The sequence below is a fragment of the Juglans microcarpa x Juglans regia genome, chromosome 2D, assembly GCF_004785595.1.
Source record: "Juglans microcarpa x Juglans regia isolate MS1-56 chromosome 2D, Jm3101_v1.0, whole genome shotgun sequence".
Classification (NCBI taxonomy): domain Eukaryota; kingdom Viridiplantae; phylum Streptophyta; class Magnoliopsida; order Fagales; family Juglandaceae; genus Juglans; species Juglans microcarpa x Juglans regia.
The window spans coordinates 3,161,002-3,281,651 of NC_054596.1; the positions used below are offsets into that span (position 1 = coordinate 3,161,002).

General features: G+C 35.6%; 16 protein-coding genes, 3 long non-coding RNA genes, 2 other non-coding genes and 1 pseudogene across 33 annotated transcripts in view; 10 read left to right on the plus strand and 12 right to left on the minus strand.

Annotated features, from left to right (window-relative positions):
- LOC121250106 (protein KINESIN LIGHT CHAIN-RELATED 2) overlaps positions 1-460 on the plus strand; it is a 3,918-nt gene extending 3,458 nt beyond the window's left edge. Inside the window, exon 3 of the mRNA XM_041149046.1 lies at positions 1-460. This exon is cut by the window's left edge and continues 67 nt beyond it. Coding sequence (XP_041004980.1) covers positions 1-147 — 147 coding nt within the window. The 3' untranslated portion in view covers positions 148-460.
- The window catches only part of LOC121250108 (GDSL esterase/lipase At3g27950-like), a 3,239-nt gene extending 144 nt beyond the window's left edge, over positions 1-3,095 (minus strand). Inside the window, exons 1-7 of one of the 4 annotated variants that reach the window (XR_005937705.1) lie at positions 2,687-3,091; positions 2,219-2,422; positions 1,923-2,095; positions 1,566-1,836; positions 1,226-1,472; positions 456-624; positions 1-109 (exon numbers count right to left, since the gene is read on the minus strand). The exon at positions 1-109 is cut by the window's left edge and continues 144 nt beyond it. Coding sequence is in view for 3 of the 4 variants with exons in the window: in XM_041149048.1 (XP_041004982.1) it covers positions 89-109; positions 564-624; positions 1,226-1,472; positions 1,566-1,836; positions 1,923-2,095; positions 2,219-2,422; positions 2,687-2,939 (1,230 nt within the window). In the remaining variant the exon portion in view is untranslated. Of the gene's footprint in view, positions 110-455; positions 625-1,225; positions 1,473-1,565; positions 1,837-1,922; positions 2,096-2,218; positions 2,423-2,686 lie in introns of all 4 variants that reach the window. The other 3 variants (XM_041149050.1, XM_041149048.1, XM_041149049.1) reach the window with 3 other exon arrangements.
- LOC121250110 lies at positions 679-1,373 on the plus strand. The gene is made up of 3 exons (XR_005937708.1): positions 679-896; positions 1,090-1,169; positions 1,212-1,373. It is a non-coding gene; the product is annotated as an uncharacterized LOC121250110 (long non-coding RNA).
- A 9,492-nt stretch (positions 3,096-12,587) lies between the features above and the next one.
- Positions 12,588-18,597, plus strand: LOC121250107. The gene is made up of 14 exons (XM_041149047.1): positions 12,588-12,854; positions 13,242-13,386; positions 13,559-13,626; positions 13,731-13,784; positions 13,910-13,993; positions 14,091-14,176; positions 15,358-15,438; positions 15,770-15,900; positions 16,424-16,465; positions 17,123-17,199; positions 17,271-17,361; positions 17,441-17,522; positions 18,066-18,138; positions 18,309-18,597. The coding sequence occupies exons 1-14, from the start codon at positions 12,766-12,768 to the stop codon at positions 18,475-18,477; spliced, it is 1,272 nt and encodes a 423-aa protein (XP_041004981.1). The 5' UTR covers positions 12,588-12,765; the 3' UTR covers positions 18,478-18,597.
- A 924-nt stretch (positions 18,598-19,521) lies between these two features.
- Positions 19,522-24,052, plus strand: LOC121251218 (protease Do-like 1, chloroplastic). The gene is made up of 9 exons (XM_041150583.1): positions 19,522-19,591; positions 19,639-20,200; positions 20,324-20,446; positions 21,380-21,551; positions 22,092-22,129; positions 22,596-22,794; positions 22,940-23,092; positions 23,275-23,409; positions 23,824-24,052. The coding sequence occupies exons 1-9, from the start codon at positions 19,522-19,524 to the stop codon at positions 23,899-23,901; spliced, it is 1,530 nt and encodes a 509-aa protein (XP_041006517.1). The 3' UTR covers positions 23,902-24,052.
- A 182-nt stretch (positions 24,053-24,234) lies between these two features.
- Positions 24,235-25,003, plus strand: LOC121250109. The gene is made up of 2 exons (XR_005937707.1): positions 24,235-24,718; positions 24,804-25,003. It is a non-coding gene; the product is annotated as an uncharacterized LOC121250109 (long non-coding RNA).
- Positions 25,004-27,272: 2,269 nt separating this feature from the next.
- On the minus strand, positions 27,273-32,015 carry LOC121250112 (annotated as a pseudogene).
- Positions 30,797-33,889, plus strand: LOC121250113. Its single transcript, XR_005937711.1, has 2 exons — positions 30,797-31,792; positions 33,561-33,889. It is a non-coding gene; the product is annotated as an uncharacterized LOC121250113 (long non-coding RNA).
- Positions 33,890-35,339: 1,450 nt separating this feature from the next.
- Positions 35,340-41,840, minus strand: LOC121250111 (phosphoglucan phosphatase LSF1, chloroplastic). Of its 3 annotated transcripts, XR_005937709.1 has the most exons (11): positions 41,426-41,840; positions 41,224-41,330; positions 40,082-40,538; positions 39,784-39,855; positions 39,434-39,555; positions 38,777-38,992; positions 38,252-38,357; positions 37,884-37,996; positions 36,997-37,141; positions 36,461-36,721; positions 35,340-35,362 (listed from the first exon to the last, which is right to left on the minus strand). XR_005937709.1 is itself a non-coding variant. In XM_041149051.1 (10 exons), exons 1-10 carry the CDS (start codon positions 41,726-41,728, stop codon positions 36,602-36,604), a joined length of 1,761 nt encoding a protein of 586 aa, XP_041004985.1. In that variant the 5' UTR covers positions 41,729-41,840; the 3' UTR covers positions 36,382-36,601. The 3 variants fall into 3 exon arrangements, 2 of the variants coding, with proteins under 2 accessions (XP_041004985.1, XP_041004986.1); XM_041149051.1 differs by lacking the exon at positions 35,340-35,362 and having other exon boundaries at positions 36,382-36,721; XM_041149052.1 differs by lacking the exons at positions 35,340-35,362; positions 41,426-41,840 and having other exon boundaries at positions 36,382-36,721; positions 40,082-40,554.
- A 4,733-nt stretch (positions 41,841-46,573) lies between these two features.
- LOC121251123 lies at positions 46,574-47,998 on the minus strand. The gene has a single exon (XM_041150448.1). The coding sequence runs from the start codon at positions 47,815-47,817 to the stop codon at positions 46,939-46,941; it is 879 nt and encodes a 292-aa protein (XP_041006382.1). The 5' UTR covers positions 47,818-47,998; the 3' UTR covers positions 46,574-46,938.
- Positions 47,999-49,203: 1,205 nt separating this feature from the next.
- LOC121251222 (probable pectin methylesterase CGR2) lies at positions 49,204-50,568 on the minus strand. The gene is made up of 2 exons (XM_041150586.1): positions 50,262-50,568; positions 49,204-49,217 (listed from the first exon to the last, which is right to left on the minus strand). Exons 1-2 carry the CDS (start codon positions 50,566-50,568, stop codon positions 49,204-49,206), a joined length of 321 nt encoding a protein of 106 aa, XP_041006520.1.
- Positions 50,569-56,059: 5,491 nt separating this feature from the next.
- Positions 56,060-70,890, plus strand: LOC121249858 (serine/threonine-protein kinase BLUS1-like). 3 transcript variants are annotated; one of them, XM_041148682.1, is made up of 21 exons: positions 56,060-56,315; positions 60,268-60,569; positions 60,955-61,209; positions 61,863-61,987; positions 62,115-62,159; positions 62,247-62,328; positions 62,445-62,513; positions 62,591-62,761; positions 62,851-62,916; positions 64,135-64,203; positions 64,329-64,469; positions 64,596-64,669; positions 65,714-65,920; positions 67,144-67,235; positions 67,349-67,425; positions 68,215-68,343; positions 68,433-68,475; positions 68,565-68,617; positions 69,258-69,319; positions 69,407-69,458; positions 70,461-70,890. In XM_041148682.1, the coding sequence occupies exons 2-21, from the start codon at positions 60,402-60,404 to the stop codon at positions 70,470-70,472; spliced, it is 1,992 nt and encodes a 663-aa protein (XP_041004616.1). In that variant the 5' UTR covers positions 56,060-56,315; positions 60,268-60,401; the 3' UTR covers positions 70,473-70,890. The 3 variants fall into 3 exon arrangements, with proteins under 3 accessions (XP_041004616.1, XP_041004617.1, XP_041004615.1); XM_041148681.1 differs by having other exon boundaries at positions 56,061-56,315; positions 70,485-70,890; XM_041148683.1 differs by lacking the exons at positions 68,433-68,475; positions 68,565-68,617; positions 69,258-69,319; positions 69,407-69,458; positions 70,461-70,890 and having other exon boundaries at positions 68,175-68,269.
- Positions 70,891-71,847: 957 nt separating this feature from the next.
- LOC121249859 (proteasome assembly chaperone 3) lies at positions 71,848-74,987 on the minus strand. Of its 3 annotated transcripts, none has more exons than XM_041148685.1 (8): positions 74,840-74,980; positions 73,963-74,131; positions 73,605-73,674; positions 73,442-73,488; positions 72,686-72,752; positions 72,561-72,604; positions 72,168-72,225; positions 71,848-72,087 (listed from the first exon to the last, which is right to left on the minus strand). In XM_041148685.1, the coding sequence occupies exons 2-8, from the start codon at positions 73,986-73,988 to the stop codon at positions 72,037-72,039; spliced, it is 363 nt and encodes a 120-aa protein (XP_041004619.1). In that variant the 5' UTR covers positions 73,989-74,131; positions 74,840-74,980; the 3' UTR covers positions 71,848-72,036. The 3 variants fall into 3 exon arrangements, with proteins under 3 accessions (XP_041004619.1, XP_041004620.1, XP_041004618.1); XM_041148686.1 differs by having other exon boundaries at positions 73,963-74,087; positions 74,840-74,947; XM_041148684.1 differs by lacking the exon at positions 73,963-74,131 and having other exon boundaries at positions 73,605-73,652; positions 74,840-74,987.
- A 1,220-nt stretch (positions 74,988-76,207) lies between these two features.
- Positions 76,208-79,199, plus strand: LOC121250703 (cinnamoyl-CoA reductase-like SNL6). The gene is made up of 5 exons (XM_041149890.1): positions 76,208-76,655; positions 77,118-77,299; positions 78,139-78,333; positions 78,441-78,594; positions 78,738-79,199. Exons 1-5 carry the CDS (start codon positions 76,397-76,399, stop codon positions 79,034-79,036), a joined length of 1,089 nt encoding a protein of 362 aa, XP_041005824.1. The 5' UTR covers positions 76,208-76,396; the 3' UTR covers positions 79,037-79,199.
- Positions 79,200-80,415: 1,216 nt separating this feature from the next.
- Positions 80,416-80,511, minus strand: LOC121251268. Its single transcript, XR_005937938.1, has one exon. It is a non-coding gene; the product is annotated as a small nucleolar RNA snoR1 (small nucleolar RNA).
- A 2,159-nt stretch (positions 80,512-82,670) lies between these two features.
- On the plus strand, positions 82,671-86,803 carry LOC121248762. The gene is made up of 2 exons (XM_041147317.1): positions 82,671-82,948; positions 85,904-86,803. The coding sequence occupies exon 2, from the start codon at positions 86,010-86,012 to the stop codon at positions 86,538-86,540; it is 531 nt and encodes a 176-aa protein (XP_041003251.1). The 5' UTR covers positions 82,671-82,948; positions 85,904-86,009; the 3' UTR covers positions 86,541-86,803.
- Positions 86,804-88,857: 2,054 nt separating this feature from the next.
- On the plus strand, positions 88,858-91,490 carry LOC121250628 (universal stress protein A-like protein). The gene is made up of 4 exons (XM_041149802.1): positions 88,858-89,231; positions 90,467-90,588; positions 90,950-91,068; positions 91,252-91,490. The coding sequence occupies exons 1-4, from the start codon at positions 89,054-89,056 to the stop codon at positions 91,358-91,360; spliced, it is 528 nt and encodes a 175-aa protein (XP_041005736.1). The 5' UTR covers positions 88,858-89,053; the 3' UTR covers positions 91,361-91,490.
- Positions 91,491-95,005: 3,515 nt separating this feature from the next.
- Positions 95,006-98,089, minus strand: LOC121250621. Of its 4 annotated transcripts, XM_041149793.1 has the most exons (5): positions 97,912-98,060; positions 97,176-97,261; positions 96,847-96,993; positions 96,281-96,557; positions 95,006-95,205 (listed from the first exon to the last, which is right to left on the minus strand). In XM_041149793.1, exon 4 carries the CDS (start codon positions 96,551-96,553, stop codon positions 96,281-96,283), a length of 273 nt encoding a protein of 90 aa, XP_041005727.1. In that variant the 5' UTR covers positions 96,554-96,557; positions 96,847-96,993; positions 97,176-97,261; positions 97,912-98,060; the 3' UTR covers positions 95,006-95,205. The 4 variants fall into 4 exon arrangements, with proteins under 4 accessions (XP_041005727.1, XP_041005725.1, XP_041005726.1 ...); XM_041149791.1 differs by lacking the exon at positions 97,176-97,261 and having other exon boundaries at positions 97,912-98,068; XM_041149792.1 differs by having other exon boundaries at positions 96,847-97,261.
- A 5,202-nt stretch (positions 98,090-103,291) lies between these two features.
- Positions 103,292-104,085, minus strand: LOC121250433 (50S ribosomal protein L12, chloroplastic-like). Its single transcript, XM_041149565.1, has one exon. It carries the CDS (start codon positions 104,020-104,022, stop codon positions 103,453-103,455), a length of 570 nt encoding a protein of 189 aa, XP_041005499.1. The 5' UTR covers positions 104,023-104,085; the 3' UTR covers positions 103,292-103,452.
- Positions 104,086-104,218: 133 nt separating this feature from the next.
- TRNAP-UGG lies at positions 104,219-104,290 on the minus strand. Its single transcript has one exon. It is a non-coding gene; the product is annotated as a tRNA-Pro (tRNA).
- A 378-nt stretch (positions 104,291-104,668) lies between these two features.
- On the minus strand, positions 104,669-110,599 carry LOC121250212 (monodehydroascorbate reductase 4, peroxisomal). Its single transcript, XM_041149235.1, is given in 8 exon segments — positions 104,669-105,585; positions 105,959-106,077; positions 106,226-106,445; positions 106,974-107,092; positions 107,275-107,355; positions 108,198-108,249; positions 110,328-110,365; positions 110,368-110,599. Coding segments are annotated over 8 exon segments (1,434 nt in total). The 5' UTR covers positions 110,447-110,599; the 3' UTR covers positions 104,669-104,859.
- Positions 110,600-116,337: 5,738 nt separating this feature from the next.
- LOC121250213 (MYB-like transcription factor EOBII) lies at positions 116,338-119,860 on the minus strand. Its single transcript, XM_041149237.1, has 3 exons — positions 119,649-119,860; positions 119,364-119,493; positions 116,338-116,697 (listed from the first exon to the last, which is right to left on the minus strand). Exons 1-3 carry the CDS (start codon positions 119,785-119,787, stop codon positions 116,355-116,357), a joined length of 612 nt encoding a protein of 203 aa, XP_041005171.1. The 5' UTR covers positions 119,788-119,860; the 3' UTR covers positions 116,338-116,354.
- Between the last annotated feature and the right edge of the window lie 790 nt (positions 119,861-120,650).

Here is a 120,650-nt window from a genome sequence, read left to right on the forward strand (position 1 = left end):
AATCCTGATGTGGATGACGAGAGGCGGAGGTTAGCAGAGTTGTTGAGAGAAGCCGGCAGGGTCCGGAACAGGAAAACCAGATCACTAGTTACACTCCTCGACACCAACCCTGAGATCATAAACGACAATGGTATTAAGGTATTGTAATGCCCATGGTGTATGTATATATCTATATGCTTGTTTGCAAAATATCTTTCAGATGAGGATTAGGTGTGGTTGGTTTTTTTTTTTTTTATGGGTGCTGGGCCTGTTGGCAAATTCGGAAAAAGAAATAAACAATAATAGCAGCTACGAGCATTCTTCCTTTGTATGTCTCCATGTCAATAAATAAAAAAAAAAAATTGGTGGAACATCATTTTCTTGTTTTCAATGTTGATGAAACTTCACTTTCTATTATTGGTGCACCAGCTGTCTATTAGCAATTTATGGTAATTCTTTGTTCGGAAAATATGTACCGATTTCAATTTCCAACAGCCACGAGCTGTGATACAACAACTGCTATTCAAGATTCCGCCACGCTGTACTACTAATACCAAGGCAAGTTTCATGCACTGCTTTCAAACCTTTATACACTTGGTTTGGTGGTTGTAGATGGACTGCAGTTGTCTCGAGGTGAAAGAAGATATGTAGACATTCACAGGCATCAAAACTCACAATTTTGATTGATCAACTAAAACTCAATAGCATCCATGAGTATCCATGTCCTTCTCTTTTTCTGAAAGTTACAAGGATGGAGAATTCCCAACAATGAAGCTTCTTTTAGCTTTTTTTTCCTTAAAGATAATTTTTAGTAAATAGAGAAATGCATCAGGAACATAGTTCATACGGTACAGAAAATAAAACCGACTTTGGTCGCCTTGAAAGTTAATGTTTGCCTGATTGCAAAATCAAGCATAGTTACACAAAATCAAATTATCTTATCTCATATGATCATTATAATTTTTTCAAACTTCTATACAAAATATAATAAATAATTTAATTTTTTCAAAATCTAAAATAAAAATAAAATTAAAAAATTATATCATAACAATATTTTATTCAATTTTAAACAAAACATCACATCTCATCTGAACTGTGTAACTCAACGAGTAATAGTACTCGTTTCACACTGCATATTCAGGGGACCATTCAAAAAGAATTATTATTACGAGCAGCATTCTTTAACATAGGTTTCTAAGCAATTGAGCAGCATTCAATGTTCATTAACATAGTGCAATGTGCTTACAAATTCTTGGGATGATAACATGCCTCCCGAATTGAAACTGGTGGGTCAGAGAAGGAGCCATTGAGAATTCGGTTTGCAATCCATAGGTTGGCTGACTCAGAGTAGTGTATGCCATCCCAGCTAACGTGCCTTGATGGATTCTGACATAGATTACCATAAACCGTTCCATTAACTATTTCTTTCTTCCCACAATCAATAGAGTATCCATAGTAACTCCCACAACAGAACTCAAATGGATCGACAAAACCTGTCATCATCAAACAGTTAAAGATTAGATCTGCAATGGGTAGTGGATTATTATCCCACTGCTACTGATGTTTGTAGATAAAATTAACATTACCTTCATTCTTTGCATTGCTGATTAGTGCATATTTAGCGGAATACATGTCGACATGTGTCAATGCTGCATCAAAGAGCTGTGCCCTCAGTTTAAACACCATGTCCTTGAGCTGCCTGTTGAACTCCTGAGCTATCTCATTCTGAGGCTTCACGCACCCATTTTGATCCAGATTACCAGGCTTAGATCGGTCATTTATTACACTTTTTGGCAAGCAACCGATTGGGCCTGTATTATGTACCCAAAATATTCTTGCACCTTCCTTGTACAATTGCTTAAACAACGACCAAAAGAATGGCTAGAATTATCAGTTATTTTCAGAAATTGTTCAATTATAACCATCAGGTGGTGTTTGCTTACATGCACTGCTTGGGACAACTGGCTTAACATATCAGGGATGGAAAGTCGAACTTGTTCTACTGTTGTGTATTGAAAACCATAGGCCAGATCGTTCTGTCCAATATCAAATATGTAAAGAGCCTTTGAGAAGTCCTTAGGCCTTGGGAGGCTGCTTTTGACTGATGGGATCTTTCCTGGAGCCAAAATTTACAAATTCAATGCTCATTGTTAGTAAGCTTTCAGGACCACAAAGTACTGTATTTTGAAACATCTTTTAGCACACAAGGTACAGTGAGAGGGGCGTGAGAGAGACTGACTGCTAGGGTCAAGTTGATTGTTATACAGAGCTTCTGTTTGAGATTTAAAACGCATGAACTGGGACATCTGAATCCAGAGATGGAATGGACTATACCCGCCTGGACGAATGGATGAACCTCCTGTTGCAAAATTTGCACCATGCCTGAAATCCGTCCCGATCGAGTCCAAGTATGCACTCAGGTATGGTGATTTCAGCTCCTCGGCTGCACTGAGATCGAGAAATAAGTAAAAATACACAACCACACATGCATCATATAGTCACCTTTTCCTTTTCGTCAGCTATATACACAGCCAGCATCACTTGGACCCAAACCCAGAATGATCATAACTATTAAGCATGCAAAGTGACGTTCTTATACAATGCTAATTAAGTTTAATACCCGAGTATTTTAGGCCAAAGAACCATTTTGTGTGAATCTTTGTATTTGCATAAAACGAAACTGCAATCAGAGGATTAGCCCAGTTACCTATCAAATCTAAGATGAGACGGCCATCACAAACCCTTCCCGAAGGATGTCCAAAGAAGGTTTCTCCATTGGGTTGATGAACCTCTGACAATGCGGCAGATCTTCCTCCGGTGTCCGAGTTTGAGTCTCCAAAGTTGAATATTGCTGGAAACTCGCATCTCCGTGGACCGCTGCCGCCCAACGCCACCGCTGGAAGCACCAAGAAGCCCACAACCACGAGCCGCAACACACCATATAGCCTCATCGAATCCATGGTTGTCCTGGCAATATCCCTTGTCAGTACCAAAAGAGTTGCACTCTCATCTTGTTTATACTTCAGTGGGCTCTAGAGTGAATGTAGGCAGCGTCAGAGTTACCGACATATCGACTTTGATTTTCAAAGATGCGGGATTTTGGCATTTGTTTTGGAGTAACGATAAATGTAGGACAGTTTTTCCAATTTTTTTATAATTATGCTTTAAAATAGGATATTTATGTAAAGCAACATTATTTTTAAAGGTATTTTATAAAAATGTTTTCCTCATTTAAAACATAATTATATAAAATATTATAAAAATAATTAGATGTCTATCATTTTCTTTTGTTCCGTAAGTAAGCACATGTAAATTGTTTTTTATTTTATTGGCACAAACTCTCGAGAGACACGCACAACGAGAAGACTCATAGACCACAAATCGTTCAGAGGATGGTGTCGATTTTGCTAAAATCATTGCACGTGGTCCTCACGTGCCGCTTACAACTATGCGTGGTCCTCACGTGCACACACACCAAATCACTACTACCAGATCTTTTAGATTTGACTTTTGTGTTTGAAAAGAGACAAACGTGTTACCTCATGCACCGTCAAAGTCTACCGAAATTGGTCCAAACTGTAATCCATCATTTTTTACTCTTGTTTTCCTTATTTTATAGTAAAAGTAAAAAAAGAGTTCATCTCTTGGACGATTTCTCCGTAAAGGTTAAGTCATCCATTTCTATAAAGGGTGAGATTAAGTCTCTGTTTAGGCAAAGTGCTGTCTCTTGGACGTTTTTCTGTAAAGAGTATCAGCAGGAATAAAGTCCATATCAGTCCAGTATTGTTCCGATAAAACTCCAAATAGTTGATATGAGGATATCCCCACATGTATCCAGTCATGAATGTAAATTTCTTTTAATAAATGAATAAATGATGACATTTTATTTTAATAACCCAAGAAGATAGGAATGGAGATGAGAATGCATAGCATTTTCGAAGACAAAAACACATGCCCTATGGACAAACGGTACCTTATCACTAGTATTGGATTCGTCAAATTCATTTTCAAATTTTGATGAAAAGAACATGTTTTTGATATATCTAAAACTTCTTCATCCATAACTACACATTGGATTTGCTATTGAATTGACTAAAAAAATAATATTATTTTTTTAATAATAATATTTTATTTTATTTTCATATTTTATAATTACACTAATCATATGTTAATTAATAATTAAATTTTATTCTTACATTATTATTATAAGACGGTTGGAGATTAAACGTAAATAAAAAAGACCATTGGAGATTAAAAGTAAATAAAAAATAGATTTGATGAGTGAACAGTAACCCTTCAAATTTGAAGAAACATATCCATTTATTGTAGTTCAAAATTTCATACTTATCTCTTTGGCTAATCCAATGCAGCTTTCTTTTGATGAAATTCATCATATTTTACATTTGACTAGGTTTTTTATGAAGCCAATATCAATGCTAATGCTCTTGTGCTTCTTGTTCTCTGCGTAGACTGCACAAGAGAAAATGAATCCATTGAAAACTCAAACATGCATGGATGGCATACAAGTCCAACCAGCACGTGACCTGATATCTTTGAAGATATGGGAAGAAGCATAAATTATTATCACTATAAATGGACTTACGCAAGCATATTGGAAGCCAACAAATGCTGCAAGACACTCCCAATCTGGCCTCATCATTTTACTTTCAGATATAATGGTAAAGAACTAAATTGCCATCACGGGTGCATTACTGTTTTGCTATAAGGGCTGGCTTGTGTAGCTGTCGTGAACTCCAGGAACTCTTCACGGATGAACAGGCCAAAATAATTGTTGGCAGCCTTTTGCTTTCCACCAGATGAGGAAAATCAACCGTGTAGTGTAGTCCACGGCTTTCGTGTCTAGCAAGAGCAGCACTGCTGACCACGAGCTTTGCACAACAGAAAATGTTCCTCATTTCACAACCCTCAAGCCCAACCATTGTTGGCACCCAACCCCTTCTAATTAAGTAATCCTCCCAATTTGCCTCCAACTCATCAATCTTTTGCTCTGCAAATTCTAGCCTCGTTGTGGTCGAACAATTCCCACGTACTCCCACATGATTGATTGCAATTCTTTCCTTAATTTCCTTGTCATTATTAAGATTTTGTCCATAGCATCACTTCCAAGTGACAAAGGAGCAACCGGTCTAGCCCACCAATTTGAAGCACTAAGATCATGTCTAGAGCTCTTCATGTGATCAATTAAGGGCTGACAGCCCTTCTTGCAAAAACTAGTGCTTCAAGCAAAGAGTTACTAGCAAGTCGGTTTGCTCCGTCCAAACCTGTGCATGCAACCTCGCCCGCCACATATAAGCCCCTGACATTTGTCTCCCCCTGGAGCCCAGCACGTACACCCCCACACATGTAATGGGCAGCAGGAACTACTGGAATTGGTTGGTGGGTTAAGTCCACACCATACCGTGGGCACTCAGCAGCAATGTTGGGAAAGTGGGAGAGAATTTAGTGGAAGAGGGATACCTGCCTTGTAGATCAATAATATTTGGATGTTATCGAGATGTGGTTTTGTAGATTGGAAAGTTATGTGCTATTCTTTAGATGTATATTACATACACACAAAATTGACTTCATGATCAAATATTTGGATCCCTCATGTTCTTTCAATTTGTAGTTTAGCTTTTTGTTTCCTCGTAAATGCTATGTTTCTGTCGATTACTTTTGCTTTTACAGATGATGCTGGATGAGTTAGAAGTAGGGGCAAAGTGTATCTTGTGTATCCGGTGATTGAACAGTCTAAATAGCTGCTCCAGTTTCATGTTGCTTCTGTAGATCTTGAAATTACAGCTGCCCCAACCCTTACATGAAAAAATGAAGAGTGACTAGAAGGAAGAAGCATTGAAGCGGTTTAGATCTGGAGAAACAAGTTAAAATGTTGAAGCCAGTAGCCTAAATGTAATTTAATCTTTTGTTAAAATGTTGTTAGAATGTAGCTAGGATTTATAGCACGTGAGTTGGTGTTAACTTGTCTATCCTATCCTCTGGTCCCAACAGTCTTTGTTTTGAGTAACCGTGTCCTAAATTTCAGATTTTATGGACTGTAAAAGATCTGTCTTTTTTTCTCAAGTTGATCACTTGTAATTTTTAACTCAGGACATGATTTGGACAATGCTATTCGCAAACCTCTTGAATATATGAACAAATAATATATATATATATATATATATATTCTGTTTCTCATATATATATATATATATATATATATATATATATATTGTAGGCGTTATCAAGCACTTATAAATTAAGAACATGCCTTACTCATTTTGTACCATTTTCTTTATTGCTTTTACAATCATTTACAACAAAATTTGCAAAATACAAGTTCATACCACCTTCATCCAGAAAATCTGCCAAAGACAAAAGACATCTGTAAACCACCTGGCGCATCACTAAACGCCCTGATGGAAGCTGCAAAAGACAAGACCACCTCCATCCAGTAAATCTGCACATGCCTATTTACATCTGAACAATCTACAATTCCTTCATCTTATCGTGGAACTCATCTATAAGCCATAATTCTCCAAGGCATTCACACCCCTCTATTCTTAAAAGCAAAATAATTATCTTAATCTGTAACCCAATGTTTCAACCCAATGTTTCAAAGCACTACAAACAGCAAAATACCAAGTTTAGATACAAAATACCTCACGTTTCATAGAAACAGATTACACTATAACCCAATGCCAAAGATGCATTATCAACTTCAAATTTCTCAGCAGCAGTGACATAGTTGCATAAAAGATGCATTATCAGATCAATATTAATCTCTCGTTGGAAAGCAGGCCTTTGAACTTCTAGTGTCCTTGCATATTCAACCTTCATTCTATATACTTGTACCAAGAAAGGAAAAAAAAGTCATAACATCGAACAACTATGTATATAACTGTACCAACAAAGCAAAAAAAAAAAAACTATTGACACTAATACATAACTAATGAGTTTAGACTTCTAAGCCTAAGTAATCTCCACTCTCACAACAACTTTTACACCACATAATTGGCAGGTGAAGAAGACAACATATTAAAGATTTTTCTGTATCAACACATCTGGGGACTCTGGTTACAGAACATAAAAAATATCCATTCTCATGAGTAGAACCATCAGACCAAAGGTTGGAACCATACCATTTCTGGCAGCATAGGTTTGACTTCCCCAAATATACAAGCTTACAAAGCTTCAAAACTTACACAAACTATATACTTTTTGGCAAAAATGATGGCGCGTCTTGCAATCATAAATTGTCCGCTTGCTTCATGATCTTAGACTACACACCTTTTGTAAAAAGCAAATTGATAATTTTTTTCCATTCTCAATCAATGTTTTAATTTATTTCTGCTTAATTCTTTATTTAAACACTTCCGTAGCAAATTTGAAAAAACAGTGGTTTTACCAATCACTACATCTAGAGGGGGTGAATAGGTGTAATCCAATTTTGATGATCTTTTCAAAAATAGAGACAAACAAACAGTTAATCAATTAACACAAACAATCAACACAATGATTTTGGTCACGAAGTGGAAACTCATTGAAGAGCTTCTTCAAATTCTAAAATCACTCCGTGTGTAAGGCACCACCTAAAATCTACTATAGAAAAAGTTTATTACAACCAATATAGAGACACTCACAAAACCTTTGTAGTTCCTAAACTTGGCTTGCAACACCATGAGTGACCCACTCGATCTCTACACACATGTAGTGTCGGAACTCCGACCTTTCTATAGCTTCCCTCGAGAACCTTTCGAGCGAACCTCTCTGGATGGGCTCTGCTCAAGCGTCACGTCGAGCGTACATCGAGCAAACCTCTCTGGATGGGTTCTTGCTTGAGCGTCACGTCGAGCGCACATCGAGCGAACCACTCTGGATGGGTTCTGCTCGAGCGCCACGTCGAGCGCACATCGAGCGAACCTCTCTAGATGGGTTTCACTCAAGCGCTGATCTAGCGCCAGTTCAGCCATGTTGAGCACACTTCAATCTTTTTCATATTACACTGCTTCAACACTTGTTACAACTCAATTTTACACAGATTTTCACAAGAATATGCCAATCAACTAATTTTTCCCTCAACCAAATTAATATCAGTTTTTTCAAAGACGAACAATCTTTAAAGTAAAAAAGTTAAGAAGGTTGGTATACATCAGCAACCCAAAAACTAGTGAATCTTATACAAAATTATCTAACAAAAAACATAGTAGATGCGTTTGTGGCATGGCATACAAAATTTATGTGTGCTGTGGACAATTGATACCATTCTCGTATGAGAAAATATCCAAAAAATCAGCAACTAAAAACCCACAAAACACAGATTCAACAAACACAAAATCGCAGATCTATTTAACACAAAAACACACAAAATGAGTAATGATAGAAATGGAGAGTTAGTGGGAAACGAAAAGAAAGAAAAAAAAAAACATTCTTTGGGCTTCTCTTATCCTTGTCGGCGGAGACAGACGGTGATGATGTCGGCAACAAAAATGTGGCGGAGAGGTGATGGTGGAGGAGAAGGTGGGTGGGGAAGAATGCGAAGGGAACACGGGGAGGGGAGGGGAGGGTGGGTGGGAAATTGAATTTGGATTTTGGGGGGTGGTTCTGGAAAGAAAAATGCTACTCGCAACCGCCCTGGGAAACCCCTGCGGCATCGCATCTGATGTGGCAAATGTAACGACACTGTTTCTGTTCCCTCGAAGACAGAAGGGGCTCTGGTGGCCACCTTTCCCATTTCGCCCCCATCCTCACGAAAATTATTATTTTCATTGTCTTCGTCTTCGTCTTCTACATCCCCACAAAGCCCCATCGTCTTCTCCACGAAGTTACCGCCCCACGAAGCCACAACCCAATTTTCATCTTCTACATAGTCCGTGGATTTTGATTCTAATGGGTATTTTTTACAAATTTTTTGCTTGCATTATTTGGCTGACTGGAGTTGATTTTTCCAAAAATACATGATACAACTCTGTTCTGTAACAACCATTTTGGGTTTGGGAGCACTCACAACCGGCCATCATCAACGAACAGTGATTTATCTGGAAAGATAAAAAAAAAAAAAAAAAAAACAATAGAAATACGTTGAAAATAAGTTCAAGAAAAACCTAGGAAATGGGTTTGGCAAAAATCTAGATATGGGTTTGGAAAAAAAAAAATTAAGAAATGGGTTTGAAAAAAAATATGTTAATGATGAAATCTAAAGGATGATTTTTTTTTTCTTGGTGAAGAAATGCTTCAACGTACCAAGTTCATTTGTTTTGATAGACAGCTCCCTCAACCATTCTCTCGTTCCATCTTGAGCCAAATCCGCCCAAAGGCCTCACTTTATGCTGTTGTTAAGAGATGGGAGACATATGATGAATCGTCCAATGACCAGCTATCAAAGAAGAAAAGAAAGGCCCCTTTTGATCCACTCTCACATAGGCCTTCAGAAGAAGCTGCGATGTGGGGGAATACCTTCTTGCTCTGGTTTGCTAGCACTTGAAGAAGAAAAACTCAACTTTTTGACTTCTCATTTTTTTCTTTCTTTGCTTTTTAAGTTCAATTTTACTTTTTTAGTTTTTTCACTTCCACGTAAGCTAGCCGGTTACCCCACGTTTGTACGTGCCGGTTGTACCTAGCAGTTTTGTTCTGGAAAAGCATTTCAAATGTAAGAAACGAATCGTTTTTATTTAAAAAAACAAAAAAAAAAAAATGAAAACAGTGTGCGGAGGTTGCATGAACAGTAACGGTTGAGTAGCTTAACTCCTTTTTAGTTTTTCACAGCATGCCGAAACAAGGAGATGAGTTGATACGGTTTAGAGAGAATCCTACTATTTAATATATTTTAAATAATTTAATATGTCTTCCCCTTAGATCAAATTAATATTTACTTAAAATATTTTATATTGATATAATTAAATATAACCAATTTTAGAATGTTTTGTTATAAAGAGAATATTGCTATTTCCCTTTTATTTAATCAAGTTTTGAAAATAATAGAACTATTTGTAGTCAATTTTATCATTTCAATCACATCAATAAATACAATAAATCTGGATTGAATTAACATATCACTCTCTTTCACATGTCAATATAATATTCGAAATAACTAACAATTAATATTAGATTAGCAAATAATCTAGTTACAGCCACCTCATAATATTATATTTAGATTACTTACATATATACTTATAATTTTATACACAATATTCTAGTATTGAGTAAAAGACCCATTTTATCAATTTTTCTTTTTTTTAATTCAAATTCTGATTTTCAAATTTTATAATGTTTAACATATAAATAGTTAACACGTCAGCACGAATTATTATACGAGTAAAACTTATAAAGATAAATAACATTTTCTATTATTCTCAATTTATCCAAAAACTTACAATTCTACGTTAAAATTCGTTATTCAAAACGGTGCTTTTATTAAAACATGATACTAATATTATATTATATATTTGCATTTATCTTAATGATCAAAACTAGATTATGTTTGTTATAATTTGATGAAAAATAATAGTTTTGATACCAAATTTCAAATGGGATAACAGATCATTATAAGTGTGCAACACATTTTCTTTTCTTTTTTTTTTCCCTCTATTTTTCTAAAATTCCCGTAAACCATATGAATCACTAATACAATACAATTCATGTGTTAGGTCATACAAAAACAACTCGTTATGGAAGCAATCTATTTGGATCCATAGATGAACTTTGATTCGTTTGATGCGAAAAACGTATTCTGTAACTAGGGATGTAATCAGTTCGGTTTTGGATAAAATCTAGAACCGAACCGGTATGTACCGGTTTTATATTTTTTTAAACCGATTACGTTCCGGTTATCCTCCTAAACCGGTACATCCGATTTTACTGGTTTCCGATCCGATCCAATCCGATTTTCAGGTTTTTTAAAAATGTAAAAAATATATAATAAAATGTTATTTCTTATGATAAAATGTTATTAATAATTTAATATATATATATTATGTTTAAAAAATATGATCAATCAAATTTTAATCTTTAAGATTAAACTTTTATTTTATAAATTATAATAATATTATCTTATATATAATTATATTAATAACATATGATCAAATAAATTACAAATATTCATATTTAAGATTAACATTTTATGTTATAATTTATAATTTATAATATGAAATTATTTCATATATGATATATAATTATATATATTATATATTATATATAAAACTTATATATATATAAATATTTTGTATACTATATAAAATTAATTTTTATATATTTTTCTAACCGGTTCGGTTCGGTCCAGTCCGATCTCGAAAACTACGGAATTGAAATAAGACCAGAATCGGCCAGTTTTCATAATATAGGAACAGGTTCTGGACCGATTTTCCGATTTAAATTTACACCCCTATTTATAACAAATGATGCATTTTCTCCTGTAAAATGCCCATTTTTAATAAAATTAGGCCCAAGCCTATTCTTATCTACTCTTAGAGGGAATATTATGGGTTGTGTTATTTAGAAATAGTAGTTGGTTCATACGGTGAAGTGAGTTTTATGGAGCATATCTAAAATGAATTTAAATGTGTTAAGATATTAAAATGAATTAAAATGTATTTATGAGAAGTTAAAAAAGGTTGTAGGTCCCGTGTGTAAATAGGTGTTGAGCTGAAAAAGATTATGGATCCCACATGTAAATAGGTTTTAAGTTGAGATGAGTTTAGTGATTTGAGAGTTGAGTGTTTAGATGTTAGACACAACTTAAAATTAGACTCAGTTCAGTCTAACTTCCAAACGGAGCTTTTTTATCTCAATTCATCTCACTTCATTATTATAATTTTTGTAAATTTCAACATAAAATATAATAAACAATTCAATTTTTTCAAATTTTAAAATAAAAATAATATTCTAACAATATTTTATCATCTCAACTCAATTCAGTTCAACATCTAAACGTAGCCTTAGAGTAGGCTTGTGGAATGAAACTCACTCCTACTTCATATTTTTTTCTTCTCCAAATAGAAATTTCTATTTTTTTTTTAATCCAGATTTTTCCTAATAATCTCAATCTCAGAAGGTAACTGAGAAAAGTAGATAGATAAATATAAGAAGTAGTAATTATCATAATTTCCTTGAATAATAATTAAATATTTGCTAAATATTATAATATTCAAGTTTTTTTTTAATATTATAATATTCAAGTTATGCATGTAAGTTCTATTTTAAGAGATCTTATCATACAAAGGCGACCCACATTATTTTCAGAGTTTCGTATTGTAAGAAAATCCAATCCGGTTTCGTCAATGTAAAAATTCAAAATAGACTCATGTAACAAGTCATAAGATTTTAATACGAGAGAAATAAATCTAAAATAATAAAAAAATAATAACATTGTTATTTCTAATTATTTAATACCAATAAAAAAATAATAAAAAGATAATAAATAATATATTTTTTTACTCATAATTTCTGTTAAAACAATAAAAATATATGAGAAGTATCGCCACAAAGAACAAAGAAATGATATGATTTGATATATTAATTTATTTTTAAGAAATAACTTCGTCTAAAAAGAATTTATCAAGATATACACGCGTTGATATCCTAAAATTCGGATAAAAGCACGTTAGATCCGAAAGTTGAAACAGTCTTGAAGCTCGAGAGAGACGCGCCTGATGCGTGGGCGACACTTCATAGCGCCTTTAGGTTCCCGCAACTTTCTTCTTCAGACTTCACTCTTTCTCCATTTCGACTTTCAGGGTCGATTAGGAAACCATAGCCATTTTCACGGTCATAGAATTTGAAAGAGAGAGAGAGATGGGGAACTGGGTGAACAAAGAGCCACCACCGCCAATGGTGCTGGTCCCACCACTCTTCGATTTCCCTCCTCTTGCTGCCCGTACCAGGTTAATCCTAATTCACTCCGATTACCAGTCACGATCATAAAAGAATATAGCAGTTTTTATTTGCGCTTTTATTTTCTAGTTTATTAATTTGGCCAGTTCAATTCCGCGCGTAAAGTTTAAGCTAAGAGTTAATTTTCATAACGTCCGCATCATTTCATTGACGATGCAAGAATTTGAACTTTGAAGGACTGACCTGCATGGAATTTTTGGTCATGTCAATGTTAAAAATCCCTTTGAACGATTTGCTTGGCCAAACGGATTGTTACTCTGCTTAACAGATATACCTACATACATATGTCTACAGGATTACCTATATAAATAGATAATCCTGGTAATGGTTTTAGAATTTGCAATAGATTTAAATGACACATCTGTGACGCGATGCAGGATGTTGGAGTCATCGTATAACTTGTTGTTTGGGAAGCTTGCATTGAAATGCCTGTTTGAGGACTATTTTGAAGAAGCAAGGCATTTTAGTACAAGAATCATGCTAAAGCCAATTGATGACCCCCACGTGGATTTGATTGCTACAGTATCCATTAATTTTTTCCCCATTTTACCAATTTACGTCGTTCTAGTACAAGATAGATAATTTTAATATATTTTTTTAGGTTTGTTTATTTTATTTTGGATGCTTTTGTTAAAATATGAAGTTTGAAAATCAGAATAAGCAGAAATATTTTCTTAACCATTGATATATTTAGGTTTCATGTCCAGTCGATTATAAGCCCGAGGAGAAGATTGTAGGAAATGCCCTGTTTCGATGGCAAAGGTATAGTAAAATGATTTTTCGTTCATCACATCTTATCTGTTTGCTGTACATTCTATTCAAATTATGTTATTGAACAATGCTGGTATAATTTGTTCCATAAGCAGTGATCTTGATGATTCTCATACATTCATGGATCTTTTTGTGTCAAACTCTGATCGGTAAGGAGCATTTATCTGAAGTACATATTTTTGTTTTTAAAAGAGGTTACACCTCACCCCCGATCAGTTTTTCCCATATTTATGCCATAATTCTTTAAACACTGCTGTGCATGCCTTCACTTCAGGATTTTACAAATGAGGTCGAGCGCTTACTACCCTAAATATGGATTGGGAGCATTTGGTATCTTTCCATTGCTACTGAAGAAAAGGTGGGTTCATATCAGCAAAACCATATATATGGTTCCCCAATTAGTTGGCACACAAAAGATCAGATGCACTTCATTGACAAAACTACTAATCCTGCAGAGTATCTTCTGAAGATTATGGTGTTTTAGGATTGAGATACGGCTCGGGAAATTTATCATTTGGAGCCACATTTATGCCTTTATCTTGTAAGTGACCTCAAATTTAGGACGGTAAATTTTTATTTTCTGAATATATAATTTATGAGGCGTGGTTCCCTAGAATATATTTTACTGTAAACACACACACTCAGGTCTCGTTTGGTTACACAGATGGAGATGAGATGAAATTGAAAGTTGAATAAAATATTATCATAGTATAATTTTTATTTTGGAATTTGAAAAAGTTGAATTGTTTATTATATTTTGTTTGGGAATTTGGGAAAGTTGTAATGATTAGATAAGATGAGATGAGATTTTCACAAACCAGACCTCAATCTTATGGATTTCTGGTCAAACTCTTGGCATAACATTTTCCATAGTTTTTATTTCTTGTTTAATCCATGCGATTAAATTTTAGTCAATTGTTTTTTTTTTTTATAAGTAAGAGTAATTTTATTGATACGAATGAAATAGACATAGCCCGTGTACACATGAAGTATACAAAAGAACACCTAAATACATTCTAAGATCAAGAGATTTTAGTCAATTGTTGTTAACCATAAACTATATTTGGAACTGTTAATTCAAAGAACTTATGAAGAGGGTTCGATACAATGGATAAGGCACGACCCCCTGGCTGCTACAGAAGTTTGGAGGGCCCTTTTATTCCTTTGTGTACGTCACTTTGCAACATTTTTTTTTTTTTTTTATCGGTAACACTTGCAACAAAACATTTTGCAGAGGGCCTGTGCACCTCTAGGATTAGTTGGGACTTTGTTCTCAGACACCCGGTGCCAATAAAAAAAAACTTTATAACAAAACGTTTTGACATATCTTGAAAGAACTAGTCTCACACACTAGAGGTCCCCGGTTCGAACCCGGGCTCAGACATCTATCAATTCTCATTTATTACCTATCAAAAAACATATCTTGAAAGAACCGCACTAAGTAAATAATTCTTCATCCCCCCCCCCCCCCCCCCCCCCCCCCCCCCCCCCCCCCCCCCCCCCCCCCCCTATTCCTGCAATGGAATAGAAGGAAATAGAAACTATCAGTCAATAACTCTTGTGCATTTGAAAGTTGAAATAAAAACTATTATCTCATCAATGTTTGCTTCATTTAGCTTTCTGCTTTGCAGCTTTCGAATTCTATTTGATACACTCATAACTGAGCATGTTGAATACAAGATGAAAACCTCTCGAAATGTACTTACTCATCATGCTTTGCAGTGAAAGATGAATGCCCAAAAAGTGCTTGGTTGGTAAGCAAGATGGGAAGACTAACTGCTGGGGTACAATATGAGCCAGAGTGTAAGCTTTACTGAATTGAATCACTTTTGGAAATTCACAATTTCAGTACATTCAACTTTTTTTACTAAATCAATAGTTAAGTTTGAGAAGTTTTTTCTTGATAAGCCATCAAAGGAATGATTTTCACCCGTGAGAATGCTCTACGTAAATGTGTCATTTGATCTATATGTTGAAGATGATTGTACTGTAGAGTTCATTAGGGTTTTTCGAAAATCTTGCTAGCATTTCATGTTGAATGTGTAATATGAGCACTAGATCACGTGTAATTGGAATTGCAGCAAATATTAACTGATTTATGTTGTTTATTGTTGTTGCTGATGTTTTTTTTTAGATGGAAGTAAAGATGGTGCAAAATATAAAAACTTAAGGAATTGGAGTTGTGCAATTGGCTATGGAGTTGGATCAAGTAGCCCCTTGAGCCCATCTTTCAATTTTGGTCTGGAACTCACCAAAAGTTCTCAGGTTTCTTTAAGTTCCAATCATTTTTGTATTTACCCCTGAAACTCTCTCTCCTCTCTCTCTCTACTTATTAATCGTTCCATTAGTATTGCAACTAGGTTTGATACATTGGCTAGAAATTAGAAAGATAAAGCATTCACAATGGATCTGTCACCCCTATTCAAACTGCTCAATGGGAACCATATTTCTTCAACTGCTGGGCCCATTCTATGTGTAATACTAAGTTATAGAAACTGGAGGAAACGTGTACCATGCTATCCTATTGGTGGCAATAATAAAACTTTACCTTGATGTGTCAATGACAGACTCTCTTTTACATATTCCACAATGGCTCCTTTAATTATATTGTACTGGAATTACTGCTGCATGAACCTCCTGCGTTGTGCATTTTCAACTCAGTTTCCTTGACACCTCTCAAACTACATGCTGTGAAGTGCATCTATATGCTATATCATTTCGAATATGTGACTTGTAAATTTGTTTCACATAATTCTAAATTGATTTTGGATACTGATACAACCTGCAGTTCATTGCCTCATTCTATCAACACGTGGTTGTCCAAAGACGGGTATGTTCTCCTGGTTTCTTGTTTTCCTTCTCCTGTTCTGCATGGTCCTTTTGTTTCTTATCAAAAATTGATAATCCCATCTTTGAATGTCTCATTGAGACATTTGATGTAAACTGAGGCTCATTGGATTGCCTACTATTGAACTACATTATGGTTGTTGTTTATGTTATGGTTGGTAGGTTAGTTTTCATTAAAGTTTGCTGTACAAGGATGCTCTTATAACCAATAACTGCTATATATGGTTGGTAGCTTGGTGATGCCTGATCTATGCTGTTAACTTTACCAGGCTTACTTATAAAAAATAATAAAAAATAAATAAATTTACCAGGCTCAAACCCGAGTGGAACAGTAATTGATTGCTTCATGTCTCTTACAATTCAGAACGGTGACTTTTTGATCGAAAAGGATTTGACTAGTCAATTGAGCCCTTTGCATGCATGCTGGAAATGGAATAAGATGCTTATTATCTTGAGGAAGTGCTGAAATTGTGTGAATCATATATGGGAACCTTAGTTTTTCTGTGGAACCTAACCCAACACTATATACTTAAAAATACGTATACAAAGAACTGAGATTATTTTGTTTCCTCTTGCTATTTTCTTATTCAAAGTAATTTTTTTTTTCTGTTGACAAATTCTTACTGTTTCAACTAAACAGGTCAAGAACCCCCTTGAAGAAGATGAAATAGTTGGAATTACAAATTATATTGACTTCGGCTTTGAGTTAATGACAAGGTATTCCGAGTAATAGGACTGATTATAACAGGTGTGATGATATCTGATTTTATTGTTATTTTTTTCTTAAGGGTTGATGATGCCAAGATATCAAACAATATCCCGGAGTCCACTTTGCAAGTAGCTGCATCTTGGCAAGCCAATAAAAACTTATTGCTGAAGGTAGCATTTCTGATGCCATCTCGTGCTTTATAACTATGGATTATATCTGGTTTGAAAAATATTAAATTCATCTTTGCAGGGAAAGGTGGGACCTTTGAGCTCAACAGTATCATTGGCATTCAAGTCATGGTGGAAACCTGCTTTCACTTTCAACATTTCAGGTGCCTATAGTCGATTGATTGTCATGGATTGATACATTTTTTTACAACTAAAATCAAAAGGGGGAAATATGTAAATCCTCCTAACTACCATGCAATTTGTAATGTCCCTTCCCAAACTATCAATTTTCACAATGTCTCCCTAGGCTTACCAATAAGTTACAGTCTACCCCCTCCATAAAAAAGGGACACAAATACCCTAGATAGAAATCTAAAATTTCAAAAAAAAAAAAAAAAAAAGAATATAAAACTAAAAGCCATTAAAAATAAAATCTTAGAACATCCACCCAAGTACCACCTGGGCCCTGGGCCCTGGGCGTCGGGCCCAGGTGTGGCCCAGGTGTTTTTTTTTTTTTTTTTTAATCTCTTAATTTTTATGAAGAGTATTTTTGTCATCTTTTAACTTTTGGTTTTACTTTGATTTTTACTTGCTTCTAGCTTGCAGTAGAATTAGACCCTAGCACTTGTAAAAAAAAAAAAAAGGGGGGATTAGGCGTGGGTGATGGGATCCTATAACTTAACTGTGTCAAACCCATTATGCTGCAGCTACTAGGGATCGCATTTTTGGAAAGACGGCCTATGGATTTGGGATTCGTGTTGAGAATATTAGAGAAGCCAGGTTTGATTAGAGTTTGTTTGATTTTTACTTCCTTGATCAATCAATGTTATTGCACGAGCTTGTGATCACTGGCTTGTGTTTGTGATCATGGATTGTATTTCAGTTTTTGGGAAAGTATATCTATCTATCTATCTATCAGTAACGATGTATCATTTTACATTGTTTCGCAGTTATCAAAGAGCCGATCCAAATTTTGTAATGCTTACACCAAGCAAGGAGCACCTTGCAGAGGGTCTCGTTTGGAAAAGTGGGAACCGACCTATGCTTCAATCAGACGTTAAGGCGGGAAATTTTGATGACTTGCCACGGGAATTGAGGCCTTTTGAGAAAATTTTGTAATTGCTTTCTTTAAGTTGTAGGGAATTTTATAAGCGGATTGTCGAAGAGGTTTTCTATTCATTAATACTAATAGGCCTTGGATTCATCGATGTTAGTGAAAATGAAGAATTTGGGTAGGCAGTCATACGATTTCGATTAGATTATCAATGGGAGGGAGGGCACCGTCCATGCCGAGGCCCCCCCTTTTTTGTCCCCATTTCTCTACCATGGCTTGGGCACTATATTTTTTTTCATCCAAAATGAAATAAAATTAAAAAAAGAAAAGAAAAGAAAAAATATTTGTTGGAGGAAACGAAAAATAAAATTAGAGCTAATAAATAATTATCAATAAAGGAATGCAGGAGGACCGATAAAGATTAAGGGCCTGTTGGGATTAATAGTTGAGATGAAAGCTGAAAATTGAATAAAATATTATTTTTTAATATTATTATTATTTTAAGATTTGAAAAAGTTAAATTGTTTATTATATTTTATATAAAAATTAATAAAGTTATAATAATGTGAAGAGAGTATATGAGATAAGTTGAGATTACTTTTCAATCCAAACAGAGTCGAGAGACCCATCCGGGCGTCCAAATAAGAAAGGAATAGTTTTACCATTTTTTTTTTCTTTTTTAATAAAGAGTTTTATGAATTGATAAATAATATTTATAGTCTTCTTAAGTGTATATAAATTTAGTATATATATATATATATATATATATATATTTTTTAAAAAGATAAATCTGAAATTTATATAAAAAAATTATTTTTTAATAATAAATTTTACTTTTTGTTAAAGTGGGTAGGAAAATTTGAATATCCTAAAAGAAAAGTTTTACTCGTTATCTTCACATACTACACACCTCCCTTATTTTTATTTATTTATTTTTCTTTCTAAATGTGGTGTATAGATTATGAGTAGAGAATTCAATTAGTTTAAGAAAAATAAAATATAAATAAATTAAAATAAATATAATATGTGGTGTGTGAAGATGATAAATAATAAAACTCTTATAAAAACGTATCTAACATTAGATTTTTTTGTAAAATTTTATCGAAAAAATGGAAGGAAAACGGTTGCCCCAAGAATCATCAGGCCAAGGAAGGGAAATAAATTTTGTTGAGTTGGGAAGTAGAAAATAAAATATTAAAGCGAACACAAATTATATGCCAATGAAGATCACACAAACGTACAGTACAGGCAGGCTCAAGACTCAAGACTCAAAAGAGTGGAGAGACTCCATCCTCTCACTGCTGCTGTCCATAAAACGACTACGTGGGGTGGACATGGCTGCTTATTCTTCGCTCCTTTCCTCCTTCCACTCTTCCTCTCCACCCTTTTCCTCTCCACTTTCTCGCTCCCCGTCCAGAAAATTAGTTTCCTTTCCCTCCGAGTCCTACTCTTCCACCCCCCTATTCTCTCCTTCCTCCACCAGCGACGCCGCAATTACCTTTTCATCCCACACAGTAACAATAGCAGTGGCATTTACGCCGCCACCAAACCTTCATGCCTCCCCAAGCTCGCACTTTCCAAACTCCCCTTCTCCTCGGCTCTAGATTCGCTCCTCGTTCTCTGCGCTTCGCTGGCCTTGTCTTTCTCTCTCTTTCTAGCCGATGTCGATTCAGCTTCGGCATTCGTGGTCAGCACGCCTAGAAAATTGCAGTCCGATGAGCTCGCTACGGTTCGTCTTTTCCAGGAGAATACGCCCTCCGTTGTTTACATCACCAATCTCGCTGTCAGGTATTCTGTCTTGCTCCTAAAATTTGTGTCATAGTTCGGGTTATTGATTCTGCTTCCTTGGCACTGTATATGCTGGTGTATGTGTGTTTGATCGGTGTGGGACTTTGGTGGTGTGGCTTTTAGGCAGGACGCCTTTACGTTGGACGTGTTGGAGGTGCCGCAGGGCTCGGGGTCAGGCTTCGTGTGGGATAAAAATGGTCACATTGTCACCAATTATCATGTGATTCGTGGCGCTTCTGATCTCAAGTTAGCATTGCTTCAGTTCATTCGATGTTTAGGCTTTTTTTTGTGCTTAATTTGTTTTTGCTTGTATGTTTATGCTTTGGATTGACAAAGTGTTCTGCTTTAGAATTGACAAAGTGTTATACGACTACTTTAGAACTGTTCGGTTCATATAAGAAACTGTTATGTTGCTTGAGGTCGATCTAGGCTAAAGACGGTAAAGGATACAAAAAGAAGGTTCTTTTGTGGGCTTGGAACCATCTCAATCTGGGTTTGCATCAAGAAACTGTATATTGCCTTGAGTTTGAATTCCATTATGTTTTCCGGAGTTGTACTTATATGATGACCCATCAAAGTGAACAGAGTTGCAGAGGGAAAAAGGTGCATGGATAAACTTTGTTTTGGATGTTAGATCACGCATCCACAGACAGCTAACGTAGTCCTTCCAGGCTGTGGGATGGATTGTGTACTCATACTGTTGCTTATAAATTGGCATCTCTTAAAATAAGGGATGGTTATGTTAAATTTTGGGCCTGTATCAGAATGCCTTTAGTCAGCCTTGCAAACTTTCTCACAATTTTCTTCTGGAGATCATGGAACAATTTGCATTTAAGACTGGTTGGCATCTTCAATTGATGGTGGTTTTAGTTGTCCTAGATTGATACCTTCTATGTTTTCATTCTTTCTACATTTAGAGCCGGTTTGGATTGAGGATTGAGAGATGTACTATTCACTACTATTCACAAATTTCAACTTTCAAATCTCACTACTATTCACAAACCATCTCAACTCTTTGCTTGCTATTGTGCACGTGATCCTTTGTGGTTAGAATTGCGGACTATAATAGATAGATGTGTGATGGTAGATCTTGCATTAAGAAATTTCAAAGTGTCATATGAGTTTGACACATTTAAGCTCCATATTGTTCACATTTAAAATGGTGGTAATTATGTACAGGGTCACTCTCGCTGACCAAACAACTTATGACGCAAAAGTTGTTGGGTTTGACCAAGATAAGGATGTTGCTGTTTTGCGTGTTGATGCACCTAAAGACAAATTGAGACCTGTACCTATTGGGATCTCTGCGGACCTACTGGTTGGTCAAAAGGTCTATGCTATTGGAAACCCTGTGAGTTTTACTTTTTACTCTGTTGCAAAACAGGTGCTTTGGGCTTTTATATCACTACAGCTTAAAAGATTATTGTTTTCCAGTATTCGAAGGATTACATAGAATAATTCATTTTCAGTGAGCTAGGGAATACTTAAATTCCCATGTACTCGGGCTATGCCTATTTCTCATCAATAAAATTTTTATCTACCGATAAAGAAATCATATTCAGAATAGCATGAATTATTTTTTTTGCTATTTTCATTCCATTTGTGTGAATATTAAGCATGGGATTATTTTTGTTTGCTTTTCATCTCTCACCTGTCCAAAAAAGGTGCATAGAAATCCGTCTTTGGCATATCAGAATTAGAGCCTAGCCTTCGATTGGTTGGTGGCTTGAGTTTGTTACCTGAAGGCTGTAGTTTCCTTCAACTCTACAAGTTGTTAAAGAACATTTAATAAAGATTTTGATCATCATTTAGTATGAAGATTACTAGTTCCAGTTCATTATATGTCCAAACAATTTAATCATCTGTTTTAATGGTCCTTTTTTTTTTGCAGTTTGGACTTGACCATACTCTTACAACTGGTGTTATCAGGTAGAAAGCCCATTGGAGTTCGATTTTTCATTCTATTGTATGTGATAAACAATGCTGAGTTTTTTTCTCTGATATGTCCTATTTTTTTTAATCTCGTGTATCATATGTATGTAATCAAAGTTACCTCGATGCTGGTGGAATTGGCTATGATACTATGGCTGTTTCACATTTTGTGAAGCCTTGTAGAGAAAAATATATTACAAATGTTCGTTTCTAAATATCTGCTGTCTAATGGAGAGAGAAAGATGCACATGAACAATTTCAGGCGTGTGTCTGTGGCTCTCTGTTTAACATATTAAAAACCAACGAATAAGCCAATAGCCCTCATATTGGTCCTGTATTGATATTACATGCCGATATCCCCTCATGTAGATGTTTCTTTTCATGTTACTTGTAAATTAAGCATATCTTGACATATACATAAAAATACATGTTTTCTAATGTATTCTTTATGCTCTCTTTATAGTGGGCTTCGTAGAGAAATCAGTTCTGCTGCCACCGGCCGACCCATTCAGGATGTTATCCAGACAGATGCTGCCATTAATCCTGGTAATAGCGGAGGGCCTCTATTAGATAGTTCTGGAAACCTTATTGGGATAAATACAGCTATATACTCTCCATCTGGTGCGTCCTCTGGTGTTGGATTTTCAATTCCCGTTGACACTGTGAGTTTTTATTTTGACTTTGTTTTTGTTTTTGTTATTTATGGGAGAAACTAGGTGTAGGCATCATGTACATCTAATTGAGACGCATAAGCTCCTTGTTTTAATGTTGTAGACTAAGTCACTATTGTGATTTTTACATGTCCAGGTAGGTGGCATTGTTGACCAGCTGGTGAGATTTGGGAAGGTCACGAGACCAATTTTAGGAATTAAGTTTGCACCTGATCAATCTGTGGAGCAGTTGGGAGTAAGTGGGGTGCTTGTTTTAGATGCTCCTATGAATGGTCCAGCTGGTAAAGCGGTGGGTTTTATATCTTTAAGCTTTATTGTGGAATGCTCATTTTTCTTTAGAAGTTGCTTGTGTTATTGAAATATGTTTTTTGGTCGGCGAAATGCTATGCTTATTTCTTTTTATACTGACCTAAACTTCTTAAGGTTGAAGGTGGTGTTCATCCATTTAATCAGAGTTGATCAATCTTGCAGGGCCTGCAACCAACTAAACGTGATGCCTATGGTAGACTCATTTTGGGTGACATCATAACATCTGTGAATGGTAAAAAGGTCACCAATGGCAGTGATTTGTACAGAATTCTTGACCAGTGTAAAGTGGGTGATACGGTATGGCATTTTCATTTCAATGTTCTTATGCTCTCTCTCTCTCTCTGTGGGTGGGTGGGAGGGAGGGATTGTGTGTGAGGTAGAGACGGTTTTTCTTGAATGAAAATCATATACTCTGATGACAATGTGTCATAGAATTTAGAACCTAATATGTTAAGTGCGAGTAGTGAGTGGAAAGCATCATGTATTCACATCAATGTCCATGTATTTTAACGTAAAGCTGAGTTGTGGTAGCCTTCCCCCAGGGATATAATTTCACGAGCGGGATGAGTAATTCCATATCATCGTGGCCGAGTAACATTTAAGAGAATTTCTTGAAGATATTTAAGGATATTTAGTTAAAAAACTCTTATGTATCTGAAGCTGATTTGATTAGTTTTTAAAAATGTATATTTTAATTATTTTGGCATTCAGGTGACTGTGGAGGTATTGCGTGGTGATCACAAGGAGAAGATTCCTGTAATACTTGAACCAAAGCCTGATGAGTCATGATATACCTAGTCGACTGGCTTGTATAATTTTAGGTACATATATATTGTTTTTGTGCATTAATTGTTTCATGCCAAGGGGTCCTGATGTACATATGTATTTCAACTGCTGTACGACCTCTGGTAGTAAAGTTTTCATATTGCTGAGGGTAAAACTTTGTAACAGTAATCTCCTTTAGTGCGTATCAATGAAAAGCTAAGGGAAAGAGCTAAAAGTGGGTTGTAGTAAGAGGCACACCTAGGTCCTGCTCTGATTCAAGTATTGAACTACCCAATGTTATGACTACCCGATGTTATGACTACCCAATGCTATGAGTGCTGCAAGCTGTAACCCACCTTGATTAGGCTTGATTATTGCTCCCAATATATCAGTTTCCGTGGGGCAGTAATTTGGGACCCTGTAGTCAGCGAAGTTGTGAAATCTTCTCAAATGAAGAAGGGCCATTGATTACAAAAGAAAGAAATGCATGAATATATAGACCTGATCTCCAACTCTTTCCATAGGACGAGATGACAGACTACCGATACAGCACTAATCTTTTGGCTGGGTTATATACCCTAATTCTTTTTCCAAAGCCTCCTCTCCAGATCAAGTATATGCAAGGTAGCTCTGGTGTGCTTTCCGAAATTGGAAATCGTTATGAGCAGAAAGTTGGTGAATTCAATCGTCTTGAGAAATGGCTAGCCCTGAGGTGCACGCACGAAATAAAAGCAATCGGAAAGCAGGGTTTAAGGAGCTTGGGGGCAACAAAGAAACGAATTTCAGGATAATTCTGAATTTTAGTCATGTGTCATGATAACCCAGTAACTTCAAAATTGGTGTAATGGAATCCACTTTTGAGAAGTTGATCTTTGCTAACCCAAAATTTTGCACCCCCTTTTAAGGCTCTCTTTTTTTGTATGCAGGTTGCAAAATTTTTACAAGAGCTTACACCAAATGAGAATTTGAAATTGAAGATGAGATCGGGCTGGAGGAACTGATCAATGCAGGTATCCTTTTGTTATTACCGATTGCTATGAAGTTTGAATAATGGATGTAATTAATGTCGTGTCAAGATGTGTTCTAAATCTGCATTGAAAATTATCCAAGGTCAGCATTGTTTGGCTTTTTTTTTCATAATTTTATTGGGGATGGAGAACCACTTCAATTTCTACAATCATCCCAATACAGCTGAAACGCAGTGCAACTAATCAAAAAAAGAAAAATAATAAGCGAAGAGGGGAAGGGGAAACAATGGAGTTGTTGCCGCCATGAAGATGGTTTTGATAGGCAATCCAATGAGATCAAGATTACCTTGAGAGAACACTGCTACAATAAGAAGATGTCTTGAGATTCGATGCAGTGAAAGAGGCGTTTGGATTAATAGGATTGAAACGATTAAGTTTCCACACACTCAACCTTGGTTGCAGAGACGGTGTGAATGAAATCACGAGTAAAACAGAGATAAAAGAAGAGGATCTGTCATCAATGGTGGCCTGAGATATCCGCGCATTTAGGAAGGCGCATGTAGCTCACGTGATGCCGACAATAAGAGATTCTAAGGCTTTGTTTAGATATAAAAATAGTTTCGTTTCATCTCATTTCATCATTATAATTTTTTCAAATTTTTATATAAAATATAATAAATAATTCAACTTTTTAAATCTCAAACCAATAATAATATTAAAAAGTAATATTTTAATAATATTTTATTCAACTTTTGTCTAAAATTATTTCATCTAACTATTCAAAAATAATGGACTAACAAATAAACAATAATTTTAGTCACAAATTATATCATTAATCAAATTTGTTGAGTCGAATGCTGATTTTTGGATTAAAAAATTATCTTCCCGTTGCTGCTTTTCTCCAGCGCATTAAAGAAAAAGTGAAATAAAAAATCGCTGCCTGCTTCTCGCCTCACTAGGCCATAGTGAAATATAAAGTGAAATAATACATGCCAACCTTGGCCCCAACCTTCCCACCAATACTGCAATATCCAAACTTTCGACTAAAAAGTGAAATAAAAAGTGTAATAATATGAATTAGAATAACGAATATTGTTTTTTAATAATGAATAAATATTTAAATTATAATTAGAATTAAAATAAATGAAAATATCAAAATTAATATTTTAATAGAATAGTAATATATTTGGAGAGTTTGTTATTTGGTGTTGTTGAAAATTGTTTAGCTAAATTTGTAAAGGAAAATTCTATACACCATACTATCATCTCACTCTCATATCACTAAGTATGATATGACACATTTATCGCTATTAAATGATCATTTATTGCATGTTTCTTTATCATCTAATAATGATGAATGTGTCACATATTACTTAAAATGATCAAAATAGGATGAAATTGTGGTATATAATATTACTCTTTTGTAAAAGTGAATTTTCTAATCAATTTTTAGCTAAAATTTGTTGAGCCCACTATTAGTGCTCTCCAAATCTATCATTATTATATTAAAATATTAATTTTGTCATTTTTTATTTATTTTAATTCTAATTGTAAGTTGAATATTCTAATTTTGATGAATACACAAAATTATCTATAAAAACTATTCTCTCTCTCTCTACTAATAGGAAGCTAAAGTTACGAGCTGGAAATTTTTGACTTTGCTCTCGAAAATTTTGGAAGCATCTGGGAGTGAAATTTCATAGAGCTCTATGCAGAAATGGTGAAGGGATTATAGACTATTGCCTCTGAGTTAAATATTCCTATAATGCATTTAGTTGTACTAAAGGGCATTTACGTTTCAGATCAAGAACTTACAATTGCAGATAAAGAAAGACCTTCAGTTTACATTGTTTCTGATATGGTTGATGTTGAATTTGGTTGATTTGAAAACTTCGACGGAGTTGTGGGAGACATTGCAGAGAAGTTGCAAAATGGATCGTGGAAGATGACAATTTGGGATTTGGGCGCGAGAAAGAGGAATTTTTTATGTCAAAATAATATTTGGCCAGTAACTTGGGTTCAACAGATTTGGCCAGAGAAAATTATCAAAGTTAAAAATACTGTAACTTTATTGAGTTCACTATAGTGAACTTTTATACAACCTAGTAAACTTTGGCCGAAATATAGCTTCGCACTGCTAGGCCTAAGGGACCCATTTCATTATTTTCATATCTAACTTGGATCTGTCGGTCCAATACAGAAACTCTTGCGGAATTATTCCTAACCACACCCCCCCCACCCCCCCCCCCCCCCCCCCCCCCCCCCCCCCCCCCGGGGGGAACTTTTTGCACAGGAAAACTGAATCGTTCTTGAAGAATCGAAGTGTTCATTATTTTTGTAATGGAGCATTTTGATGAACATATATCCCTATGTATTGTTTGTAATAATCGAATGAGGCCAGGCAGGATAGTTAAGATGCTAGGAATCTGTCAAGGAAATTGGGAGGAAAATTGAAATTCAGTCTGAGGACACTTTTAAGTACTAAATAAAAGAGGCGTTGTTCTACATAACCCAACCCAGTTCAAGTTATCATATAATAATATATATGCAGAAGAGCCTCATCTTTGCCAGGAAGAATGGCCTCTAAAGCGTGTCCTAGAGCTTCCAATGCAGTATCGTGGCCACATCCTTTACCTAACAAAGAAACAAAGAAGAAAAATGCAGTAATGAAGAAGAATTAAATTAGAAGGTGCTTATTTCTTTATTGCAGAAAAAGGGAAGTAGTTTATCTGGTGCACTTCTAATTGAATCAGCACAGGTGCATGTTTTTATTGAAACATATTTTTAACTCATCAAGCCAATTACAAGAGTACACATAGTAGGTAGAAAAACAAGCTATAGAGCTAGGGCATCAAGACGAGGTGACTCATAATGGTTGATGTTCATACGGATAGAGAGGGAGAAAGACCAAACTCTAGCCCCCACAGCTCAAAGCTTCCCTTAACAAAGTCGTAATAGCCACCCTTCAATGCTAGTGTTTTCTTCACCAAACCATCCCTCACAAATGGGTAGGTTAGAAGGTTTCCAAGGGATACATTGACCGCCTCCTGCATCACAATATTGGAACATTCATGGAGAGTAAATAGTCTGTATTGCAGTCTTTTCATACAACTTTTTTGATCTTGTACTAACCTTTTCACAATGTCCACAGAGTTCTGGGAAAGGTGCATCGCCAAATTCTGCTTTCACCTTGGACTTGGCTGGCAAAGCGATTCTTACCCAATCTTCTATGAAGTCACTGCACATCCCACTCATAGTTAGTAATCAACATCTCTTGTTTTAATTGCTTGATCTTAAAAGTTGTACTTTTTACTAGAAAACAAAGAAATATGTGATTAATGTGTTCTATGGTAAGGACTGACTATTTCCTATGCTTGAGCCCTAAATTTTTCTGACTTTAAATTACATGGACGACCCACTTGATTCCCCAATCCGAGTTTCAAGTTCAGATAGCAATCAAACTCAACCAGTCTAAATTAGACTAGAATAAGGAGCAGGATTACTATGCCAAAATCCCGTTCCACATATCTGCTCTGTTTGTTTTGAGAGCACTCTCATTAGATTAGTCAAAATTAAAGAATATTTTTTATGAATGTAAGAAAAATTTAACTTTTGACTATTTTATTCACATAAATCTTCATATTGGAATAGCTATTTTTTCATTATATAACAATAAAATAATATAAGATGAATTTAATTTTAGTTATTAACATCAAATCTCTACATTAGATTATACATTTATTCATTATATAGTAATGAATAACTAATAATTTCAAAAATATTTAATTTTTTTAATTATTAATTTATTTTATTTTATCAAATTTTACTATATATTAATTAATAATCATATTCTTATTAAATTAATATATCACTGACTCAAATTAATATATCAATTGTAATAAAATATGTGATAGAAAGAAAGAGAGAAAAATAATTAATAAAATATGTATTTAATGTATATACAGTAACCTTTAAATTTAAAAAAAAAATTGAAAGTCATTGAAAATAAGCTAATCTATTGTGAGTATATTTTGCTCTCTAATAATTAAATACTCAATAAATTTAATTTTTAACTAATTTAATAGGAGTGTTCTGAGCGAATAACTAATCCAATGAGAGTGTTACGAGCAAATGGCATGGAAATTAGGTTTTGATACTGATGACTGATGAGGATGAATAAAAGTCGAATATGGTGAATAAATAAAGCGAAGGCCTTACGTAGAGGGGGGTCCCTCATCTGGAAAAGACAGAAGCCCCTTAATTCCACCACAAGCACTGTGTCCAATCACCACAATGTTTTCCACCTGCGGTTGACATAAGCAAATGCACTGTTAAATCAAAAGGTAACAACTTTTTGTCTTTCTTTTCCTTTTTGCCAGATCAATACGTAACATACTCAATTGTTAAGTGTACTACTACTGATCTTACTTCGTCGGTTGGTTTTGTTTTTTTCTTTCTTTCTTTCTTTCTTTTTGATGAATCTAAGAGTTGGGTTTCAATTATTCAACTAACCTCTTATGAACTATTTATTATCAATGAAGTTGAACTCAACTGACATTCCTCTCGAGAAAAAGTGGAGTCTTGGATACCTTGAGATGCAAAACCGCGTATTCAACGGCAGCCCCAACTCCAGAGTATCTAGTCTGTTGCAGCAGTAAAAACCGAACAACCCATATAAGATAGTGTAAAAAACTACCCAATAAAAGGGGGCTACCCAGTAAAGGGGGAAAAAGTGGCTCAAAACAGAGAAAAGAATTACAGAAATAAACATCGACAAGACAATAAGCAATAAAGTGGAGACTCTTCTGGGACCTTATCAAATGGTGGAACCAAGTTGGCAACATTTCGGACCACAAAAGCCTCTCCTGGTTGGAAATGTAGCACATGTGATGGGCAGACCCGGGAGTCAGAGCATGCAAACACCATAAACTAAACAACCAAGAAAATTCATAATGATTACAAGTTCCCATGGAAGAAGAAAAGAGAACAAATATACCATAATCTAAAGAAGAAAACAGTGATCTATAGCATACTGATCGAGTACCTTGGGGCTTTGGCCTTTAGCAAGTTCTCCATACAAATCCGGGTTCTTGCTGCAGAAAGTACCAAATCAGAAGATAAAGAAAAGCCTTAAACAAGTTTGTCGTTTTGAAAAAATTACAAGCAAGGATGAGATTCTTAAGTGTCTGTACGTATGTACGTGTGTGCGTATACATAGAGAGAGAGAGAGAGAGAGAGAGAGAGAGAGAGAGAGAGAGAGAGAGAGAGAACTCCTAACTGGCTAGCTAGTTCACAATATTAAAATGTGAAAATATTAGATGTAGATTTACTGACTCGAATTTCTCGTTCTTGAAGTGGATGTAACCGTTTTTTATCTTCTCAATTGGGTTAAAAGGGTTGCCATCAGAAGTTGGGGTCTGTAACTCTGCGGTTATCTGCTCCACTTTTGCAGCCGCTACAGCTTTCAATTCCCCCTTCTCACTGCCACCAACTCAAAGCATATATATAAATGCAGAGATCGAAAGGATCGTAACATAATTTGATATCATTATTAGATCGATTAGATCCGGAAAAAAATAGATTGATTGATCGATCGACATAGTCACCTGAGGAGCTTCTTCAGACCCTCAATAGCTTCCTCGTAAGAGTCCTTCCCCATGTCTTCTCTCTGCAAATTCAGTCCAACCAAAAGGCCAGAAAGAGTAATATGAAATTATGATAATAGTGTGTATTGAAGTAAACTCATTCAGAAAGTGACAAATACTGCTATATAAAGTGCACACACATTTCCCAAAGAAGAGGAGAGAGAGAGAGAGAGAGAGTACTATGCACGCGTGTAAAATACTATTCTCAGCTGGAGGAAAATTAAGGAAATTGTACCAATGAACTCGGCCTATATATGTATATATAAAATGAGATTGGTCGTGCGTTTGACTGGACAACCAAGGAAATGGTAGCAATGAAACGGAGAGGAGTTTTTTGCGATACTGTCTTAATTATGTGATTTGAATGGACCTTTTCTTTTAAGAATGTTTGCTTTCTATCCGGCCGGCTTCCCCGCCAATTAACTTACCTCTCCCACCTTCACGCCCTCCTCGTCTTTTATTACATATATATTTTATTAGAATCAGAAAGACAGATCAGAAGCTAGCGCCTATTTACTCGGAGCCGACATCTTCGACTCTCGTATGAATAATTGGTACCGCACATTTTTCAGATATTGACACATCAGCCTAGCTAGCCTAGGAGAACCAAAGGAGCTCAGCGACCAGGTCAAGTATTAGTAGTACTGGACCATGCATGTATGAACAGATCAGATAAATATTAATGTTATTATTATCCTAATTAAATTTTGATATAATTTCCAATATACTTGTTAAGGGTGTTCAATAATTTTTGTTAAAAAATATAAAACCATCTAAAATATCATGTATAATTATAAATTATAAAATTTAATTAGAATTAATATCACTCACAAGATAAGTTATATTAATGCCTTCTCATGATCAGTTTAAATGGCACAGTATATATATATATATAGGCCGTTCCCTTTCAGCCGGGAGGCCAGGGAGTAGAATTGAGAGATCAATAATGCAGCATGCAGCCATTCATGGATTAATCAAGCAATGTGTCCAGTGAGTTAAGTCCTACGTTTTGCTAGCTGTTCGCCCTACGTACGCATACACCGACCAACCCAATTCTTTCTTGCTGAGACTTAAGAAACTGATACGCATTCATTTCAGACACGATCGAATTCATTTCAGACAACTTTCGATGGAATTATCGATTAAGTTCAGAATGTATATATTACACGATCGATCTCACTAGTATTATTTTTCTACAGCAGGCTTGCACGTACGCGACGCACACAGAAAGTAAGATTGTACTTCAAAATACGCACATCATGCATGGACAATGCAAACACTCAGAGAGAGAGAGAGAGAGAGGTACCGGCCAAGTAGGGGTGATGATGGAGCAGGGGCAGCGAAAACAGGCTTGTTCTGGATGAGAGGAGGGGGAGGAGGAGAAGAGCTAAGCCTAGCGAAAACAGAAGGACGTAGTGTAGCTTTCTTGAGAGAAGATTGGGCCGAGGAAGTAGATGAAAGACACCAGCTGTTGATGGAAGCTGTCGACATTGCGCAGTACCCCTCAGCTTGTTGGCTAGATTTATCCCCATAAATAGTCAGCTATCCCCAGATAACGAAAGCGAAAGCCCACTAAACGAGAGCTTCTTCCCTTGTAGATGAGGTTTGAATGCTGGAGATGGAACAGCATTCCCACGTCAGATCATGGCCCATTGGGCCTTAATTTATTCCTAGCTCCCATGCATGCATATATGCATGTCACTCCTTGCACATATGAATATCGATGCAGACTAGCTTGCTGTAAGCACATGCATGCGATGGCTTTTAGCCACTTGTCAATAATATTGTGGTCTTGCTGCCAAAGGTTATCGGCTCCGATCCTCTCACGAGAAGATCATGTGTTTCATAAAACTCCTCTTTATTTTCTGACAACGATAACAAACTGTTATTTTCCTATTTAAAGGAAAAATTAGTTTAGTAATATTGTCTAATAATCATTAATCATATAGGGTTAGGCCGTTCGAACTCATGACCTCTGCTCTGATATTATATGTAATTACCACTTATCTCAAAAATTTAAATTAATGAAAAGAAGTAAATTTTATTATTTATTTTATATCTTAACAAATATATAATGTACGTGTGTGTATAATTTTAGAATTTGTAAGTTGATTTTTAAAATTTGTGAGGCCAGCTTGAATATAACACGGGGCCAGGTTTGGTTCTTTTGATAGGAGAGCTTGCGCACAATATGATCAGTATTAATACGCCATCGCGCTAAGCCATTGATCAAGTCTAAATGATCAGTAGTAGAGCCTTCATTCATATGCTCATCATGAATCTCTTAATTCCGAAACCAAGTTTAACTTATAGAAGGTAGAAGATGCTTCTAATTCCTCGGATGCTACCTAGCTAACAGTCTATCTCCATTTCATAACAGTCTGTTTACAACAAGACAAACTTCTGGCCTTCGTTATCCTGGGGTACCGAATTCTAATGGCTTAAAAGGGACAGACTCGATGAGTGATGGATTGAAGAGATAAGGCCCTATCCTTAAAACATGGTTCTTGTGGCATTGTACATGATCTTATAAATGTTGTATCGATCCATGCAGCTGCTTTTAATTTGTCGTATATTAAATTGCATGCGAGTAGACATGATATCGTTACCAATACGATTGGATGGAGCGCGCCTTGCATGGCTTTCCCCTGAAAATTAGTGACATGATCATCGATCATTTATACCGCGTACATTCCCTTGATCTCTACAATATTCTTCTAGCTAGTTATACGTAAATGGCAGTACTAGTGCCTAATTACAATTTCTATCATTATTTTTTTTCCAAGCAATTTCTCAAAACCAAGCTTTTTGAGTTGACGGTAAGGCCCCAAATTAATAATCGTATCAAGGCAAACTGGCCATGAAAATACCCCCTTCTCAACGAAAAATAACTAGCCGTTGATTGGTCTTGATCTAGCTAGATCGCTATAAAACACATGCAGGCGCAACGCAATCACATACTACTTACCAAACAAACCAACAACACGTACAGTTTAATAAATTAGCATGAACAAGGATGCACGTACGTGTGTGTGGGGAGGTATATATGTCTGATGTGTGTGTGTGTGAGAGAGAGAGAGAAGGTGATGCAAACCGGGTATACAATCTGGAGAAAGGCGCAGCAGTACTGCCAAAATCTCACAGCCATTTTCGATTTCCCATATGCTTTGCTTTTTTATCTTCATTTTTCTCTTGAGAAACAGTGTGGAATATTGATCAGAAGCTCACAAAAAGATCCAAGAGAGGGAGGAGGAGGCCGCCGATATATATATATATATATATATGGGTACGTGGTTTTATTTGGGAACGAATTGGTTTTCTAAGCCATGGCCAAGCAATAATGTCGACATTATATATATGTTTTGATATTACTTGCCCAAAAATAATGTCGACATTGTTTAACATCTTGTTGTCATTCTAGTTCTGTTATCTTTTCATTTTTGTGCAGTCAGACCTGGAAATGCTGTTGTCAAAATTGTAATTTTTACCTTTCATCTTTTCTTCAATTTATAAAAAAAAAAAAAAAAAAAAATCTAAAAAAAAATCTAAAATAAAAAATCCAATAAAAAATTTTTTTTATTAATAATAACTTGTTTTAGTCAAACAGAAAAACATAGGGTTAGGTTATATGCTACAAGGAAACCTTAAAAAAAATGTTATAAATAGACTTAATTTGGAGAGATAAAATAAGCTAGGAATTGTTACATATGTATCTATATGACCATGACCCCCATGAATGATAGGAGGTGATATGAAAAGAATAAATCTTCACAATCTCTTAACACTCTGCATTCCATATTTTTTTTTTAATTTTTATTATTTTTTTCTTTTATTAAATATTTATTATATGAATAAGAATAGAAAATTTGAAATAATTTAAAAAGAATAAACTCAGAAAGAATTTTTAAAAAATATTAAAAAATTTAAAAATTTAAAAAAATATAGAATATGAAGTGTGATGAAGATTGTGTAGCAAAACTCGTATAAAAAACTGAAGAAAATAGTTTTTCTGCTGCTCGATTGACGTGGCATGCCACGTGATTTTATTTTATTTAAAAAAAAAAACAAAACAAAAACATAAAAGGAACAAAAACATAGGAAATCGTTCTAAAGTCATTCAAATTTGCTCCGATGCACGCACAAGATCTGTGTGAAGATTTGGTGAAGATTTGCAAGCAAGCAAGTGGGGTGGTTCGGAGAGGAAGAAAAAAGTAAAACAAAACAGAATCATTACAAATTAAAGTTGCAAGGCTCTGGATCATTACCAGTTTCAAAGAATTAGCCTGAAGGTCGCCTCCATCCCTATTCTCTTCCACATCGATTTCCAGCAGGGGACCATAAGGTTTAATTTAAATGCAGCAAAAAGTATTTAAACGAAAAATTAAAAATTAAAAAAGAAAAGGGGAAGGAGAAGGAGAGGAAGAAAATCAGAGTGGGCGGGGGAGGGACTGGCCAATAATCACGCACAAACATTAATACTTGCTTATGCTGGTTTACAAAAACCCAAGGAAAATAAAAAAAGAAAAAAAAAAGCATACACAAGCAAAGAAATTCTGCACAGAGATACAAGACAGCCTTTGGCAAACCCCTCTGTCCAGGATAGTGAAAGAAGCTGATCTTGGTGGAGGTTTTGGTCCTCGAAGCGTCAAAAGGTGGAGGTTATTGCTATTTTTAGTATTTCTCATCGCTCTGTACTTCTTTAAGGTGAGACATATTGAAGATACAATCTAACTTCTAGCAACATACAGGAGGTCAATGTCCCTGCTGTTAATCCTACAGAAGTTGTTGGAGTAGTTCGTGGAAGTGAGAAGCCTAGCATATTTGTTCCTGCAAATGATCCAGGCTCCTATCAGTGGTTCTATGTCGATGTTCCTGCAATTGCCACCCATTACAGCCATGAGAGACGAAAGGTTCTGATCCATTTGGGAGAGAAGAAGGTAATAACAGGTCAGGTGTTAGGGTTTCGTTATTTGGAAGAGAAGAAGGAAATCGATCTGATTTGTTTTTTTTTTTTTTTAAAAGTTAGTCTAAATACATTCTCTATTATGCAAGCTCATACAATTATATTTAAAAAAAATTAAAATTACAATAATATCTTTTTTTCAAAATGATTTTTTTTTCTCTTCTACTCTCATTTATTAATGAGACTGCACACGCAATCTATCACTCAAGATTACAAATAAAATTTCTCTTTTTTTAATATTTAAAAGTTGCCACATGGCATGCCACGTCAGTCGGGATATTCCATTGGGAGAAAGAATCGGTGACTGTAGCATTTTTGCTATTAGAATCAGACTTGTGATCTTTATACATCTTAATATAATCTTTTATCTTATTTTGTAACGGAAATTAATTGCTATATGATTGAATTAGGCTGGTCCGATATGCTTGGGAATTAAACAAGAAATATATCAATGAAATTGGGATGAAGAATGAACTTCAGGCGCAGTACGCTACCCAATTCAATAAATGAGACTTGTCCACATAGCCCAGCCATCATATATAACCTGAGGAAGAGCCTCATCTTTACAGGAATGGGCCAGAAATCTCTCAAATATGTCCCACAAAACACAAGCACTTCGAAAAAATAGCTTAAGACCTGCCTAAACAAGCCTATAACAACATATCTCATAGAATGACCGGCAAACAGAACCACGTCTAGACTATAATTTCTGGCCTCATCATTCATTCACCCATACAGTGAGTGACAATTCTTTTTAAAACATTTTCTTTTCTTATTTACAGATGGTTCAAAGATACGGGCCAGCTCTTAAGTGGTATGCTAAAGCAAGTTATCTGTGGATATGGCATGACAATTCATTTCTATCATTATTCAGGCTAGTCAAAGAAACGAGAAAGGTAGCATCAACAGATACAATAGGTTTGACATGTATGAAGATGCATCTTTATTTGGTATATGCTAAATTTCCACAAAATGGACATGATTATTTCAAGTCCGGAAAAGAATACCTTCAGAACCGAGCTTAAAGGGATTGACTTGAGAATGTACAACAATGGATGACAACTAATGTCTCGATAAGGGCTGCTTGAAAATGCCGTAGTAGCAAGGACCCAACAGCCAGTACGTTTGGGGTTATTGTGGGCCCTCAACTACTTGGGAGCTAGTCTGATTGGACAGACGGAGAATGCAACACAACGAGCTGCTTTTGCCAACATAAAGCGCTCATTTTCTGTCAGAGGCCTCTCAATCACCTTCACTACATTTGCATCCTTATACATTAGAGGAAAGCCACCATCAGAATGTGGCAAGCATTAATAAAGAAAAGAAAGAAATAATAACTTTCCCAAATATTAATAGCAATGAAATTTGCTGTTTCTTGAAAGATGTCACTATTAGTAAATAATGCACAATGCCAAAATATGGATATGAGGTTACTATTATTACGATGAACCTGTGGCATTAATCGTCTGCCAAAATACTAAAAGTGAGGGTTGCATACATTTCAAGTTCATTCGTGCAAAGTATGACAAGACAAAGCACTAACCTTCTTTTGTGGTTGGATAGAAGGTCTAACACTGGCAGTATCGCCAATCACAATTACATTGTTAACATTCCCCCTTTCATCCCTTTCCGATGGTGAAGATGTTGAATGTCTCCATTGCCCATTAGTGATAAATTTGTAGTAGTACCTTCAGGCACAATTATATTTAGAAAGAAGTTTAGCTTCAAAAAATATTCCAGAACATGGTATACAACTTAAATTATGCATGTTGTAAACGGTTAGGATGTCCACTAATGAATTGCGAGTGTTCTTAAAGATTGTGATTGAGAACTTCAATTTGTTGAGAATTATCAAAAGCGATATGCACAGAACACAGTGACAGGCCAGAAGCCAAGCTCTCCATTTTGGACTAGATGACTATTTTTTAATATTATGTTTAACAATATTCAATTTGAAAACCTTTTTTTTGTTATGTCGGGGAACCTCTCCAAGGCAGGGCCATTCGGACCCACCCCTGCAGAGTAAACCCCGGTTCGGTGCACCGCACTCTTGGAAGTTTCCCTACACAAAACTGGTTAAATCGCTGGCTTTTCACCAGGGAGTGTGGCCCGAAAGGATTGTTTGCACCCATAAGGTGTTGAACCTTGGACCTTGAAAGGAATGATACCCTAAGACCAAGGCCTTCACCACTTAGGCCAACCCCTTGGGGTTCAATTTGAAAACTTAACTCCCATTGAACCATATATTAGGGCTTCTTTCATAGATAACTACTGCAGTTCCGAGAATCAGAAACTACAGTTGCATGAACTTCGAAAGTCCTTCAAGCAGTAAATTCAACAAAGATGCCATGAGACAGATTAATTAGAAAGATTCTACATTTTAAATCAACATCAGCAATTAAGAGAAAGGACAAAAAGCTTGACACTTACTTTCCTTGCGGGAGTCTAACTTCCACTTCATATCTAGGTCCACCTTTATGGATTGCTTTAATTGGTTCTTTCCAATTTCCAGTAAAATCTCCAACCAAATTTACATCTTCTCCCTATAACGAACACATACAAGAAGCACCATCAAGACCTAATGTTCCATAACAAAAACAATTATAGCAAATATGACAGTTTAAAACCTCCATGCTCTCAACTTCATTCAAAGAATTACCGATAAAAAAAAAAAAACTCCATTCAAAGAATTACTTCTAGCCAAGAGAGCAACAAGAAAGAGGAACACTGTCCCTTCATTTCAGGCAATCAAGATTATTTAAAAGCACAATGAAGATGAAAATGAGATTTTCCCTTACCTCTTGCCCATTCCACACAAAGGTCACAGCATGTGTAGCGGGACCATCATGACTGCCTTTTTCCACCATAGCTATAAGATCCCATGTTGCCCAAGCAATTGCTGGTCTGTATAAAGATTTTATTTAGATTCTTTGTCAAGTTAAAGGGTCCTGATAGCGATAATCAAATCTTTGTTCTTTTTTGTTTGCCATTACCATTTTGGGTGAAAAATCCACCAAACCAGTTAATAAAAAATTATCTAACTAAGAAATAAATTCTAGAAGCTAAAACAGGCTATAGTTCGCACATGCATATAAGAGCTCTCGAAAATAATAAAAATAAAATTAATGACAGATGATAAAGAACCTCAGCTACAAGTCAATTATGTCTCCCATAGGAGTTTTTAAGTCATAGCTGAAAGGAGCCAGAATACTTCGATTGTTATCTCTTAGGTTCTTTAAAGCTGACATGCAAACCATGACGAAATGCTCCTTGGCATTGCCAACAATACAGCACAAACATGCAGGAAGGTTGGCAAGAATAACCTGTCAGGCCTGCAAGAATGCAACCCGGTGACAAAATTATAAGCTGCATGAAGGGAAGTGTCTGTCATCCAATGCAGGTATGCAATCACACAAGCTGGCGATCGATCAAAACCAGTTGTACAAGTAACAAAAACACGATGGTTCTTTTTTAACAAGCGTAATAGAAGCCCCACGCAAAACGGTAACTTCTTCCTCATATCAAAGGAGTCTCCATCCCTGCAAAAGAAAACCAAGGCAAATTTACCGTACAGCAATCAGCTAGGAAGCCTCAAGAGTGGTAAAAATTTAAGTATGACCTACTCAAAGTTCCCATTTCCATTTCCAAAAGCATAAAGACATCAAATTTCTGGCATCATTCACAGATAAGAAGAAAATGTACAGAAACAAGACAAGTGTAGAATACTCTCAAAAAGTCAATCCGCAAAGCCTAAATTTCTTTCTGATTAAGCATCAGTGAGTGCTCACAGAAAACCATAAGTACACACACTCACTACTCAGCATAAGGATACTGTTAGCAGAAGCAGCATCCTGATAATTTGGGAAACTTCTTTTATTAACAAGTACACGCACACAGAAAATGCCATGGCTAATAAATACATATTATTGTATATGCGTGGGGATATATATTTACAGACTGCCATGGAACCCCTTGGTTACCTTATAGGATAGTTAATCAGGAGAATATTGGATCTTTGGCATGATTCATTGATTGAAGTGGAATTAATCCCCCAATTTTCAGCTTCAATTCCACTTTGGAAATTCAGGACGGCAGTCACACCCTGAAACAGAAATTTGAAAGCTCCTATAAGAGAAAAATGGATTAGGAAAAAAAAAGGCCCTTGCAAGGAGCATTCGTTGAACATGATAATGATCTGCAGATGCAAATTAATTGCAGGCAATATCCAAAAAACACTTGTCCATTCAAACAGAAATTCAAAAAGATTTACAGAAAGAGAAGCAATATGCCATGAAAAGCAACAAGTGCAACAGACAAAGGTGCTACTTACAGCAACATCTGACAAAGTCTCTATGTCAGCTTCTGTTTGAATACATGATCCCACGTATATTTGCTCCGTAACCTAAAAATAAAAACAGCAAAAAAGTGAATGTAACATAAGTGATGTGCTAACAAACTAAAAGTTATCATCAAAAGCATAACATTGAAGCGAGATCCACAAATTAGTCAAAACTGTACACCAACCAGTCCTGCTTCCTTTTTTTTTTTTTTTTTTTTTTTCCAGAGTGCACCATCCAGTCCTTGAATATACCAGAAGTATAGAATTTAAAAATTGATGGACATCACACCTTGCTATAGCGCATGCCAAGTGAGTGATTATAATATAGCTCCCCTTTAGAACGATCCAGTGCCTTAACATATTCCTCAAGAGGAAAATTCCCATGAGCCCATTCTCCATCTCCCGACTCTTCTTCAGAAAATATACAAACAAGTTCACTTAGGGATTGAGAAAGAATATGTTTCTGCAGTTGTGATTGAATTTGTCCATTTTGACCACTCAAAAGTTTCCATCCTTGGGATGTAAGAAACTTCGAAGAAAACATGACAAATCCAGAATTCCCATTACTGTCAGAAGATGTTTGCAAATTTGATGCCAATATACTCTTGTTCCAGCTGGCAACAGAAACTCGACCTCTATTGAATAGTATATCAAGATCACCCAGATGTAATTGTTGAATCGGAAATGGAGAGTAGGGCCTCTCAAGAATTAGGCTAAATGATCCTGTATTCTCCTTCAGCATCCTCCTGAAGACACCAAAGACTGAAAAAATAAAAACAAACAAAATAATGAACATATCTTTAACAATTATTTCATTAAGTAACTTCGCATCATATAAAGGCTAGCTTAGACACTGAAATAAATGCAATGTTAACTGTTAAGTGGAGTCCATAGAAGTTCTCCACATTGAAGATTTGAAATCCAGTCAACAAACACCACATATTGGGACAAGGCTCTGTGGAGTCCATATAAGTTCTCCACATTGATAGAAAGCTAATCCAAGAACAGTACAACAACGATGGGCAATACTGTACAGTTGAGGTATATTGGCCTCAACAGGCATTGAACGTAATTAACCACGGCACAATCTCAAAGCAGTCATCTCAGTACAATGAGTTAATAGAGTAACCAAAGTCCCAACGACCAAACCCTTACTGCAGGTTCCAGCTCTATCATTATCCACTTCTATTAGATTATCACTCCTTAGCACAGTGCTATCTACGCAACAAAGAAAGCGGGTAAGGCAGTCCCATAACAAACAGAGGAATTAAACTAAGTATCGCATACTACCCCAACTTAAAATCTAACAAGACGATAAAATTGAAGAAGAGAGAAACTAATTCTAATATAGATGCCATTTTGTGTATGATTCAACCAAAACAAATGAATTCACAAATTTATTTATTGAAAACAAATAAATCCTTTTCATACTGTGTATCGCCGAAGTCCTTGATCTCCATAAGCCTACCGCCAGACGAATCACTAGCCTTTTTCAAAGTGTCACCCACCATGATTATCCTCGACTTCTCTGCATTACTCTACAGTCTCAAAAAAAAAAAAAAAAAAAAAAAAGGTCGTTATCATAATTTTAGAGAATCTTAGAGCTCGAAAATTGGAAAAGAGACGGCAATACCCCTCTCTTGAGAGAGTGAACGAAGACTTTGCCGTCGACGGAGAGAGCGAATCGAATACCGAGGGGTTTTTCAAGAGTGACCATGTACTCGTTCAGGTTCATCTTGAGGGTAGAAGAAGAGCCACCGGACATTGCGATAACCGTCAACCTGACGGTTCCACCATTGAAACGAAGCTTCTCTTTTCTAGCACCAAGCATCCCGATAGCTCCACTGTATGAGGAGCACAGATCCTTGCCCCAAAACGAGGAGGACATTGGAGGACGATGAAAAGCTCTGCAACTAGAAGCTTGCAGAGAGGGCATCTTGGAAAAAGAAATTTTTATAGTTTTTCTCTGAACTTCGAAGCTCTAGTATGAGTGAATTAGAGGTTACTCTAATCGAGCTGGTTCTTCGGAAGTTGGGAGAGATCAGGAAGAGAAGCCACAGAGTGGGGCTAAGAAATTCAAGGTCCACGTGGCTCTATGGAGAGGCCCCACTTTTCTGGCTCCTACGGAGAGCGAGAAGAGGTAAAATTGTACGAATATAGGAATATAATTTATAAATAGTAATAACATATTTTGAATTTAATAATTTTTTAATTTTAAAAAAAAAATTAAATAAAAAAAATTATAAAATTAAAATATTGTTATAATATTATTTTTATTTAAAAAAATTAAATTATTTTTTTATTTTTTATTTAAAAATTTAATAAAAATTATAATGATTAATTTAAAGGATGAGGTGAGATAACAATTTTAAAATGAGGTATATTTTCATATTCTTTTCAAACACTTTTCATGCACTGACACGTAGAAAAGTTTGAAAAAATGAATAGATTTTTTCCGAAAGAAAACACGAGATTTCTAGGCCATTCATATTTGACGTGGCGACGTTTGATAGGATCATGGGAGGCAATTGTCGGTTGTAGATACGAGAGAAGCCGAGCAGCTGAAGAAAATGAAAATCTTTTTAACAACGATGATTTTCTCTTCCCAAAATTCTTAAATTTTTTTATAATTTTATTATCATACATTATACGAATATAAATTATTTTTAAATTTTTAAATTTTTCATCTAATCATTATTCAAACACAAAATTTAATATAACTTTTACAAACTTAAAAAAAAAAAACTAATATTAAAAAAGAACGATTCAATTAAAAAATTATATTCCAATATTTTTTTAATTTTATCTATTTACTTTTATAAACTTAAATAAAATACTTATTTTAAAAGAAAGTTTTAATCAATTTTTACTCTCTTATTTTCTAAAACTCAATATAATATTTTTACTTAAATCATTTCATTATTATTCATGATAAGATTTTGAGATACTTCAAGCATCCAAATTAACGTACCTAAATATTATAGGTCGAACTTGAGACTCATGGTTAATAATTGAGAGAAGAGTCTTAAGACTCGTTTGTTTTCAGAGATGAATTGAGATTAAAGTTAAAAAGTTGGATAAAATGTTATTAGAATATATTTTTTAATATTATTTTTGTTTTGTGATTTGAAAAAGTTGAATTGTTTATTTTATTTTGTGTGTAAATTTTAAAAAATTGTAATGATGAATTGAGATGAGATGAGATGTTTCTTGAAAATAAACGAGGCCTTAAATATATAGAGAAGTCATGTAATCTTAAACGTGAAAAAGTAAATAGATTAATGAATAAAAAATAGATGAAAAAAATAGGTGGTTGGATATCATGCATACATACATTCACAAGAATCAATATTTGTAAATACACTATAAAAATATGTATATGTTATAAAAACACAGAAGTTCTCTTTTTAATTTCTCTCATTATTACAAGCTGAAAGGGAGCAGATCGGTGAATAAACTAGTTGAAGAAGAAGCAGCAACAAATTAATTAAACAAGAAGCCCCTCATCTTGTTCCCGATATTTTCTTTTATACCAAAATTTTACATTTGGGTATGATATGTTTGTTTTTTCAAATATTAGCCAAGTCACTTTCTCTTTTGTGCATGGCATGACAGGTAATTCTTATGGTGGTTTTGCAAAAAATATTGATCTGATTTCATCTTATCTCATCTCATTACATCTTATCAATATCTAAACATTATAAATATAAACATATTTCAATAATAAATTTGTAACTTCTTTCATATAGCCATTACTTAATCATTACAATTTTTTCAAACTTCTAAACAAAGCACAAAACACAAAAAACAATTCAATTATTTCAAATCTCAAAACAAAAATTATATTCTAATAATATTTTAACTTTATAATATTTTTATTCAATTTATTCTCTCACATTTTTTAAAATCCCATAAAATATATTAACTCAAACAATTTCATTACTGTTCACATGAGTTCATCTCATCTCACTATCCAAATAAATATATACGCAAATTTTATACGAAAATTTATATATTGTCATGCATGGTTTTATCATTGAATTTTACTACAAATAAGTCTGGTGTGCAACGTACCACTTCTAGTGAGATCTATTATAATTTTTTTTTTTAAAAAAGATCAATCAATTTTTAGCTTAAATATTAACTTGGAAGATTTCCACATTAGTAGTGTGTTGGGTGTATTAAAACAAATGTGTGCTAAATAGATTTTCTCATCACGTTAAACATGCAACAACTACGTACTAGAATTTTCCTTGAGATTTACTTAAAGTTGGTAGATTCCATTGAGATGCCTCGTGTCAGACTATTATTGGCAATAGTGAAATGGAAATATATGTATATATATATAGTCGAATTCCAAGCCGTTGACCAAGTAGTAGAATAAAGGCCAAGTCGAACCATTGTTTAATTAAGCTTTCTTTAAAGAAGCAAGATCCTAACTTCTCGGATTAAAAGCAACATGATGCTATACTTCAAGTACCAGATGCATGCATGTTTCCTGGCAACTATGACGAAGAAAATAACTCATCAACGCCTACCCATAAGTTAATCAACGGTCTAGATCATCAAATGACAATCGGGGGAGACTGCCTTAATTCACATGGGCATTTATGGCAATTAACGCATTTTGCTTGCTTCGGGAATACAAAGTGAGCAAATAAATTTATGAGGTTGGGGTCCAAATCCGATGCATTAATTTGTTGGTTTGACACTCCAACTAACAACGAACATATATATATATAGTCACTGACATTTGGGCCTAATGAGGCCCTTATCTGGGCCAGGATAAGATTTGACCGTTGATAGTTGTGCATTAATCTTCAAAATTCAGGCTCTCTTTTCTTTTCATGCACACACGCTGAACGCGTTGAATTAAGCATTTCAGCCAGCATCTAGCTAGCCGAGTTTTATGAGTGTTTTTGGGCCGTGGATTAGTCGTACGTGTGTTTTTGGCCGTTCACTAGAAGCATATATATTAATATAATAATCAACTACCTGCCACCGATCGAGAACCTCTAGCTCGTATCGTAGACCAAATTAAAAAGGTGTCAATGTCATGCAATTCGGCGGCAAATAGTAATTAATTAGCGTGAAAATGCCGCATAAAGATTTCAACGAATGAATTTGGTTGTACTTTTGCCGATGATGAAAAACACCCGGCCGCATATACACGCCTTCGTCTGTTCCTCATGCATATACACGCTTTCCTTTTTAATTTTAATTAATTAGGTCGTGTCTGTCTCATCATGCAGTAAGTTTAGTTATCTATCTTAAAATCTCACTTGATAATTGTATTGACTATGTCTCCAACTTTCCAACAACGTGACCCGCATGATGCATTCACGAACTAAGGACGATTTTTGGCTTGAATTAAATCCTTGATCAGTTCCTATATACAGTACTCGAATTAGGAGATGAAATTAAAAGAATATTGGAACATCACATTTTCTTATAATATTGATACACATTGATGAAGGGTAACATCATGATCATGATGAGATTTATGAAGTACTTTGGACAACTTGTCTATTTGGCCGGAGGAGATAAGATCACCACACTAGTACCGGACCCACCATTTGCTTCAACTTTCTTTTGAAGTATCATAGGAAATCAGTGGCCCCCATTCCGCCACATCATGTGTGTGTGTATATATATGGCATTCTCCTGCAGACACATTAATAGTTATAAACCCATAAGATGTAAAAGTTGGCAGAATGAAGCTAAAGTACTATATATTAACTTGCTTACCAGCTGCCGAATACAATTTCTATTAAAAATTGTATAATATCTCAAGTCCGATGGATATATAGCTAGCATTTATAAAACACGATACATGACGTTGGAGCCTTGGTTTTCAAAAGGCTCGCTAGCCCATAATTAATTCTAGATCATTAACAACGTACGTACGCGATATTGATCATTTTCTTTCCAGTTTTCACATTCCCTTTCGCTGTTCGATCGAGGCCATCAAGCAATTTCTTTTGACATTAGAGGTTTACATGATTCGATTTTCTTTGCCCTGCATGCATGCCCTTTCACTCAGACTCAGTGGCTTCCAAAGAAAATCGGGCACAATCCCACCAGTCCTAGCTAGTCGACCCTGAACTGCTGCAATCATTATGTCTATTAGTTATTCCTAATTAATTTCTCATTACAATTACTGGCTACCGGCCGGTGCTTCTCCACTACCCGTCAAATATTTTTTAGCCAATTTACTTAATATATATAATATTTTACACTGATTTTTTCTTTTTCTTTTTTCTAGGTAGCTTATAATATGTGAACATAAATAAGTGATGTACGTGGCAGTCTCCACTGAATGTGGGCCAGAACATTGGCTCAATCAGGTGCAGGTTCATAGTCATGATCAGAACGTACGTACAGATCAACCATATATGTATATATGTTTAATTGCATGCGCTTATAAATTTTTCTTCCACCATTCATTATTTGAGATCGATCATTAAATAAGCTTGCTTCACTAGTAGTACTGTCGTGCATTCAAGTATAATTTTACATCGCAGCCCACTAACCCTTCACCAACGACAAATTCAATACTTAATATATATGCTTTATATATATATATATATACACATACTCATGACTTGGGAAACTTGCGTGACAATGACCTGTTTTAGCTATATATGCCTTCGGACCTTCGAGCCTTTGAGAAATTAATTAACGAAATTTCATTGTATATATATTAAAATTGAGTGGAATTCAGCAGATCACATTATAAAAAGATTTAAAAAGAGGGAATAAAAAAAACAAGAAACGGATGAATGAATAATATGATCATGAAAAGATAACACTGTACATGAAATATCTCGTGAAAATTTGGTAAGAACCAAAGTAATTTACACAATCACGTAAATACTCTATCATCATTAATTAATTTCCTAAGCTTTTTTCATCATGAGTCTTTCCCACCCCACCCCACCCCCGGCCTGGCCATGGCCACCCTTTTTTCTGGGTCGTAAGCACCAAGTAAGCAAGCAATCGCATTTCATGGACTAGCTACCCAACTTCTCCACAATCCATATTTATTTAAAAGAGAAAACAAATTATAACCTAATTAAAAAATAAATTAATGAGAAAAAAAAGTAGGTCAAACAAAACTCGAGAGCTGGAATCTGGAAAACCTCATCAGAAAGGAGGGAAGGTCTTGCCTAACGCACCCACGCTAGTCCAGAAACCAACCAAGTCTTGCCTGTATGGCAAGTATGTCCGCCTCTTGTCCCCCTCCCTCATCGCCCTGTTCCTCACATAGAAAGCTTCGTGCGCCGACGACATGGTTTCCTTCGACACGGCCTTCTTCAGTACCTTCTTTTCCAGCTTCGAATAATCCAGTTCGGCGGCCTTCTCGGCTCTGATCTCAGCTTCCTTTTTCGGCGTCAAGAATACCAACGATTCCTTGCCTTCGCTGTTGCATCTGCGAAGAAAACTCGAGAGCCTCCACCGTTTTGATGCCGACGCGGGTCCTGTTCCGGTGGAACTGCTTTTCTTGCATTTGCTGGGGGAGGCTTTGGACGAGCTGTTGTTACTACTATTCGGAGTCCAAATACAGTACGTTCCTGGAGGGACCCCATCCAGCCCGTCCTCCACCTCTTCCTCCGAAGACGTCGAAAACGTCGACGACGTTTGATCGCGTTCCTCTACTAACAGCTGCTTTAGCGGAACCCGGACGGACGGCACATCGTGACCCTCTGCCTCCTCTGGATCGCACGTTTCATTGATTTTCTGTTTACTCTTTTCCGCGAAGAGGTCGCGATTGAATATAGGGAAAACCGGACCGACGTGTCCGTCGATGACGGCCACATCGTCGGCCCTACGAACCGAAACGAATTCGAAGTCGTCATCGTTGTCCTCTGGTTCTTCGCCCCGATAATCATCACCAAGTTGTCGCTGCCGGTCCCCAACACCGTCAAATTCGCGGGTTACTTCAGCTGCTATGGCTGCCAGTCTATCCGAAGAGTAGCTGTTAAAGCTAGGACATGCAGAAAGTTCGGAACTTTCTCCTTGCATTTGGAGCTTAATTTTTACACCGCTTGCTTCGTCTCTCGAACTCCTTCTCTTCTTCGTCGTCTTCCGCTTCTCGTGTCTGTAAATCTCTGGGGGTTGATTCTTCTTGACCTCTGTGTTGTGTTTGGGAAATGAAGGAAAATAATTAAGATTTGGTTAACGGGTCCCTATATATATCAAGGTGGGTGGGTAGTGCGTGATTAATTAATGATGTTAAACAAAATAATGATATATGAACAAAAAAAAAAAAAAAAAAAAGGGTTAGCCCAAGTGTTGGCGCGTGAATCCAGAAGTATAAAAATGGTTTGACATTTTCGCGTCGCCTTACTTCTTTCCGTCGTTCTTACGTTAAACGTGGTGAGTTCACGCGTGTCTTATGATCAGTCTATTTCGGTTTTTGGGTTTACGAATTAAAGAGAAAATGATATATATAGTAGTATTGTAGTGTGTGGTTTCCGGTATTTTTTTTTGAAAAAATTGAAAAAAACAAATTGAAATTTATATTATTATTTAAAAAAAAAGGAGTATAAGAAGATTGCACGCTCAAAAAGATAAAAATTGTATATAAAATTACTATTAATAAAGTATGAGTATTTTTGTTAGACCATCTGAAATTTACAGATTATATAACACTCTTAACATGGTACTACCATGCAGTGTCAAGTGACTTATTAAAAAGAATATAAAATAATTATATTCAAAATAAAATGGGGTCCAAAAATATAAAAACATGAAAAATGAAACTCTAAGCGTTATCTATATCATTTTTGTGTTTTTAATTTTTTTTGATAAACCAAGTAATATAACATGTATAAGGTGGTGCGACGTCGAGAAGATCATTTGAGCAATATGTTTCAAATGGACAAGTACTAGCATTATCCTTAAAATTATTAGCTCATTTTTAATATTAAGCTTCTTATTTCCATTAATTTAAGAATCTCATCAATCCTATTATATGTGTGTATATATATATTCAGATATGTATATATTAATCGGCTGCATGTGAAGCCCGTGTAATGGTTTTCGTGCCGCATGTGCCAACTAATTCATTTGTTTTGAAGGTCAAACTTTAGATTTAAAAAAAAAAATTGTTTTTTTTCCTTAAAATGTCACCATTAAAGGAAAAGTATATATATATATATATGTGTGTGTATGTATATGGATTATCTACATCGACGGTTGAGGGATGATGTTCGAGAACATTAAACTTTCCAAATGAATTCGACAGCCACTTTCCCAGGAAGAGAGAAATTATAATAATTTACATCATGATGGCATGGGGACAGAGACAAAGTTATCAAGAACAAGCCGATCGAGTTAGCACAGGTCGGGTCATTAATTCTAAACAGATGGAGGTTAAAGATTATTGCCAGCCAAACCGCAGACTTTCTAGAAAGAAAATCCTGCAGAATGCATACACCGCAAATAATTATAAATAACAGCACGTATGTACATACGCATACCATGACTTAATTACTCGATGGAAGATAGAGAATATATAGTATATATAAGCAACGTCGAAGGGACGTTTGCCTAATTTAGATTTTTTACAAAAATCATATGATTTTTTACAAAAGAAAAATGATTAATTAATTCAAAATATGCTATAGTTTAATACAAATTTTACAAATTGATCATTTTGCTAAATTTGTTTAATACAAGTTTAACAAAAAGATTAGTTCAAAATGCTGGCTGGCTGGTTTGTGGCAGATCATATAATGCGTGACACATCTTTATGATCATCGTGTAAATTAAGTTGTGAATATGCATATATATTGTGATCAAGCAATGTGTCACAAGCATATATTAATTTATACATTAAGTACTTAGAATTCATATTTTTAATCATGTTACATCTCTTATTATAGAACTATAGAAGAGAGTTCGCGTGTCGAGATCTCAATACGATGCAGTTCAATTTCTTTCGTTCAATATTTAATAAATAATGTTCTTTTATGTCATTTTTATTAATTCTTTAAATGAAATATTCTTTTATGTATTTTATATTTTAAAATGAGTATGTTTTTATTTAAATAGGACTTATTAAAATGAGGGAAGGGTATAATTATATGATTTTACAACATTACCCTTAGTTTTACTATTTTATTTATTTTAAGTATAAAGCTCTTTGAATCATAGCCATTGATTTGTTGGGTAAGGAAAATATCTTCCTAAATTGAATCCCCATCATCCATTTTAGCTTCTAAGGGAATGAGTTGAAAAGTCACTTAAGCCTTAATACCCCCATCATATCCGTCGGCTTCCAAACTCAAGCAGCATAGCACATGGACACCTAGTTCCTTTTGCTAATATAATGGAAAAAATAATTTGCTTCAGGTAACGGATTGTACGATAAAATATTGAGGGTGAGAAAAGAATTTTAAATCCAAACTCAAGCACCCATGATGCAAAGTGAGAGAGAGGATAAACTTCTCTTGGAGATTTACCTGTAAATATCGCAAGACCATCAGCTGATACTCTTGCCAAATCAGGAAGGGTCTTGTTGAGATATCTTGGAGATAAGTAATCCAGAGCATCTGAAACAATTACAAGGGAAAACGATTTTGGCCTATATGGAAGAGGAAACTTGATATCAGCTACATGCACAACGCCTTTGCGGACAAGAGCTTTGCAGTTAGTATCTGCATCCTCTATATCATATGGTTCCACGCCCCATGCTTTAGTTTCCTCCTCTTTAAGCAATTTAGAAACTACCGAACAGGTGTCTGGGCCAACATGCAAAATTTTATGCATGCTGTCTCCACATGCTTTCTTCAAAATAGGAATTGTCCGGCGTTAAACATGTTAAACAGAAGCAGAAACAGAAAAGAGAGGGGGTCTGGGTCGAGAGAGAAGGAAACAGAAGATGCATAGGACCTTTACTAAAAAGACCAAAACACCCTCGGTCAGACGAACTAAATATAAGGAACTTAGGGACACAAATGTACACACTCGGCTAGATAGAGGGACGAAAGTGAAAGAATGAAGTGATTGTTCATTCCTATTCATATGCGTATAGCGGCTTTTAAGATATAAGGGATATATTAAAAACCTACTAGTAGATAGAATAGTGTTTGGCATGTATAGACAACTTGCCATAGATCAGTCCGGGGAGGGACTTATCAAAATAGTGTAAAATGAGGAGTATTTAAATAACTTTTTATTATATATATTGAAAAGTGAAATTATCAAAATATCACATGTTTTATATGGAATAGATACCATATACATCTCTTCGCTTAAATGGACAGTTTTTATATATATATATATATATATTATAGACAGAATGATTTAATTAATTACCATCCAAAGAAATTATATATGATCTGTTAGTACCACTTATGATTCTTAGTTCATGTATATGCATATATATTATATATATATATGGGTGTTTTGCTGTCATGAATTTAATCGTGTATTGTATATACACGTAAGTGCTGACCTATATGCGTACAACTCTTTACAATAATAAAGTTATACGATATATATATATATATATATATATATATATACACACATATAATTCTCTTAATTTGACATTAACTTAATTATAACATGCATTCACTTCTATCTCCCCATTTTTGGAAATTAGGCTTTTGATATTAATATACATGTATTAACTAGAACAATCTAAATTTAATTAAGTGACACCTATAAAAATTATTATAATTATTTTTTTTAACTTTACTTAAAAGTTATATATTTTAGCCCCAGTTTCATGTTTACTTTCTGATGGTTGCATATTGCATATAATAATGTCATTACCTGCACGCACAAAAAGAAATTAATTAAACAAAACCGTTGCCTAAATTAAGCATATATATAAAAAAGATCAAGAGGATCGAAAAAGATTTTAAAATTTGAATTTATTATATATATATATATATATATATATATATGAGGGCTGAAAAGTCAAAGATGATACATACATGAGCTAAAAGGTCCTACGTACGTACCTAAAATTGCTGGTAAAAGGGATGCTGATCAACATGATGCTTTCCAAATTTAGTAATGATATACACATAATATATTACATAACAATTTTATATATAACAATATTATAAAATGAGGATTTTTTATAAAATAATATTATTTTTATAAGATATTTTATAAAAATATTCTTAATTTAAAACATAATTATATAAAGTGTTGTAAAAAATATTGAGTGTAAATCATTTTCTTTTTAAATTAAGGACTTTTTACATTCATTTGAGTGGGAATTTTCAAACTTTTCATCATGCTAGCTTCACAGTTAAATTGCCCTTAATTTTATGATCCAAAAAATTGTATACGTGGCGACATGTATGTCATAATTAATTAATTTTTGTAGTATTAAATTAAGTTGAATATTCATGCGATCATGTCCTTTTTATCCTCTAATATTATAATATATAACCACCACTTACAAAAATATGAACAGCTATCAGTATGTATTATATTATAATATAAGGGTGCATGATCTAATTAAAGGGACTGTAGATATATTTTAATTAGAGTACTAAAATACTCCAACGTACGTCAACCGTACGACGATGTCTTCTATCGTTCGAAATTTCACTGTACTTTATATAATTAGCTAGATAACTCTGTCTGATCTGTTAACATCGAAGTATATATTCGTGACTCACGAGCCTATCCCAGCTTGTCTATTTTGAAAAAAGAAAAAGAAGGCGGATTTGTACGTGCCTTATTTTAAACAAGGAATGAAAATGATACCGTTTAATTAATCCGAAATATATTATAAATTATTATTGTTTTAAGATTTAAAAAATTAAATTATTTATTATATTAATTTATATAAAATTTTAAAAAAATTATAACGATAAAATGAGATGGAATGACAAACGGACAATAACATTCATTTTATAATAATGGTACATCGTTTTAATTTAAAGCTGGCTGGCTTGGGAAAAAGGTTTTCTTTCTTTTTTTTGACCCTCTACAGAGGATGATAAGAATATTAGTGGGAATTTAACCGCTGGAATAAAGATTTTCTCGCATCTGCAGGATTAATAATAATTGATTGTAAAGCAACGTACGCTAGGTGGCCTAAACCCCTGTGGTTGAGATTCCACGTACACGTACAAAGTCATTTTCAAGCTTCCGGCAAGTGTGAGAGCTGTCCTTTGAACTTTGAAGCGGGGAAATTATCAACCAAAAAGGGGCCCCATTGTCACTGCTTTCCATTATAATGCAAGTTCGACGTACGCAAAAATGTCTCGCATCGAAGTTGCATTGTCACCTAAAAAAAAAAGGATTGAAACTAATGTTTCTTATATATAGTCTATGCTACCACTTCCATATTTTGGCCACCTTTAATTCGTGCCGAAAAAAGATGTTTAATAAGTACGTTTTTATATGACCATAGCTGGATATATGCTAAATCATGAAGTGATCATCACAGAATAATATTACACAGCTCCAAACCAGTCTTCCCAGGAAATCCATGAGGCCGTGAAAATACTGGAGCCGCCGGCAGCTGGCCCCTTTTGTTTTGATGCGGATAGTAAATTAATCCTTTTGTGCTGTTTATAACATTTCATGGTATTTCATAGTCTTCGACCATATATATATATATATATATACCACCAAATATTACTAAGCATATATATATAGTACCATTCATTTCATATCAGTGATCACAGATTAATTCTGGGATCACTACTTTTGCATTGTATGTTGTCAAGGACTAAACGAGTTCTATGTATCTGCATGATATACATCAGAATGAGGTTAATTCATTAACCCGCTATATATATATATATATATGCCCATTCAATGCGCGTTCACCTCTTATAAGTTAGATGAAAACCCTAGCTAATGATCTACTTACCGGATCAGTCCATATATAGCAGCACCATGCATGATGGCCTCGAGCATCACGTACCCTTTTTTATATCACTAGGTTCAGATAGTGTATATAGTACTGCATCCCTCACGCATGCATCCTTATTATTATTGTCCTCTCCGCTTAATTCTGTCATCACACGGCCGGTCGAATATCAGTGCCTGCTACTGAAGATTTAACAAACTCCATAAAATTACATTGTCGATCGAAGTGCCTTTCTTGTCGGACACTAGTATTGTACGTATCTGCGTACGGCCTGATCCATATGATGGCATGCATGACCTATCGATTTCTTCATCATTCATCTCCCGATCGATCTTAGTCACTGATCAAGATATATATATATATATATATATACTCTTTGTAAAGCCTTCACGATCCATATATTGATATAGTTTTTGAACTTGGAATCTCTTAAAGCCAACTGTTCTGTGGAAATGCGGTATTGTTTGCCAATATCACAGGACACATGAGTGCCTGCCAACGATGAAATATATATATATATATATATATATATATATATATAATTTTCATTAATGTAAGGACCTCACATGCATGAGTTGATCACCTCCCCGAGTTACTGTAGTAAGGATTCGGGGAGTCACCTCTAACCTGGATGCATGCTTCATGAATTTTAAATTATAGTCTCTGCATCAAGCTGGTTCATGATGATCTCCACATAAGTACAAATATCATCTTCAGAGCGTGATGAAATTAGCAGAACCATAGATCAGCAGGGAATTAAGTATATATTCACCTTTACAGATGATCAGACCTTTACGATGGAGATCATCAGCGACTCGAAGGTTTCTTACATTGGGTCTCATAGAATATTGCATGATTTCTATCATACAGTACTACGTACGTACGTACCTTGTCCACCTATCGATTTTTTTCCTCTATATCCTGAAACCATTTCAACATTCAGCTAGAAATCAAAAACCATATATAGTTAATAATTAAAGAAAATAGGAAACTGGAACAACACTTATATATATATAAGATATCACGTACTCGAACTGGAAGCTGTACTCACATCGATCTAAAGATGGATCTTCAAACAAACAAAAGGTTAAATATATATATATTCTATATAGCTCTAAGCGATCCATATGGAAATTATTATCATGCTCACATAAATATATAACCAGAATGCTACGTACACACATGATCATCATGATATTAAATTCTATATGGCATATATATAAATGCCATAATTTAATATATATAATGAAGCTGGGAGCTGGATGCAGATCACCGTTTAAAACAAGAGGGAGGCCAGGTTAATTTGCTTCGTATCGCATTTCATGATTCTTGTCATGTGTATGTGTGTATCTCTCTCTCTCTCACTCAAGCAAGTATGAGCTTCGGGACCTCGACAAGATCAGGCCAGGAGGGAACGTTTTCACTAAATTGCATGGCTTCAAGTTGTGGCATCATGTGCCTGGCCTTAATAATGCCAGCTTCATGAACTGCCTAGCTATTCTCATAACCTTGCAGGTACCTGGCTAGCCAATAATTATATAATACCACTCAAAATATATTGCTCTATATATACTTAAAAAGTCAGTACTGCCAGAATTATATTGTCGATTCGAAACATGCATTTTTTTTTTTCAAACTTTCTTTTAAAAGCTTTCAACTTTGAGTACTTATTTTTATTCAAAGAAGGATTAATGAATCCCTTTTTTTAGGGCTTACAGTTTCATCTCATCTCATGATTATAATTTTCTCAAATTTTCATATAAAATATAATAAACAATTTAATTTTTTTAAATTCTAAAATAATAATAATATTCTAACAATATTTTATTTAACTTTTAACTTTTATTTTAAATCATCGCATCTCATCTGACTGTCTAAATGGAGTCTATAAGTTATAAGCATGCGCAAATTTGGATATTAATGGAAGAGCCTAATCCTATATTAATACAGTCATAGTTTTTTTTTTTTTTTTTTTATCCCGAGTTTAGGTTTTTTAATTTTTGCATCCATTCACTTGATCATGCAGATTGTTGCTTAGAAACGGGAGATCAAAATCTTCACTGATCTATTTTTTTGGGAAAAAAATAGTCGGGGCATTATTTACTAAATTAATTAAACTATTTAACTTGTTGGGTCATTAAAGATTTCATTTGCATTTTGACTCAAATTTATAGTATCAAATGTCATCGACTCTATAACTACAAAAAATATACAAATAGTTCGAGACTTTTTACTGCCATTGGCTTTAAGATAAGGAGTATTTTCTTATAGAGGCGACAATTGCTTTAATGAGTCAACCTGCTTTGTCTCAACAGATTCTGTACTACTTTTGTAACGGTTCTAGGCTTCTAGTCTCAATTTTTGTAATATATTTTATTTATTTATTAATTTTCCGTATAAGAAAACTGGGAGAGATTCGATCGCTGGACCTTAGACTCGTACAGTTGGATACAGATAGACGCAGAGACACATTGGACAGAGAGAGAGAGAGAGAGAGAGAGACACCCTGAAAATTGAAAACCTTCATCGTCGTCCCGTCTTCATGACCATCAAGAGTTCAGGTCGAACTACAGCTGAATCGACGTCGTCTTGTCAGAGCTCGGGTTACTATTCTCCTAGACCCGTCCGATTCAGTTCTGATTCGATGTACTTGCTACTGAAACCCTAGGTCCGTCCGTAATCCGGCCCGATTAATTCTACTGCTTTTATTTGTTTAGTTATTTACTTACTTTTTATTCTGTCGATTTGATTTTTCAAGAGGCAGTAGTAATAATAATAATAATAATAATAATAATAATAATAATAATAAGGAAATATTTCAATCACAATTCATTGCTTTGTTGATTCGTTGAGCATGAAAGTTATGTTCTACTTTTGGAATCAATTCAATGTTTCTAAATGAAATGCTTCTGTTGAATTAGGTGAAATTGGAAATTGGGTGATTGCAACTTTAAGTTGGGGATTTGGGATGGGCTAGGAGTTGAATTTTTTGGTCTTTGCTATCTATTTATTTGCGATTATTTTGCTTTAGGAAATCGGAATGTAAGTGCTATTTTTTGTTGATCATTGCTGTAAGCATTGCATTGGAAGTCAAATTCGGGGTTATGCTAACAACGGCTGCTTTAGAGACTGGTTTTGCTTATCTGTCTTTGGATAGAAATCAGGGAGTGTTTTGCATTTGTTCTTAGAGGGAGATTTTATGATTTAAAATCAGATTAATTGCCTTAGAGTAAGCTGGTGCCTGTTGATTTTGCTGGTGATGTGGCTCTTTGGGCAGTACCCTTTGGTTACCGTTGTGCCAGTGCAATCTGGAATTCAGAAATTTAGCTATAATGAAAGTTTAATGGAAATTGTCTGGGTAAAATATGTTTTTGCCATGTGCACGAAAATAGTGTTTTGGGGTCAATTTCATTTCAGAGTTTGAATGATTGTCCTTGAAACCGTTTTGGTTGCAGTTCTTTTTTTTTTTTTGATAAGTAATAAATTTTATTCAAAGAAATAGGCATAAGCCCAAGTACAAAGGACGTATACAAAGGAAATACCTACAACTTCCATAAACAAAAAAGAAAACTATCACCATAAAGCTAAAACAGATGCAGAAAATTATCCGCTATTACAAAAGCTTTAGCCCAAGAACTCAAAGTACTCAAGAAAAAAACCCTAAGATCTCCCAAAGAATGTTCTCTATCTTCGAAGCATCTTCCATTTCTTTCGAGCCAAATGCACCACATAAGACAATGAGAAATCATTTTCCAAACACTCATCATCTTCTTACAGCCCTTCACACCCTTCCACCCTACCAATAAATCCACCACTTCCCTGGGCATAACCCAATGTAATCCTGTCCAACTCAAAACCTCGTTCCACAAAAATCTTGTCACTTCGCAGTGAAGGAAAATGTGATTTACAGATTCTCTATCCCTTTTGCACAAAACACACCAATCCGCAATAAACAAACCTCTCATTCTAAGGTTTTCAATAGTCAATACTTTGCCCAAAGAAGCCACCCAACAGAAAAAAGCAACCTTAGAAGGAACTTTCACTTTCCAAATACTTTTCGAAGGGAATACACAACTACTATGGCTTGACAAAATTTTGTAATAAGATGAAACTGAAAACTTAGCATTTCTAGCAGGAATCCACACCATACAATCCTCTCTATCTTGGACCAGTTTTGAGCTGTAAAGTCTAACCAGCAGAGCCTTGACTTCATCCACTTCCCAATCATTAACATCCCTTTTAAAAATAACATTCCATTCAACCTTATTGCTACTACTACAATACAAATCACAGACAACTGCATTTTGATCCCTTGCAATTTTGAAAAGGGCAGGAAATTCCAGCTTAAGAGCAGTATCCCTACACCACAGATCATGCCAGAAGAGTATCCTCTTTCCATCTCCCATCTTCAATCTGAAATTATGGAGAAGGAATCCCAACCTTTTCTAATAAATTTCCACAAACTAACCCCGCAAGCTCCACTAGATGCTTTAGAACACCAACCTCCTCACAAACTTCCATATTTCACATCTATCACATTATTCCATAGAGCTTTGCTCTCCAATTGATATCTCCAAAGCCATTTCCCAAGTAAAGCTCTATTAAAAAACCTTATATCTTTAATCCCCAAACCACCGCGATCCAACGGTTGACAAACCTTTTTCCAACTAACCAAATGATACTTCTTTTCCTCACCTATGCCTCCCCATAAGAAGTTTCGAAATAAACTCCCAATTCTCCTTTCAACCCTTTCTGGAAGAGGAAATAGAGAAAGGAAATAGGTGGGCAGGTTAGGCAGAGTACTTTTTATAAGAGTGAGTCTACCCCCCTTAGACAAAAAAATCCTCTTCCATCCAGCTAACCTCCTTTCAATTTTTTCTATCACCCCGTCCCAAATGTTTACAGCTTTAAATGAAGCCCCCAAAGGAAGTCCAAGATACCTCATAGGCAAAGAAGAGATTCTGCACCCCAGTAAGTTTGCCAAATCTGATAAATTCTGAACATCACCCACAGGAACTATTTCAGACTTCGATAATCAACTCCTAACCCCGAAGCAGCTTCAAAACACAGCAAAAGTGCTCTTAAAGCACGTATATTATCCAAATCAGGCTCACTAAAAAGCAGTGTATCATCAGCAAATAACAAATGAGAAATCTTTAAATTATTCCTTATCTCATTAGCCACCACAAAACTGGACAGAAAATTACCCTCCACAGCCTTTTCAATCATTCTACTCATGGCATCCATGATCATAACAAAAAGAAAAGGGGACAAGGGATCGCCTTGCCTCAAGCCACGAGAACTACAGAAGAAACCAGCCGGTTCTCCATTCACCAATATAGAAAATTTTGAAGTCGAAACACAATGCTTTATCCACGATCTCCATTTAACACCAAAGCCATATCTCCTCAAAAGCTAATCAAGAAAATCCCAACTTACATGGTCGTAGGCTTTTTCCATATCCAATTTATTAAGAATACCAGCTTGTTCCAACTTCAATCTACTATCCAAACATTCATTAGCAATTAAAACAGAATCTAAAAAATCTGCCTACCTTTTACAAAAGCATTTTGAGATAGTGAAATTATCTTCTCCATCACCCTACTCAAACGATTAGCCACCACCTTGGAGATGATTTTATAAATGCCATTTACTAAACAATTTTTATGTCACCCTACTCAAACGATTAGCCAGCACCTTGTAGAGCGCTTACACTTTTATGTTGGCAACACTAATGGTTGCAATTCTATAATGCAATTTTTATGTCAGCATCCCTTTAATGCATGGAAGGCGCAATGGCGCCATACTTTGATCAAGTCCCTTCTTTGAAGAAGTATTTTTTAATTAGAGAAAGTTCCCAACTCATTTTATTTGTTGATGAATTAAGATTTTCTCATGAGAATTCAATATCTGGAAAACCGGGAATGAGGGACAGAATCTCAAAAACACACACATACAAAAGGTAGAAATTTGCATATTTATTGAAATCACTCCTGGTTCATGCACTTTTTTTTTTTCCTGAAACACGAGATTGTGGAGTTCAATCAGTTCCTTATACTGTTCCCGATCTGAGTCACAAACTAGTGTAGGGCCGTAGGCAATGTCATCCTTCTGTATATTGTTTGTCCATTCTGGTGTTGAATGCATCTATTATGTTTATTATATTTCAAAATTATGCCGAAATCATTATTTAAACTGTTAAATGGCCAATTGTTCTGCTTCAGCTTCCATACCATTTTTTTTTCCATAAGTACTTCTGTACCACTCTAGTGACTGTCTTTATAATTTTGTAGGAGTTAGAAATATTATTTTGTCATATTCTTCTTGCAAATTATACACTAACGTTTGAGTTAGTGTTGGGAGCATTGTTTATAGTTCAGGATTGGATAGTATTAGCATGCTGTTCTGCTGAGGACATTAGGGATGGGGTTGACGAATCATTAAATAGACTGCAGTGTGTTGTCTTTGACATATTTGAATCATCAAATCCTGTATGCACTGTTATCAGTCTGTTGCGTGAGAGTTGTTGTAAATATTGGCCATTTTGACTTTAGGAGATCTTGTATACAAAATTTTTGATGAAATCACTGGATACACTTACTATTTTGTGTTGAAAAAAGGGAAAATGCTGCCAAATTGGAAGAAACCCCACATCAAGTTGACGACACGTACCTCCTCGGCGTACATTTTATTCATGTTCTCTGGAACATTTAGGATTAAAGAGGGTGTTAATGGTTCTATGTAAGAAGAAACCATGGAGTATGTATCGGAGAAAAGATTTCCTGTCAATGCAAAGGATTATAAGTTATATGAAGAAGTTGGTGAAGGAGTCAGTGCCACTGTGTACAGGGCTCTCTGTATTCCACGCAATCAGATAGTTGCAATCAAGGTTCTTGATCTGGAAAAGTGCACTAATGGCATGGTATGTGCCTATTTATGTACCTTATCATATAATTTGTCTTTATATTTAGTTGATATCTGATATTTGGCACACGTTTGTATTTGGTTTGCACTTGTTATGCTTGCAATGTGATGTGATGTAGCAAATATCTTGTAGAGCGCTTACATTTTGGAGCATTTTCTTAGAGAATTGACTGAAACATTGTTGAATCAGTTGCTCATGTTTGAAAGGCCTATCTGATAGGTAGAAACATTATTAATGGAACTTCTTTTAACATCGCTTTTGAAGTCATGCTTGCCATACTGATGCTTATCGTAAAATTTTTTACTGCTTAACCTGATCAATAATTATTTGAAAGTTACTGTCACATTGAGATGTATTTTACTTATATTTTTTAATTATGCAGGATGGTATCCGGCGAGAGGTACAGACAATGACCTTGATTGATCATCCAAATGTGCTACGGGCACATTGCTCTTTCACTTCTGCCCACAGCCTTTGGGTTGTGATGCCATACATGGCTGGTGGGTCCTGCCTTCATATAATGAAATCTGCTTTTCCTGAAGGTTTTGAGGAGCCTGTTATAGCTACTTTATTGCGCGAGGTTCTGAAAGCTCTTGTTTATCTTCATGCCCATGGTTACATCCATAGAGATGTGAAGGTAACGAACCGCACCCGCTTATATCATTCTTATGCCAAGAAATGTTTCTGCCTTATTTCTGCGGCACAGCACAATTTAGTATGCTATTGTTTCCACTACAAGTATTAGTCAACAAATGCCGTATCTTACAAGAAAAAAAGATACAAAAGTAGTTTCCTAACAACTATAGTTCATGACATCGTATAATGCTTGGGAGAATTGTTTTTCTCTTTCAGAAGAGATGTGAAGTTAACACTGCACCTGGTTCTGTCATTCTCCTCGTAATAATCAATAATGTTTGTGCCTTATTTATGCAGCACAACACCTTAATATCTTGTTGTTTCCACTACAAGTAGTTGACTGTTAATGCCATGTCTTGTAACAAATATATGAAAATACTTTCCTAAAGCCAAGAGTTCTTGACATCATGTGCTACTCAGGAGACTTCCTTTTGAGACGAGGTGAGCTATACTTCTTGGTATTGTGTTAAATCTCTGCGGTGCAGTATGCGGCATATGAAAATCTGATATCTGTTTTATCGTCTGTATGACAGTTGATATATATATATATATATCATATTTACTTCCATTTTTTTCTGATAAAAAAACTCTTTTATATTTTCCCATAGATTCCTATGTGTTTTTCTTATTAATATCCTTAACTCTGGTTTGCAGGCTGGGAATATCTTAATTGATTCTAATGGTGCAATCAAGTTAGGTGATTTTGGGGTATCAGCTGGCATGTTTGATACTGGAGATAGGCAACGTTCCAGAAATACTTTTGTTGGGACTCCATGCTGGTAGATTTCTTTTGATTTTGCTGCCCTTGGGCCTTCCATGATTTTCCACTTTTTGAGATCCCACCAGAGTTGGTTGAATTTTTATATCATCGGTTGAAACTGTTTTTGTTTTGTTTTCCTTGGTCAGGATGGCTCCTGAAGTTATGCAGCAATTGCATGGTTATGACTTCAAGTCAGTGGTTTGCTTCTCCGATCTATGTTTTTCGTCCCTTTTTTCCCAGTTGCTCAATCTTATTTTTGTTTCAATCTTTGTAAATAGAGCGGATATATGGTCATTTGGAATAACAGCACTTGAGCTTGCTCATGGCCATGCCCCATTTTCCAAGTACCCACCAATGAAAGTATATTTCTGAGTTCTTCCGACTTACATTGCTTTTGTATACTGCATATATTTTGTGTATTTTTGCTGGATAAGTTCACAATTTAATCTTTTGGTCTTCTTTATTTATTATTGCAGGTTTTGCTGATGACTTTACAAAATGCACCTCCAGGTTTGGACTATGAAAGAGACAAGAGATTTTCTAAGGTATGTACTTTTTACTAGAATCTTTCTGACAGCTAGTGCTCTTGAATATTGTTATTGAAGGGTTTTAATTTTTCCAGTCTTTCAAAGAGATGGTAGCCACTTGCTTAGTGAAGGATCCAAAGAAACGTCCAACTGCAGAAAAGCTATTAAAGCACCCTTTCTTTAAACATGCACGCACAAATGAATATCTTGCTCGTGGAATTCTTGATGGCCTTGCTCTTTTAGGTGATCGTTTTAGAATGCTGAAGGTATCTTGCCAAACCACTCTCTTATGTAAACTGTCGCAGGCGCGGCATTACCTTTGATATAATTGCTTGAATTGGAATTTCTGTTTCAGGCAAAAGAGGCTGATCTTCTTGTGCAGAACAAAGCTCTATATGGGGATAAGGAGCAGTTATCACAGGTGACAATTCTTCAAAATCATTGTCCACAACAATTAGCATTTCATTCAACTCTCACATATTCCTTCCTTTCTTCTCTTTCCCATTATCTGAGGCTTTATGATGTGGAATGGGCATGTAATTCATCCTTCCTAAAATGAGCTTCTTCTTTGGACGGTAGTCTTTGGACCTAGTGGCATCTCCTGCCCTCAACAAACTAGGGGTTCAAATCATTACGAAGGAAAGAAAATCTGATGAAGTCATAGTAGAGTGTTCCATGTTGTTTTCTCGATTGTTCTCTCTCTCTCTCTCTCTCTCTCTCTCTCTCTCTCTCTCTCTCTCTCTCTCTCTCTCTCTGCTTACCCACTTTATGAGCTCGTGGGAGGACCTCCAAAAGAGGATAGTCAACAAGATGTGATCTTGAGGATAACTTGTGGCAAAAAACACAAAAATCTGCACTTTTGCATATTTGAAAGAAAATGTTGGAGGCTCTATTGTAAATGTCAGCAATTAGCTTAGCGTAGGTCATAGAATACGTTCCCACTCTATAAAACTCACATAGATTATAAATTAGCTTAGCTTGATCAAGTTTTGTTTCTTATTTTATTTATTTTTAAAAGCTCATTTCCTCCCTATAAAAGAAAAATATACGTTTCTTTTAGTTAAAATTTGTGAAGATCTATATTTTTCTATGGAACAAATACTCAACCTTATCTTAATTTCATTTGATAAAATAGTTTTTATGTTATTATTAAATATCAGTTGGAGGAAAAACTGAATCAAATCGGACTTTTTTACTTTAGGTAACTATTTGAGTTCATAACATGTATTTTAACTATGTTTAGGGATTGGCCCCTTCACTTGGGTGAGCACCTTGTGCCTTAAGGTTACTTTTCGCCTTTGACAACACCGGGTCAAGCTTAGGTTTACTGGATGATTGTACTTATCCTAGAATTTGTTCTACCTACCTCATTTCTTGTGTTCCCTCATTCTTTACTGATTGCTTTGAGAACTGATATTTATATTCATAATTACTATCATAAAGAAGGTTTTTTCAAATATAGAAGCTTATTTATCCTGAGCTTTCATGATTTTCTTGTATCTTTTCCTATTTCTAATAAGGCGTTCATCTTGTATACATCTTGTGTACTTGGTCTACGTTCTCTGTGCTTTTTAATATTTGATTATTTGTAGAAAAAAATTGAGTGAAACCATAAATGTAAATACTTGTTACTTTGCAGCAAGAGTACATTCGAGGCATAAGTGCCTGGAATTTCAACCTTGAAGATTTAAAAACTCAGGCTGCCCTTGTAAGTTGTGTCAATGACTGTTTTATTTAATCATGTAATTTCATGATTCCTTCGAAAAGGGTTTCTTTGGTGAAAAGTATACTGGGGCTATATTTTACCTTATTTTAGCACTTTATTGCTCACAGATTCGGGATGATGGCATGCTAAATTCTGAAGATCTGGATGCTAGTAAGAAGCTGAAAGATGGGTATGATGGTGTTGGGTTACCAGCTGAGATACTGTCCCAGGAAAGGGTCAACCATCCAAATGCTCACCATAATGATGAGGTATTATGACCATTGCTGAAATACACTCATTTTTCTTTCAGTTAATTGCATTTAAGTTCCAAAATTCCCTTGAATATTTGAATTATAGTTCATTCTTACATATGTTTTGACATATACCTTTTTCAGGATGGGTTCAATGATATTCGTGATTTGAAGAGTTCACTCCCTTCCTTTCCTGTGAAACCTCTGCAAGCACTTAAGTATGACTTCTTTTTGGCCCGCCTATTGTGTCGTATTTCTTTTGGAAAATTTAATTATATTACCATTAATGAAATCACTACAATCTGGATTCAACCAGTACTTGTTGTCTTACTACCTCAGGGACATCTTGCCACCATATCACCATATCCTCTACACATTTAGCACATTGGGCAAGCTTATGGGCGACATCTGTTGCTTCTCTGCATACATGGACGGCTTCAAAACTGTTAAAAACCTTGAGCCGCCCCTTAATGTCTTCAATTAGGGGTCCCTGACGAGAAAGATTTGTGGAAGAAGATTTGAGGACTTCAATAGTTAATAAAGAATTTCTCTCAATAAGAATAAGGGTATACCATGATGATAAATGGACTACAAGCCCCTCAAAATTGCTACAGTTTCAATATCTTTAACTTCATCCATCCCATACTTGATCTTACTTAAAGCCATAACCACACTAAGCTTCTCATCTCTTGAAATTTTCCCACAGATTTTTACATGTTAGAAAAGGTTGCACCATCCACATTTAACTTTAACACTGCTTTTGGTGGGGGCTGCCAGTTCCCAAAGCAGCATTAAGAAACACAGCCATTCCCCCTGCAGATTGTTTTTATGCAGTTGCCATACTAACATACTGAACCTTGAATGACAATGAGAATCAAAATCATTTTAGGGGCTAAATTTTTTCCAAGCCACCCTAGCATCTGGTCAGGAAAACAATGCATGGCAGTCTTCTACTTGTGCCCTCAGAAGTCACAGTCCTGACTATTCGAAGTTGATCTCTTGGCCAACTAAATAATCTTCTCCTGGAACAAGCATATTGAAAATATCTTAATTGCACTTGGTGATAGAGAAGTGCTTTATTATGCTAACAAATAGTTCGTTGCATAAAATATTTTTTAATATTTCCAGATATTATCTGCCTCTATTTTTATTTTATTTTTTGCATCATTTGCACTAAATTAGAGGATAATAAATTTAGCAGTCTGATTTTTTTCAGTGCTGCAATTCATACTTCATTGAAGCAACTGTTTCTTTTAATGCAGAGGTTGTTTTGATGTTTGTGAGGATGATGTTATTGTGAGTAGTCCAAGAGCTGTGGATCAAGAAAATGGTGGAAATGAGGTTGAGAGTTCAGGACAGAGTTGTATTTTACCACAGCATGTAATTTCTGAGCATAAAAAAGTTATGAGCAGTTCAGTACTAGCAGAGAATGCTCTATCTCCTAAAAAGTTTGTTGGTGACGGGGACAGGTGAGCCACTTCTAAATATTTGAACTTTGATATTATTGTTGTTGCTCTTCTTCTTCTTCTTCTGTTGCTGCTCATAATATATACCTGCAGTGGTACTACAATCTTTCTGTGTATGGTTTTGTATTGTTGCTATATGAATTACGTTTTTTGTCAAACTCTTCTTGTTTCCACTTTCCTTGCTTGATAGATGGGTTGTGTGGAGCTGTATATGTTTTCAATTACTCCAGTATCTATAGGGTTCCGTTCAAAGTTGAAAGTACTAATTCAGAAATATGGTTTCTTGCTTGGAGCTTTGTCTTACTGAAATGCTAGGTCATGAAACATAAGTTGTGAATTTCGTGGTAACATGCACTCAGTATGTATTGCCTTATCCAATTGTTACATATAAATGTCCTCCTTTGGACATAGCTCTTTTTCAGTTCTGTGTGTGATGTGACATGTCAAACGTGTGATATATCCTTAGTGAATATGTATTTTTAGAAACTGCATTGCAACATTCATGTGGCATTGTAGCATAGGAGCATAAGTTGTAAATAATGAAGTGATCATTTGCGTTAAAGCTAGCCCAATAAATAGTATGCGGTGGGGTTGCTTGGTCCTACAATACCTCAACTGTGTAAAAACTATAATAATATTTCTTTATTGGCATCGGGTGTCCGGGACAAAGTCCCGACTAATCCTAGGGTGGTGTAAAAATTATAATCATAAACTACTATTGCAGTTTATGTCAAGACTTTTTTAAGCACATTGAAAAATGGTTATAACATTAGTAGCGATTGTAAATACACCTACACCCTTCACTCATTTTGCTAGAACTCTTGAGGCCTCATCTTGAAGTCTGTTTGGACACCCACTGGGTGGTAGCCGAGAAACCATGGTGAGTATTAAGTCTTGACTTGATTGGAACTTGACTGGTTGGAAACACTGTTGTGACAGGAATTTTACATTATCAGCATTATCTTTTCATTAAAAGTGTGCTTGCTGTTTGGATGTGCAACATTATGTCATCTTGTAGTTTATTAAAAAAAAAATATTTGTTGTCGATCCTATACTTTTTTTTAACCATTCTTATGCATGCAAGTTAAAAGCTTTGGATTTCGTTCAGTGTAAATGACTCCTGTCTTGAAACTGTTATAAAGGGATTAACCATTCTTATGCATGCGAGTTAAAAGCTTTGGATTTCGATCAGTGTAAATGACTCCTGTCTTGAAACTGTTATAAAGGGATTATCTACAACCAAAATTTCAAGCCGAGCATAACTACAGTGGTTCGATATTGTATCGTCAGAAAAAAGATGCCAATAAGATTTCATCTGGTATGTCTATTGCAATTTTCTTGCTTTTAACTGAGCCCTATATGCAATCAAAGATGCTATCAAGCTTTTAATACTCCATTACTCATCCGGTCTTACTGCGTATGCTTATGCAGTTGAGGATACGTCAGAAGGATCGGTTGTACAGCGTAGAGGGCGCTTTAAAGTCACTTCAGCTGACCTCAGCCCAAAGGTATATATGCATTCATAGGCTACATCACTAATCAACCCAACTCAGCCCCTGGTCAGCATATGGATTCCATCAATCTAATATCATATCTCAAAAGCAGCCTATTGTATTTAAGTTTTTAATCTGTGGACTGATGAGTGTGTGTGGGAATGGCTTTTGGAACTCTTTGACCTTCTCAGACTGGTTATCTGGGTCATATGTAATTGATCTATATTCCCTTACACTTGGGTTGGTTATCTTTTCACACTTTTGAAATTATCTTTATCCATATGCTGAAAACAAATTGCTCATAGTTGTCACTTGGGGAGCTTTGGGTTGGGACTGGCCTTTATTTGAAACTATGCTGAGATCTGAAAGGAATACGAGTGAAATTAGCATATATAGTCTGCATAGCAGAGATCGTTACATTGTATGATTATTGTTTTCAGTGGCACTGCTACTTAGTGTATCGTCATCTTGTGGATAGGCATCAGCATATGGTGTCTTTTTTTGGTGGCTGTCTCAGTTTTACGCTTGTGTTATATTTTGGGTGCAACTGACACGCTCATCTCAATGTGAAGCACTGCTTCTGATGCAAGGTTTTTCTTTCGGTTTGAATTTATTGACCATCTCTTTCTTGCTTAGCATCCTTGAGGTTTTAACGTCTATCATTGTGAATTTTCTCAAAAACTTTCCTTATGAACTTCGCGTATGATATATAATTGTGACTATTTTGATTAAATTGTCGTGATGCTTGAATTTTTATCCTTTAGGCAATGGCTTTATAACCATTGCCATTTTTTCTGCATTCAGGGTCCTACTACAAACTGCATAAATTGCCCAGTTTCTGGAGGTTCAACCAGTCCAACAAAGATTAACCTTAAATCTGCCTCATTTCTCCCATCTCTGCAATGTATTCTGCAGCAGAACACCATGCAAAGGGTATGTTTATATCTATATATAAACTTCCCTACATTGTAGAGATATTATGTCTGAAAATAGTCCATTATTTTCTTTTTAAATCTTGACAGGAAGAACTTATTAAATTGATCAAGTATGTGGAACAAACCTCTGGTATGTGTCTCACCTTGTCATTCACATCTTTTCTGCTTTATCCTACGAGCACTGAATTTGTTGGATTTAACCCCTTTTGCTTGATACAGGCAAGCAACCAGAACCAGAGCCACTAGTTGCTGTCACAAGTGACCTGCTGCAGGTATTTTCTTTTGATGGAACATGATCTCTTGCTAAATGCAATAAAATGTCCAAGAGTATTGTACTTTAAGCAGTAATGTGTTGTTTTTTTAGCAAAAAGTAAAAGATAAGGTCATAGAAGTTGACAATCACCTATGGCATATATAGAGCGAGAATATATGTTATCACCTGAAACTATCTAGTCGAAATGAGATCGAGAATTTGGTTTAGATGTGGCCAGCTGGCATCCTCATGGCCTCATACTGATGGTTCTTTTAGTGGGAGATTAAATTAATGGGGTTCTTGTTTTTAATGGGCTAAATGTCCATGACTTTTTACTTTCGGTGGTAAAACCCAGTTGGGTACTTCTCATGTATACTTCCTGTGTACTTGGCCTTTGCCCGCTTTTATGAATAAAACTTCTTGATTACTATAAAAAAAATAATAATAATGGGGTCTCTATCCTAGGATTCGAGAATAGGTGGGACTAATAGAATGATTCGCTTATGCACATATAATTTCTCTTGTAAAATGGTTTCATCATTTAACTTATTATGAGGGAAGACGTAGTCCAGTATTTTACTTGTTAAAAAGTAGCCAGTATTTTAGACAACAGTTGCATGCCGTTTGGTTAATTGATCTTAAATTTGAGCACCGTGCAGATGTCCCCTGCCACCTCTAGGGAGAAAGAGCTGCAATATCAAGTGAATCATCTGCAACAAAGGTACTAGATGAATCTCTAATGACTTCTAACTACATATTTTCACTATGTAATCTCTTAACTCTGACTCAATCTCATCTTCAATGTCAGTCTTGAGAACCTTGTTGAGGAATTGCGGAGACATAAGATGAAAAATGCCCAGGTATGTATGCATACGCTGGATTAAGTTTGCTTTATTGGCCCGTCAGACTCCAATTTTATCATGAAGTTATCATTGCAAATGACAATAACTGCTGTGATTTTTCTCCTCTTCTTCACACCTTGTATCATTGTCGGAACACGTTAGGCCACATGCAGGCATCAAAATATCAGAACAAATTGTGACCTATGACATACTTGTACCCATTTTTGTGTTTGCTGCTGACATGTCTCTTTCTTCTGATCTTGTGAGATCTGCGTGTGGCTAAGTGTGATACATCTGCACTAGAACAGACATGTATAAAAACACTAGTCATGTCACAGTTGTTTGTACTATGACCGTAAGGTAGAACAAGGTTGATGTTGAGATGTTCTTAAAACATGATCAATCATAAACAATCATTAGTTCAAATATGAAATTTAAATTTGATAAGCACTTTAGGGACCAAAATTTTATTTTAACAATAAAAAATAGTAGTTTCACTCATTCCTGCCAAATTTTGCCAATGTTGCATTTGAATTTCACTCTACTGTTTCAGAACAATGCGTTGAATCGATGTTTTATAAAATAATAGTGCCTAGAAGCCAAACCATTATAACAAAGTAACCAACCTACACTTGCACTGTAAAAGCCACTCTATCACAGGTAATGCATGCAACAAGTACACAGACAGTTTTTTTCATTCGACATAAAAAGCAGCATGGCTGCTGAAGTTGGTTTTTGATAGTCGAGACAGGATGGAATGTTCAACAGGAGGCAAATGTTCTTACCTGGTGGCAGTTATTTACGCTTTACTAAAAGTTATTTTCGCTTTACTTCCCTACTTCTGAATTCTAAATAATGCCATGATTACATGTATGCTCCTGCGTGTCTTGATGCTTTAATTATCTAATTTATTGTTGATATTGTGTTGTCTCTTGTAACGTGCCTCTCATCCCAATTTGTCACCATGCTATGGGATTGGTGGACTGAATTTGACTTGGTCTTCAATTTTCCACTGATCAGTCCGTTTTGTAATGGGGTGTGCAGTTAGAAAGACAATTAAATGCATTGGTCAACAAAGAAGAAAAGTTTTGAAAAGTGGATGAAGCGCAGCGTTGTTTTTCAAATCACCGCCACCTTGTGCCCAGAAAGAAGTGGAATGATGTTTTTCATATCACCGCCACCTTGTGACCAAAAAGAAGCACAAACTTATGAGTAGGTGAGTGATGAGAAGGCATAATTTCCAACACCTGATTATTTTCTTCAATGGCTAGCGAGGGTCTCTAAGATACTTCTGCGAGAGGTATAGGGCATTTTTTTATTGTATTCTAGTGTATCATACGTGTGAAGATGTATTAAGCCAGAGACGCAATTTTGAAATCTTGCTTCTCGATTCAAACTGTGTAACATGTAAAATCTATTTACTGCATAATGTAATTATATTACAGTTTCATTCTCTCTCTCTCTCCAATTCGATGGGTTGGGTCAATCCTTTCCTGACGCATCAACTCCATGTATCCCACAATAGAGCTTTGTTTGGATGAGTTTGCTGGATTCTTCATGAATATTATGGGAGCCAAGGTTTACGGCCAGCAATATTTTTTATATTTTTTGGCATAGGCTTGTAAAGCTCCTAGTTCCTATGTCATCTTGTCGTCAAGGAGATAGCAGCACTGTCATTTTCTCACTAGGATGCTTTCGTTTCTTACCAATATCTGCTGCCGAACCAACATCCAAATCTATTCAAGTTCGGGTTCAATTACGATAGGAAAGCCCATACAAGTTGTAAACCAGTCTATTTATTTGTTCATCTTCATCTACTTCTTTTTATAAGCTAAATCGAGCTTATAACACGAACCTTAAACGCTAAACTAATTGAGCTCAATGCTGTATCAACACAGTAACCCAGTTGGCTTTAAGTGGTAAAAGGTATTAGTTTTGGTGGTATGCTCTCACTAAAAATCTAAGGTTTGAATCCTCTTAATGCTTGGGTGCAATTAATTTTTAGGGACGATCGAACTGGAAAAACTTCTCTTTGAATCATCTGAAGTATACTTGTAGAAAATTTCATGTCAAAAGCTTGTACACCCTTGACATTAGTAGAAACTTTATTCTCAGACACTTGGTGCCAATAAAAAAATGTTGTTCAATGCAGTTAAACTCAGTGATAAGCGTGCTTTGTATCAATGCAGTTAAACTCAGTGATAAACGTGTTTCCCAAAGTGATAATTGTTTTCAAGATTAAGGCTATGTTTGGAACACAAACTCACGTCAACCCATCTCAAACCAATCATTGATGAGACCAAATATCTCAAGAAGATCTACAAAATACTACTATTCACATATCAACTCAAATCATCTGAGATCTTCTCAGCATCCAAATGTAGCCTAAGGGGTCAAGTCCAACTCATTAAACAATAATCGAAATTACGAGTAACTGTTAAGTTACACATGGGGCAGTTGTACGTTGCTGATTCAGAATTAAAATGTAACAAAGGAGCAATCATTAATCTGCAAAATGCTGGAAGTTTCACTCCTGGATCATAAAAACAAAATCTAAGGGTTTAAGCAAAATAGTTTTGAGTTCAGCTACGATATGCTACCAGAGGCAGTTGTCAATCACAGCAGAAACAATTCCCCTGAGTGTCTCCTGCATAAAATCGTGGAATAATGAGTTATATACCATATCATTTATCCAGAAGAAGAGGTAAATATGTCTTTGAATGGTACCACAGAATGGTCCTTGAGTCCAAGAGAAAGCACCAACGATTTGGAGGAGCCAGAGGTGCTGCACACAGAACAGGACGCAGTCCATTTATTAGTGATTCAGGTAAGATTCTAAGGAAACAAGCATCCAGGCCACAAATTAATATTACATTTGGATGTCACTTACAGCCAGCCTATTGAGATTCTATTAAAGTGCTACTTGTAGGTGAAAAGAGAGATGTATACCTTATTATAGAGATTCACAAACATAGTTTTACAACTTTTAGCAGAAGTCAAAGGATTTTTATTTTTTTATTTTTTAAAAGCGTCCTCAAAGGAAAGTCTGGTTTGTTTTAGATTTTAGCTATGAGAATTTTACCCGAATGAACTTATCTAACATGGTGAACTAAAACATACCTGATGTGTTCAATTAATTGACGAGCACATGCCAGTAGCATTGGCTGCATTTATTGTGGTGGATCAAAATCAGAAAAAGTTGGCAACAAGTTATCAAACACAAGCTAGTACGCAGGTTATCTCACCTCATCTCGTTTTCCAAATATTGAAGACACGTTGAATGTTGGCTCGATTGATACCCCTTCCTCCTTCCTAGGAATGAAGAAATAGATCTCAGAAGCACCTTTGGCAAGAGCAATCATTTTAATAGTTTAATGTGACTCTGGTAGCCACAGATGAGCAAAGGAAGTTACTGAACTGTTGATCAATCTCTCGCATTTTTTACTTGTTAAATCCAGAATCTTAAAAGAATTAAGCTCTCCCCTCCTCAGCCTTGTTGACCTTGGGCCATGCTATACAGTAGAACTTCTGGAATGGCCAAGTTTTCAAGTGACAATTTTTTTCTCCTCTCCACTTGTTATTTTTCGAATTTATATTTCATTAAAAAGGTGTAGATAAGATCGTATCCTTATTCTACTTCACAAAAATGAAAGATAGAGAAGCAGAGTTCTTTGGAATGAAAACTACGTAATGCTCCCAGGTCAACAAGCACATATCTAATGTAAAAGAACTTGTTTCTGTCACCTCTTCTAGGCCGATAACTGGAGGACATGATACAGATATAATTTCCCCATTATACAGGAAATTTCTATTTTATAGTATAAATAACAAGAGTTTCTATTGTGAGCCTCGGAGTCAATAACTGGCAAGGTCTTGGACCCACCAATAATGGAATGTACGAATTACTAGCATGATGAATGCAAATCTAAATTGGATAGATAAAAAAGGAAACTCCACTTCACACAATTGCTCTAGAACATAAATGAAAAGAATAAGCACACCTGGCATGCAGTATTGTTCCCATAGCTCCTATTTGAGTTGCAATGACCTAAAACAAGCATTAGGATTGAAGTTTTGAGCACAAACATGAAGGCATCAAACCCCTCCTCCTTTTCTTCTTTTTCTAGGAAAAAAATCCAATGGGAAAATGAACCTCAAACTTACGAGAAAATGGTCATCGTAACTGCAAAGGACAACGTCTGTTTTGTTCCCCTGCAAGAAAGCAAGCAGGCAACTGGATAATTAATGATAAACTCAATGACCATACTTTCTGTTGGGAAATAGATTCGGGTAGTTGAAACCGAAACACATAACAATACAGAGAACCTTTATATATGTGAAAGAAGCTTATATAATGTCGCACACTCTTTGTTAGATCAGGAAGGTTAAATGCCACCTGTCTCGCCTATTTTTTCTTTTGATAAGTAAAAGTAAAACTTTATTGAAAGTAAAAGGCATAGCCCAAGCACAGGATGTATACACAGAATACACCTAATATCCACTAAGCAGTAGTGATGGATACAAGCAAATTATGAAAGTTGTCCCCATTACAAGCAATGACCGGAAACCAGGAAAATGGTGTGTTACAGAAGAATCTCTTCAGCTCGTCCAAGGAACGCTCCCAGTCTTCAAAGCACCTATCATTACCTGTCTCGCTTACTTTAGCAAGGCTAACCTTTGGATTTAGTTACCTTCATGAATTACAAAAAGATCCCCAATCATGCATAGCAAGGACTATACATTTGCAGTTTTATTGTATTTCTTTTTCCTAATATACATACGCATACAGACAATACCTTGAACAAAAACATCATCATCATCAAGACAATAAGGGGTGGAAATTTAACAGAATGAAGTCTCGCGTGTTTTTTTTTTTTTTTTTTTTTCCCTCCCATGCACCAAAAATACATGCTTGTATAAAAAAGAACGACATTAGATGCCATGACATATGGAAGGCAATATTTCAAGATAAGCAATCAAGTCAAAACAAAGTTCTCCTTTATTATGGTTGAAATCACACATAACTGTCACTCCATCAAGGAAATTCTTAGTCAAATATTTTAAAAAACAACCGAGGTATTAAGTACCATAACGGGACTTTCACTCCATAATCGTGTCTTAAAGTCCATAGCCCCGTACTTCAAATCACCTAAGCTTATCGGCCTCCATAATCGCGTCTTAAATTCCATAACCGGTAACCCCCATAATTCAAATCACCTAAGCTTATTGACCAAAAAGAGAATTACGAGGAATATGAACAGCCAATTAGTAGCAGGGACGCATGACAATGAAACTAGAATCCACATTTGGGCGCTGAAGCAAACAGGCGATGGGCAATAAGGTTGCTTTAGTTTTCAGGACCTCTTAGTTCAAAAAATAAAAAAGGTGAACACTTTTACCTTGATATCCAACGAGAAGTTCTTGCAGGTGACCGGAAAGCGCGGGGCCGAGCTGCCCATAACACCAACACACGCACGGACGGGGAGAGAGAGAGAGAAGGTTTGAGGAACAAAAAAGAGACTTAGCGAACTGAGAGCTATTCCTCGGGTAAGTCTGGGCCATGCAATTAAGACCACGCAACTAAATTTACAAAAGCCCAGCCCATTTTCTTAGCGAAGTGAAAACAGGGCCGAGCCCAGTTGTGTCAGATCCAATAAAAACCCTTTATGGGTGTGCCAAGAACGGTCCATCACTTATTTTGGGTATCTCCCGACATCCTGTCTAAAAATCTGGCTACTTCTCTAAATATATTAACAAAAAAAAAAAAAAAATTAATTTTTATGAAAAGATTAGGGACTAAATGGAAAATACAGAAAATGAGAAGAAAAAATAGAAAAATAAAAAGAAGGCGAGTGGTGGATGGGGGAGCATAGTTTTGGGGTAAGTTCCCAGCGGACATCCTTTTCTCAACAAACACAGTAAGCCACCCCGTGCATACTGGCCATTCAACACGTGACGGGCCCTACTTACCCACTTAGCCGTTCTTTCTAGCCGAGCCGAGCGGCCCATCCACCTTTTTTCACTTTTTAACCCAAGAGTCAACTACATTTTTCACTTCTCGAAATAAATCTGTCCAGAGGAATGATTTAGCCAAAGAAAGAATATAATAAAAATAAATTTTAAATTAACGTAATTTGACGTGGTACGATAAATTATAAAACAGATATAAATATATATCATATAAAATTATATTAATTTATATATTTATTTTTGTAAAATCACTTTGTCACTTCTCATTTCTTAAAAATGAACACAAGCAACTAATTAACCACCACTTTTGACTTAGATTGAACTATCTATTGCTACCAACATCTTTCCTCACATAATGTTACATATATTAGGTACTGATAGCAAATGCCCCTCCATTAATTTTGAACTGACGTATTGCATTAACCTACCACTACTAAAGGGGGAGAGTAGTCAACATATTGCTTCGGATTTTCTTATGCGCCAGGAAAGGAAAGAAAAAAAGAAAGGCTCCTTGATCTGGTGATCTGGGACGTTTCCTAATTGCGCGATGTGTACGACAAACCAACCACTGCAAAAATGTAAGTTCTAGAAAGCTTATTATAGAGTACGTATCTGATCTGTCAATCACTTCTTTATTACGATATCTTTCACTGTTGATAGTCAAATTTCTATTAAGCACGATCGGGCATTTGGAAGTTGGAACACATGGCGGCCTCTTCATTTTTATTTATAAGAAGAAGAATGAATATAAGAGAGAGGAATAGTAATTTGGCTGGCTAAGCTAGCCAAGATTGAGCAGCTAACCCCAGCCAATTCCACGCTCCTGAAACTATAGATCAAGCTGAGTTATTGATAAATGAAGGTGCCGTTTGCATGACTCCGGGTAGATTCTCTCGATCTCTGTTGTTGCTGTAACCTCTCGAGTCTATCACATAAAGCTTGTCATATTATTTGGAGCAGATACTGATTGCATCTTTCATTAAGATATGGGGATTTTGGGGTCAGAAGAGAGCATGAGGGTGGAGTTGGAGGAACTCCGGCGGATGTTGGTGGCTTGTGCAGGCCTGCAAAGGAGGAAAGATGAGGAACAATTCAAAGGAGTACGTGTTTCCTCCATGGGTATGGACATCGATGATGCAGACAAGTTGGTCTGTGTCACCAGTGGTGTCTCTTATTTAGGTCTTGCTATTGTTAACAAGCTTTTGGTTGGTGGCTACTCCGTCCGGATTATTGTTGAAAATCAAGGTAATTTTCTAATTATACTATTTTTGATTGTTAGATCGATCGGAACTATCCCAATCCCAGCATAATGATACAGCATGTACTGAGTTCAGTTCAGTTTTAAGATTCTGGTTTCTTTGAGCACTGCTTGGGTTTTTTTTTTTTTTTTTTTTTTTTTTTGCAAAATTTGATGAAAAATCAAAGAAAACATGGAACCCCGATGAGGTTCGAATTTGCTTCCTTCTTGTTTCAGCTCGTGTTATCCGGTAAGTATAGAAGAAAGTTCGACTTAATCATTGGATTTCCAATCAATTGCATTAAGCAGGTGTCCTGTTTAATCTATTTAGTCGACTGTGTTATTTTGTTAAGTGTTTTTAGTTGCTCTTTTTCGAAGTAATCATTTGATATGCACTATCATTACCTTTTTTTTCCCAGATTAGCAAAGAAATTAAATTACGTGTACAATTTTCGTTCATGAACATGCAGAGGACATAAATAAGTTGAGGGAGATGGAAAGCTCAGGAGAGATGATGACAGGTAACAATAACCTATCAGCAGTTATGGCGAAGTTAACTGAGATTGAAAGCTTAACAGAAGCATTCCAGGGGTGTCGTGGCGTCCTTCACACCTCTGCATTCACCGACCCTGCTGGACTTTCCGGCTATACAGTGAGCTTTCTCTTTAACACGTCATTTTTCTCTCCTTGTTTTTTTTTTTTTTTTTTTCCTATTTTTCTTGCCCTTTTAGTCTGCCATTTCACAATACAAGGTTCACGCAGATCCTACCTACCTATGCCAAGTTGTCAAGCAAACAACTTTAATGTCTTGGTCCCTAAACGTCGGCACCTACCTCACACATTACATAGAATTTTCTAAATATTGATCATGTCTTTTTGGTCCCTTTGTATAAATGCATAGATGTTTGCAGATGGCAAAAGTTGAATCAAAATGGTCCACCTGCCTCAACTTGCCAACAGCCTCCGGTACCAACCAAATTTTCCAACTCCCCCTCGTCTCTCTTTGCTTGTCTCTCTTGAGTTGTACTACATTCTTTGGAATCATCGACCAGTTTTCATAGCTAGCTCGCAAACAGATGGCAACACGAAAAACAAATGGTGCCCAATTAAGTCAACCTCATCGAATTCAGTCAACCTCATCGACATAAAATTTCCATAATACACCGGCGACAAAGCCAACTGAAAGAGGGCCAGAGCAGACTCTGCTGACCGGTCTCTACGGAATAAAAAAGATAAATCATAAGCACAGGTTGGAGGTTGCACAAGCGGGTCAACCTAGAACTTTCAAATGATTTTGTTCAAAGTTTGTTGAGATAATGACATATACCATGTTAAGAGTCAAATCTCTCACTAATCCTTTAAATTTGAGTGCAAGTATGTTATATTAACCATCTGTTATGGTCCAATACGAGAATTAACCATTCCCACTTGTTATAAAACTAAAATAAGTAATTTGATCACCTTATGAAATTATTTACTTATGAAATGCAGAAATCAATGGCCGAGATAGAAGTAAAGGCCTGCGAGAATGTGATGAGAGCATGCGCAAGAACACCATCGGTAAGAAAGTGCGTTCTGACATCCTCGCTCTTAGCTTGCGTCTGGCGGGGAAACAACCAGTGTGATCTCTCCCCTGTGGTTAACGATGACTGCTGGAGTGATGTATCATTCTGCACAGAAAAAAAGGTACTACCTTCGTGCATCCAAGCCATGATTTATTGGTGATCGAAGCAAAACTCGCTTAACCTAAAAGGTGTTCGTATCCTTGATTTTGATTTTCTAAAACATGGCAGCTGTGGTATTCCTTGGGTAAGCTGAGGGCAGAGAAGGCCGCATGGAGAGTAGCCAAGGAGACGGGGCTAAAACTGGCCACCATATGCCCAGCTCTCGTTACTGGTCCGGAATTTTGTCCTAGAAATCCAACGGCAACAATTGCTTATCTTAAAGGTATCGTCTTTATCCTCAAGACCACTTTTTGTCCCAAAAAAAATGAAGAATTTGCCTGGTTGAAGATTGAGTTTTTTATGGAGACTGCTGGAAACATATTTAAATCTAATCAATTAATAAACAAAGGTTGTATAAAAATGTAGGCGCACAAGAGATGTACGCCAACGGCACGCTGGCAACTGTGGGTGTAAGCAAATTGGCAGCAGCAGAAGCATGCGTTTATGAGGCAATGGACAAGAATGCAGGCGGCAGATACATTTGCTTCGATGATGTTGTTGACAGAGACAGAGCAGAAAAGTTAGCACGGGAAGCGGGGGTGCCAACAAACAAGATCTGCGGGAATTCAGATTCCGAAGATGTTCAGGCTCGGTTTCGGTTGTCGAATGACAAGCTTTCTACTCTCATGTCAAGAACACTCCGATGTTGTTATGGTGAATGCTAAGAGATCGAATTACGTCCCTTTTCAAGTCACCCACTCACTCACTTTATTCATATTAATTAGACGTGCACATCTTTGGGAGAGAATGACAGTCCAACATAGTTTTTCGCAAATTTGCAGTTGCTCTCAACTATTCTCTTTCGAAGTAAAAAGTTGTTTTTCAGTAGTTTTCACCAAATATGAATCTTAGGGGCCCGCCCGTCCGTCCCATCCCATCCAGCCCCGCATCTAGGCCCCTAGCGGTAGCGGGGGGCGGGAGGGCCCAACTCTACCTGTATTTCTCTGCTTATATATTTATATATATATATACATAAATATATATTTATATTTTATAAATTATGTATATATAAATATATATTACAATTTATTCAATTTGTTCACAAAAGATGTATTTACAAATTTATAAACTATATTCTTTAAAAGTTAATACACTATAATTTACACAAAATATAAACTAACAAACTTAAAATTATATAATTTTTAAATTATAATCATATTTATAAAATTTAAATTTATAATTTAGATCTAAAAATATATTTTTAATTGTTTTTATACTTAGAAATAATTTTTAAACTAAGTAAAATGTAATATTTCTTTTTAAGTAAATAGAGGCAGAATAGATTGAGAATCCACCTCGCCCCCCACCCCCACATCACGAGGGCGAAGTTGAAAACCCCACCCTCGCCCCGTAAGGGATAGATAGCACCTATAAATATGATACAAAAAAACTAAACCATACAATCTCATCTTATCTCGTTATTATAATTTTTTTAAATTATCATATAAAATATAATAAATAATTTAATTTTTTAAAATTTAAAAAAAATAATAATATTTTATTCAACTCCTAGATAAATTTAAATAAATAATATTACATACAATTAAAATACGTAAATACCATTCAATCGATTTAAAAAAAAATAAATTTACTATTAAAAAATTTATTTATTTTTATATCGATCCGTATTTATTCATTTTCTTCGAAATAATTACAAAACGTTTATACTGACTTTAACTATCATTTCTATGTCAGAGAACTTTTTATGCAAACCGTGCCTAAGTTTTGTCCCCAAAACTAACGAAACTATAACATAATAATGATGCTTCCAACACAAGAATAAGCGTTTATTTTCATTGCAAGAAACCCAAAACTCACACAAGATATTAAAAGATATTGGGAAGAGGAAAGCATTAATCTACCGTGAGCTACCAAAGCAATGATAAGCCAACAAGAATCAAGTGAACATTTGCTTTATAGCTCTAACCAAAACCAGTTCCACTCATATAAGATCCTTACGAGGAAATAAAAAAAAACGCGGGCAGGAGTAAATGAATCGATAAAAACAAATAGCAGAGAAAGAAGTTGAAAAAAGATGCTTAGGGGCTCAGAGAGTTGCTGTCTCTGCTCAAGGAAGAGCTTGTTGAAGGCTCTTCTCATACAAGAGGTGTCAGAAATCTATGCACTCTTCATCTTTGCCTCGTTAAAGAGAAAAAAGAAACTTTAAAACTCGATCAAAAAAGTTAAATCTGAGACTGGTAATAGAAGATGAAGAAGAAAACCATAGAAAGAGAGACGACTACCCACCTAGGGTTTCGAATGCGTCCGGGAAAGAGGATGCTTATAGAATTTATAGATTGTTTTTGGGCTTTTCTGGCATTTAAAACAATCTCTATCGAGCCCAGACCGAAGTAGATTCCAAGGGCAACGTAATTTGATAAAAGCCCAATGGCCCCAATTAAAAAGAACCGGAATTAAACATGTACACAAAATAAAATAAAATGAGGCATGAAAAATTGTCATTCCTTTTTATATTTAAACTTCTAATATTACTGGAGGGAATAAAAAATTACAAGCCCAATATGACCTTCCAAGCCCAGCTCAAGGGAGGGGTTCTCATCAAGAGAAAAGGGAGAGAGGAGTAAAGGAGAGGACAAAAAGTTGAGGAAAAGAAAGGGTGTTAGGAAGAAAAGAGGAGATGAGACATAAAGGAAATGAGACGTGACGTAAAGAAAAAAAGAACAGAGGATAAAGGGAAAGGACGAGAAGACTTTAGAGAGGCCAGACTTAGACTGCTACCTCGACTTTTCTTTTAGCTTCTTCAACCTAGTGATAAGAGCTCTAACGGGTCAGGAATGACTTTTTCTCCCATTCCAATCTATTGGTGACTTTTGGATATTATTAATTACCATAATTCCTTTAATAATTTCAAAGCACCTTCCAATCCTAGACTCATAGTATCTTATTAACTATTATGACCAATGTAACTATCAAATTATCTAAATATTAACTTAACCTCCGAATTTAAAACATAATTTATAAATCAATACTCATTTTAAGTTTTGATAGTTAATATGAATGAAAAATAGATAATATAACATAATATTATTCAAGAGTTGGTCTTAAAAGAGGGGATAAATGATAACTTATAATTTAAATTGGGAGATGAAATGACAACTTTGATAATCTAGTGGGTATATTACGAAATAGGTTATAGTTTGAGGGGAAAAAACTTGAATTTGCAGAATATGTCTTCTCACACCAACACATGGGTCATGACTGACAAGACTTTGAATTTTTACACAAATTTGACCGTCTATTACCTTTCTTCTGTTACTCAAGCTGTCATAGAACGGTGATACTGTCCATTCTCCCCTCCCCCTTTCTTGCCTTTTAGTTTCTTTGTCTCGGCAGCTTTCCTGCGGGGTAATTGCATTGGCTTGAATAAAGTCTTAATCTATTCAGGAGAGAAACATAGATACGATAGTTAGAACTGTTAAAGACCAAACGCGAGCAATGACAGCTCTGGCAATCCACTCTAGGAAAGGGAATGAATTTGATCATAATGACAGGAACTTCTCTGGATTGGATCTACCACATCATTCAAAGGCTCTGCTTGAAACGGGGGAAATACGCAAACACCTTATATGGCATGTAGAGATTTCCTCCAGGCTGAGGCCGGGGCTACTAAATCAGTCGGAGAGCTCCTTGAACACTCTTATAAATGTTATCATGATTCTTGAAGTTGTATATCTTCATTTTTTTTTTCATCTCCTAATTTGGAGCTACATGTTGGTGGAAATTTTAGGTAATTGGATTTATATATGTTGATGGCTTCTATTAGTTCCTGTTTCCCGTTTGCTATTTTTTAAGGCTACATCAGTCTTGTAGTAGTCAGGATATGAATTAACAGATGAGATAGCATACAAAATTACAATCTACAATGTCACCGGCCAAGATGATCTGGTGGAACCATGACCGCATTGTCTCGGTGATTTCTGATTAGTTTAGATGAAGTTGAATGTGGATGCACGTGAATGACTCATGCAGATCGCGCAACAAACCAAACAGCAGGAAGTGGAAAAAGAGCATGGTAGAAAGAGGAACACTTCCCTATATTCCGTCATCGGTACTCATGAAACCAATGCCCATCTGACACAGTACTTACTACTTAGATGTCCTCCCTCTCTCTCTCTCTCTCTCTCTCTCTCTCTCTCTCTCTCTCTTTATATTTTGATTCCCCTGAGTATTATATAAGAAAATCTTTTGCTTTAATTAAGAAAGGTTTGGAAGTAACTAAAATAGGTTAAAAACCGTACATACTTGGATATAATATATATTCACAAACACACACACACACATAGATCAGAGAGAGAGAGAGAGAGAGAGAGAGATTCCGATTGCAGAAATGCTGGATAAACAAGAGTTAAATCATCTAGGCACTTCAGATCAGATCGAAGTTCTGTTACTCCTATATAAATCAGAGACCACTCACCAAAATCGATTGTGAAGTCGTCCTTGATCACATGTAATAAATATTTCTAGCTAGCAGAGTCTCGCTGGGCAAAGACGACAACTATATTCAAGAGGCAATGACCATCTGCATTGGCCTCTCCACCAATTAACCTTGTGCCCAGGTAATTAAATTCTTCATTACGGATGAATCATTATATTCATTGTTGACATTTACATGCAACTTTGTGATCTCTGCTTGAAATGCTATCTAGCTAGGCAGTTCTCTATCCATTTTCATGCAATTAACTATTAAGTTCTAAACCATTTTCACTAGTGGGAAACATCGGTTTGAGCACGTTAATTGACTTCTGAAACTACATCTTTACCATGATTGCTGCATTAGCTGCTGCTGGATCTAACTAATGCTTACAAGTGGTAGTACTATTGCGGGCTTGTGTATAAGGAGGTTCAGTACTGTCAGCTTCTTCAAAGTGAAACTCTCCCTCTTTTCCTCTAACTGTCACGTTCATTTCAATGAAAAAAGACCCAATATTTGAGCATGGATCTGCCTGATCTTCTCAATTCGTTGTTTTCTGGTACTCATTGATCAGTCACCTTGTATATATGCAAGTGACCTATGTTCACTTTGATTAAATCCATGTCAGGTGCTTGTAGTAGGCATAATATTTCAAGCCAAGAATGAATCGAAACCAGCTTACAAGGAATATAGGAAACTAAGACTGTCTTTAGATGAAGAATATCTTAATTTTTTGGTTGAACTGAACTGATACTACCAGAAAACTTTTAAGTTGACCCTTCGCAGTTTAACTTTGGGATTGTGACCGAGCTAGCCCATCTGTTCCAACCAAAATGGGAATGGTCTAAGATTATTATGAACTCATAATCTCTAGCTAATTTGATGATGATAGAGTCAGATTCCATGACCATTTTACAGACCATAATAATGTTGTGTGTATTCTAATATATGAGTTAAGCTAAAACCAATTGTTTTTAAATTGGTCTTGGAACTAGCCACCTTTTTGATCTAGTGGCTGGCAAAGTTCTCAAGGGGTCTGGGGTTTTGGCATAAGCATCATCCGACCTGACGATTGCTTTAAAATAGTTTTGCTAACTCCTAGCTAGAGGTGGCAGTAAAATCAAGTCAACTTTGATAGCATAGCTAGGATCAATTAAGCTGTTTTATACTCTGCTTTCTTTTTGTGGGTCCACCCACTACTTCATTAAAATCATATTTTCAAGTGAATTGTTTTCTACCCTTCCTTCTAAGTTGACCCGTTCTATTGGGCTAATTTCGTGTCCCAAACGCACCAATATCATTTTTAATAGATTCTACTGTTTTACTAGGCAGCCCAATGGGCTTGATAATGATATTTTTTGACTGATGCAGAAATCATCTCATTATTAAAAATTTTTATATAAAATATAATAAATAATTTAATTTTTTAAATCTTAAAATATTAATAATATTAAAAAATAATATTTTATTCAATTTATTTAAAACTATTTGATCGTACCTCCCAATTCAAACTAATCATAATAATAGCATCCGTATTCTGCTCTTCGAAATTGTATGATGAGGTTATTTTAATATTTTTCTCGGATTTGGATCTCACTTTGATTTTGACAGCACATTCAAGAGTGCTTCTTGATGTTTTTTAATGGAAACAGGACTCTAGATATTTCAGAAAGAATAATGAGAATATATTTTATAATATATTTCACAATATATATTTAAAATTAATAATATTTTTATAAAGTAATATTATTTTTATAAATTATTTTATTAAATTACTTTTTATTTTAAAATTTATTTATATAATGTGCTGTGAAAACTGACGTATATTTATCATTTTTGTTTCAGAAACTTAGGAAATTGATGGGGTGCTGACTTTTACTTTTTCACACCCTAAATGGGATCATTTATCTTCACTTTCACGACCAAAAGAAAACTGTTATTATTACATGGACGTACAATTGTGTACCATGATGGTTTAGATTTGAAAGGATAATAAATAAAGTTGCACTGAAATTGAGATGACACTAACAATCATATGAAAATAAAGTGAAAAAAAAATCATATAAAAAAAATGTCATACTAAGAATAAACATTGGACAGTTAAATATTGATTGACTGGCTAATAATAAACCAATTAACCCTATAGGAATGGAAAGTACTCTGGAGACTATGACATTTAGAACAGGTATTGCAATTTTCAATTCATTACCCAAGTTAAAGACCCACAAAAACAACTTTTTAAAAGGGTGATTTGGAATATAAGATTGATGTTCTTTGACAACAGATGAGGGAAAAAAAGAAAAGAAAGGTTGATGTTGTTCTTTGATAATTCAGTGGTGAAGATGGAAGAACATGCACATAAAGACAGGCCAAGCATTGTTGCAAAGCTAAATTAGGCATAAAGCATGAAATGATCATTCAGCTTATGAGTGGGGGAAAGTTTTTCACCAACTTGGCCTCTGCTTGGTGTTGTCGTCTCATTCACATTCCACTTATCAATCTTACCTTCTTCTTTTTTCTTTTTTTTTTTTTTTTTTTTTTTTTTTTTTTTTTTTTTTAATTCTAGGAAAAACATGCATACATACAAACACTCTTGTCACCGCAACTCAAATCTTTTACAGCAGTTTATGTTACCATTTTGCCCCTTCACTCACACCAACTCCTAAGCCCCAACTTGCCCATCATTCAGAGGTGGAGCTGACAAAGGCGTTTATATCAGCATAAAGCCCCCTTTAATTGGTTGTTTATCTGCCAAAGCAGCATGGTTTTAGTGAATATCTCTCTCCCAGAGTTTAAAATAATGCTTTTTTTCTATAATGGAGTGTGGGAATCTTGGAGCCTGTTTATGGTCAATCACCGAGTCCCAAAGCTGTAAAAGTAGAATGCCTCTCAAGGTAACTACCCAAAATCGCTTTAAGCGAGTGAGTGACCCAGTCCCAGAAAATTACATCTCTCTCTCTCTCTCTAAAAATTACATTGACCCTTTTACCCTTTTCAGAATTACTCGGATAAAAATGCATGAAGAAGTATTTGATTTCTTGTACGTATGACATCAAAAGCAGAAGCTCCTTGGAATTCTTTATAGTGATAAGGTAGCAAGGTTACAGGCTAGCAGCTACGGAGAACGAGAGAACCACGGAGGGAAGAGAGAGAATTCAGAGTCTTTTTCTTCTTTTGCAGGCTTGAAACTTGATCACGAAAATCAAATGGACGATGAGAACCCACCTCGAGTTTCACGTAAAAATGGGACCCACGAGGCCCCCAGGGCCGGACCCACGAGGAAGGGCAGGCACACTACCGATATTGATGATGGAGATCAGATCAAGTGTTCTGGCAAGCATTGCAGAGCATGCACTGCAGGGTTGGTAGCCGACTGCGTGGCCCTCTGTTGCTGCCCGTTCGCCGTGGTGGAATTTCTTGCTCTTGCGCTTGTGAAAGTCCCGTGGATGGTGGGGAGGAGATGCCTGGGATTGGGGAGGAAGAAGGGTCAGAGGCCGGAGATGAAGAGGAAATGCAAGAGAAGTGAGGGTGACTGCGTGGTGGAGAGGGATGGGAATGTGAGAAAGAGGAGGGAAGTGGAGGGAATCCCAGAAATTGCATCTGGGTTCGATGTAGAAGAGATAATGGACAGTGGTAGTGCCAGGTTTGAAGCTGAGAGGGTTTGGCTGGAGCTATACCAGGTTGGTCATTTGGGTTTTGGGAGAGTTTCCTTCACCGGTATTCAAATCTCTGGGTAAGGGCAATAAGGGAAGGAAACCAATATGCATGGTAAATACATTATTATTTATAAGTCTTTGAAGCATTACCCCCACGACTTTGGGGTTATTATAAGTGTTACATGAGCTCGAAATTAAGCTTGGCCTTGCTAATGAAAATGAAGTGATTTTCTATGATTCTGCAAGTATATGTTGGCTCAGAAAACTTGATTCGTGTTTTAATCTCCTTTTTTCCTCTGATCACTAATCCCAATTTGTTTAGAACATTGAAGTTTTAGTTGTCCTTCAGACATGAAAACAAAAAGCCAACCTCCCGTATATTTTCCTTAAAATCAACAAAACTATAAGCATGCACCAGAAAACAACAACTTTAGACAAAGGTAGCATTGTATTAGGTAGTAAATATCCGTGTGATTATTTCGTGGGTGCAAAACCCAATTTGTTGGTCTTTTTTCTTTTAACGAGTTACAGGGGCAATATAGCAAGATTCAAGATTACAAATGCAGGAGGACAATCCATCATAACCAATATAACAGCAGGCAGCATGCGTGCTGCCAAGATCGAGAGTTGGGGCAAGTTGTTGCTTTGCTATTTAGTTTCTTCTTTTTTGTTTGGTTGGGAAGAAAGTTTGGACAGTGAAAGAACAACTCCATTAACCTTATTGATAAGAGTTGGAGAGTGTGTGATGAAAAGTTTCAAATATTTTTACAGTTTGTTGAATCTAAGTAAGTTGGGCACAAATATCTGATCTCTCTCAAACAAAGATGATTTAAGGGTTGAATTCAATTTAGAGGAACTGAAGATCAAAAACAAAAGCCATCTCATCATCTAATTAACATCGTATTATCTTTTATTTTTAATCAAATCAAAACCATATAAAATACAGTCCAAACAAAGTAAGGTCTTATTGAGATCATTTGCCAACACAGGTTTTGGCATTTAGATATTCCTTGGGTGGATTGAACAAATAAGAGATCGAGAATTTAGTTGGTTTATGAAGTGGGGATTCAACATAAAAATTATTTGTATAACATAAGGGTGTGCAAATAAGTAAGATCCACTTGAAGAAAATTTATTTTTTAATGTGGATCTCACTTTTAAGGAGTCAATTTTAAGAAAAATGCTTTCACTACAAAACAATTCTGTAAAAGTAAATTTACAAACTGATGTGATTTGATGTGTTATGTTAGATTGTAAAATTATTTTTATTAGAAAATAATCTAATATATTATATGAAATCGTGTCAATTAATTTGTGAGTTTAATTTCAAAAGATCTATTCGAAACTGTAACTTCTCCAATTTTAATAAAACTTATAAAGCTAAACAAAACTTGGCCATTTCCTTTTAAAAAAGGGTAATGCTAGGGATCCCGCTCATGCTCCCACTCCCATTCCTTTTAAGTTTCTTTTTTTTTTTTACTTAGTGATTAAGAAAATATTTTTTAATAATATTGTAAATTTTTTTAAAAATATATTTAAAAGTGTTAAAAAATATTTTTTGTTTTTTTTTCACATCATTTTTTAACACTTTTAAATATTTAAAAAAAATTCATAATATTATTAAACAATATTTTTTTAATCACTAAGTAAAAAAAACTAAAAAAAAAATGTGAGCTGGAGCATGAGCGAGATCTCCACGAATCCCTATCATTTTCCTTTAAAAACAGAAAGAAAACAAGAAGTTGCAAACCTAAAATAGTTCGGGAAATCAAATGTACATTTGGCATTTCACCTCATAAAAAGAAAAATTAAAGTCTCGTTTAGATATTGAACTAAATTGAGTTGAGATGATAAAATATTGTTAGAATATTATTTTTTAATATTATTATTATTTTATAATTTAAAAAAATTAAATTATTTATTATATTTTATGTTAAAATTTAAAAAAATTGTAATAATAAAGTAAAATAAATTTAAGCTCCAAACGAAAACTTAATCATTTAAGTTTGATTTGTTTGTATTAATATAAAAGTTAAAATTGTAATTATATAAAAAAATTATTAATTATTCTAGGAATATGAACTTTGTGATACTACGACGTTTTTATAATAGAAATTTTTTTTTTCATTAATTACTATTTATTACCTTACATCATATGCCTTATAAAAAATATCTATAAAAAATATCTCACAATTTATAAAAAAAATTATAGATACAAGGGTAAGAATGAATAGTTACGGATATATTAAATTATTATTTATAATATATTATATAATTAAAATTATTTCACAGCTCACAATCAGACAGAAAATGACAGACGCCCCGCCATTTCCGCTGGCAAACGAGGACACCTCATTTAAATAAAGTTTCCGGGTGGCAGATAAAGAAAGCGAGGTACATTTTAGCAATTAGATATTTGTTGGCAATAACTTGAGCCCTGGTGCACAATGCGCCCTTAAGGTGCACAGAAGGGCCCCCCGTCCTTTCCAAAACGAGCGAAGACAGTGCAGCTTTTCCACCAGAGACTTCCGGAAGCGGAGAAGAGCGAGTTCGGCCGAGTGAGTGACTCGTTGAGTTGGTGGAACAAGAAGAAGATGGAGCGCGAGCCAACTCGGATAATGGTTGCAGTGAACGAGTCGACGATCAAAGGATATCCAAACGCGTCGATAAGCAGCAGAGGAGCATTCGAGTGGACTCTCCAGAAGATCGTTCGCTCCAATACCTCTGGCTTCAAGCTGATCTTCCTTCACGTCCAAGTCCCTGACGAAGACGGTTCTTTCTCTCTCTCTCTCTCTCTCTCTCTCTCTCTCTCTCTCTCTGATTGTTTGCTTTATATACTCTGTTTGGTTGCCGAGAAACCCGAGAAATGTAAAAGGAAAGGGGAAATCGAAACCTAATTATTCTCCTAAACGCCGACAAAAGGATTTGTATTTTTTTTGAAATCTCTAAAATTTGAAACCAAACTATTTCCAGCGATATTAAGGTTTTCTGCATCTAATTCGTGTTTAGATAATGTCGATGAACTTGTTGTGGTATTTCTATAAACTAATTCGATCATTTTCTAACCTTTGCATTCATAAATGTTGATTTTCTGTTTTGTTTGGAAGAAGTGAGGAAAATTCGCAATTCTTCTGAATTATTTATTTATATACGTGATGAAGGAAACGCGCCAGCTTATCAATTTGCGTATATATAATAGATACATACATATATATATATATATGTACATACTGAAGAAATTGCTTTGGGATGATTTGGAAATTCAGTTAAAGTAACCGAATTTCTATTAGAGATAACAAAGGTGCCTCTAATTGGGGAAGGTATGGAGGGAAGGTGTAGACTGATGGTTTGGTCGTGTTCAATGGTGAATGCACCATAGTTGAGGGTTCATTTAACTGAATTTGGAGGTGCCCATATCAGAGACGCAGGGTGATTCAAGAAACTTGAGCTGCAGTAGTGTTACGCCCAGGATTGATTAGGGATTTTCATCAGCAGTAAGCATACGCTATAGGAGCTCATCCTAAATTGATCTGGGAAGCTCATCCATTGCCAATGAAAAGATAAAAGGACTTAATAACGATCCTTAATATAAACCTATTGCTATAGGAAACTCACTCGCAAAACCTCTATCAGTTACGACTTTATTGTACCTATTCTTAATCATATTAATATAATTTAGAGGAATTCCTTTCTATCCCAAAATCTTCCTCATCACCTCTTTAAGTACCCATCATATGCTTTATGTAAGTCGGTAGAGACCAATGTAGATCTTTACTCGTTTCTCTGCATTTCTCCGTTAAAAGCCTCAGTGACAAAATAGCTTCCACGGTCAACTTGCATAATACTAAATCAATTATTCAATACTGTTTTCTTGTCTAACATTTTTGCCTGGCATGCAAGTCCTGCTTATTTTATTCCATGTGCTGATCCATGTCTGCAAATCTACTGCATCTTGTGTGAACAAAATCACCAGGTAATAATGGTATGTTATAACTTGTTTCTGCTAGGTTTTGATGACACGGATAGCATTTATGCCTCACCTGATGATTTTAAAATCATGGAGCGCAAGGACAGGGCAAGAGGGCTTCATCTGCTGGAGTACTTTGTCACTAGATGTCATGAAATTGGGGTACTGATGTACTTCTGTTTTGGATCTCTCTCTCACACACACACACGTGCCACGCACCCGTGCACGCACATTTATAGAGCCACTTAAGGAATTACGTTTGTGCTAACTTTTTATTTTACATGGGTTTACATCTTATTTATTAACAAAATAAATACTAGATAGTAGATACAGTCTTAGGGCATACAAGTTTCGTACACTCATTTTTAAAAAAGTGTGATCCACAAAAAAAAAGTTAGTTTTTTATGCAGGCCCAGATTTTTCCCCCTTTTTTTTTTTTTTTTTTCGAAATGAGTGTGTTACTCACTCCAGCACTGTATAAATCATTGTCCTATTATCAATGTTTATATTGACATACTTGTAGGTTTCATGTGAGGCATGGATCAAGCAAGGTGATCCAAAGGAAGTAATCTGCCATGAGGTGAAGCGCGTCCAGCCCGATTTTCTGGTTGTGGGAAGCCGCGGTCTTGGCCCGTTCCAGAGGTATACTTTTAGTGGCTGGTTGGAGACCCAAGTTCCCCCCTACCAAATTCATGAAAAACATGACACTGTAGTACATACTCGCTAGTCCTGGATATGTTTGTCGTCTTGGAAGGGTTTCCTGCTATATCTTGACATACTAAATGATATTTTGAAAATTAAAATAATTCCTGTACTGCTTTGCAGGGTTTTTGTGGGAACTGTGAGCGAATTTTGCGTGAAGCATGCTGAATGCCCGGTGCTCACAATCAAACGCAGTGCAGATGAGGCTCCTCAGGACCCTGTTGATGACTGATTGCCCTGTGAAATGTTTTTGATTTGTTTCATTCTGTCAATAGGCTTGTGACAGGAGCATGAGCATCTCTTGTTAAATACTTGTATGAGTTGTTTTTTCCAAAATAGTCATATGGAGAAGCTTTGTTCTTTGTGATCTGGATAGGTTAATTAGTAATTACGCTAAAAAAAACACCTTTTTGGTAGGTGGTGAAAATTGTGTGGTTGCTTGTAGCCTCTGAAGTAGTAGTTTCCCCAGAACTGGCCAGCTCTAGGCCCTGACAAGTGAATAAACCGTATAAACCATATAGTGATAGGATAAGGGTATATGCAACAGTTCACGTAGGTCTGGAACAGGACCAACCAAAATGACCCATCTATAGCAAGTGACGGAATACCTACCTTCCCACAAGTAACAAGTGCGAGAATTAACTCCTACATCCGTAGATTCCGTACCAACATCGATCACTACAGTAAAGTCTGCCGGTGTCAGAACCAAAATGTTCAATTTCTCGCATTATCGTCTCATCTATGACGATGAAGAGCCAACAATGGTGCTCGCACTGTCCACAAGACCTTTCATCATCTCACTCTCTAATTTGCATTTCAACTCCAGTGACATTTTCCCATCTGCGTTCCCCATCATTGAGTTCATCTCAAGTTTCTGCCTTACGAAGTCGACTTGTGATTGCTGTGAAGCAGGTGGCTTCTCTGGAGTCTTGCCATGGGTCAGTTGTTGGGCTTTTGGTGGTGCCCTCGTTCACGACTCTTCAATGCAGTTGAGGGATGTTGGAGGTCGAAATTGACACTGGCCGCTTCAAAAGGACTGGTTTGTAGTGAGTGATTGAAGGCTTCCTCTGCATCAGAGCTCCTTATAAGGGCAACCCTAGCACATAAATTATTAGAGAAAATATATGTTTCCGCTTCGTTCAGCACCCCAAACTTGCAATAAATTCTGATAATATCAGCTTTAGAAGGCAACGAGGATCCTCGGCTAAATGCCCCAATAGCACTGTGGGAGAACCTTTTCCCTCAGTGTTATCATGTGTGTTCTAGCAACTTGTTTTGATTTGTCTAACTTTACATCTGGTTTTTCGGCAGTTCTCTTGGATTTAGCTTCGTGAAACCCAACTTTGTTCTTTTTCCTCGCATCTGGTTTTCCGGCAACCCTCTTGGTTTGGTTTCATGTCTCTACTTCTTTGTTCTTTTTCCCCGTCCTTTCTTTCTCAGCAGTTCTCTTCGTCTTAGCTTCATGTGAATCTGCTTCTTTTATCATGTTCCATATCCTCTGTCTTGATCCATGTCCAGTCTTTTTGTGGTTAGTATTATTTCGGTCTTTACTCAATGACCGTCTAGATTCTCTCTCTTGCTACCAAGTTGATACTTTTTGTACGCGATCCATCAAGATAGACTAAACTTTCAAGGGATCAATGATTGGGATCCGCTCTTGTTTTGGCCTTAAGGACTGGAGATATCAGATGGCTCCCGCCCCAGATCAAGTTGTTGGGGGAGTTTCTTACAAAATGTCTTATCATCGCACTTCCGAATTGGAGGGGACCTAGCAAGTTGGCTTGCATTCCCGATCAGCCGCTCCCCTAAACGAGCTTCACTGGGAACTTTCAAGGGACACTGTTTCTATTGCTTTCTTTTGTGTTCCCAACTTAGACTAGAGAAGGGAGGAGACAACCCGGACAAGTATTTGTTGTTCTTCCTTTCCCTTGATAAAGCGAGCTTTTCAATTTGTCCTTTGGCCTTGCCATTACCTCTCCGAACTTTACCAACCCTTTTTGTTGACACAAGTTTATCGTCAGTTAGTTCTTTACTTCGACCACAATCAACTTCAATGGTGACGCCTTCACTTTTCTTCCTTCCAAAAGAGGGGCTCTTCCTACTTCTTCCTTGCTCTCACTACCATCATTTTCGAAACTTGATAATGGTTACCCAATTCTGCATTCAGGTACAAGAACTCCATTCTGGATTCCAGTAATCGCTACCAATGGTCTATCAAGTCCGTATCGATTCTCTTTTGTCACACAAAAACAAGTCATCTCTACCTCTAAAAGCCTAGCAATTTTCGTAACCCTCTGCAGGGCATAAACAAAGCTCGTCGAGTTACTCTACCTCGACATCTGTTCGAAATTCTTCTCAAAAGGGCTTCAACTGAGAGGGTTGGCACCAAGCAAAGGTGACATCCCCAAAGTATGCCACAAGCAGCCGGTCTTCCACATTTAACTTGGCTGCATAATTCGAAGCATCTGAAAGATCTATGGGCCACCCCGATCACCATGAGTGATTATTATTAAAATATAATTTTTTAATATAATTTTTATTTTGAACTTTGTAAAAGTTGAATTATTTTGTGTTTTGTTTGAAAGTTTGAAAATGTTGTAATGATTAAATTAAAAAATTAAAAATTAAAAAGTATTTATCTTTGAATAATGTTTGAAAAGAAAATGAGTTGAGATAAAACATATTCTCAAACGATCCCTCACTCTTAGCCACCCGAGTATTAACTACTTCAACCAAATGGAAGTCATCCAATGGCACCACCATCCAACAATTCACCAATCTGTAGTGCTCTCGTTCTTTCCATTCAATATCTCATTTCCGTCGCATCTATTCTACTCAGTCAATCCCTTACTACCTGCTTCATCCTGCCTTATCATCGGTCGTACCCCATCTTGAATGTCACTAACAACACAATCATTTACTTTTGAAGAACCTATAATCACATTCACTAGGGCCCCCTACGGTCTGCCAATACTCTCTTTAAGGGGTTTCTCTCCGGGGACTAGTAGGTTATCAAGAGGTGTGGTGTACTTTGATAATCACATTTTATGTAGTAGTTAAAATCTTCTTGAGTCCTACTATAGATCAATCACTATTTTATCACACACCCCACATTTTGTATTTTTTAACTTTATGTCAGACTCATCAACATCACAATCACCTTCAACCTCTCTCTCTCTCTCCCCCCTCATGTCTCCTCGGCCTCTCTCTCTCTCTCTTCTCAAGTTTTCTCTCTCTCAAGCTCTCCTCGACCACTCTCTCTCCTCAAGCTCTCATCGGCCCCTCTCTCCTCAAGTTTTGTTAAGGCAAGAGAATGAAAAAAGAATTTGAAAGAGTTGTCTACAGAAATAAGAGGAGAGGGAAAAACAATTTTCTGCCGACACGTAAAGTGTGCTCCGGCTGCTACTAAACAATGGCTGATCCAAAGATTAATTGAATCTTTTTGCAAAAAATCGCGTTTATGTATTTACCTACCGACCCAAACTTGGGGCTACCATGCCACGCTGCTTTAGCCTCGTAATAAAAAAGAGAGAATTTTTATTGGTGCAGAGTATGTATTGAGAAACCCATTTGAAGTTTTTTTTTTTACCTCGATAAACCTTTGTTGCCTTCCTCCAATTGCAGGAAAAGAATGTGGAAGAGCCACAGGCCCTAAAGGTTCAGTAGAAAATGGACCTCTGTACTTTGACTAGTTGCGAAAGAAATTGCTACGACAGTTCAACCCAAGCTTAGGCCTGAATTCTAATCACAGCATGAAGACATGTAGCCCGATTCCATCCAATTCGTCCAATGACCTTACTTATTACTAACAATATCTCTGTTTTTTTTTTCCCTTTAATAGATAAATATTGTACGCAGCACATCGCATGCATGAAGAAAATTTGTTCTTTACTTGCATCTATGTCTTCGCTTGCCTTACTAGTTTCTAGTACCAGCTCCCTTATATTGTCTTCACACTTTACGAAGCAAGTTTTGCTCTACCATCACGCCTCGAGGTATGATCTGACTCCAACGAAACAAACCAGAAGCCCCTGCTCCTCAGGGAGCACTCAGCAACAAGTCTCAAAGAAAGATTATCTGTAGGAAAGATTAAAAAGAACTTGAGGATTGGAAAGAAAAGGAGATCTCAATTATCTTGACCATCGAGTAATGTTATACATCACACTCTCATCCTATTTTGATCATACTAAGTAATATGTGGCACATTTATCACCATTAGATGATAAAGAAGTATGCAATAAATGATCATTTAATGATGATAAATGTGTCGCATCATATTTAGTAGGATGGTAGTATGGTATATAGAATTTTCCTATTCCAAATGATGTGGAAAAATGGGGAGGATTGCATGCAGAATGTTTGGTATGAATTCAGAGTGTCACTAGCATCCTAATGACTGCAAGATGTTATTCATGATCGATCAAATCTTCCTAAAGTAACAAGCATGGAAAAATTGGAAAGTGACTATTTTGGAGATTTCATCATCACAAGTTGTTTGGCTGGCCTGATATCGTATATATGTATTCCTACTCACTTCTCAAACTAATTCTAGTTGCCTCCAGGTAAAAAATATGAAAACCTGGAATGGAGAAGATAATTCCTAAATATTTTTTCCAATCGCATTCCCACTCTTATATTAAAAGTTCTGCATGATGTTGTCACTCACACGCTTCGTTGTGCATTGATATGCACATATGTTAGCATTACTAAAAGGGCAAGGATCTTACTGTGCAACGCATTGGTTCCTTCTCTGTATTCATTGTCCCCCACAAACAACCTATAAGTAATAGTGATTAACTTTCCCCATGGTAATTAATCATCCCAAACAAACGGTCAACATATTACAAATTATATAAACAATGTTCCCCACATGCAGATAGACTCCAAAGAGAAGTACAAAATTATTGTATTTCTAAAGATATATAATGAATACACACTAATAATTATAAATTTAAAGTAAAGGTCTTGAGGATTATTTAGCTAATTATGATTGTAGGTGGGTGCATAAGAAAAACAACAGATTCATGCATCACAAACATTGGACCAAAGCTTTCAGTCACCCGCTCGAATTGGTTCACCAACGTGAGTTTGTTCTGTGTGCATAACAAAGATAGATTCCCGAGCACAAAATGTCCAGAGGGAGATAACTTACTCATTGTATGTATTTGGGAATTTCACCTTTTCGTAGAAGGGAAAGAGAGTACTCAGCAGTGTCAATAAGGTCATCAATGTTGTGCAGGGATCTCTCCTCAGAACCCAACATGAAAATAGCACGAACCTGTGCCTTCTTAGCCAGTCTTGCTGCTAAATTGATTGGCAAACTTGGGGAGTTGAGGCTCCGCAATATCTGGCGATAAAGAGAAAGAACTTGTCCTCTATTCCTCGCCATATCCTCAGCTGTTGCCCATATAAGACCATTTGACATCTCTCTGCGCCGCATAATCAAAGAGAATGAGTGTAATATGCACTTGTGTTCAAACGAATTGATAGGGTTTAAGTAGTCTAATTTAAAAAAGACTTAAATGTTATAGTAATTGAATAATATTCCAATAAAGTATGTGAATCCTTTAATCTGAAGGAAAGTTACTCAAACAGTTTTGTGCACCACTATGACTAAGCTTGTAATTCAGACAAAATTTAATAGCCAACCAGTTAGGTTATGGAACTGAAAGTCAATATCTCAAATCTATTTAAAGTAATGAATAAATAGATAAGTACCTTCAAGATAAAACACTTCACAAGTCTAAATAAACTTGTGGAATGCACCTGCCACTGGAATACCAGTGTATTCCCAAGTTGCCAACTAACGAGTTCAAGGCACCAATCTACTGAAATGATTGGTTAAAAATCTTCCAGTGTTTTCATCTGTTAATACTCAATACACCAAAATCCGATGGATAATTTTATTTTTGGAATTGCTAATTTCTTGAAGAGTTAATGGTACTTCATCAATCATACAATATGGTGAACAAATTAAAGGCATTTGTACAAAATGAAAGGCTGGTCACACGAAAAACAATAGAATCATTATGTGAAGCAAGCCATACAGATCTTGCAGAAGCTATTGTTAGGAATGGAACGGCAGCTCCTTAGTGCCTATTTCAACCCAATTCATCAAAATCTCGACTTTTGACTGCAGAATTAGGAATTCCAAAACATAAAGTCAAAGAAAAAGTTGGGTCAAGTTGAGGTACTGGAACTTTCGTACATCTAAAATCTCGATGGTCAATGGTAATTCAAATTTCTGTTTCCAACTTTCAATTAGCCAGCAATCAAGATATGAAGATCAAATTATCAAATTCAGTTCCGGATAGAGCAAGTTGAATAAAACAAAATGAAAGCCAAACATAGCAAAATTGCAAGCCATACAGAACAAAATGCAAGCCAACGTTCAAACAGATAAAGAAAAATGCCAACCTAGTTTTTTAAAAATAAAAATAAAAATCTCATCATTCCTTAATGTTAAAAGATCATCTTCGCGTTGTCAAATCTCAACAATGTCCTATTATTTCTCTGCTTTAACAATGTTTTCAACATGGTTAAAGCTTGCTGTCCTATTATTTCCTTTCCTTCATTTTCTGATTTGAAAACTCTTCCATGTTAAAAACATTTTTAAAGCAGGAAACAGACCAACTCTGTCGTAGATAAATAAGCTGCAAAAGCTTTGAAGATTTGCTCTGTCGCAGATAACTAAGCTGCAAAAGCTTTGAAGCTTTGCTCTGTCACAGCTCTGATCGAGCAATACGAGCAGACAAGCAACACAAGGGTGGAGTGTGCTTATACCTGCGGCGTGGAGTGGGCGGTGAGTGTGGAGGTGGATGTCTACCTGCGGCGGAGGAACACGATCTGCGACGGCGTGGAGGTGGCGTCAGCATCGATCGTCAGAGTGAAGAGAGTGGAGATAGAGCAAAATGCGAAGAGGGTTTTAGAACTAGGGATTTCTGATTTAGCAGGAATGGGAAGAAGGAAACGGGCGAATTACGAATGTGTCCCTCTTTGTTCAAAAAATTTACGAAAATGCCATGCCTGAATACCAGAATGGACGAAACAAACCGGAACAGCTAGGGGTGTAACTGGTCTGGTCTGGTCCAGTCTGGTTTTGGACAAAATTTAGAACCGAACCGGTATGCACCGGTTACTGATTTACTGTTTTATTAAAAATCAGTTACTGTTTACAAAAATCTGCTTTATAAAAATATATATAAAAAATAAATAAAAAATAAAAACTGCTATAAAAAATCTGCTTTATAAAAAATGGAACAAAATGGAAGATGTCAGTGCATGCCCTAACAGATTCTATAAGTCAAGTAAGATGTCATATAATGGCTTAGATGACCAACAAATTCTATAAGTGGAAAATAATGCCCCAAGTCTGCAATAGACAATTGATCTTCTTACATGTCCTAAAAATCTAACAGCTTTGCAATAACAGAGATTATATGTATTAGAGAGTAAGAGCTTCACAATAACAGTCTAACAGACAATAAATTAGGTCTCATATGGATTTTTTGTTCCTCAATCGTCTAAGATGTTTTCAAGGCTCACATCTATATTTTTTGCATGCACAGAAAACAAGTGACACCATGCATGCAAGACATGGAATACTTTTGTTTGGTTGCAGTGAAAATACATTTGGGTTTGTCTAACTCTCTAGTACTCTTCACTTGTCAGGCTATTCATTTCCCCTTTATGCAATTTTATAATTGTACTATGTGCCGATAGATTTATATGGGTATTTTACCCCAATACTTTGTACTGCCTGATGATGAATTTGGACACATGATAGGTTCCTTATGAGATCAACAAAAGATGGCAGTACACACATTCATTTGCAGGAGTATTACAGATCAATAAAATCAATGCTAGTACATACTTTGTGCGGGATACACACAAAATTTCTGATCAATAAAATAAGAAAATCAATTAAATCTACAGGAGGCAGGAGCATACCCACATCCCAATTCCAAAATACATCAGAGACCACAAAAGGACCAACAAACAACAGCGATTCAAAACCAGAATCAACACCATCAAAAGACTAAAAACCAGAGAGAGAGAGAGGGAGAGAGAGAGAGTACCAATCGGAAAATCAGCGAAAATACGCGACGGAGGGGATGGAGAGAACTTCGACGGAGTCACGGAGGCGTCGGAGGGGCTGGAAGGGGGGAGGGGTGGGACAGAGGGAGGGCAAAGGTTTTCTCCTTTCGGGGGGAGGGGGAGCGAAAGTGAAGCGAAAAGACGCGGCGGAGGGGATGAAGAGAACTTCGACGGTGTCACGTAGGCGTCGGAGGGGCTGGAAAGGGAGGGGGGGGGGATTCGACGGAGGGAGGGCTAAGGTTTTCGCCTTTCGGGGGAGGAGGGGGTTGGGGGGGGGGGGGGGAGGAGAGCGAAAGTAAAAACTGAAAACTGGATTTTGGGGGCTGAAAACTAACGTTGAAACGGCGCCGTTTGGATTGAAATTGGACCCAAACGGCACGTTTCAACTGACGGTTTATTTTGATAAAAAAAAAAAAACTGAGTTACGCAACTCAGTTTCAAAATTTTCCAAACCCCCCTTCAACTTAAACGGTGCCGTTTTGTGTTTGGCAGATGAGGTATAGTGTTATTCTTTTATCTTTTTGACACTAAAAAAAATTATTTAAATTACTAAAATTAAAATTAAGTAAACTATTCAATGTGTATTATTTAATTAAGTGATTAAAAAAATAATTAATTATATTTATATTTATCACGTTAATTGTTAATTTGTTACTAACTTAGAGTTAGAGTATGTCAATGTATTAATATTATGAATATATGTTAATTGTCAATATATTAGGCTTTTTAGTTTTCACATTTTGTATATGATTACATTTAGTTAATTACATTACTATTTGTAATTGCTTTATACTTAATAATTATAGACTATACCAATATTAATAGTGACATCCATATTATATATAGTAGACTTGTAATGAACTTAATACTATCAGTCTATTATAAATATATTATGTTATAGCTCTAGTATATTATAATGATATTAGTATTAGTTACAGTGATTTAGTATAACTATATTAGTATAAATATAACTATAGTCTATATTAGACTATAAATAATATAATTAATACTATATTATTAATATAGTTATATATTAGTATTGGTTATAAACTTATAGTGATTTAGTATAAGTGTAACTATAGTCTATATTAGACTATTAGTATTAGTTATAAACTTATAGTGATTTAGTATAACTATATTAGTATAAGTATAACTAATATATAAATTATATTATGATCAATTAAATTTTCATTTTTAAGAATAAACTTTTATTTTATAAATTATAATAACATTATATTATATATAATTATAATAATAACATATAATCAAACAAATTACATGAAGATTAACATTTTATGTTATAATTTATAAATTATAATATGAAATTATTTCATATATGATATATAATTATATATAAAAGTTTCACATATAATTATATATTATATATAAAACTTATATATAACAAATATTTTGTGTAATATTAATTTTGTATAATATATATAAAATATTATTTTTTATATATTTGTTTCCCAATTGATCTGGTCTGAAAAATCGTAGAATCGGAACCGGACCAGTTCCAACTAGCTTGCATAACACAAGAACCAGTCCCAGACTAGACTGGTTCAAAATTGGGCCAATCGATCCGCTTTGTTTAAAATTACACCTCTAGGAACAACTGAAATTTTATCCAATACAAAAAAGTATTGGTTACTGTTTCACAACAAATCTCAGCCACCATTGGCCAGAACGAAAATGAAAACATTGGTTCCGTCTCTAAGAAAATGAAAAGAATGGACTTCTTTACCAACCAAGAGCATTACATTAAGATTAGGTTTGGCCAAATGAGTTGAGATGAGATAAATTGAGATAAAAGATTAAAATAAAATAAAATATTATTAAAAAGTTATTTTTTAATATTATTAATGATTTGAAATTTAAAAAATGTTAAATTTTTTATTATATTTTACATAAAAATTTGTAAAAGTTATAATGATGAGATTAGATAATATGAGACGGGTTAAAAGTATTTCTCAATCCAAACTGAGGCTTGAAAAGGCTCCCAACTTTTCTCAATTTATCTTATATAATCATTATAATTTTCTAAATTTTAACACAAAATGTAATAAACAATTCAATTTTTTTAAATCTCAAAACAATAATAATATTAAAAAATAATATTCTAACAATATTTTATATAACTTTTAACTTTTATCTCAACTAATTTCATTTCAATTGACTATCCCAACTCTCCTAATTACTGGATGTAAGACGTATGGGACCAATAAATTATTTTCCATCCGTTCAGCTACCTTCAATGGCAAATATTGTATAATCTGAGTGGCAAATTGTATTGAGAAGTGCTACATTTTATTATTGTTTAATTTGTTTTGGACGGTTTGAGTCGTCAGCGACAACAATATTGGGCCTCATCACTGGAGTGAGGGAGGTAGAGATTGGAGTGAACGCTTGTCACAGGATGAGTTGCGGTGGCACAACAGCGCTTGAGCTTCACACGTCAGATATTTTTGTGACACTTCTTATGAAATCAGAGATTCGCCGCGTTTATTTTCACAATATTTATTATCTCGTATAATTATTATAAATTTTTTTGATTTTTATATAAAATAAAATAAATAATTCAACTTTTTTAAATTTTAAAATCAAAATAATATTAAAAATATGAGAAATTTTATTTGCTACATGAACAAATCTTTCATTAAATAGAAAAAAATAATATTTTGATAAGAATATTATTGTAATTTTAAAAAAATTTAAAGATAAAATTGACTATACTTGCAATGCAGTCTCCATTCGAGAATTGTATGTAGTATTACTCTAAAAATATATATTCTAACAATATTTTATTCAATTTTAAATTTTAATTTTAACTCATCTCATCTACGAAAACAAAACAGGCCGTGGAAGTGGCATGGATTGACTCGTGCGAGTATAGAATAGGGCTGTCCAAAGGAAGTAGATTAGGCCAAAGTTGAAGAAGAACATATTAATAAAAATAAAAACAAACATGAGAATTTAAAAGCATTGGGGAAGGGGGAGAGGAAAATGTTGCTTGAGTTTTTTTGTGGGGAGGTTCGGCAAGAGTAAAAGGGAAGAGACCCTTGTCAAAATTTCCAGGATTAGGTTTTGGATTCACGGTGTTGGGTGAATGCTTTTGCCATTCGAGATTTAAGAATAATTAAAAAAAGAAAACATTTGCATTTTTAAAGAAATTGATTACTCTTACAAGCTTTTGTTACCAACTCTTATAAGCCCAACTCATAATAACTACTCGGCTTGAACATTGATTTTCTTCCTCTGTAATGCGAAGCATACCTAAATAGTGGATCCGTTGGTTTCCGAGGTAACTCGGTTTGACATCTCCCTATCTTTATTTTGCTGGGGGAAAGGAAACCCAACATTTGAGCCTACTCCATGGATGTTGTTCAAAAGCTTAATATCTACTCTCTACGCACACATATACATAGGCCGAATCCAATTAGGTGGGTGAGCTGCTGCAAATCCGTTCAGAACTCTGTGGTTGTGCCATTCCAAGTATATGCATGTGTGTCCGACATGTGCTGCTAACGAGATAAAACCACCTTAAACTCTCCACTACATTGGAATTTACATGGCTGTTGGCTCCCCAACATCAAATCCTTGATCAATACAATCAATCTGATCCCAAAAGAATCGAAAGTACAATTTTTACTAGGTTAGGGAGGGGGGTTAAGTAGAGCACAAAATCAAGGACTGACTTATCCTCTTTTCACGACTTAAGACGATGAACAATTTGCTTATATTGCTATATACTCATCATCGCCAGTTAACTCGTTAATCATCAAGCATTCAAAAGGATTGATCGCAGTTACATTTTTCCTAAAACAATAAAGGCCCTCAAAAACCACACAATACCCGAAATTTAATTCCAGCTGCAAGTTACAATACACAGCAAATCGTGAATCTTACCCATGTTTCATGCATATTATTTTTTTCGGATCTTATCCAGTTGAAAGAATTGCAGCAAAGACAGACATAATCGTGAAATACGGTTTTATGTCACAAGTTTCTCAGCTTCTTTCTCTGGTGCAATCCAACAAACATAGAAAGGTCAACAAGACGTAGTGAGTTGGGAAAACACTGCCATTCAAGAAGCGGAACCCAGTTTCATTACAGTGTTAAATACCCATTCAGTTGAGAACAAAATCAATCACATTTCACTATACTGCCCAATGAACAACATGTCTACCAACTAACCTCGAATTACCAGTCGAAAAACAAAAGTAAAATTTAAACAATGGCGATCTTAGCCCCAGCCTCCTCAAGCTGCTTCTTGGCCTCATCTGCCTCGTCCTTGGACACTCCCTCCTTGAACTTCTTGGGCAAACCCTCGATGAGCTCCTTAGCCTCCTTCAACGCCAGGCTAGTCAGAGCCCTCACAGCCTTGATCACCGCAATCCTCGCGTTGCTGGGTACTTCCTCGATCACCACGTCGAACTCGGTCTTCTCCTCTACGGCCGCTGGGGCGTCTCCGGCGGCAATTCCTGGTGCGGCTGCGACGCCGGCGACTGGGGCGAAGGAAGCGGCGGAGACGCCGAGCTTGTCCTGGAGGTAGTCGACTAGGGTTCTGGCCTCTTCAAGGGTAAGGCTGGAAATGTCGGCGCCGAGCTTCTCGATCTTCTCGGGGGCGGACACGGCGGAGACAGGACGGACATGGGTGCAACGGTGGGTGAGGCTAGAAGTAGAGGTAGAGGGGAAGTGGAGGAGGTTGGGCTTGGGGTTGTGTGTAGGATAAGGAGATGGCGAGGTGGTAGAATAAGAGGGGCACCGGAGCGTGAATGTGGAGAGAGTGCTCGCCATTTCCTGTCCCAGAAAGAGAGAGCGAAAGAGTAGAGAGGAAAAAGGAGGATAGGATAGGGGGAGATACGGGCCTGGAGAATAGATATATAAGGCTAGAACTTGTTTTCTTCTTTTTCTTTGGCAATACTGCCCTTTTAAAAACGTAAAATACCAGGTACGGGAGAGCTTGTCCTTATGGAAAAAAGGAAAAAGAAGAGGGGCATTCCGAGAATCGAACTCGGGACCTCTCGCACCCAAAGCGAGAATCATACCACTAGACCAAATGCCCTCACATGAACTCATACTGATAATAAATATATTAATACAAAAAAAAAGTATTGCAAAACGATATTATCGCTCGTTCTATCTATGTCATTCTCAACCATTTAAGATAAAACGTACCGGCTAGTGTTATTAGACATGACATAATCCAGAAAGAAAAAAACAATATTTTTCATATTAATCCGTGCTTCTTTGATAAATTAAGTTGATTAAATTATCCAGGGATCTTAATGTTCTCTTGACTCATCCAGTGAGTGGTGTGCTCGGGAAAAGATAAAAATAAAATAAAATAAAATAAAATAATAATAACAGGTGGAAATGGTTGGTTCAATAGATGATTCTTTGGACACACTAAATTCCCAAAACTCATAGAGAAGGCAAAGACGAGAGAAGTTACAAATTTTTGTAATAAGATATAATATCTTGAATCTATTCTTACATGGAACAAGAATGATCCTATGATCAAAGTATTCAAAATCTCCTATCCCTATCAATGCCACATAATGGTTACACATTTAAATCAGCAAGAACAATAGTCTTCAGCTGCCGCCACTGGCCCACCACCAAAACGGTGTCTTACCACCTTCTGCGCCTCCTCCCATACCAGTACGCAAATGCAGCTATTGAAGAAGCCACAAGAACACCAGCAGTTGCATGAAAAGCATATAGCGGTCTTTCCACAATAAGACTAGAACCACTAACAACGACAGGCAATGATGGCGGCGGTTTCTGACTAACTGTCAATGCAAAGCTCAAACCCTGTCTTTCCAACTCACCCAGGTCTTCAATTGCTGGCTTGAGTCTAGTGGCCTTGGCTATAGCTTCGTACTCTTCTTTGGTTCCACCTTCAAGGAATGATCCGATTAGGTGACCCTTGCTTACCCAGTAAGCCCCAAACCTACCTCCTGAGAAATCCCCATAGTGGACTACTTCCCCTGCAGCATCCCCATAAAACTGCCAAGACATTGTGAAGACTCTGGAGTAAAAGAAAGGTAAGTAGTCAAATTCGCCAGTTTTTTCTGGTTCCATTATAGCATCAACAGCATGTCTTGCAGACTTTCGAGCTGAGTCCACGTGCTCAAGCCTGCGAGTTTCACCAAATAGTTTAACTGGAAATGCTGCAACATCACCAACTGCATAGACATAGCTGTTGCTTGACTGTAACTTTCCATTCACTTTGATCCCACCCTTCTCCAAAGTTAGTTGGCCTTCAAACAAGCTCGTGTTTGGACGGATACCTATTCCCACAACCACCATGTCAGCAGGCAGCTGACTTCCATCTCTAAGATTAACAGCAGTTACCTGAAAAAGAGGTTGATAGGCAACTTTAGAGATCTAACTGTGGCGGGGGAAGGGGGGGGGGGGGGGGGGGGGGGGGAATATAAATTTGCAAGAATAACAATGTCTTAAAAGGAAAATTAGTATTATTAGTTTATCATCAACATTATTTTTTTAAGAAATGGCCATAGACTATTATCTGATAAATTTAGACAATTTTCCAAGATTTGAGATAAAAACCTCATGCTCATTAAAGAAAAAAAGAAACTCATAAAAAAGAGATAATCTCATCAAATCCATCAATCTTCTCACATTCCATTCATAGGGAGTTCTGGTCCACCTTTCCATACAACTAAAGAATCCAAAAAAAATCCTCTCAAATTAATGTAAGCTATACCTTCCCACTGGAGTCAATATTGAATGATGACAAAACAGTCCCTTTAATGAACTTTACTCCTTTGGACTGATAATAATCTTCATAATAACTTGCAATCTTGGGAGTAAATAAACGAGCCACTGCATCACCCAATAAAAAGGAACAGTATAATCGATTGGATCCAGGTATATCTGCCTATATACTGTTCATGCATTTAATGGGCTGCTCTGCGTGTGTGCGAGTACAATGTAGATCTAAACTAGAAAAAAATATCAGTACAGTACTTACTGCAATGTTCTTCCGGAAAAACCATGGTCACATTTATTTTATTGATCACCAAAGATGCGGCACACTCCATTCCAATGTAGCCACCACCAATGACAACCGCATTACCACCAGGACAGGATTGCATGACATCAACAAGCCTATTTGCATCGGCCAAATCTCGCAAATAGCACACATTTTCAGCATCTGATCCACTCACTCCAAATTCTTCAAGCTTCAAAGCCTACATTTGACCCAGGTAAATCAATTAAAGCCAAAGAGCCACTCCTATTTTTATATTGAGAAAACTCAGACGATTTTGATATGCCAAACACATTTACACAACATGACGTATTTTGGTAAGTTCATAAGTGTTCTTTCAACATTATTTTTTTTTTCTTATTTATATAATAAGGACCAAAATCAAAAATCAAGTCAAAAGCACACCAGAGAACTAAAAACATTCTTTATAGGTAATACAGAGCAAAAACATAACATAACAAATCAAACAAACAACTCAAGTTCGTGTTTGTTAAGGTCTTGGCCTTTACCCTATCTTCTAATTCCAATTCTTACATTTCCAAGGAAGTGGCTTTGCTAATGCAACAGTCACCAAATAAAATGGGGAAAAAACATGCTTAGTAAATCTGTCACTCGAAAGGCAGAATGCTTCCTCTTTTTATACATAGCATGCATCTGGCCATTATTAATAAGATGAGCTTACTACTAAAAGCAAAATATGTATTAGCCAATGAAGGATTAGTTCCAATACCCGAGCACCTGTAGCAACAATGAGAATCTTGTAACTAATAGTCTCCCCAGCTGCTGTCAATAATGTCTTCCGCCTTACATCAGCTGACTTGACTCGAGTTCCAAGAACCAATTCAATCCCTACAGAGACCGAGATCCCAAAATAAATACCCACATTGAGAGAAACATGCACCAATATTTACATGGCTCCAATCAACAGACAACACATATCAAGAACATGTATCAACAGAAAGGTATTCTGCTGAGTAAATTTCTTATTAGCCTATTTAATTAAAAATATAATAGCGAGAGAATGTGATTACCATGTTCCTTATACCACTTTGGGGTTAGCCTTTCCTCATTAGCACCAACACATGTATGAAATGATGGAAGGCTTGCACGATCTGCATGTTAGCACTTATTTCAGTAACCAATTCAGATATAACCTGAGCAAGAAAGATGAAAGAAAGAACAAAATGAAAAACTAATCAGCATTTGCCTATCAATTAAGAACATCAGGATGAAATTTAATCCCACTTCACCCAAAAGTGCTAGCCTAAAACTCCAGGATCATCACCCTTGAGGTTGTCATAGCAGTGTCTAGATACCAATGAAGTAAGAGCTTCCAGGTAAATGATCAGCTTATTCGCTAGGTTAATCCCACTCTATTTTTGGTGATTTAGATTCCATGATATAATTGAATAAGCACTACAGCATGCCATTGTCTTTTCATTTTTCCAAAAAACCTTCCTTTTTTTTTATAAGAATATATATATTTTTTTTTTTGGGGAAAACCTTCATGAACAGAACTTTAGCTACGAAGTTCTGTGATTTCTTAATAAGAAACCGAAATACAACCCAAAATTAAAAAATAAGGAATAAAGATCTTTGCTTTCCATTTCATCTATAAACCCTTTTAAAGATTATACAAGGATAATTAACACACAATTGAAGACCTTTTCAAGAACTTATGTGTGGCATACGCAGTAACAAACAGTTCAGAGATCGAGGATGCCTTAGGGTTTTCATAGATTCTTGAATGATTCCCTTACGTAATTAATAACATTTCACATGTGGATTACGCAAAATATTTTTCTTTGCTTGAAATAATCTTTCAGTTTCATGAGCAAAATGGATACAGAAATTCAAAGGGACGAAGATCATGAATCTCTAAACCCTGACACAACACCCACTCAAAATGCTTAATAAGAGTCACTTCACAAGTATTTATGATGAGAATGCATACCTTCAGGAAGTAAAAAACCTTTGCTTAATGCAGGTCTCTCATAAGGTGCAACCTGAAATAAATGTGGCATAAAATTAAGTTCTTTCATATAAATAGGCACGCTCTTCTTAACAAACTTAACTCATATCTTAGAACAAATCAAAAGAAATGCAAGATATGATAAATCCAATCTTTGTATGATTTAAGAATCATTTTAAAGAGTATGCAAGGCTTCTAAGGTTCCAAATCATGCTCAGTCTCTAGCAATCCCAAAATACACTTCCGCCCCAGTTTGTAGGGCATAAATATCGTTCTCAACAATCTCTCGATCCAATCACATTAAACCCGCATCACTGCAAAGTAATATATGATGGTGCAATGTAGGATCAAATGAACTGCTAAATTTTTCGGTGATGTTAAAATACACAACATAAACGGTCTTGCTACAAGAACTTTTAACTAATCTTTGCGTCTGCAAAACTCTGTACCTTCAGTTAGGCTGAGTTGCCCATTATCTAGAACTCAATGGCCTTCCAACAGGGAAACAGAGAGTGGTAATTTAAGAGCATGTTTACCAATGAGAGAGTCATATATTTTATTATCCTTGCTGGCCCATCTCATGACAGCTGTCAGCTACATAATATATATGTGTGCACGCACTTGAGCATGTGTTCAATGGCCTTTGGGTCAAATGGCACTTCTACCCCCATGTAGGGGAGGAATCAGAATGTGTAACGGAATCAGAAAGTCTGAACAAGCCATATTTGGAAGACCATTTGGAGGAGTAATGTTCCGCTTAAGGTTGCTTTCTTTGGCTGGCTGGATTCTCACGGGAAAATTTTGACTATTGATAAGCTGAGAAAGTGGTCTTTTATAATGGATTGGTGGTTTATGTGAAAGAAATGGAGAAACAGCAGATCATCTTCTTCTTCACTGTGAGGTGGTTAAGGCTTTATGGGATGAAATCTTTAGTAGGCTTGGTATTGCCTGGGTCATGCCTAGGAGGGTGGTCAACTTACTGTCATGTTGGAGAGGAATTCAGGGCAATCTTCAAATCGCTGCTGTTTGGAAGATGGTGCCTCCATGCTTAATGTGGTGTACTTGGAACGAAATGAATGGTCGCTGTTTTGATAATAAGGAGCATTCGATGGGAGGGTTCAAGGACTTTTTCTTTCATACATTGTTAATTTGGGCTTCGGCGATTGTATTGAATGGGATTAGTTTTCATGACTTTTATGCTGCTTTTCACAGCGCCTAGCTTGTAATTAGGTTCATCTCTTGTATACTTCATGTGTACATGGCCATACCTAATTATGTGGATTGATAAATTATTCTTACTTATAAAAAATATATATAACTTCTCACATAAAAACTAAAAAAAAAAAATTATATATATATATATTTTTTTTTGGGGGGGGGGGGGGAGGGAGGGGCTCAACACGTGTGATTCCACCCCTGCGCCCATGAATACAGGTCATGAATGAGGTCTCCAGTTCATGCCTGTGGAGTCATTACCTAACAGTTATCATACATGAATTATGCTATATGTTGCACCCCTATTCCTCTTATCCCACTATGGCATTGCTTATCATCTATTAGATCAGCTCTTGCTTTTTCGAAAAAGAAATTCAAAGGTTAATATACCCAGGTCGAAAATGAGATGATAGTGTAGCGTATAAAATTAGAAGGAACTGATCGTTATTGGGTTAATTATACTACACCGTTCTCATCAAGAAACTTGAGATTTAATCGAAATATTAGCACTCTTGGTCGAAGAAACAAAGAAAGCAAGAATCTATACTTAACTACAAATATAAAGGCCTGTGCGTGTTCAAGCATGTGTAGGACTTGAAACACTGTTCAGAATACTAAACAATCTTTAGACGAAGAGAAGTGAGAACCAACGCCCTTTCTTAAATTCATAAGCTAGATTTATCAATCAGCCGCATTCATATCACACGCAATCCAAGTTTGAAAGATGCAAATTATAAACCAGATTCTGGACCTAGATAAGAATACGTTAAAGAATTTTACTAATTAAATTACAAAAAATAGAATGATTACCCAACTGTATATCATACCCATTAAAGAAGTGAACTTTCAAAGAGGAAAAATATGAGAGAGAGAGAGAGAGAGAGAGAGAGAGGTTACTGATTCTTCGGAGATTATGCAGAGTTCACCATGAGAGACCCCCTCCTTGTGAATTCAAGAGCTGCATACCCAGCTGCCACCCCTCCTCCAAGAATCACGTAGACAAACGCCCTTCCCATCTCTCACACTCCCAGTTTCTTATGCGTTCGGGTGGGATTGAGATTTCCAACAATTTCTTATGGGCAAGCGCTTGCTTTGAAGTTTGAACACATACACATAAAATATTAAAATAATACTTACGGAGAGAAAAATGAACGTCATTAATTTTAAATCCGATATTCCACGGCCCCACCCGATGAAACGTGGTGATTGGTGTTGTTGATGGTGACAATCCCGTAGTTACCGTAATACCCTTATGACTCCTAAAATCCGTTTTTCTTTTTTTCCTCAATTTAAATACCCTGTTATGCAGTGTACTCTTTTTTAAAAAAAAATAAAATTAACAGTTAAAAAGAAATTAATTTTTTCATATAAATTTCATATTTATTATTATTTTTTTAAAATATTTATACTCAATTACAAATATCATTTATCATCCTAAAATCCTATTGTGTGGAAGTAAATGAAGATGAGGATGCAGCCAGTCATACGCTGCCACGTTTAAGAGAAATATGGTATGTGAGCGGTGGATAGTGAGAGGGCGGATATCGTTGGAAACTGTGATAGATGATGTGATCATCAAAGCTTTACCTTCTCCTCGTGCAACTGAAAATGTGGATGAGGCTTACGGTTTCCACCTTTGCTACAAACCACTCCTCCTTTTCCTTATCTTTTTCTATTTATTTTTTATTTTGGTTTTTTAAAATGTCATATATTACGTATTCATCTTATTTTCCCATTGTGCATTTTTCCACTAAAATTAATAAGTAATTAAAAAATAAGAAATAATAATAATAATTTAAGGAAGTATTTATTTTATTTTAACTTATGACTCCCTTTAAAGTTTAAGATTAAGCAGTTCATAGGTGCAAACAATCATTTAATATCACAATCCTAATAAAAAGCTAACTATTTAATTAGTTCCGGAGTAGGTCTGAAGAGCTCTGCCTTAAAAATGTTCCGACATAAAAAATATTTATCAATCAATAATCATCTATTTTTAGTTTCTTGTTTTTATTTTAAGCAGATCACTAATTTAATTATAATATAATTTAATTGGTATAATTATTTCATCCCCTTCGTGGTTATTGAGTCCCAATGATCGATCTGGGTCCAGAGCCAATTAATCCCCTCCTCCTCTTCCTGGTCTTCTTCTCCTGCGTTGTCTTCTTCTTTCTTTGTTCCTGGGCCGGCCAGGTCTGCCAATTAGAAGTGCCTGCCACACACGAATTGCGTGTGTTACAAAAGTCATTTGGAAGACCAATGATCAAATAAAAGGCTAATTAGATGCCATCTATTCGTGCATGTCAACGCGTGCATGCATGATCGGATCGAAGATCTAGCTACTTAATTTGCATTCAAGGTATCTCAAATTAATAGTAGCAGTACTACTACGTACGTACTACAGGGTTTAGGCATGGAGAGTTTTAATATTTTTAATTAACATTAATGATTTTAATTATAATGGTTTTGTACGTGAATATATATGCATGACCAATATTATATTAATGTTCAAAGTACACAAGTTCATTTCAATCAATGACTACTTAAATTATGCATGGTTTAATTAAGCCTCTGATCTAGTGATAATTTAATTTTCGTAAATACATGGGTTGATGAAGGTTCTATCTTATAATCCTTCACGTACGTACGTACAAAAGAGTTGGGAAAATCAAAGATATTTATGAAACTAGCAAACGGAACATTAATAATGGTTTTTCATATGCATGTAGAACTTATAAGTACATGCAGGACAATTAATTAATTGCTAGGCCAACTGCAACTGGCCGTATGTATGTATGTATATATATATATATATATATATATATTTAAATATTACATTCTTTAATTTATTAGTTTCCGCGTAAAATGTTTCTATCAAACAATTAGTATTTTCACTACAATTTTTTTTAAGTAATTAACGATCTCCGTTGTTTGATTAAGAGGTTATAAAAATAATTTCGGAGAGTAATACTACTGGTTTGCCTATCATCATGGTGGACAATGCTGACCGAGGGAGGAGGCATCATATTTATATATAGATAGACACACACATGTATAACTGATAATGGATAATGTTGATTTTAATAAATAGAGAATCCCAAAGATTGATGTTAAATCTATTTACAAAATCAGTTGGGTTCAGTCTGCTTTTAAGACCGAGTTCGATGTTAATTAAAACTGTTGAACAAACATATGTTATTTCTAAAACCTATGAAAAATATTGTCTATTTAACAGAAAATCGATTCAAGATTTTATGGTAAAAAGTTACAAATTTCTACATATTGGTTATGTTCAAGTTGCTGTTAAACCTCTCACGAGAAAAGGCGTCAATGTTTCGGTACTTATTTGTTCGCGCGATGCTAGGTTCAATAAATTTGAAATCAGCATACTTGGTATGATTCAATCTTCTCTGTTTAGTGATTCTGTTCACTTTGATTGTTTTCCTGATTTAACTCTTATTTTGAATGATCCTAACATTTTTTAAGTTTTGACTTTAAATATTTTGACATTTGGGTATGATATGGAAGAAGGTAGTGAACCTCTTGCCATAAGTTATCGTATTTATTATCGGACATTAAAAACTAATTTAAATCCTAAAGTTATTTTAAAAACTTCATGAAATGAAACTTTGTTAATTCAAAATTCTACTCCTGATGCTAATATTTTCAAGTTCCAAAAATGATTCATTGGAAAGATATTACTCTTCCTGATGAATGGACTTTGGAACATAAAGTTCCTCCTGCTAAGGTTATTTCTGATAAACTTAACCTTAATTATATTCAGTAATATTTGAACAGTACTATTAAAATTAGTTTTAATCAACCTCTAGTAAGCAACAAAAGGAGAAATTCTTTTGCTGAAACTATAAGTCTTTTTGTTGGATCTATTGCTAGTAACCCAAAAAGAAGAGATCAAAATCTTATATGTGTGTGTATGAGAGAGAGAGAAAGAGAGAGCGTCTTTTCTTTTTGTAGAAAATTGTAAGCGTAGTTGTAAAGGACGTGTTTCACACTACCAGCCACTCGAACGACCTACAAAGAACAACCCGACGGCACTTGGTGCCCAAGATAAGTTCCAATACCTAAGTTAGAGAAGTGGTCTCAATATATAATATGTCAAGAAGATCAATAAAACATTTGTTACATTCATGTACCATTTATAGAAACACAGGAACGTGTCAAGGGAATCAATAACCATCAGTTCTCTGCATTTATCTCTAATTATCCCTTAACAAAAGAGGAGGAGATAACAATTCTGATTTATAGGGGTTATCCATCTCAGGATAACTGCATTTATCTTATGGCGTTATCTCCTTACGAATAGTGTTGCTTCCTTGTTGATACCATGCTCCTATGGGTCCTTGGGCCGCGAGCCTAGTAGGTCAAAGTGGTGAGCTGGGCTTGCCTACCAACCGTGGGCTTGGCAACAAGAGGACCCAAATATCCCCTTTAATAATATTGGCAGCGTAAAAGAGTGGGGGAAGGAAAAAGACAGGGAGGGGCATTCATCAGCTTTATTTGAAAATTTACTTAAGCTTTAGCAATATACAGAGCAATTTTTTTTCTATTAATAATATATTTTATCATACATATATACCAAATAAGCACAAGAGAACTAATTAATATAGAAAGGGATATAATATTTCGGCAGGAAATTTACGTTTGGACCAAATAGATTAGGTAGATATCGTAGTCTCAAAGTTTCCTTGATCACTTTGATCTCAGTACCTTTGCGTGTATATGATTTAGGTAATTACTCAGCATCCAAAAAAGTGGACGGTCATCAATCACAAATATTGCTGCTCAAAGTCGATATATGTTGACACAGAACTCATGAGATGGAGAGAGAGCTAGCTGGCTAGCTAGCTAGTCATGATCATGACTAGAAGCTAAAATTAACACTACTCTTCGATACCCATAAGCAACGTTTTATATATCAACATCGAAGTGGACATATCGCAATAATTGGTAACTTCAATCCGTAATATCCTATATATATATATATATATAGACACCTTTTTCTCTTAAAATTAAATATTATAGGTAGAAATTAATTAATTAATTACATTTTTCAACCAACTATAGATTGCATGCAGCCTAAGTATCTCTGATCGATCATAGGAGAAAATTATCTGAATATTGGCACCGATTTTCATGCACGCTTCCATGAGTACTCAATATTGGCCGACCCGTCATGTGTTTTCCTTATCTTGCACATGGCCGTTATATCTATTGAAATGACTTTTTTTCTTTTTTTTTTTCGCGAAACATGTGGTTGAAAACATATGACATTAATGAAAGCCTTGAGACTTTGTCCATCATCGTGTACTTTTTCCCATACAAAATTAGCGGTACCACAGAATCCGAGGAAGTGGATCAGCTTGATCGAGGATCCTAGCTAGCACGATCGCAAACTCTGAAATATTTGTTTCTAACTTCGAGAGTAAGGTAATTAATTTTGGAACGAAAGTACTTGAGGCTGTCGGTACGTATACACGAGGTCAAAGCTAGCAAGCTAGCTAGTACTCTAATATTAAATGCATGCAGCTGCATGCATGTTGAAGGGGCGCCTTAGCTAGGCTAGCGTTATGGTCAAATTTAGTAACCAAGATTTCCTATATTTTCCTAGCTAGGCTAGCGTTATCAGTAGCACTAGCACTGCTTGCTCGATCGCTGCTTTCGCTAGCTAGAATTAGGTTAGTGTTAGGCCTTCATATATTTTGCATATATATTCATCATATATGGATGGCTAATGGCTATGCTCAAAAATGGATATTCATGGAAAGCATAGACGGAATATATAATATGACGTACGTACAAGCATAGTTTTCTAGCTTTCTTACGTGTCAAATTCCCTATGGCTTCAGTTTATATTAAGTACTACTATATATCGATATATATATATATATTTTTTTGCATGTGTTCATGTCTACGTACGTGGCAAGCTCAGTACTGCTGATCATGATCATATATCCTAGTACTACTTGCATGAAAAATCACTTTTGTCTTGATACGCTGTCTGAAGCAATAAGATCGATCGATATTACAATCGATATTACACCGCGTACTCCACTAGCCATTACTCCACCAGTTTATATGTAGTTCATCAAGATTTTGGAGTACTTTAATGTTAATTGCCAAATATTAATTAAACAGTGAAAGTCATGTCATATATAATATATCTAGTTCCTATTCAAACCCAAATAAGCTAGATATATAGTTTGTGAAGTGTTTAGGCATGTCATCGATCTTTGTGTCTGATCATGAACTTTATAAGCAATTATATATGTACATACATATATAGCTGATCAATATATATAATTTAAACTCATCAGTAAGAAATTACACGCGGTGATCTTATAGTACTACTATATATCTAGCTAGGCCAGAAAAATATAGATTAGTTATGTAAATACAAAGGGTCTTTGATAATCAACCTATCGATCATAGACTAATACAAGGTGGTATATACGTAATTACACACATAATATTATGGTTAGGTATATATATATATATATATATATATATATATATATATATATATGACTTTCTAGGGTACCTCATGGAGAGAAGATTTGCGAAAGGGACATCACATCGATGTCTACTAAGATATGGGAATCAAGTACTCTTTGTCTCTGTTACCTCAAAAAGTAAACACAAAAAGATCAAGTCATTGTCATTGGTCGATCGACTGTGATCCTTCATCTATGTTGATAAAGAAATTAAGATCAGAGCAAGATACTCATGTCATAAGAGAGGATCGAGAAGTGTATATAGGATCCTATATATATATTACAAACCATAATATATATATATATATATATTTGCATATCCGTACGTACGTAAAATACCGATTGATCATCGAAGTTTAAATAAAAATTTGGGTCACAATATATACTAAATTTGTTATACTACTTGTACTGTTTAATCCCCACCAAATAGTTGCATGGACCAGATGTCCTCCATGCTCCAATAATAGTTGTCATTAATGGATTCAGGAGCGGGTAAATGAGGTGCTGGAATAGGCTGATCCATATTTGTTTGGAGTGATGGCGGAGAGTAGGTTTCCAGCGGGTCAACGTCCATGCTGCCTACTGCAGACACTTGGCTAATTGAGCTTCCAGTTTGGTCATTCATGACTACAGAAGAACTACTCTGCCCATATAAATTCTCTGCTTGCTTGATATGCTTTTGGATTCTGGTCCTCCAGTAGTTCTTTATTTCATTGTCAGTTCTTCCAGGAAGATGCTTAGCAATTTTTGACCACCTGCTTTAATTTAGCAAGTAACTCGCAAAAGACAGCTATAACTTATAAGGGACATATATAATAGTTATACAGCCATTTGATGATGATCTTAATTAATTATCTAATCATGAGATTAATCTGTCAGGATTTCAGTACAGAAAAACATGCGCAGCTAGCTAGCATATATATATGATTCGACAAAAACATCTTAAAATCTTGAATTAGCAAAATCATCATGCATGCATGTAATAGCTAGAAAGCTGCCGAAAGTATGGTACTCAATGATCATGAGAAAGTTGCTGGCTATAATATTATATATAGCTATTTAATTAATGTGATCCAAGATTCATCAGATCAAGATCACTTGATTTTGGTGATAATGCATGCGGGACTTATAGAAATTATAATTCCATAATTAACATGTACGAATATATATAATCGAGCAAACAAAAATGATCCTCTTGTTGATTCTAGAAACAAATGTTATAGATAGCAATGCAACCTACTGATTTATTAAAGAGACTTATTCCAAACCATATGTTCCGATCCATATATATATGTACGGTTCAAAACCTAATTCCTCCGTGCATTTGTTAGACTTTATATAAGGAAAACTAGAATTAATTTCCAGCTCTATCGGATGGAGCTGTCCCGGCCCTTGCTTTGCAGCTAGGGCTCACCACTCATGAACCAAGTAATTTCTGAATGGCTCGTGCACGATGGAGAAACTATGTTCAACTTCTTTCTCTTGTTCTTCTTCTTCTTCTTCTTCCCTTTTATTTGTTCTCCCAGTTTTTCTTTTGAAGTTTTAGTATTTAGTTATGAAACTGTTCATGCCTATGATCTAGATTATGCACCACCTGATCTGTCCAGTATATACAGACATTAAGGATGCAGGACGTGTATCAAAGCTAGAATATTAATTCTTTAAGGTACGTATATAGCGATCTTCATTTTCTCCAAAACAGTTTAGAAAAAAATGAATTTTTTTCGTCATTTTCGATCGGGTGTGCATGTGCATGGTTGGGTCAGGAAAATTTGAACAAATTAATGAAAAGATTTTGGTGAAATATCATAAAATAAGGAAAACAGTTCTAGGGAATATATCTATATATATATATGTATATATATCTTTTTCTTTGAACCAGATCTCTAGCACTTTTTGGGGAAGCATGGCTGCATGTGGTAATTATAGAACAGCAAGTTCTCTTCTAGATCTCTTTACCCATCCACTGACTTATGAGAGCGTCGAAGATCACATCCTTTCGCCTTGAATCACTGGGGCCCATGCATGCCATTATACGTAGTCATGAAGAATGGAAAATTAAGAATACATGATGGCTGTCTACCTCAGAGAATTTATTTTTCTTCTGAAAGCGACCGTCGGTAACATGTGACCAATTGATATGGGTTCGGCTTAAAGAGGAAACAAATTATATTGCTGATCAATCTATTTGGCCAGGGTTCTGATCAACATCCTATATATATATATATATATATATATATATATATAAATATAATTACTGATTCACACCTGTAATATTGTAAGTATTTCTAGATCTTTGATTACCTTTTAGTATATAATTTTAGATAACTAATTAACTAATCATTTATTAGCTTTTTAGGGTGTACAAATTTGGTTTTGTCTTTTATTTTTTTTCAAGAATTTGTAAACTTTTGGAATGGAGTGGGGATGGAGATATAGATATATATATATATATATATATATATATATATATATATCCTCTATGCACCCTAATTAATTAATCTATAATTAGTTAAATTACCCTAGTGATATATATATATATATATAGTACTAATTGTCAACTTCATGCTTGATTTATATTATTCTATTTTTAAGTCAGTGTGTAGAGTACATAATCATCCATATTATCATCTAAATGGCAAGATTTGATTTATAAGATTTAAATTTTAAAATTTATCTTTCAAATCAAATTATATAATATAAACATATTACTTTTAAGAACATAATTTTTCTTTAAAAAGATGTCGTCTTAGATGTAGATATAGGGTTTAAAAAAAAAAAAAAAAGATTGGCCGGCCGATAATTAATTAAGAAAAAAAGACTCCAAAAGGTACTGATAGATCTAATTAAGGAGAATCTCTTATTTGTATGCATGTCTACTGCATATATACTTGAGATGATATGCCTCGATTACTCCATCATATACATGATATTATAACACCTAAAGTGAAAATTGCAGATCGAAGGGAAAGGCACAAACTATTTTAAGAAAAAACCTCTCGATCGTCCAGCTTCCATACGGATGAAATCGTAAGCTTACTTAGCTTGGTAATAAAATATAGTACATAATTATTAAGATACCAAAAATCAAGAAAACCAGATAATTGGCACATAGGAAATTCAGGAAAAGATCTTGCAAAGGCACTGCAAAAATCTCTCTGATCTGACGGACAGTCACCGAGTTGTACGTATGATTAGTCAAAACAAGTACTGTAGAAGAAATCGATCGAAGTTGATCTCCAGCTTTGACCTTTGTAGTTCAGAAATAATAAAGAAAGCTAGCTAGCTAGGGTTGGAGGCTTGCTGTTGTAAAATTTAACATGCATACATACATACATATATATATATATATATAAAACAGACCAAATACATATATATATATATATATGTACTTGTGATTATAATTTGCAACAGAACGCACCTGTTTCCCCACTTAGCGTGCAGTTCCACAATCAAGAGCTCTTCTTCGGGTGTAATATTACCTCTTCGAACGTCAGGTCGAAGATAGTTTAGCCAACGGAGCCGGCAACTCTTTCCGGTACGTTTGAGACCTAGATGATCAGCATGCAGGATAATTGCTAAAATCAAACTCATACTCCATAGTACTGATCACAAGCTAGCTGGGTTAATACTGCTGCTAAAACGAAAGTAATTTCAAATTCCCCAAGATATTTGTATATAGTGAATTAGCTAGCGGTTTAATTACCGGCAGATTTGGCTAGGGTGTTCCATACTCCTTCACCGTGATTTGCAATATAATTGATCAGAATCATGTCTTCTTCCATGGTCCATGGCCCTTTTCTCACTTCAGCATCTTGGGATGAGTTGCATGGTTTCTTATCCATTTTTGTGGATCAGAGATCAGAGAAGAGAAGAGAGAAAGAGATAGAGATAGAGAGATTTGTGTAGAAAGCTAGATAACTACTGATCAGATGATACACCTAGGTACGAAGCTTGCCAGGTTTTTATAGAGAAGGCGTGCGTACGAGAGGCTTTTTATCGGTAATTCAGCCATTAATCAGTTATTTAGAGGAGAGCTTAATTTTAACCTAATATGATAATGAATTCGAGTTACACATATCCGTACTGAGTGATCAAACCCGGCACATGCATGGCTACATCTTATTAATTTCCAAGCTAGCTAGCTAGGGTAATTAATTAGTCTATTATTTATACTTCCTAGCTCATAATATTTAATCTCTGTGTCCATATAAATAAATTAGGAAAAAATGCACTCCGGGTAAGCGTGCATATTATATATTAATATATATATGAAAAAATGAAATGGATATAATGAGCATTACAAAATCACGTGCATGGTAAGACCGATCATGTAGATCTAGTACTCGCTATATATTGTATTCTTCATGAAAGAAAGCCCCTAAAGAAGAAAACAAAATCATTTATTGGAGCAACATGTGTACGTAAAATATTATCAGTAATCAGATATATATATATATATATATATATATATATATATATACTGGCTAGCTCGGGTCATCACATCAGAATCTTCCCTCTTAAACAATGCATTAGAAAAAAATATGCTACCATCCATTTGTTATCTTCCACACTTATCGATCGAAGAGGAAGTATAGAAAATGATTCTCCATGCAACATATATATATATATATATATGTGAATTTAAAGTTAGATGTGCATATATACATAGCCAAATGAGATCAAATGATTGCAATTGTGATGCTCT

Coding starts and splice junctions, on each gene's coding strand:
- LOC121250107 (XM_041149047.1), top strand. CDS start 12,766: ATGGGGAACTGGGTGAACAAAGAGCCACCACCGCCAATGGTGCTGGTC. Junction 13,387..13,558: donor ACGTGGATTTGATTGCTACA/GTATCCATTAAT, acceptor TGATATATTTAG/GTTTCATGTCCAGTCGATTA. Junction 18,139..18,308: donor GAGAATATTAGAGAAGCCAG/GTTTGATTAGAG, acceptor ATTGTTTCGCAG/TTATCAAAGAGCCGATCCAA.
- LOC121251218 (XM_041150583.1), top strand. CDS start 19,522: ATGGAAGGAAAACGGTTGCCCCAAGAATCATCAGGCCAAGGAAGGGAA. Junction 19,592..19,638: donor AAATTTTGTTGAGTTGGGAA/GTAGAAAATAAA, acceptor ATGCCAATGAAG/ATCACACAAACGTACAGTAC. Junction 23,410..23,823: donor AGTGTAAAGTGGGTGATACG/GTATGGCATTTT, acceptor TTTGGCATTCAG/GTGACTGTGGAGGTATTGCG.
- LOC121250111 (XM_041149051.1), bottom strand. CDS start 41,728: ATGCCCTCTCTGCAAGCTTCTAGTTGCAGAGCTTTTCATCGTCCTCCA. Junction 38,358..38,776: donor CATTCTTGCAGGCCTGACAG/GTTATTCTTGCC, acceptor ATCTTTATACAG/ACCAGCAATTGCTTGGGCAA. Junction 37,997..38,251: donor TTGTGTGGAATGGGCAAGAG/GTAAGGGAAAAT, acceptor TGTTCGTTATAG/GGAGAAGATGTAAATTTGGT.
- LOC121251123 (XM_041150448.1), bottom strand. CDS start 47,817: ATGCAAGGAGAAAGTTCCGAACTTTCTGCATGTCCTAGCTTTAACAGC.
- LOC121251222 (XM_041150586.1), bottom strand. CDS start 50,568: ATGCATAAAATTTTGCATGTTGGCCCAGACACCTGTTCGGTAGTTTCT.
- LOC121249858 (XM_041148681.1), top strand. CDS start 60,402: ATGGAGTATGTATCGGAGAAAAGATTTCCTGTCAATGCAAAGGATTAT. Junction 61,210..61,862: donor ACATCCATAGAGATGTGAAG/GTAACGAACCGC, acceptor TCTGGTTTGCAG/GCTGGGAATATCTTAATTGA. Junction 68,618..69,257: donor TCACAAGTGACCTGCTGCAG/GTATTTTCTTTT, acceptor AGCACCGTGCAG/ATGTCCCCTGCCACCTCTAG.
- LOC121249859 (XM_041148684.1), bottom strand. CDS start 74,899: ATGGGCAGCTCGGCCCCGCGCTTTCCGGTCACCTGCAAGAACTTCTCG. Junction 72,753..73,441: donor GGAACAATACTGCATGCCAG/GTGTGCTTATTC, acceptor CTTCATTCCTAG/GAAGGAGGAAGGGGTATCAA. Junction 72,088..72,167: donor GACTCAAGGACCATTCTGTG/GTACCATTCAAA, acceptor GATTTTATGCAG/GAGACACTCAGGGGAATTGT.
- LOC121250703 (XM_041149890.1), top strand. CDS start 76,397: ATGGGGATTTTGGGGTCAGAAGAGAGCATGAGGGTGGAGTTGGAGGAA. Junction 78,334..78,440: donor CATTCTGCACAGAAAAAAAG/GTACTACCTTCG, acceptor AAAACATGGCAG/CTGTGGTATTCCTTGGGTAA. Junction 78,595..78,737: donor AACAATTGCTTATCTTAAAG/GTATCGTCTTTA, acceptor ATAAAAATGTAG/GCGCACAAGAGATGTACGCC.
- LOC121248762 (XM_041147317.1), top strand. CDS start 86,010: ATGGACGATGAGAACCCACCTCGAGTTTCACGTAAAAATGGGACCCAC.
- LOC121250628 (XM_041149802.1), top strand. CDS start 89,054: ATGGAGCGCGAGCCAACTCGGATAATGGTTGCAGTGAACGAGTCGACG. Junction 90,589..90,949: donor CTAGATGTCATGAAATTGGG/GTACTGATGTAC, acceptor ACATACTTGTAG/GTTTCATGTGAGGCATGGAT. Junction 91,069..91,251: donor GGTCTTGGCCCGTTCCAGAG/GTATACTTTTAG, acceptor ACTGCTTTGCAG/GGTTTTTGTGGGAACTGTGA.
- LOC121250621 (XM_041149790.1), bottom strand. CDS start 98,003: ATGCTGACGCCACCTCCACGCCGTCGCAGATCGTGTTCCTCCGCCGCA. Junction 96,558..97,911: donor CCGCCCACTCCACGCCGCAG/GTATAAGCACAC, acceptor TATGCGGCGCAG/AGAGATGTCAAATGGTCTTA.
- LOC121250433 (XM_041149565.1), bottom strand. CDS start 104,022: ATGGCGAGCACTCTCTCCACATTCACGCTCCGGTGCCCCTCTTATTCT.
- LOC121250213 (XM_041149237.1), bottom strand. CDS start 119,787: ATGGATAAGAAACCATGCAACTCATCCCAAGATGCTGAAGTGAGAAAA. Junction 119,494..119,648: donor CACCCTAGCCAAATCTGCCG/GTAATTAAACCG, acceptor CTGATCATCTAG/GTCTCAAACGTACCGGAAAG. Junction 116,698..119,363: donor CACGCTAAGTGGGGAAACAG/GTGCGTTCTGTT, acceptor AAATTAAAGCAG/GTGGTCAAAAATTGCTAAGC.